The sequence below is a fragment of the Schistocerca gregaria genome, chromosome X (assembly GCF_023897955.1).
Source record: "Schistocerca gregaria isolate iqSchGreg1 chromosome X, iqSchGreg1.2, whole genome shotgun sequence".
NCBI lineage: Eukaryota > Metazoa > Arthropoda > Insecta > Orthoptera > Acrididae > Schistocerca > Schistocerca gregaria.
Window position 1 is genome coordinate 479,430,280 of NC_064931.1, and position 144,179 is coordinate 479,574,458.

Genomic DNA, 144,179 nt, shown 5'->3' on the forward strand with positions numbered 1-144,179 from the left:
ATTGTATCATCACTTTGACACAGAATGGGGATATAGCAGTTGTTGCTTTAATTTTGGACGCCAGTGTACTTCATATATACTGTCACCACAGTATTATTTCTCCCAGGAGTGCTAGTTCTGCTAGGTTTGCAGAAGAGCTTCTGTGAATTTTTGAAGGTAGGAGACGAGGTACTGGCAGAATTGAAGCTGTGAGTATGGGTCATGTGTCGTGCTTGGGTAGCTCAGATGGTAGAGCACTTGCCCACGAAAGGCAAAGGTTCCGAGTTCGAATCTCGGTCCGACACACAGTTTTAATCTGCCAGGAAGTTTCACAATGCTTTATAGCATCACACCTAGATATTCAATCGATCTCATTGTGTCAAGTAGCACACAACTAATGTTGTATTCGAACATTACGAATTTGCATTGACTTACATTTTTCTACGTTGAGAGTTAGTTCTCATTCATGACAACGTACTGGGTTCTTTTACTTAACAAGTCTTCGAGCCATTCACAAATCTGGGAACTATTTCCGTATGCTTGTACCTTCTTTAATAGCCAGCAGTGTGGCGCTGTGTCAAACGCTTTATGGAGATCTAGGACTATGGAATCTGCCTGTTGCCCTTCAACCATAGTACACAACCATATCATGTGAGAAAAGTTTCACGCGAGCGGTGTTTTCTAAAACCATGCTGATTGGTAGACATAAGCTTTTCTCTTTTAAGGAAATTTGCTATATTCGAACTGAGGATATGTTAAAGTATTCTACAGCAAACCGATGTTACCGATATTTGTCTATAATTTTGCGGGTCTTTCCTTTTACACTTATTATATACAGTAGTTATCTGCGCTTTCTTCTAGTCGTTTGGGACTTTGTCCTGGGCGAAACATTCGCGATAAATGCAGGCTAAGTAAGGGGCCAATGATGTAGAGTACTCTTTGTAAAACCGAACTGGGATTCCATCCGGACCTGGCGACATACAGTCGGACAGACACTGAAGTCTACATACACCCTAAAAATAACACTTGACGTCAAAATCAGCCAAGAAAATATTATCTATTCATTTTCTGTGACATAAACATACGTGTTAGGAACTGAAAAACAACATATACACTGCATAATTAATAATAATTCCATGTACTGACATCTTGAACATACAAATGAAACTGTGGTCAGGTACAAAAGTCAACATAAACTGTAATGTTCTTCACTTTCAGGCCCAATTTAATATTTTTTATTACCACCACCTGCTTCGATCACAGCTTACTTCGAGTCTTACATTCAGGAGTAGTTATTCCACTCTTTCACTAAGGCTGATTTTAAATCATCTTTGCTTTTGATGCTGAATTTTTTTATCCTACGCTTTAGTTCTCCCCAATGGGTTAATGTCTGGTGACTGGGTAGTAGCAATTCTTTCACGACAATGGCCAAATGCTTGGGGTCATTGTCTTGCTGAAACACCCAGTCTGCTATTAGTCCCAGTTTCTCGCAGATTGCTTCAGATTCTCCTTTAAGATGGTGAGATACTTCCATTTATCCATAATACCTTCAATAAATACTAAATTCCCAACTCCAGCTTCAGACATGCAACCCCACACAAGAATACCACCATACTTCACTGATGGGACAAGTTTTCTCTTCTTCCAGCTTTCATTACTTTTTCGCTACACCTTTTGCTGCCCATCGCATTGGAAGATGTTAAACTTACTCTCAGCCATGAAAAGTACTGTATTCCAAAATGTGGAATCTATATTTCGGTGCAGAGTTGCAAATTCTAGGCGCTTCTGTTCATTTACCCTGCTGATGAACGGTTTCTTCCTTACTGTTCTACTTTCAAATCCATGATTATGCAACAGTGTTCGTACTCTTATGGGATGAACATTATTTCCACTAGTATATGCGACATGTAATGCTAACTCCATATCTGTAATTCTGGGATCCGCATTCACCTATCTAATGATGTATCGGCGCTCTCTGTTAGATAATTTCGGTGGTTGTCCACATCTAGCTTTGTTTTCTACACTTCCTCGATCCCTGTGATTTCTTATTACGGTTTGTACACTTGAATGGCTCCTCCTAACAATTTCTCCAATTTTCCGCAGTGAAAAGCCTTTTTTACTGAACTCAATAATATTTTTCCTCACCTCCACTGGTATTTCGGTTCTTCTTGAATCATGTTACGCGATCCAATTATGAATTGCAATATACATCTATTATATCAACAAATCACACCACTTGCACTGTATTAACTGCAACGTCTCTCTTGCAGTTAGCGACAGATTCGAAGTGTATCTTGACTTCTATACCGCAGTAAACAAACACTGTTGCATCTATCACGCTTGCAGTGCACGATAGCGGTCTTTAGACATTCGTTTATATTATTGTGGACGTGGACACAGAGTTACATGTCTACCTTTGTGCATCCAGACTGTACGCAACATGCTACAAAATGGGAGTGTCTGACTGTATTTGCTTTCAACTCTTTCAGTTTCCTCTACAGCAGGGATGCTTATTACTATGTCCTCTGTATGGGAGTCTGTGCGATGGTCAAACAACGACCATGTTTGTACGATTCTCCTGCGTGAACGATTTCTTAAATGCGAAATTTAACTTCGACTTTAATGTTGCTGTCATATACTGCCACACCGGACTGGTCAACGACTGACTCGATAGAAGCCTAATGTCCGCTCAGCGATTTTACCGGCAATACCTTTTGCTAACGTATGACGGTTGTAGTTGTTGTAAGCTTCGCGAATCGATCTTTTTACAGACGTATGAATTTCTGTTAAGTTTTGCTTTCGTCATTTGTGCGTTCTCTTTTGAGTCGCGAGTGCAACAGTCTTTGCATGCTAAGCATTTTCCAAATTTTGTTGTTAAAAATGGTGGGTCTTTTCCGACCTTAATCCACTCACTTAGCACATACTTCTCCAGAGTATGATTTACAATCCGTTTAAACTTTGTCCATAATTCCTCGACGTCCATCGTACTGGAAGCAAATGTTGTCAGTTCATTGTCTACGTGGGATGCTAACAACTATCTGCTCTTTCGAGCAGAAATACTTTGTTAGCTTTGTTGATTGATTTATGAACTTTAGTAATCAAAGTCGCTGTGGTGACACCATGGTCACTAATCCCTGTCTCCATAATGACGTCGTCGATTAAACCAGGCCTACGTATAGCTATACGGACTTAAATACTTCCGTTGCATATGGACTGTCGAACTAGTTGCTCAAGACAGTTTTCAGAAAACATGTTCAAAATTTCTTCAAGACTGTCTGTAACCCCTGCAAGGAATCCATAGACATTCCAGTCAATACTCTGTAGGTAAAAGCCACCTGCAACTAACATGGCATGATCTGGGTACTTTTGCACTACTGACCATAGACTTCAGTGACTCTAAAGCAATCGCAGCAGAATTGAATGCCCGATATAAATATCCAACTATTAACTTTATTTCTCCTGGACTGTTACACCCGGCCAGATAACTTTACTGTCACACTCAAATTCGACTCAGTAGAGACAATATTTTTGTCAACTACAACGAACATATCCCATCCTATGGCATCTAATCTGTCTTTTCTATATATGTTCCATGAATTGCTAAGTGTATTAGAGCTATCTACTTTGGGTTTCAGCGAGCTCTCTGTCCCGAAAATAATTTGAGTGCAGGAAGTTTCCTGAAGGGCAGTAAATTAGGGAATTCAGTGAGCAATACTTCGACAATTTATTGATAAAATTTTGATTGTCGAAGCGTCTTTACTCCGAAAGCGGTCTGATTTCGCTATCTGCGAGTCATGTGGCTAGTGTCTATCAGAGAACCTTAACCTACCACCTAGCCTAAAAAGCCCTCATGTGCACTCCACAAGTACTTTGCTATCCAAGTAGTTATTCCCTGTGTGTAATGCACCCATGATCTATGAAGGGGAGTCCTACAATTACCCACCAGATAACACAGGTCCAGAAATCTGCAGCCCAAACCATCACAGAGTCGAAAAAACCTTGACAGCCTCCACTAGGCTTCAAAGCAATGGATCCTAATCAACTGCAAATTGTGAGCTCTGCTTGCAACCGACCTGTGAGGCCAGCAGCCTTCACCACCGCCACCAGCTGCGTCTATGAACTGATGTCCTCAGAACCCAAGGGACACATGTCGTCGGTGCCGACTTGAGCCACAACTTGCAGATGACTGCACCCAACGCACCCCAATAGCTGCAGGCAAGTTCTCCTCCACACACTCCGATGAGGCCCCCAGCAAATATACTGAGTGCACATTGGCTTTCTTTCTGGCCCTGACCGCTATCTGCCTAAGGATCTCCATAACGTGCCTAACGTTGGAGCTTGCCTGGAACAAGGCAAATGCGTTACTATCCGCCACTCATCTTGTGAAGATGGATCCATCGTGTTGGGTATACTGGGAGGTGCCTCGGCAGCAGAGCATGTGGGCGAAACAAGCGACACCTGAGGTGTCTCATGCAACACACCAGTCTCTCGACCACTGTTATACTCTGAGGCAGGAGTCTGAAGACGACTGACCATAGTCAAAAGCACATTCCACTGTGGCCAGCTCCTCTTGCGTCTTCACACAGCATGTACAAATTCTACCTATCCCAGTATTATTAACTTAAGAAGGAAGTGACTATAAAAGCACAGACAAAACCTAAGATATGCAACTTTCTAACCTCCTGATGTGTCACCAACGGAGCTTAATACATTGTGAGCCGTGCAGCAATGCAAACTGCGCTACAGACTGTCTGAAAACAATTTACAGTTACAAAAATGCGAGATTAAACATACAACAGAGAAAAAATGCGCAAGAAATATACTACTACAAAAACACAGAAGCTAAATACGTAACTTGCTACTTTCCAGGTTTGTACCAGACGGCAGTTGGAGTGTGACTGCCTGACTGCTTACTAGGCTCAAGGCCCTCCATACTGATCTCACTGTGAATGGATGATACAAGCGATCAAATTTTTTCTGATCCTGAAAGTATGAGCAGCGATCTAGGACCTTGAGTTCCTGAATTTTGCGTATCTTGATTTGGGTATAACACTTCGAGGAGTAGGGAGTGTGGTTATTTCTGCAATTGGCAGAGTGTTGGTCACCTGGCGTGAAGGGCAGACCTGTTGCCTCGACCCTTCAGATGGTAGAGCGATCCACGTGTGGGCGGGGGGTGGGGGGAGTACCATTGTATGGCTACCTGATGCCCCCCTTCCCACATAGCCTGGTTACCATGCTGGGTAGTGGGATACCTTACCAGCACGGCCCTCACAAGCTGTTAAAAGATTGAAAGAAAGTGGATGTCAAACCCAGATGTAGGGATCGATTATAAATCAATCTAAAGTGGGAGAAGCCAGAATCTATGTCCTACGAGCGAGCTAGATTGGCAGAATGGAATATGTCCTAGGAAATAAGCCGATTTCATAGCTTGTAGATTAAGAAGCTGCCAAAGTTGTGAAAATTTGTCGCTGTTATAGTTCTTTATAAACCGCATTACATGAATATCTCAAATTTCGTGGCGGGAGGTTTTCAAATGAAGTATTTCCATGAATTTCAGTTTCTTTCGAGCTATGCCCTCATGATGTTCTAAGCACTGACAGGGACTATTGTATCAAAACATTTAGTATACTTTATTATTACTACGATTCTTATCCTAGGCACCCTTTCCACATTAAAACTAGCAGTAATGGTAAGTTCTGTTTGTAAGGAAAGTGGAGTGGGACTGGAATTGTGGACATGGATAATTTATAGTGGAACAAGCCTGTACAGTGCGCAGCAGCCAAAAACTGGAGTGGTGTAGATGTCACTTTCATACCCCCTCCCCTAACACAGACCCCAGGGATGAAACTTGTAAGCCACACTAGGACAGAGGCGCGGATCCGCGCCTGTAAGTTATTTGAAGTTAACACTCTAAAACTCTCCATAAATATGTAGCTTTCTACAAAAATGGTTCAAATAGCTCTGAGCACTATGGGACTTAACTTCTGAGGTCGTCAGTCCCCTATAACTTAGAACTACTTAAACCTAACTAACTTAAGGACATCACACACACCCATGCCCGAGGCAGGATTCGAACCTGCGACCGTAGCGGTCGCGCGATTCCAGACTGTAGCGCCTAGAACCACTCGGCCACCCCGGCCGGCAGCTTTCTACGGATCTAGCTTTTGAATAACAGTTGATATACAGTACCCTAGTTGTTAAATCAAAGTTAAAAACTAAATAAAAATAAAAACACTATTCACCGAATTTATTGAGGTACTACGATGTGCAAAATTATTCGGACAACATGAATTGTGTTCGGCTCGTGTTTTCTATCCACTTGGCGGACGAGTCGCGTGAAAGTATTAGCACAAGAGGCCACCGAGGAATATGTTCTGTATGATCATTGAGTCATATGTAAATTAATACGCAATATAGTGAATATCAGTAAACGTGTTATTAAAGATGTGTCAGTGCTTAAGGCTTGCAAACAAATTTCGTACAATAAGTGACATTTCATTCATGTTATCGCTCAGATTAGGATCTACAAAATTATCTAAGACAGCTAATACCTGTAATGCTATCACATAATTCGTTCTTTCTTCTTCTTTCGTTTCACCCTCTTTGGGGTACGCTGGATCAATCATTTCTTTGTGCGTTGTCCTTTTCTTAGGGCCCAGTATTTCTTCATTCTTTCTGAGCTTTTCCTCTCTTCTTCCGAGATGAAGGATTTGGACTTTTGTGTAGATTTGTCTTGGAACCTTACGTTTTCATCTTTGGTAATTAATTTAGCTGTTCAATCGATAAGCGTTATGCTGTTACGGAAAAAGTCACAGATTTGTTTGGTTAATCTGTTGGAATTCATTCTGAGAAGATGACCAAAAAAATTATCCTCTTTTTCCGCATACCATTAGTATCTGAAAGTTTTTCAGTTTTTTTTTTTTTTGTAGAGAGTTTCATTTTTGATGTATATAATCTCATTGTCTTGAAATTTTGGTTCTATGATTTTTCTTAAAATTTTTCTTTCCTTTAGCTCAAGTTTCTCCATTTGGCCTTTTAAATCCATGTTTAGTGTTTCTGCTGCATACAGTGCTTCTGGCTTAATCACTGTCTTGTAAAGTGTAATTTTGGACCCCCATGAAAGGGATTTTTTTGTTGTATGTATTTTTTGTTAGTTGGAAGGCCAATTCAAATTTATTTTTTCTGGATTCCATTGCTTTGTTTTCCCCAGCATTCCAACTAATCCATTCTCCGCGATATTTGAATTCTTTTACTATTTCAATCTATTGTCCTTTAACTTTGAGGTATTTACATGAGGGCTTGATGTTTGTCAATATCTTAGTTTTTGCAAAGGCGGTGTGAAGACCTATTTTAGGCGCTTGTTTCTTTATTTCGAGGATTTGCTCCCGTGCTTCTTCCATTGTTTCAGTAAACAGGGCCATATCATTCGCAAAAGCAATGCAATTTACTTTAAGGTTCTTCTTTTTGCAACCGAGTCTTATACCACTCTTGATACTTGTGTTTGATTCTCTGATTACTATATCAAGCGCACAATTGAACATCAACGGTGAAAGCCCTGTCGCACTCCCGTTTTTATTTCAAAGTGTTCCGATAATTCGCCCATAAATTTTTACTTTCGAAAATGTATTTGTAAGGGTCGCTTTTATAATACTAGTTGTTTTCTCGTCCAAACTCATTTCTTCCAGGAATGATAATAGAGATTCTCTATCAGTCGAATCACATGTTTTTTTAAAATCAATGAAGGAGATTACGTATGTCTTTGCCCTTGATTTTTTGTATGCCATGATGTTACTGAGGTTTAGTATTTGTTCCGAAAGTAATCTACCCTTTCTAAAACCTCCCTGGTATTCCCCGATTTGCAGATCCAATTGCGGCTCTGCCTTGTTCAAAAGGACTTTAGAAAGAATCTTGTATGTTATATCCAGCTGTAATATTCCTCTGTAATTGTTGGGGTCTATCTTCAAACCTTTCTTGTGGATAGCGTGGATGAGAGCTTTTCTCCATTCTATGGGGATTTCTTCTTCTTTCCAGATTTTTATCGAAAACACACTGAAGGGATGTAATTGCATTTTTGTCAGCTTTTTTTCCATAGGTCATTAAACGAAGTTAAAACTAATTTTTTTCGTGATTAAGAGATTTTACAAGAATATCTATACACGCAAAGTACTTGGATAATTTAAAAAATTCTTATTGTCTGAAAGATCCAACATCTTGCAGCACCATTTTGGTTACATCATTCTGTCTCTGGGGATAAGAAAAATCTTCAAATGAAAGACACTCCTGCTGATTACAATTCGGAACTAATTTCATCACAAAAGGCACATAAGACGAGACAATGTAATGTGAATCTGTTGCTGCCTCAGAGCTCATTTTCAGCACTTAGTAGATGGTTATTTAAATAGCGTAATTTAAGCGGCGCTCTTACAACTAACTGACTAAATCATAAAAAATACGCAAAGTAAAGGGGTAACATCATATTCATAAATATAAGTAAGATTTAATGAACAAGCTAAAAGTGACTGGTTGAGCTTATTCAGCTGTTACGTGTTCTTAAAGAACCTATGGACTCATGGTAGTACATGAATCTTCTAACTGTGTAGCATCTTTAGCTTTGGATCATAGTTTGCGTACTAATCATTTCAGAGCATAGGCGTCCACAAGGCTGGGGTGGGGCAAGAGGGGCAGTTGCCACTGCCTCTCCCCCTCACGGCAGAATCTGGAGTGCGAAGTTTTCACTCCTTTTAAAATTCTCATTTGCATTGAGAAGAGACTTCCCGTGTTTCCACTAAGTCTCTCGTTTACCCGATTGTAGCATTAAGTGGCTGACTGCAGTAAAGCAATAGCGATTATAGTTTTAACTATTACTGTAAAGCTTTAACATTTATATCAAAAACAGCAGTTTCAGAATTTGCTCCCCCCCCCCCCCTTCCGTGGATAAATTTTTGTGGACATCCATGATGGCGGGTTCACTGAGATCTACATTCATCTACATATACACCCTGTCTGAAAGCCTCCGTGGGCGCTCGAATCTATCTAATTTTACATTCGTGATCTCGTCGGGAGGTATAAGTAGGGGGAAGCAATATATTCGATACCTCATCCAACGCACCCTCTCGAAACCTGGCGAGCAAGCTACGTCGCGATGCAGAGCGCCTCTCTTGCAGAGTCTGCCACTTGAGTTTGCTAAACATCTCCGTAACGCTATCACGCTTACCAAATAACCCTGTGACGAAACGCGCCGCTCTTCTTTGGATCTTCTCTATCTCCTCCGTCAACCCGATCTGCTACGGATCCCACACTGATGAGCAATACTCAAGTATAGGTCAAACGAGTGTTTTGTAAGCCACCTCCTTTGTTGATCATTCCACTTCAAATCGTTCCGCACGCATTCTCCCGGATATTTTACAGAAGTAACTGCTACCAGTGTATGTTCCGCTATCATATAATCATACAGTAAAGAATCCTTCTTTCTATGTATTCGCAATACATTACATTTGTCTATGATAAGGGTCAGTTGCCACTCCCTGCACCAAGTGCCTATCCGCTGCAGATCTTCCTGCATTTCGCTACAATTTTCTAATGCTGCAAGTTCTCTGTATACTACAGCATAATCCGCGAAAAGCCTCATGGAACTTCCGACACTATCTACTAGGTCATTTATATATATTGTGAAAAGCAATGGTCCCATAACACTCCCCTGTGGCACGCCAGAGGTTACTTTAACGTCTGTAGACTTCTCTCCATTGATAACGACATGCTAAAAACTCTTCAATCCAGCCACACAGCTGGTCTGATATTCCGTAGGCTCTTACTTTGTTTATCGGGCGACAGTGCAGAACTGTATCGAACGCCTTCCGGAAGTCAAGGAAAATGGCATCTACCTGGGAGCTTGCATCTAATATTTTCTGGGGTCTCATGAACAAATAGAGCGAGTTGGGTCTCACACGATCGCTGTTTCCGGAATCCATGTTGATTCCTACAGAGTAGATTCTGGGTTTCGAAAAACGACATGATACTCGAGCAAAAAACATGTTCTAAAATTCTGCAACAGATCGACGTCAGAGATATAGGTCTATAGTTTTGCGCATCTGCTCGACGACCCTTCTTGAAGACTGGGACTACCTGTGTTCTTTTCCAATCATTTGGAACCTTCCGTTCCTCTAGAGGCTTGCATTACACGGCTGTTAGAAGGGGGGCAAGTTCTTTCGCGTACTCTGTGTAGAATCGAATTGGTATCCCGTTACATCTAGTGGACTTTACTCTGTTGAGTGATTCCAGTTGCTTTTCTATTCCTTGGACACTTATTTCGATGTCAGCCATTTTTTCAGTTTGTGCGAGGATTTAGAGAAGGAACTGCAGTGCGGTCTTCCTCTGTGAAACAGCTTTGGAAAAAGGTCTTTAGTATTTCAGCTTTACGCCTGTCATCCTCTGTTTCAATGCCATCATCATCCCGGAGTGTCTGGATATGCTGTTTCGAGCCACTTACTGATTTAACGTAAGACCAGAACTTCCTAGGATTTTCTATCAAGTCGGTACATAGAATTTTACTTTCGAATTCACTGAACGCTTCACGCATAGCACTCCTTACGCTAACTTTGACATCGTTTAGCTTCTGTTTGTCTGAGTGGTTTTGGCTTCGTTTAAACTTGGAGTGAAGCTCTCCTTGCTTTCGCAGTAGTTTCCTAACTTTGTTGTCGAACCACGGTGGGTTTTTCCCGTCCCTCACAGTTTTACTCGGCACGTACCTGTCTAAAACGCATTTTACGATTGCCTTGAACTTTTTCCATAAACGCTCAACATTGTCAGTGTCGGAACAGAAATTTTCGTTTTGATCTGTTAGGTAGTCTGAAATCTGCCTTCTATTACTCTTGCTAAACAGATAAACCTTCCTCCCTTTTTTTTATATTCCTATTAACTTCCATATTCAGGGAAGCTGCAACGGTCTTATGATCACTGATTCCCTGTTCTGCACTTACAGAGTCGAAAAGTTCGGGTCTGTTTGTTATCAGTAGGTCCAAGATGTTATCTCTACGAGTCGGTTCTCTGCTTAATTGCTCGAGGTAATCTGCAGCCCACACGGTCGCAGAACCGTCTCAGCCTCTAATTCAGACCATCCACTCGGAGTTGAATCACATGATCACTTTTACACTACTTCATAATCACCGAAACATCACATCTTAATTTCCCGCCTCTGTATGTCTACCACAGTGAATACGGACCCTTAATATTAGTAAAATGCAAATTCGTGGTAAGGACTATGGGACCAAAATGCTGAGGTCATCGGTCTCTAGGCAAACGCACTACTTAATCTAACTTTGGCTAAGGACAACACACACCCACGCCCGAGGGAGGACTCGAAACCTCCGACGGGGGGAGTCGCGTGAACCGTGACGTGACGCCTTTAACCGCACGGCCACCCAGCGGGGCTAATATTAGTAACAGGAATTTCTTACAATAAGAAAATTTCCAACATTATACTATTCTGATTAGGAATCGCTGAAGTAGCTGAGTGAAATAGTACCCGCAAGTACACATAATTCGTCTACCATGCTTAGTCTAACATAAAATTATAGAGGAAAGATTTTGCAAGAATATCTGGACTGCCGAAGGTACACGATAGTTCAAAATTTTCGTTTTCATTAAAAGGTCCGAACTGCTACGATAGTTCTTGAAAATTAGTATTTACATACTCCGAAAACCACAGCAGAGTGCGTGGGAGAGAGCACTTAGCCTTGTTAACACGTATTAGTTTTATTTCCTGTTCAAACTGTGTACGGCGATCTGGAGTAACAACTGTTTAAATGCCTCTGCGCATGCTGTAATTAGCAATACGTGGGGACTGAAGAACGTATCTAGATTCTTCACTCAATACTGGTTCTTTAGACGTTGTAAGCAAGCTTTCCCGGGATAATTTGCGCTTGTTGACGAACAGTGTATAAGCTCAGATTTTTCAACAGTTTCATTAGAGGCGTGTCGTGAGTAATGCTTGGATAACTCAGTCGGTAAATGCCGGGAAAGCTTACACATTCCAGTCCCGGTACGGCACATAATTTTAGTACGTTAAAAAGTTTCAGATCTGCACACATTCCACTGCAGAGTGAAAATTCACTTTGAAAGCAATTCCCTAAGCTATGGCTAGGCCATTTCTCCGTAATATACTTTCTTTCAGGAGTATTGGTCCCGCTTAGTATACATTTGTAAGCAGGGAGTCGCGTAGCAGAAATATCAAAGGTACCTCAAATACTACTCTCTCCTGTGGATCCTGCCTAGATCTACACGATCTATCACTACTCATCCACTTGACAGTGAGTGGCGTGTAGGTGGTGGAGCCGGCACCCCTGTACAGGGCAGATAGGGACCAGACAGAACTCAGGGTGTTATACATATTAACAAATAACTTCAAGTGATGTCAACCACTGTAACAGAAACTGAGCCAGTAATACTCGTTTCACCTGTTAGTCAAAAAAAGCGGCAAATGCAAAAAAAGTAGGGTCTATTAATCGTTAGCAGTTCAATCGTACGGCGTTGACACCGCAAAAACCTTCAGAACATTTGTCATACACTACTGACCATTAAAATTGCTACACCAAGAAGAAATGGAGCTGATAAACGGGTATTCATTGGAAAAATATATTATACTAAAACTGACATGTGATTAAATTTTCACGCAATTAGGGTACATATATCCTGAGAAATCAGTACCCAGAACAACCACCTCTGGCCGTAATAGCGGCCTTGATACGCCTGGGCATTGAGTCAAACAGAGCTTGGATGGCGTGTACAGGTACAGCTGCCCATGCAGTCTCGACACGATACCACAGTTCATCAACAGTAGTGACTGGCGTATTGCGACGAGCCAGTTGCTCGGCCACCATTGACCAAACGTTTTCAGTCGGTGAGAGGTCTGGAGAATGTGCTGGCCAGGGCAGCAGTCGAACATTTTCTGTATCCAGAAAGGCCCGTACAGGACCTGCAACATGCGGTCGTGCATTATCCTGCTGAAATGTAGGGTTTCGCAAGGATCGAATGAAGGGTAAAGCCACGGGTCGTAACACATCTGAAATGTGACGTCCACTGTTCAAAGCGCCGTCAGTGCGAACAGGAGGTGATCGAGACGTGTAACCAATGGCACCCCATACCATCACCCCTGCTGATGCCAAACACGGATGCAACCATCATGATGCTGTAAACAGAACCTGGATTCATGCGAAAAAATGACGATTTGCCATTCGTGCACCCAGGTTCGTTGTTGAGTACACCATCTGTGATGCAGCGTCAAGGGTAACTGCAGCCATGGTCTCCGAGCTGATAGTCCATGCTGCTGCAAACGTCGTCGAACTGTTCGTGCAGATGGTTGTTGTCTTGCAAACGTCCCCATCTGTTGACTCAGGGATCGAGAAGTGGTTGCACAATCCGTTACAGCTATGCGGGTCAGATGCCTGTCATCTCGACTGCTAGAAATACGAGGCCGTTGGGATCCAGCACGGCGTTCCGTATTACCCTCCTGAACCCACCGATTCCATATTCTGCTAAGAGTCATCGGATATCGACCAACGCTAGCAGCAATATCGCGATTCGATAAACCGCAATCGCGATAGGCTACAATCCGACCTTCTGTAGCCATGTTATTGAAATACGTAATGACAAATGATTTCCAAGAACCGCCCAACTTTCTGTTTCCTGATGGTACGCATTTCTCCTCTTTACATGAGGCATCACTACAATGTTTCACCAGGCAACGGCGGTCAACTGCTGTTTGTGTATGAGAAATCGGTTGGAAACTATCCTCATGTCAGAACGTTGTAAGTCTCGCCACCGGCGCCAACGTTGTGTGAATGCTCTGAAAAGATAATCATTTGCATATCACAGCACCTTCTTCCTGTCGGTTAAATTTCGCGTGTGTAGCAAGTCATCTTTGTGGTGTACCAATTTTAATGGCCAGTAGTGTATATTAATCACCCGCAGACATCTCTGACAGCTCAACGTCCAAAACTGTCTTGCATCAGATTGGTTTACGCCTTCGCTAAGTGACTTTCCTGTAGCCATGTTATTGAAATACGTAATGAAAAATGATCCACAGCTGCAACCATCTCTTTGCCTTGAAAGTTCCACTTCAACTAACTTAAAGTCTCTGCAGATCACTTTATCGAATATAGACAAATAATTACACAATTTACACAAGCTTTTGAACATTGGCATGCAACCTTTGTCTTTCCCATTTTGCTGTCGCACGTAATCCCAATACAGTGCTTCATTTAGCATCATGTTGACTGCAAACAGGCACCAGTGACTGCTATTTACATGTACTGGAATCTAAATCTTTTAAAAATCGTTGAAATTCTTGCGATATATGAGATCATTTCTACAACTTCTTTCTTTCCAAATGCTGCCTGAGAGCTAATGTAGAAATCTTTCTCATGTCCCTGAAAAATAATTCCTGCACAACAGTCTATAACTTTCTTCAGCCAGTTCTTATCGAAGAGAGATTTATAATCCTGACTTCGCAGAACTGTTCTTTTTGTGGCTCGACCGTGTCACGGAAAATAACACCAACAAAATCCAAATCGCAGTTTCTTCCATAGTGGGCTGGATACTTGAGCAAGCCGTTCTTTAAACATGCTGTTACATATCCAGGAACGTTATTACTTCCTGTGCACTAAATTTGTTTGCAACCACGCACAGAATTCTGAATGGCTGCGACATAAAAATTCTGTGCGAAATAAGAAAATTTTGTCTTAGTTTTTCTTTGCCAGAATTCCTCTGCAGTTCGCTCATCATTGTTTTCTTATTGCTTCTGCCTTCTCTTCCCTTTTGACTCTCCTGCAACTTCTCCCACTGAATAGGAAGCATTGATTTTCTGAAAATAGTTCGTACTTGGGTCTCTATGATTTCCAAGGACCGCCCAACTTTCTGTTTCCTGAATTTAATGAGTTGTCCTATTTTGATCTTCCCGAACCAGTAGTCCTCTACTGCAGTGCTGCACCCTTTAATGTCTTCTCCGCCGACCAGGAGATCTATGGCAATTCCAGACCACAATGCCAGAAATGTCAAATCTCTCATTAAAATATGTGTATTGCTACCCTGGAGTAATAAATAGTGTCAAAAGAATTCTGCTTGTGCTTAAAGTAATAAGAGCTACGCATGACGCCAAGTCAGTTGCATCTTTGTATGGCTGTTTTAAACAACATTGTTTAAAGGAGGCGTCAAATGGCCAACCGTACCTGGTCCAACTGAGGCGCCAGGTGGAAATGGCATGGTAAGCCGTTCCACAGGACTACATCCAGCATCTCTACGATCGTCTCCATGGGAGAATAGCAGCCTGTATTGCTGCGAAAGGTGAATATACACTGTACTAGTGCCGACATTGTGTATGCTCTGTTGCCTGTGTCTATGTGCCTGTGGTTCTGTCAGTGTGATCATGTGATGTATCTGACCCCAGGAATGTGTCAATAAAGTTTCCCCTTCCTGGGACAATGAATTCACGGTGTTCTTATTTCAATTTCCAGGAGTGTATTTTCAGTGAGGCCATACCTTATATCAGCCTTCAGAATGAGCGGTCCAAGCATAATAATAATAATAATAATAATAATAATAATAACGTCACTGCAGTGGGAAAGGATTGAATAATATTTAATAAAGCAAGGTTCAAAATGGTTCAAATGGTTCTGAGTACTATGGGACTCAACTTCTAAGGTCATTAGTCCCCTAGAACTTAGAACTAGTTAAACCTAACTAACCTAAGCACATCACACACATCCATGCCCGAGGCAGGATTCGAACCTGCGACCGTAGCGGTCTCGCGGTTCCAGACTGCAGCGCCTAGAACCGCACGGCCACTTCGGCCGGCAATAAAGCAAGGCGAGCAAAACTGTAAACTTAACTGTTTGTGTTTGTTTTGCTACCAAACTACTGTAACATAGTTTAATCCCTGGACATTACTTAGCATATGTAACAATTCTGTAATTATTTTTGTATTTATGCCTTCTACTATTCTTACATTACCCTTAACTACTGTCATGTCTTAATTTTGGTAACTATCAACACATCCAACGATTTTTATTTTGATGTATTACTGGTTGTTGTAGTCGAATACGTTACAAAAACTACTACTTGATTATCTCTGTTCTTAATAACATACTCAAAACCTACAGACGGTGTCATTGTAATAATTTCAAAATGAGTCACAGCTTCGTGTGGTAACATTATTAATAGACACTGCAAATAATCCGTCTCCTTGTTTGCGCTCTGAACTGTACATTCTACTGGTAGCATTTAGTACATTACATTTCGTTGCTATCGCTGTTACAGAAAGAGTTGAATGTGTTTCATACACGTTACTAATGCGTCCATAATTACCTCCTAATATCCAATATTCCTTTTAGATCCTCGTATCTCTGCAAATCTCTTCTTCAGCGACAGTGGGACGCGTCACATTCTGGTCTTGCCTGAGTTACACCGATTCCCGGAAATGTGGATCAGTGTCATCTCCCACAAGTAGACTCAACGTTGCCAAGTACCATCTGCAGACGGCTCGGGAGAAAACTACTAAGAAGGTATTGTACAATGAAGCACCAAAGAAACTCGTATAGGCATGCATATTCAAATACAGAGAGATGTAAACAGGTGCATTACGGCGCTGTGGTCGGTAACGGCTATACAAGACAACAAATGTATGACGCAGTTGTTAGATCTGTTACTGCTGCTACAATGGCAGTTTATCAAGATTTAAGTAAGTTTGAACGTGGAGTCATAGTTGACGTACGTGTGATGGGACGCAGCGTGTCCGAGGTAGCGATGAAGTGGGGATTTTCCCGTACGACCATTTCACATGTGTACCGCGAATATCAGGAATCTGGTAAAACATCAAATCTGCGACATCGCTGCGACCGCAGAAAGAGCCTGCAAGACCTGGACCAACGACGATGGAACAGAATTGTTCAACGTTACAAAACTGCAACCTTTTCGCAAATTGCTGCAGAATTCAATACTGGGCTATCAACAAGTGTTTGCGTGGAACCATTCAACGAAACATCACCGATATGGGCTTTTGGAGTCTAAGGCCCACTCGTGTACGCTTGATAACTGCACGACACAATGCTTTACGCTTCGCCTGGGCCCGTCAACACTGACATTGGACTGTCGATGACTGGAAACATGTTGCCTGGTCGGACGCGTCTCGTTTCAAATTGTATTGAGTGTATTGAGTGGATGGATATGTACGGGTATGGAGACAATCTCATCGATCCATGGACCCTTCATGTCAGCAGGGGACTGTTCAAGCTGGTCGAGGCTCTCTAATGGCGTAGGGCGTGTGTAGTTGGAGTGGTGTGGGACCCCTGATACGTCTAGATACGATTCTGACAGGTGGCACATATGTAAACATTCTGCCTGATCACCTGTATCCATTCTTGTCCATTGTGCGCTCCGACGGACTCGGGAAATTCCAGCAGGACAATGAGACACGCTACACGACCAGAATTGCCACAGAGTGGCTCCAGGAACACTCTTCTGAGTCAAAACACTTCCGCTGGCCACCTAACTGCCCAGACATGAATATTATTGCGCATATCTGGGATGTCTTGCAACGTGCTGTTCAGAAGAGATCTCCACCCCCCGTACTCTTATGGATTTATGGGCAGCCTGCAGGATTCATGATGTCAGTTCCTTCCAGCACTACTTCACACATTAGTCAAGTCCATGCCACGTCGTTTTGTGGCACTTCTGCGTGCTCGCGGGGGTTCTCCACGATATTAGGCAGGTGTACCAGTTTCTTTGGCTCTTCAGTGTAATACCAATACTTGTCGAACATTAAGAAAAACTTGCCCATCTTCTCTAAATAAGGAGTTTACTGTATATGCAGCAAATGACATATTACAATGGCGGATATTTATTTACTTACTCACCTCCGAAATTAGCGACCAAAAGCACCCATCATGTATTTCCTGCGAGATTCAGTTGCATTATCTAGTACCAGTTGCATTATCTAGTACCGGACAGTTCATCTGGCTTCATATTTTGTTATTAAACTAAATAATGAATGTACTATGCATACTGCAAGTTGCATTTTGTAACGGTGGATATTTATTTAAACATAGGTTTCCAAAATAGGAGGCCGAAGCCGTGCTACTGGGGAAGGAGTCGGAAACAATCGGCAAGTAGCCTCTAGTCGCGTAAGTTAGAACCCCTGCCACCAGACAGCGGAAACAGATATGAAAAAGAAGCTACCTTCAGGCCTTTTCTAAGGACCTTGGGTCGCAGCCACTATTACGACGGCGCGAGTAATGTCTATGGACATTTAAAACGATAACAAAGTAGGGTTGCTCAGCTGGAGCCGAGAGCTATATTTGTTCATTGTGTGGCATATAGTTAGGGTTTGGTAATACAAGATGCGGTGCAAGGTATTCGTTGTGTTCAAGACTTTCTGGTGGTTCTTTTTGAATTAATATCATTTCTAATACACTGAAGACCCACCTAGTACACCTGCCTAATATCATGTAGGGTCCCGGTGAGCACACAGAAGTGCTGCAACACGACATGGCACGGTGTCGACTAATGTCTGAAGTAGTGCTCGAGGGAACTGACACCATGAATCCTGCAGGACTGTAGATAAATCCGTAAGACTATGAGTGGGTGATTTCTTCTGAACAGCACATTGCAAGACATCCCAGATATGCTCAATAATGTTCACGTCTGGGCAGTTAGGTGGCCAGCAGAAAAGTTTCGACTCAGAAGAGTGTTCCTGGAGCTACTCTGTAGGAGTTCTGGTCGTGTAGGGTATCCATTGTCCTGCTGGAACTTCCTAAGTCCATCGGAATGCACAATGGACATGAATGGATGCAGGTGATCAGACAGGATGCTTACGTATGTGTCACATGTCAGAGTCGTGTCTAGATGTATCATTGGTCCCCTGTCACTCCAACTGCACACGCAGCACACCATTTGAGAGTCTCCACCAGCTTGAACAGTCCACTGCTGACATACAGGGTCCACGGATTCCTGAGGTTGTCTCCACACTTGTACATGTCCATCCACTCAATACAATTTGAAAGGAGACTCGTCAGACCAGGCAACATGTTTCCAGTCATCAGCAGTCCAATGTCAGTGTTGACGGGCTCAGTTGAGGCGTAAAGCTTTGTGTCGTGCAGTCATCAAGGTTAAACTAGTGTGCCTTCAGCTCCATGTTGATGATGTTTCGTTGCATGGTTCCACGCTGACACTTGCTGATGGCCCAGCACTGAAATCTGCAGCAATTTGCAGACAGGTCATGTTGAATGATTCTCTTCCGTAGTCGTTGGTCCCGTTCTTGCAGGATCTTTCTCCGGCTGCAGCGATGTCAGACGCGTCATGTTTTACTGGATTTCTGATATTCACGGTACATTCGTGAAATAGTCGTACGGAAAAATCACCACTTCTTCGCTACGTCGGAGATGCTGTGACCCATCGCTCGTACCCCGACTGTAACATCACGTTCAGACTCACTTAAATCTTGATAACCTGCCACTGTAGCAGCAGTAACTGATCCAACAACTGCTCTAGACACTTGTTGTCTTATATAAGCGTTGCCGACCGCAGCGCCATATTCTGCCTGTTTACATATCCTTGTATTTAAATATTCATGTCTACAGCAGTTTCTTTGGCGCTTCGGTCTATACTCACCAAAGAGGCTAGCAGTGTTTGAGCCAATACAAGAAGACAATAAAGACACTGGCGTTAAAAATTTGCCAGACTGATTTTGCGAGCGTTCTGCCCTACAACATGAGATGTGTGATGGTACAACCACAGAAATCGTTGGAAAGTAATTATGACGTTGTAATGAAATTTTTGGGAGATATGTCAGGAGAAAAAAGTGAAGTCTGTTTTAAGGCTAGAGGATACTTTTCAAACCTACGTCACTTCAGATTTCTTATTTTTCTGAAAATGTTAACTTCACCATTCAGCGTTATTGAACCACTTCATTCTTCTTTTCCAAAGAAATCGTTGTCATGCCAAGAAATAAAAACTTTTCTGGCAACTATGCTTGCAAATTTACCTTTACAAACGAATATGTGAGGGGCGTTTGACAAATAATTATTTTTTCTGGAAACGGGTTGGTTTCATTCAGGACTCCAGTATATCATACCGCAACCCACGCTTTTGGCTACAAAACCCTCACGCCACTTTATGATGAGGGCCTGTATGACCGCACAATACCACTCTACTGGTCGATGTAGGAACCAATCATGGGCGCCGACTTGTAAAGAATTTTGGGGTCCATACTGGCAGTATTGTCCCTGGAAATTTTCTAAATTTTAGATAAAAAAGTGATTTTTAAAGTTTTCTAAGCATTTTAGAGTCATATGATCAATATTAGAACCCCGAAAACTGAACTCTCGATAACTCGACACTAGGAAACTCGACAATTTTTTTGGCTTTGAAAAGAGAAACAAAACATAAACACGCACAGTATTTTCGTAAAAAGCTAATTTAATTTACAGTAATAATCATGCAAATAGACTATTACATCTGAAAAGACTGAAATTACATTTAATTAAATCCTAAACAATCATTAAAAGAATAAAACATAAAATATTGCTGTCGCATTGTAATAGCACTTTGATTAATAAGTGAAATAGCTAATTTAAGCTTACTTTGAATAAGACCCAGAGTTCATTAAATAAAAATAATATCTCAAAGTCAATGCATTAATACAGTTAATAAAGTTATACAGTATGCCTAATACTTTCAGTAAAAAATATGTAAAAAGCGGGTTTTAATTGGGTCTTACAACCTAATAATATTTAAGTATTTGAAAATATCTAATACAGTACTATAGTAATACAGTGCTAAACTAGTACTAATATTTCAAAACTGAAAATTTAACCATATTTGTGTATTTAATTCCCTATTTTATAAAGATTTTTTAACATTGCTCTAAATGACATTATTAGGGGTAGAGTGTCTTTAGAAAGGTGCAAATGTCGATCGTCTGACTAGATTACTGAATACGAAATCGTTGATGACTGGCTGTATACCCAATTCATCCAAAACATCTCCGTGGGCATGAAGAACAACCAAGCTATTCAATTGCTTCTGTCCCATTGTTGATCGGAGATATGACTTCAAACGTCTAAGGGCGCTGAATGACCATTCTGCTGTTGCTATCGTGATTGGAACTACTTGGAGAAGTTTACTGCACTTCACTACTTCACATAACATTTCTCCAACTGCAGGCTCTTGTGTAATGTACTTTCTTATATCACGCATGTTTTTTAAGACCAGTTGTTTTTTATTAGCGATATTGGTTAACACATTCAAGTGTAAGCGCAGTCTCTCAATGTCCAGGTCATTTTTGAAAAACTCAGTTGATTTTTCCAAATTTGTTTCACCTCTGTTTACTAAAAAGCAAGCAGTCTTCTTCAACTGCAACGACCTGTGCGAGTCCAGTTGAAGCGAACCGCTCAGTAATGCAAGATTGCACTGTTTTACAAACTTCAATGTACATAGCTTTGTAGTATTCTTTTGGGGGTTTAAATGTGTGTGGTGAGTTGGCTTCATTGTTTTCATACTTCTTTGGCATACTTCAATTCCGAGGAAGGGAAGGATCAACACTTTGTGAAGGTTTTTCTTTTAAACACAATTTCTAAAAGTAAGTGTTCAAAACTATCACGCTTTTCATTCAACATACAAATGAAGTCCTCATATATTTTTTTCCGGATCAGCAACACTTAGATGGTGGCATTGAATTTTTTCATTGACATCCTCTACTGGGTTCATTGCATATCAATAAAAACGTAAAAAGAAATAAGTCTTGAATTGTGACATTGACTCAAGGTAGTCTGCACGTTTGTAACCTGCCTCTGTTTTGTCCTCTGCAGAAAATGTTTCAAAAAACTCTAGAAGTTTTTCAATTGTTTACTATGTTCTCAAGATACTAGAAGCTCGCATAGTCCATCGAGTCAGGCAAAGGGGTTGTAAACCAGCTTGGTCGTTGGCGCTCTCGCGGACAGGCGTCTAAAGCTAGAGAAATGAGGGATGCTCAACTAGCGGACCTACCGATAGATGGCTCTGCCAGCTGATGACTGTCGTCTGTATTGTCCGCCAACCGCCATATTCGAATTTGGCAAGAAGTTTCTCTCGGTCTGTATGGTGTATAAGGAATTAAGGTTTATCGAAATGGTGATTCCTTGTTCCGCTTTCAATTGTACGAAGCGATCGAATAAGGAAAGTGACTTACCATTTCACAGGTAATAGGACTACCGATACAATACGATAAAAATACAGACTTTGTGCGTTTGCTAATTCGATGTTTTTGAACAGGTTTCCTCTAAAGCACCCAGAGCTGCTAAAGAAGTGGATTACTTCCGTGAAGCGGAAAGGTTTTAATGCTACGTCTTGCAGTCTTCTTTGCAGGAACCATTTCCCGACAAGATGATTACGTACTGAGCCCTGGAACGTGGAAGAAACGTCTCAAACCCGAAGCAGAGCCATCAGTTATTGACTTTCCGACACATTTGATGCCACCAAATAAACAGTCACGACGACATGTTAGGATTTTGAGTGACAACGATGCTTCTCCATTTGAGGTAGCTAATTAATTTCCTTGCTATGTGTGTGCTTTTTACTTTTGTGAATTTATTTCGTACGGACACAAATGGGCTACATAGGTCTAAGCAATGTTGTATTCCAGGTCCATATTTTTGTTTTTAGCGTTCTGTCATGGAATCAGTGCTCTATTTGCCCCCTGCAGAAGCTACTGATAGCGTGTAGAATGTTGTCAATGAGAAATCTTCCGTGGAAAGCATGTCCCATTTATCCAATGCAGAAGCTGCGAATTGTGTTTTCACAACCCCAAAGTTTTCTTATAATATTTTTTCATCAAGCCTTGAGCTATTTCATTCCTATATAACGAAATTATTTCTTTATTTCAGAGTGCAGTTGGTTCTTCAGTAACTGATTGTGGTATACAGTCGAAAGTAGAAATGGAAGACAAGGCGACCGACACTTGCAATTTTTTTCTCAGACATTGTGCACGAATTAAAACGTAAACCGAAGTGCGTCCGTGAAAAACTTCGAAGAAGAGAAAAGAAAGTGTTTTCCATGAATGACATCATAAGTTCAATGAAGGAGAAGGGGCATCTTCCTCAGAAGTTACATAACTTCCTCAATCATCAGAAAGGAACACAAGTGGAATTAGTGTGCAATTTAGTGAACAATTCTCTCTCGTCAAAGGGTAATAGATACACAACACTGTGAAAAATGTTTGTGATGACTGTGTACTTTTATTCACCAGCAGCATATGACTAGCTGCAAAAATTAATGCCTCTGCCCCCATAAATCATTCATTTCCAAATGGATGGCAAGTGTTTTTAGGTACATTGATTTGAACTCAATTGTAAGGGACCAGTTCAACGATTCATGTCTAATTATTGACAGTATGGCAATTAGGAAGCAAGTAGTTTGGGACCAAGGAACTAAGCAATACACAGGTTTTTTAGACTTTGGCGGGGAAGTGCCTCAGTCAAAAGAAGCAATAGAGGCATCTGAGGCTCTGGTTTTCATGCTTGTCTCTATTAAAGCCAAATTGAAATGCCCAGTTGCATATTTATTTATCAATGGTGTACAGGCAATTAATCAGGCCACACTGATAAAATCTGCTTTAGAGAGGCTGCTTAGTTCTGGCATTAGGGTTTGGCGTGTTACATGTGATGGCTGCAAGGTAAATATAAGCACTTTACATTCACTTGGCTGTACTTTAAATTTTTACAAGGGTGATTTTAAAAGCCACATTCCTCATCCTGTGGAAAAATACAATGTTTATTGTATCTTGGACATGTGTCATGATTAAGTTGGCCACAAATGCGCTAGCAGAAGTATCTGCTATTAAGTCTCCAACTGGCATCATTAGATGGCATTTCATTAAGCAATTGGACAAGGTACAAGAAGAAGAAGGTATGATATTTGCCAACAAACTATCAGGACAACATATAACTTATGTAAATAGAAAAATGAATGTTTCATTAGCTGCACAGACTGAGTTCTAGCATGGCAGATAGTATAGAGTTTTTGAGGAGGGTTGGAAGTGAAGCAACAGTAGAATTTTTGTATTATATTGATAGGATTTTTGATGTTCTGAACTCCAGAAATCCATTAGGTAAAGGGTATAAGAGTCCCCTGAGACTTGAGAACAAATCTTATTGGCTTTGTATTTTCAGAGATACTGAAAATTGTATCAAAAGCTTAAAAATTGTTGGTGTTCCATTGCTGCTCCATGCAAGAAATACTTTTGCTTTTGGGATAATTTTCAATATGCAATCAGTCAGGCACATAGCTCTGGCAAGTATGCTTCGTGTTGAACCTCCTCTGAAGTATTTGCTAACATATAAACTGCCACAAGACCACATAGGGCTTTTTTCCCTTGCATTCATTCCAGAGGTGATTGGAACAACAATCCAAATGCATACCAGTTCAAATGTGCCATGAGAAAGTTGCTCTTAGGTAACAGTGTCACTGCAATGAATTGCTCAAATTTTAATGTGTGTTGTTTGCCACCTGTTTATGATTTTCATGCAAGAAAGCATGTAGTAGAAAGTGATGAAAGTGCTGCAGAAAATGAAGTACAGGAGTGGTGTGCACTTCTTGATGATAAGATTAAGTTCTCATTTTACAAGCAAAACATATTGCAGGGTATGTGTCATTGCACATGTCAATTCAGATCACATGCAAAGACTGTCTTCACATACTGATGCCAGCAGTAGTTAAATCTGCATTAGAATGTGATGGTCTCTATGCTTCTCCCAATATGGCCAATAAAATGCATTTGTAAATTTTAACTGGGGAAAACTGGTTAAACCAAGTGACCGTGTGTACTCTGTTGTAGAATACTCAGAGAAAGTGTTTCAGATGTTTGTGATTGTTGGGGATATGCGACAGAAACATATTCAGGCCAAGATTTTGCATTGTGTTAAAAATAAAATTGTAGATTACCCATTTCCTGCTCTCGGTCATGATTACCATTATGAAATAGGGATTGAGGACTTACTTCAGACTCAACTTGTTTGTAAGATTGCATCCCTGTACTCCTGCATATGCTTAAAAACATATGGAAAAAAAAAAAAAAATGTCTGCTGAGAAAATTTTAAACAACGAATCAAGTGTAAGGCAGTAGTTAAATAAACTCATATTGTTTAATCATGTATAGTGCCCAAATTGGAAAAGATTATGTAATGGTGATGTAAATAAAATAGAAAGAAACTTCCACATGGGAAAAACATATTAAAAACAAAGATTCCAAGACTTACCAAGTGGGAAAGCGCCGGCAGACAGGCACAATGAACAAAACACACAAACACACACACAGAATTACTAGCTTTCGCAACCGATGGTTGCTTCTTCAGGAAGGAGAGGGAAAGACGAAAGGATGTGGGTTTTAAGGGAGAGGGTAAGGAGTCATTCCAATCCCGGGAGCGGAAAGACTTCCCTTAGGGGAAAAAAAGGACAGGTGTACACTCGCGCGCACACACACACATATCCAACCGCACATACACAGACCCACATCCTTTCGTCTTTCCCTCTCCTTCCTGAAGAAGCAACCATCGGTTGTGAAAGCTAGTAATTCTGTGTGTGTGTTTGTGTGTTTTGTTCATTGTGCCTGTCTGCCGGCGCTTTCCCGCTTGGTAAGTCTTGGAATCTTTGTTTTTAATAGATTATGTAATGGGATATTCCATGCAGATGGGTGTGACATTCTGACAGATTTCTTAAAACTATTTTGTACATAAATTTGTGGTTGTGTAATGATGAACTTGAAAGAATGAATCACATTGAAGTAAAATTAACTCTTTACATCTTGTGTAGATATTGTAACAAAATTATAATTGTTTATTATATAAACTTATTTTAAGATGTTTGGCGTTACAAAATATGCACTTGCATTAAAAACAGGTGATTTGTTTGAAATTAATGAAAAAAATTATGTTCTGAGACTTATGACAGATGGCTTTCGGAGTGAGAAAATATTTCCCTCAATAACTACATTAACTTGAATTTTTCCCTTTAAGAAAGCAGTTTAATCATAGGATGGGTGTGATCTAATGGAGTATGCAGTGGCCCAATGTTTCAAACAATAATATTTGTGGATACTCTGCAACATAAGAGCAATAAAGTTGTTACTCTGTTAATTCCTAGAATAAACACAATGTTCCGATTGATCGTAAGCATTCTTATTACTTTAGAACCATTCTAGAATAAGGGGGCTGAGTCAGGCAAAACCTAATATTCTGAATTTTGTCTTTATTTTGCTAGGAGGTCTTTCTGTTTTACTTTCCTGTGGGGAGGGGGAGAATGCAAATAATCATATGTAATTATCTTTCAGTACTACAAAGTACAGAATACAGTGATTACAGTTACATGTTGCAAGCTAGGAAATTTCAGTATTCATGTTACATGCCTAATTTTCATTAACATTTACCTTAATTACATGGTTACACTTTTTGCTGATTTGAACTGTGTATTACATGTTTAAAAGATTTTGTCTGGTCATCGTAATAAAAGTATTTCATTTTGTTAGTTCATATGTCCCATACTGAACTGAAATTATCAAATTATGATGCCAAAGGAAGGAATTAACATTAAGGAATCTTACTTCACAGAAATTATGTAACAATGGTTACACTTTTTGCTAGTTAACTTTAACATAAACCATTTAGTTTTCCATTAAGCATGAAAGCAGTTGCACGAGTCATGTAAGGAACAAAGTTTCCCATAGGGAACTAAAGTATTTTACGTTTGAGTTATTGTAGACCCAAAGTATTGTGCTCTTCGTATTTCTGTTTTAAAAATTTTGTTACTCAAATTCACAGACAATTTGGAATCTGTACATATATGGGTGTAGCAAGGTATTTTTCATGTGCCATGTGGAACCTTTAATTTTATGGTTTAAATATAATTTATTTCATGAATTACCTTTAATACCAACAATGTATGAATGCATTATTTACCATTTAGAAGAAATATTAATGTACAGAGTAACAAACCTCATGAAAAATGCGAAAGATTGTTCTGTACAGAACTTGGAATGGCTCTTAATCAATAGCAGGTAAAAAGAAGGCTTCTATTAAATGTTCAAAGAAACCAGTCAGTACCTCTTAATTCCCCATAGAGATGATACAGTAATAAAACAATTCACTTTTTCAGAATTTCTGCTAAGTATGAAAAGTGTGAAGACCTATTCAATTAGTATTTGCTTTACCAATAACCTGTAGTACAAGCACACATATAAGCAGGTAATTATGGGAGTCAACAATTATGTTAAAATTAACTTGCTCACAAAACATTGTAGTTGCTGTACAGTTTATGCTGTATGTGGTGTACCCAATGTGATTCCTGGAGGACATAACATTCTGTTATCCTATGGGAGTGCACTGGTACCACACCTATTGAAAGTAAGTTTTGCTGTGGAATAGTTGTATCAGACGCCTGTACCAGAAAACAAATCTCCACTTTAACACCCTCATGTTCTTGGTATGCAACTAGCTATTATTACAGGAATACTCTTCACGAGGGAGGGAGGGAGAGGGAGAGAGAGAGAGAGAGAGAGAGAGAGAGAGAGAGAGAGAATCATGTTCTTAGGAGTAGCAAGCTTTACAGCAGCATATGCTGTTAAAAGCATAGTGAGATTTTCTTTTTCATCATTTCCAACATTGTACATAACTTTCTTGCACTTTTATGTTATCGCATTTTTCCCTTGAGAATGGAGGAGAGGGGGGAAAAAAATGAGCAAGCTTTTATGAGAACTGAAAACTCTACTTGCGTCATTTATTTTCAAAATGTTACTCTTTCCAACTACCGTTCTATTTTTTCAAACCAATTCTGAATTTCTCAGGTTATTACATATTATTTACTGTACATTGTCCAGCAATACTTCTGTTGTTACGGGACAGTTTGTAATTTGGCACTACCTTTGCGCCACTGATATGGGCTAGTGTACTTTTGCAGATAAGAAAATTGACTGGACTAGAATGTCCAGTCAGTATAGGACAAATTCAGACAATATGGAACTTTTTACACTAAATTTGCAATATAATGTAACGCTTGTCTCAACAGATTGTAGGAGCCATTGGGGTGCCTGTCTGGCCAGTTCTGCAGCTTTCGCTTTCAGGTTTGTTTTTTGCTTGGGCCCTATACTAACAACCAGTCATTCCAGTGATTGACACCATGTCAAAGACTGGAGCCAAGATTCACAGAAATAAAATTCCATGGTTGTAATTCATAGAGTAATTAATTTTGATCACTGGCACGTTTTGAATTCAATTTTAAAATAAAACCATGGTACCAGTCATTGTTTGGGTGTCAGACTGGAAAATTACAGTTTTAAGACACCCTAACCTTAAAATTAACAGCTGTGATTGATGTTATTTTCAACAAGTTCCTTCACTTCCTACATCATCATGGATCAGTCCAATATAACATTATTACTAGACTTAACTTCCAAATGATACAAGTCATACATTTAAGAGGAGCCTTAAAGTTGACCCTTGTGTTTGTCTTATTTAAATGTATTTCTTGTCTCGTATCAAATGCTGAAGCACTGTCAAAAACTGGTCCTTTTACATTATCACTGTTAAAATACACCATGTCAAAGACTGGAGCCAAGATTCACAGAAATAAAATTCCATGGTTGTAATTCATAGAGTAATTATTAATAATGTACAGGCATTAATAAAATTATGGCATTTAAATTACTGATCAAAGAGAGAGCCAAATTCGTAAGTGCATGTTGCAATTATAGTGTCAGCATATATACAGATCGGTAATGCATCACTTCAGATAAAGAAATATAATAATTTTTTCCATTTATACGCAAGTAATACTTTAATAGTTCAGTTGTAATTTCTGTTGTCAGTAAAGATACCCTAAGCAAACAGTGTCAACTTTTTTCCAAGAGACGTCTTCACTGTTTTCCACACTTGATTTTCCAATGTATACCTGTAGTTAAAAGCTTTGGCAAGTAAGCTAATTTGTTGACCTCCATAGAATCTTAAATAGGGTTTTAAAACGGGCAAATAAGTAAAGCACTCATAAAAATTAATGGTAAACGAATTGTAGGTCAGCTTGTCAAACTTCCAAAACACACTCGAATTTAGGAATTTCGTAGCAGAACTGTCACTGTTATTTCTCGCTAGATTAGAAACACTTCATTATGTTGATGTATAGATATGTAGAACATCCAATATAAAAGACTTCTAAGGGCGCAGAACGAAAACCATTTTCATCCATGTTTTGACACTTGGGTTTCTTGCCAAATACAGATATGGCGGACTCTCAATGATATGATCTTTGGCCGGCACACACTATAGCCATCTATCGGTAGGTCCGTTAGTTGATCATCCCTCATTGCGCTAGCTTTAGACACCTGTCTCTCACAGCGTATGCTTCTGAAAAGTCCCATCCTTTTGTTGGTTTCCCTTACGATGTTTATTAAGTCCTTGACCAAAGCCATTATATCCCTCATAGATGTAAGATGGCGGAGACTGTCTACAACTGCCAAGTCTAAACTGTCATATTTGAGGCACCATGATAGCACTGATAACATTGACAAATCAGTACTAGCAAAAATGTCTTAAAATACTAAACAGAATTTGTCATTCAGAGTTGGGGGCGGGGGGGGGGGGGGGGGGTCTCATATAAGCCAATAAAATCTTCATTGATGGTTAAGAAATCGACAGTACGAGTACAAAATGACACTTGTTCGTGAATTGAAGAATCATTTTTGTCAACCATAATAGAAAAATATTCAGTCTTCTTGACTGAAGCCAATACCTTTTGTCAACACAGACTTTCCTAGTAGATCAGTGATCTCGTTTTGAATATCGTGGGACGTCCACTTATACCCCGACCGCCCTAACCAATCTTTAAACTCATGTAAGTCATTCTTTCGGAAAGTTTACATCTTCATGCCCTCTAATTGCTAGTCCTTGTCGGCGTACAAATTGTACAGTAGTAAAAATTGTCTCAAGAGCTAAAGGGCCTTTCTTCATATCACTATCTAACTGTTTGTTCATTCAATTGGGAGGCCACACTTTGGCTAGTGATAGAATTTAATTGTAAGAGACTTTTAGCATCTGCCTCTTTGCAGATTTTGCAAAAAACTTTTTCGGTAAATGCTTCATATTCTAGCCATGTTTATTTGATCAACCTAGACTTCTGAAATGATCTTCCCTTACTGGATGGCCCAGGTTTTGGCTGTGAACGGTTCTTACCTGAAGACGACAAAGCAATTGACGACTCGATAACTGTTGGAGGTTGAATTGCAGTGTCATCAGCTTCCAAGCGTGCCTGTTTGGCAACAGATTTATCCATTGCAAACTTAATTCACAATACACTAAGAGACTAAAGTAAATGAATAAAGTATAGTCATATAAAATAGTTGACTAAACACTAGAAGCCGCAGCACTGACCCGCCGGCGAAAGACTTTACCTGAAGGTTTGTGCACCGAGACAAATTCTAAGTGTGCGTGCGTAACACTATCATGATTCACACCACTCGTTTGCAGTTAACCTTCTTAATACCGTAATAATTATTTGTTTTAAGTCATTACTCAATGTATTGTGAAAGGTAACTATTGTCAAACACAGAGAATAAAAATTCCAACATAATTTTGTGAATTTACAAAGTATTATATAACTAATAATTTTCTTTTTGAATTTTTAATGGGGCTTGGGCCCCCCCTCAGGTCCCATGGAGTCGGCACCTGTGGAGCCAATTACGTGCTTCTTCCCACCATCCACGTACTGCTTCCTGAAGAGAGCATCCGTCATTGGACCAAACTGCATGAAGTTGGAAGGTGCAAGATCTGGGCAGTAGAGTGGTTGAGGAAGAATACTCAAATAAAGTTTTGTGAGTTCCTCTTGGATGTGCGGACTTGTGTGAGGCGTTGCATTGTCATGGAGATGGAGAAGTTCATTTGCATTTTTGTGGTGATGAACTCGCTGAATTAATTCCTTTAATTTTCTGAGGGTAGCACAGTACACTTCAGAGTTGATCGTTGCCCACGAGGTAGGATGTCAAGCAGGATAACCCCTTCAGAGTTCTTGAAGACCGTTCTTGACTTTATAAGCTGAGGGTGTGCCTTTGAACTTTTTCTTCAGAAGAGAGGTGGTGTGGTGTCAGCCCATGGACTGCCACTTTGTTTCCATCTTTTATCACCTGTCATGATATTCGACAAAAAATTGTAATGAGCAACCTCGTACTGCACAGGCAGGTCACACAGATGCTCTTTATGGTCTTCTCTAAGGTGAGTGGGCACATTTGTTTGAGTACCCCAACTGGTGGATGCTTGTGTCAGCACTACTAACAAAGATGTCCAGTTGTGCAGTGAGGTGTCTGATGGTGAACCATTGATCGCCTCAAATAAGTGTGTCCATACGTTCCAACACTGTAAGAGTCACAGATGCGGGCAGCCAGTAGGCATGCAGAAGATTGGATTGGTGTGTGTCACCTTGTTGCGATGATAATATACACCGTGGCCACGACTCACCACGCTTTTGTTCACTAAAAATTCTCCATAGGCATTCTACCAGCACCTATTAACATTTTCAATGCTCTAGTTTTCCATCAAAATAAACTCAATGATGGCTCCCTGCTTGGAAGGCACCTCCGTTAAGGACACCGTTTTGAAGGCTATTTATGTCGCCACCACCAATCAAGACTTGAAGAAACTGGACTTAAGGGGGAACATCCACGATGTCCCATAACAAATTCATCTTTTCAAGCGAAACTGTCTGAGAAAAGAACTGTATTGCATTACTTATTGAACACCCCTTATAAAAGATGGGATGCAATGATTGAAAGTGTTCGGATTGAGAGTAGACGTGATCCTTGAGTGCTTCCTAGCACTTCACAGAGAACTAGAAAATAATGTGAATCATCTTTGAACTATACCCAAAAAATATAGCACAATTACAGATGATTGACTGCATCACTAACAACCAAGTTCAAGCCGTGAGCACAGTAAAGGATATAATGAGCTATTAGATTTTTTTCGACGATACAAGCTTGAGTACCACTCTTCTTTCTCTCCATGTTAATTCCATTGTCGTACGATTGTCCTTGACAGTCTGCATGTGGTTATGTGGTATTGAAGCAACAGTTCTGTAGGACCTTTCCCAGTAGCGTAACTCGCTATATATATATATTAAAAAAAAAAAAAAATGATTCCAAGACTTACCAAGCGGGAAAGCGCCGGTAGACAGGCACAATAAAATAACACACACACACAAAATTTTCAGCTTTCGCAACCGGCGGTTGCTTCGTCATCTGGAAGTTTCTTTCTTTCTCTATATATATATATATATATATATATATATATATATTCAGTTGCATCTAGCTTGGAAAATATATCTACCACTCTAAAAGCCATGTTTAACTGCTCCTTGTAACTTAAATCTGAGGTACAATCCAATATTATTTAATAATATTTATTTTGAGTATGGCGTTATTCACGATTGATACAATCTCATCAGTAATTATAGTAATGATTTCATTTTGTATGTTCTTATGTAAGTAACCAATCTTTCAGGTTTAACCACACAATTAATATTATCATTTTATATGGGATCAAATTTGGCCATAACTTATTCTCCTTGCACTGAAAAGTTTCCCGTTTCATGGTTATCTCTCAATGGAAGATTTCCTTTGGCATGGAAACATAGGCCTAACAACTTTAAATTAATAAAATCATATCTTCAGAATTGTAAGCAAGTTGTTTGTGTAGGGAAAGAAATGTCGAGTATAGAACAAGTCAAGGTAGGTGTTCCGCAGGGATCTGTGCTGGGCCCCTTTTTGTTCCTGATAATGATAAATGATCTGCCGTCATTTATTAAGTCCATCACTGTGTTGTATGCAGATGATACAACAGTTCTTCATGCTAGTGATGATTTCAATAGCCTTAAAACTTTTGCAGCAAAGACAATTGACCAAGCATGCTATTGATTCAAGGAAATGGATTCCTGCAGAATGAAAGCAAAACACAGCAGATGGTCTGTAGTCTTAGAGACAAGCTTCTGTCAGGTGATACAAGTTGTGTCAAATTTTTGGGGGTATACAATGATGATAAATTATCTTGGGGTCAACATGTACAATATATTAGTGGTAAATTGCCAAGAGTTATTTACCTGTTAAGGCAACTTATGGATTGTGTTCCTGAAAAATATGTTAGAACATCCTATTTTTCATTCTTTCAAAGTATAATAACATATGGAATTATTTTGTGGGGGAACTCTAGCTGTGTACATGACATATTAATACTGCAAACAAAGCTATTAGGATAATTACGGGTTCTGCATATAAGGCAGACTGTAAACCATTGTTCTGTGAACAGAAAATCATGACTGTTATAAACTTGTACATATGCTATGTTCTAATTTATACGAAGAAGAAATTACCAGAAACAAAACCAGAGAAAATGTACATAGCCACAATACAAGAAGGAATAGGTGCCTCTATATTCCTTACCACAGATTGTCAAAGTCACTCAACAGCTACGAAGTCATGGGGTACAAATTATTTAATAATCTTCCTCAATCTGTTCAAGAATTACCTGAATAATTATTCAAACAAACAATTCATGACTGGCTAGTCCTCCACCCATTGTATGATATAAGAGAATTTATCAACTGTAACATAATACTATAATGTTAACAACAAACCTGTTGTTTCTTTCAAACTATTAATTGTATTTTAGTATGTATATGATGACGTCTACTGCTGTAATGGCCGAATGACAATAAAATTATTATTATTATTATTATTATTATTATTATTATTATTACATGTTAGGTTCGTGTATCTGCTGAATGTGTACTGAGACAAGGAAGAATACTTCAGGATTAGCTAAAAGTGAAGATGATACTTATTTACAAGAAAGGTGATGGGAGTGTATGTGGAAATTATAGGGGCATCAGTTTACTGGACAGTGCTCATAAAGTATACTTCAAAATGATCAGTAGTATAGTTAATGGCATAGCAGACACTATCATTAGCAAAGAACAAGTGGGGTTTAGGCAGGGACACTGTACATTGTATACCATTTTCATAGCGATTTAGATCAGATTAAAATTTAACGTCCTATCAACAGCAAAGTCATTAGATATGGAGCAGAAGCTCAGATTACAGAGGGATGGAGAAGGAAATCTGCCATGCCCTTCAAAAGAATCATCCTGGCACTTGCCTAGAGTTATTTAGGAAAACTGTTGAAAACCAATGGCTGGATGGCAATTTGGACTATTGCCCTCCCAAATGCGAGTAAATTGTGATAATCGCTGCGCAACTTCACTCAGTTTTCATAGTGAAACAAATGACTGAGACAAGAAGGGAATTCCATTTCGAAACTTACATCACCTCTACTGACTTTCCAAAGGGATTTTAGGTCTGATATAATGCTCTCGCCGCAGAAAAGATTAGGCAGTATTTTATATGCAGATGATGTTATTGTGCAATGGATAGAAGATAATTTACATAGGGGGCTATGGATCTTAAGAAATATAGCAGAAGAAAATTGACTCATACCTCCAGATCAATCAAAAGTAATGGCATTTCTGGGGCAAACCATGACAAAATCCAAAAGCAGGATAAAACTGGAAAAATATTTTTTCTCATTTGGTCAGTATCCATCTCATATCTTCAATGTGAAATATCCTCAAAGACAGATCATGACATAGAAAGAAAACTTCACAAATTTAAACATATATATGTGGAAAAATTCATACAACTCTTAAATATAAAAACAGAAGGGAAACTTAACCCAAGGTTTAGAAAACAATGGGAGCACAAGAAATATAATATGGAAGTGAGATGTGGGTATTTTCGAAGAAAGACAAAAGTAAAATTATGTCAGCTGACATGAAGCTTCTCTGGACAGTCAAAGGCTGCGCAGAAAATATGTAACACAGAAATAAGAAAACTGCTACAGAATTTCAATCTGGAAATCAAAATTTAAAAATTTAAACTCAAATGGTGTAACCATTTACAAAGAATGCAACAAGATCATCTGCCTAGAATCACCATGAACTACAAGTGAGGAGTGGGATGTCCAAGGACAAGGTGGTTTTCATAACAGGCTGTGCAGCCTACTTCATGTAGTAGTAGTAGTAGTAGTAGTAGTAGTAGTAGTAGCAGCAGCAGCAGCAATGATGATGATGATGAATTACTGTCACCATGGAGCATTCCCAGCATTTCTTTTAAATGGTTTACCACCATCTTTATGATCCGAAGCAGCAATGTTAAAACTCCCATTCACTGCAATGTGTGAAGTTCTGCTGTCACGTCTGCTGGTCAACAATAAACCACACAGAGAATTTAAGGTAACAGAGGATTGCCAGGAGTTGTATTAACCAAACTTTAAATTAGGCAATGTTAATTTGCTTCTTTCACATACAAGGCAGTAGGAACAATCCACGGGGCATGTGTAGCATAATGAGCTCTACAAGCATGGTGAGGTCACTCCGCGTAATAGTTGCACTTGCAAATTATTATGTTTCACTTTATTGTAATCTAAGAATGTAGAAACATTATTGTTTCATTCAGTCACCAATAACTGTATTAAGAAATAATCATCATGACAAACTGAGATAACATTGAATAGGTTCATTAAGTATTACAGACCTAGTTGTCTCAATGTAGACTCCTTCTGGGGGACTGCAACGGGCCAGTTGCTAAGTGACCATATGCCATGAACCGCACTGACATGCTTGGTAAACAGATGAGCAAGTGGTGGAATGGTATAGCTTTATAAACAAAATATTTACTGGGGGTATAAGTTGACCTTGAGGATGACATAATTCATAGTACCTGAGGTTGTTAGTGATAATCACAATCAAATCTCCAAAACAGTCAATACAATACTCAATGATACATATCTGAATATGTATTTAATACTGATACTTCAGGCTATGTAAACACATCTACAGAAAATAGCATGTGGATTTCCAGATTATTTCCAAAGCATTGTTCCATGTTAATATGAACTACTGTCAACATTTCAGTAGCAGTAGACATTACTGAAATTATTACTTGTATTTTGTGCCAGTATGCACTTAGAATCAAAAAAGTGAACAAACAAAATGGTAAGAGAAATGTTATCATCATGGGTTGTCTGTCAACTGTACACTACTTTGCTGGCTTGATTAAACACCTAATCATAAGACAAATAAGACCTTAAAGTCTTTGTAGAACCACAACTAGAGCTGCTTTCCTCATTTGCACATTTTTCATTGTCACAAACTCAACAGGTACAGGATACAGTCATTCAGCACTTCTCTATGCAACAGTCTTAGTAATTAATCTGGATGGAAGCATTTGGATAAGTAATTCACCCATTATGCACAACATCTAGTAAACAATAGCTGGAGATGAACAGATAGATTCTGTCTCTCTAGGTTTCCATAAGGCGTTCGGCATTGCCCCACATCATCAACATCTAAGACATAATCGTACACTGCATCTTACCAAATATTTGATGGCTTGAGGAATATTTAACTGATAGCACACAGCACATTACACAGAACAGCAGTCACAAGTGCATTATTTACCTGCATATGTACACTCTTTTACTATGTCAGACTTCATTGATGTTGTTTATATACATATAGATATAATCACACTGGAAAGTGGAGGAAAGATAACACTAGAACAAAAATAAGTGAATTCTGCATAGATCAAGATAGAGAAACGTGCTTCTGAGTTACTGAAGGAAAATGTATTATTTGTTATTTTTATAGCATACAGGTCTTCACTGGGTAACTGAGAAACTTCCATGACAAATTTTGATGAATTATTGTCCTCTGTATCAGACACAAGGATGGGATTATTAATCTGTGGCAACTTTCATGTAAATTTCTTAAAGGAATCTGCGGAAAAAGTGATGTAGAGGTGCTTTTAACCAATTGTCATTAGGTATCAGTCATAAAATTCCCTACCCAAGTTGCTCACAAGAGTACTGTCCTTATACATAATGTGCTCATTCAACAAGCACAAGTTATAGTCACACATGCCAGGCTGGTGGTAAACGGATCAGAAACACCCCCGGAAAACAGTGAGGCAAGTAGCTAATGGAACTACCACTCACTTTCAGCAAACAAGTTAACCACATAAAAGAAGAATAGGTGTCATTCACTCACAAAAAGCGAAAGACTTTCCCATTGACTGAAGCAAGGGCAAACAGCAACCTTTATGCATAAAATGCACTTGTAAATGTCAGATTTTCACCTATTTGACAACAAAAATCTTTTATGAGTAAACATTTATGAGATTAGTATTCTTCACAATATTTGGAAAGAGCCACAAAGACATGTTGAAGAAATAAACCTTTTTAAACACCAGTTTCAGTCAATCGATCATCTCAAGATAGCATAAAATTATTTACATGTCTGTGTGGCAGTTGCTCAAATCTCATAATCCATATATTTTCCGTAATACTACCTATACTCTTTTCATGTTTGTTTCAGCATTAGAGTATGGGACATCTGAAATGGTTAGATCAACAATAACTTTTAATCGAAGACTAAAGCAGCAACTACACCACATCAGACAAATAAATCCAATCAATCACACAGTTTTGTGTGGTACACCGCCCTGAGAGATTAATATAATTCTGGATTGTGAATAACATCATCTCATGCTCAGTTCCTTTCAAAGGCCATTTTAAAGAAGCAACATATGCCACAGTGTTCTGCTTTCCATTAGCCTTTCCATATGAAGCAAAAAATTAATGGTTGGGTTGCAAAATATTCTGTGATGCAGTGTACAGTTTAAAGATCTATTTCCTTAAGGACTGCCACAGGAATTGTCTACATACGATGTTTAGCTCAAATAAATACTCAAATATCTCACTGCTAACAAATTACAATAACACGTAACTAATGAGGAAGTTTTGAATAGGGTTGAGGAGAAGAGGAGTTTGTGGCACAACTTGACAAGAAGGGATCGGTTGGTAGGACATGTTCTGAGGCATCAAGAGATCGCCAATTTAGTATTGGAGGGTAAAAATCATAGAGGGAGACCAAGAAATGAATACACTAAACAGATTCAGAAGGATGTAGACTGCAGTACGAATTGGGAGGTGAAGAAGCTTGCACAGGATAGAGTAGCATGGAGAGCTGCATCAAACCAGTCTCAGGGCAGCAGACAGCAGCAGCAGCAACAACAACAACAACAACAACAACAACAACGACGACGACGAATTACTGCAGAATTTGCTCACAAACTACTGTCGAATTTAACATGTTGATAGACAAAGAGACTGGCTGGTTAACAGAAGCATATTCTACAGCCAATGAAATTCAAGTGGCACTGCAGAATACATATGTATTAATTTTTAGAAGAACACTTAAATTTGGCAAATGCATCGTTTTATCTTCATTCACTCCCAGTGACAATACTTCAGAAGTGTGAGAGTCCTTGTTCATCGCAGTTTTGTGGCAATTGGACTTCTTGTTTCATTAGTGTATACAAGTCTACAAAGATTAAATTATGGAAATGCTGGTTTCATCCACTAGGATGAATGTAGACTACAGCGTATCAGTTCCTTAGTACAAAACTATGGCAGTTGCACTGCATAATAAAAAAAAGGTCTAATGAAATTATCTGGATGGACAGCTTACTCCAGACACAACTAGGGGGGTCATTTTGAAAGTCCTGCACACTGCACATGTGCAACTGTTATGGTTTCATGATTGTGTTGGAATTCATATCACTAGTGAGCAAGACTTTAGGCATGACAGTCATATGTGTTTACTAGTTTGCACGATTTTGTCAAGAGTAACTTAGTTTTGAAATGGAAGCTGAAATCAAGTAAGGTTGGATTACACGTAGTGACCAGCATTCCTACATCAAGATCTAATCCCTGCATGGAAAGAACCTAATGAGAATTTACAACACTGAGAGAGGTATGTGGGAATAGTATGGTGGATTGTAGGACAGCATCAGTATCATGGTGGTCTGCTCATTTCTGTGAAGGTTAAGTAATCAGCGGAGACAATCCAAGAAGTGGAAGGTTACTGGTAATGACATTTTGAGACAGGATCACCGAAGCGCATGTGAGGAAATTGCATATGTAGCCTGAATGCTTGTCACTTCAGTTTACACACCCATTACTGAAAAGTTAAAGAGGAGAAAAGTTGCTGCCATGTGGGGTCCCTGTACGATCTAAATGAATATCAGATAACAGGTCCCAAAAGAAACACAGAATAATCCCTTCGATGATATTTAACAGAAGAACAGTTTCTGAAAAGGATTTTTGCACTTGATGAGACCTGAATACGAGATTTTGAGAAAGAATTGAAGTCTCAGTAATGTAAACATACCAACTCTTCACACTTGAAAAAAATTCTGTCACCAACAATCAAAGGTAAAATTGATTATGATCTTTGCACATGGCATCATTGCTACAAATAGAGTGCCCAAGGGACTTCTAACAGGCCCATACTACAAGCTGTTTCTGCAAAATATTTTATGCTCAAAAATTTGTCAAAGAAGGTCTGACATGCTTGTAGCTGGTGTCCTCATTTGGTATGATAATACAAGACCACATACTGCCCAAACAGTGAGAGAAATGCTCGACAAATATACTTCCCCAATCGCCACACAATCTTTACATGGGCCCAACGCACTTTGATTTGTTTCCAAAATTGAAGGAACAACTTCATGGAAAACCTTTTTATATATTTCAATAAGCTTCCAGTGAGGTGGTATGAGTAATCAGACAGCTCAACAATGAAGGTACTCTGTCCTGAATACAGAAGTTGCCAAAATGTTGGGAAGCTGTCATAAGCAAAAATGAAGATTGTATTGAAGGCCTGTAAAGGTATTTTGTAAAATAAATTATCTTCTTCATTTTTATCTTACAGTGTGCAGAACTTGTGAAATAAGCTCAATTCCCAATCCAGCACATTGTTTAAACCTGTCAGAAAGTTTCAAGTGGAGTCTCCAACAGTTTCTTTAATACCAGTTTACTAACGCTGCCATTTCATTTTATTTTATTTCATTTCAGCTGTAAGAAATTTTCAAATTTTGAGTTTCAAGCAGTTTTAACAATGGTTTCACCAATATAATTGGCATTTTGGTAGGAATATCACCTGGCAAAACTCAAATCTCACACAGCAATACGAGGTGTGCAAGGGAGATGAGGACTAGAATAAACTAATAAACAGTGTGGAAGTCAGGAACTAATAAGTAAAAATAAAGGTGATACTGGGTGCACACTATGGAAAGTTTTGCTATTACCAAATACTACGGTCTACACATATAAACAATTACTGAGTACAGTACCATTTTATTCGCAAATGGATGAAACTGAATACCTCTAGATTGCTGCGCTGCTATCTGTTATTGCGATTACTGATTTGTATTTGTTTCACTTTTTACATAAACGTCTATATACATTATTATTTAGTCTTACTACGCTTATTAAACAACAGAACACACATTAGTAACAGTTGCATATTCCATTACCTCTATCAAAGGAAATATAGCAACATTACTAAGCCAAAAATTAAATCTTACTCCTTAGTTAGTATTACCTTGTAGTCAATGACTATTATACAATGAAACTTTTTTTCTCAAATCTATGTTCCTTTGTGCTTTACTGCACATTTCTGTTTGTTGCTTCAGGTATTGAATACCTAAAGTAACAGTGGTAGTACTACTGGCTCCAACGACCAATAAAAAACATTGTCACTTGACCAACTTTGACAGTTTACTAGGCGAGTACTTAGTGTCACATCTAGTGAACTGTCAAGCACAAATGCTTCAGAATTTATTTATGAGACACATAATGCTACAGACACCATTTATTTACACTCAGTCATCTCACACTTCACTGAGAGAACTGTCAAGCACAAATGCTTCAGAATTTATTTATGAGACACATAATGCTACAGACACCATTTATTTACACTCAGTCATCTCACACTTCACTGAGAGATAAGAAATAATGCGGTAGCATTATCTGCCACCAAAACTACTATTGTATACAAAAAAGGACCATTTCTAGCCAGACAATAATGGTGTCAGCTCGTAGATAAAATTTTTTATTGATGCAGTGGTTGGTACAATACATAAATATAATGAACAAGTCCATTTAATACACAGATAATTTTGGATTAAAGGAGACCACTCACTGAAAATCAGAAGTGACGAGTTGTTGATAGGCACACAGAAAAGAAAGGGAACTTGCTAGCTTTTAGAGTTATTCTTTGATTTGCTAGAGTAAAATATTACTCAAGCTCAAAGAATGGCTCCAAAAGATAGTTTCCTTTATTTTCTGTGTGCCTACTGACAATTCAACTTGAATTCTAAAGTACTTACATCCTACACGAACTTTCATACAACATTAATGCATACACATATACATACATACAATACATAAAGAAAATTTTGTTCACATCAATTACAGTACTCTTATATATTACATTTGGTAGTTCAATTACATTCAATATCACAGGAAGAAACCTAATAAAAATAGGGGACAAAAAGATGGTCAATTAAATGTAAGCTGAGTAAGTTAAGTTATAAAGTACAAACAGATCTATGTGTAAGGATACTGAAGTGCCTCCCGAGTTTTGTGTGTATTATTATTTTCAAGCAGTAACAATAATAATATGCTACTTGGCTGCCACAAATACTTTATTTTATTTGGTACAATTTCAGATTCTTACTAACTGGGTTTGACCTCTGATCTTCAGAATTTATGTGAACTTGCAATGCTACAGCCTTCTCAGAAAAGAAGTACGAGAGAATAAAATTGTGCTAGAGTACACTGCAGAGACTTTTGTATAATTACTCTGAAAACAAAAAGCCACCTAAAGAATCCTCACTAAGACCTACAAGCAAAGAAGAAATTTTGTCTTCAAGATATTCACGAGATACAAAAGAGTCTCTTATCTTTTCTTGCATTCTGCAGATGTATAAGGACAGTAAAATATTTGGCACAAAAATAATGAGCCAACTGTGTTCTCTCTCCACCTCTTTTATACATAGTTTATAGAGATTCAACTTAGACCGACTAGAAACATTTAAAAAAAATGAACTGTTGAAGATTGAAAACCACGAACAAAACAAAATGTGGAACATGTACACAGTTTTTCTGAGGCTACAACACTTAATTTCATGTAAGCCATTTTCAGATCAATTTCTCACCACTGGAAAGCAGTACAGATTGTCATGACTGGATACATAATGAGCAGAGAAACATCTGTTTAAATTTTAAAATTGCTCTCATTCATTTTGGAATGTTATTTTTGAGTATTTTTTTCTACCTCTATCATACACATATTACACAGATACAACAATTATCCTCGAAAGAATGGCACTCTCTGGGATGCCACCTCTCCTGAATTGAAACAAAGTTAATGAGGAGATGTACAGTTGATAAGAGTATTGAAGCACTGAACCAGAGTTCAGTTCCGAGTAGTCTTATGGTTGCTAACATAGGAATATACTGCAATGAAACATCATATGCTGTGGGTCAGACTTGAACTCAAACATTCACCTTTTGCAGGCAATGCAATTACCGACTGAGCTATTCGAGCACAACACATGACATGACTCAAAGCCTCAATTGAGTTCTGATCTGACTCTCAGCTCTGACGATCAAGATGACAGTTTGTAGTTCAGAGATCTACAGACGCTTCCCTTTCAGCTATGATTTTTTTCACCGCACTTTCAAGAGGATATAGATGATGGTCCTTATAATTTGGTGCTATCAGCCTCATTTCTGCAACAAGATTATACAGATATTCAGCATTGCTGCCATTGGGACCATGAGCATTTGCTATGCATGAAGCAGTCTCATTAAGTGGCTCATTCCTCTTGAAACACGAATTGTTATCTGTTGCCACATACAGTGTTATATCGAAAGGTTTGACATGAGAAGTGAACTGTGCTCTTTTTGTCAGCACAGGATAGAATGTTGCAGTCTGTTTAACAAAGCCAGCCCTTCCAAAAAATTCTGGTTCTGAGGCAACACTTGCTTCATTTTTTTTGTCAATTTCATATGTTGCACCCCACACCATATCCTGAAACAATAACACTGCATAAGTGATCAGCATTATTTTTTGCTTAGAATTACAAATCCATATTTTAATTTATCTAACTGGTTCCAAATTGTTGTGACATCTCTTTCAAACTGAAGGTCTTCAGACATATTTCTGTATGTAATTATAGCAAGAAATGTTCACCATGGTTGGTCAGTTGGTTTAAGGCAGGAGAAGGGACCAAACTATGAGGTCATCAGTCCTGTGTTCCTAATAAAACAATGCCACAAGTGTGAGACTAAAATGGACAAAATATATGACACAAAACGGAAAGAAAGCAAAAGCCACAAGAATGAAGGGAAGGCAACGAACACTAAAAGGAACAAAACAGGACAAGAAAACAACAGAGAGACACTAGAAATAGAAGAGAGTAAAACATGAAAGCAGATTACAGTGGCTGGCCAACGACAAGAATAAAAATGGAAAGCCAGCCACTCTGCAACACATTAAAACCTCCACCCTAAAGGCACTAGGGTGGATGACACAGAGGGACAAAGGACATGCGCTAAAACCTACATGGAAGTATAAAACCCGGTCTCACAGATAAAACGTTAAACTAAAGCTGCTGTGAAGGCATTGTCGCCCAACACTGAAGGCAGGGTGCTAGGAAAGTTAAAAGTCTACCACAGAGCGGCTAAAAGTGGCCAGTCCATCAAGAGGTGGACGACTCTCATTTGGGAGCCACAGCGACGCTGAGGTGGGTCCTCGCGATGGAGTAGGTAATCATGCATTAGCCACGTATGGCCAATGCGGAGCCGCCAGAGGACAACTAATTCCCTGCGAGAGGCCTGCATGGAAGGCTTCCACACTTTCATAGTCTCCTTAATGACACACAGTTTGTTGTGCATGCTGTTATGCCATTCCATCTCCCAAAGCCAGAAAACCTTGCGGTGTGAGACAGACCCCAGGTCAGCTTCGGAGATGCCTATCTCCAGAAGCGGTTTCTGTGTGTCCTGTTTGCCCAGCCTGTTGGCAAGTTCGTTGCCGGGGATTCCGACGTGTCCTAGGGTCCACACAAACACCACGGAATGGCAGGACTGTTCGAGGGCATAGATGGACTCCTGAATGGATGCTACCTGAGTAAGGGGAGGGTAGAACTGGTCGATAGCTTGTAGGCTGCTCAATGAGTCAGTACACAGGAGAAATAACTCGCCAGGGCAAGAGCGGATGTACTCATGAGCACTAGATATGGCCAACAGCTCTGCAGTGGAAACACTGCAGCCAACTGGCAAGGAGTGCTGCTCAATATATCCTCCATGAACATATGTGAAGCCTACAGAACCATCAGCCATTGAGCCGTTGGTGTAAACCACTTCAGAGCCCCAGAACACGTCAAGTATCTAGAGGAAGTGACAGCGGAGAGCGGCATGGTTAATGGAGTCCTTAGGGCCATGTAAAAAGGTCTAGATGAAGCTGTGGCCGAGGCATACACCATGGAGGCGTTCATGAATGGACCACAACTACATGTGGTACAGGGAAGGACTCCAGTTCGGAGAGAAGGGACCGCACGCGAACCACAATTGTTAGCCCCTATCTGGGCCGCCAATGCAGGAGATAGACTGCAGCAGGAGAGAAAAGGAGATGGTAATTCAGATGCTCAGGGGAACTATGAATGCGTGCTGCGTAACTGGCGAGCAGTTGCGCACATCTGATCTGCAGTAGAGGGACACCAGCCTCCACCAGTACGCTGGTCACCAGACTCGTCCTAAAACCTCCGGTCACTAATTGGACCCCACAATGGTGCACACGGTCGAGTAAATGCAATGCTAAAGGTGCTGCTGAACCATAAACCACACTCCCATAGTCAACTCAGGATTGGACAAGGGCTCTGTAGGGCTGCAGCAGCGTACAGCGATCTGCACCCCAATTGGTTTTGCTCAGGCAACGGAGGGCATTGAGGTACTGCCAGCATTTCCGCTTAAGCTGACAAAGATGAGGGAGCCAAGTCAATCAAGTGTCAAAAACCAGTCCTAGGAATTGATATGTCTCCACTACAGTGAGTGGATCGTCATTAAGGTAAAGTGTGGGTTCTGGATGAATGGCACGATGCCGACAGAAGTGCATGACACCCGACTGTGCTGCTGAAAACTGGAAGCCGTGGGCTACAGCCCATGACTGTGCCTTGTGGATGGCTCTCCGGAGGTGCCGCTCAGCAACAACAGTACTGGAGCAGCAGTACGAAATGCACAAGTTGTCTGCATACACAGAAGGTGAGACAGAGGGCCCGATAGCTGCTGCCAGATCATTAACGGCCACTAAAAATAGAGACTCAATACAGAACCCTGTGGGACTCCATTCGCCTGGATATGGATGGAATTATGGGAGTCACCAACTTGGACATGGAAAGTATGGAGCGACAGGAAGTTTTGGATAAAAATCGAGACTGGGAACCAGAGACCCCACTCATATAATGTGGCAAGGATATGATGTCGACAAGTCATGTTGTATGCTTTGCATAAGTCAAAAAAGACTGAAATCATATGTTGCTCTCTGGAAAAGGCTATTTGTATGGCAGATTCGATGGACACAAGATTATCAGTGGTAGAACGACCCTGGTGGAAGCTGCCCTTACATGGAGCCAGCAAGCCACACGACTCCAGGACCCGACCCAACCCAACCACTGACATACCATATGTTCCAGCAGCTTACAAAGAACGTTGGTGAGGCTGATGAGCTGATAGCTATCCACATCAAGTGGGTTTTTACCAGGTTTTAGCACTGGAATGGTGGTGCTCTCCCGCCATTGCGATGGAAAGATGCCATCGCACCAGAGCCGGTTGAAGATGATGAGAAGATGTCACTTGTAGTCAGATGAGAGATGTTTAATCATCTGGCTGTGGATGCGATCAGGCCCAGGAGCTATGTCGGGGCAACGTGCAAGGGCACTGAGGAGTTCCCACTCTGTAAATGGGGAGTAATAGGATTCACTGCATCATTTAGTGAATGAGAGGACGTTCCCTTCCAGCTGCTGTTTGAGTGCGCGGAAGGCTGGGGGGTAATTCTCTGACGCACAGGGTCTAGCAAAGTGCTCGGCAATCGCATTTGCATCACTACATAACTTGTCATTTATGGTAACACTAGGGACAGCTGTTGGAGCCTGGTACTCGAAAAAACGTTTGATCTTGGCCCAGACTTGGGAAGGGGACGTGTGGCGCCCAATGGTGGAGATGTATCTCTCCCAACACTCCTTCTTCCGTTGTTTGATAAGGTAGCGAACATGGGCACACAGCCGTTTAAAGGCTATGAGGTGCTCCAGGGAAGGGTGCGGCTTATGCTGCTGTAGAGCTTGCCAACACTCCTTAATTGCTTCAGCAACTTCTGGCAACCACCAAGGGACTGCTTGATGCCTCAGGCACCATAAAGACCAAGGGATCGCGTTTTCTGCCACAGAAACAATTGTGCTAGTCACCTGCTCAACCATCACACTGATGTTACCATGTGGGGGACATTCAGCGGTTACAGCAGAGGTGAAAGTTCCCCAGTCTGCCTTGTTCAAAGCCCATCTGGGCAGGCATCCATGTGGCTGATTCTGGGGCAGTGACAGGAAGATGAGGAAGTGGTCACTACCACATAGGTCGTCAACTGCTCTCCAGTGGACAGATGGGAGAAGTCCTGGGCTGAAAATTGATAAATCAATGGCCGAGTAACTACCATGAGCCACCATAAAATGTGTGGCAGCCCCAGTATTTAAGAGGCAGAGGTCGAACTGCGACAGTATAGTTTCGACATCTCTGCCTCAGCCAGTAATCATGGTACCACCCCACAAGGGGTTATGAGCATTAAAATCTCCCAGAAGTAGGAACGGTTTGGGGAGTTGATCAATCAGTGCAGCCAATGCGTTCAGGGGTACTGCACCATCTGGAGGAAGATATACATTGCAGACAGTTATTTCCTGTGTTGTCGTTATTCTGACAACCACAGCTTCAAGAGGGGTTGGAAGGGGCATATGTTCACTACAGACCGAGTTTAGGACATAGACACAAACTCCACCTGACACTCGATTACAGTCGCTACAGTTCCTGTAATATCCCTTATAGCCACAGAGGGCAGGGGGTCCGCATTGCTGGGAACCAGATTTCCTGGAGGGCAATGCAGATAGCAGGTGTAAAGCTTAAAAGTTGCCGTAGCTCAGCCAGGCGGTGGAAAAAGCCACCGCAATTCCACTGGAGGATGACATCGTGAGACTGGGAAGGCATGGAACATTCAATGAGGCAGTTTATTCCTCAGAGTCACCTGCTGCCACCGATTTATTGCCTGACTGGTCTATACCCATTTTGTCTGAGGGTCTGGCGAGATCTAGGTCCTCAGCAGACACCAAAATCTCCACCCCATCCTCAGATGCAGAGCTTATAGGTAGCGGTGGCATGGGCGCCACTGCAATTTCCTTGGTCTTAGGGGTTTTCTTTTTGATTTCTCTCGCTGCTCCTTGGGTTTCCCTGGCTGGGAGGACTTCACTGGCTCAGTCTCCGGGACTGAGGACGAGCCTGAAGCCCTACGACCAGCTGCTTTTGGGCTCTTCAGCTACTGGCGGGTGTCGTCTTTCCCACTAGAAGTGGGTGCATTATCTGAAAACTACCTTGAGCAGTTAAACAGAGAACCAACTTGAGGCAATAGCATATTAGACCTTCTGGTGACAAATAGACCCGAACTGTTTGAAACAGTTAACGCAGAACAGGGAATCCACGATCATGAAGTGGTTACAGCATTGATGATTTCAGCCGTAAATAGAAATATTAAAACAGGTAGGAAGATTTTTCTGTTTAGCAAAAGTGACAAAAAGCATATTTCAGAGTACCTGATGGCTCAACAGAAAAGTTTTATCTCAAGTACAGATTAGATTACATTAGATTAGATTAATACTTGTTCCATAGATTATGAATACGGCACTTCGTAATGATGTGGAACGTGTCAGGTTAATAAAACATGTCTGTACAAGATATTACATTACACAAAATATTACATTACACAAAATATTGCATGACACTAATGTTTAAGTTGGTTTTTTTCCCCTTAATTTATATTTAAAAATTCAACCAATGAGTAAAAGGAGTTGTCATCTAGAAATTCTTTTAATTTATTTTTAAATGTTAGTTGGCTATCTGTCAGGCTTTTGATGCTGTTTGGTAGGTGACCAAAGACTTTTGTGGCAGCATAATTTACCCCTTTCTGTGAAGATCGTCCTTTCTCCTGGTGTTATAGCTATGCACATTGCTATTACTTTTGAACAGGGTTGGATTATGAACAACACATTTCATAAGTGAATATATATACTGTGAGGATCCCTAGATCCTTAAATAGATGTCTGCAGGATGACCGTGGGTGGGCTCCAGCAATTATTCTGATTACACGTTTTTGAGCAATGAATACTTTTCTACTCAACGATGAATTACCCCAGAATATGATGCCATACGAAAGCAGTGAATGAAAGTAGGCATAGTAAGCTAATTTACTGAGATTCTTATCACCAAAATTTGCAATAACCCTAATAGCATACGTAGCTGAACTCAGACGTTTCAGCAGACCATCAATATGTTGCTTCCAGTTTTGCCTCTCATCAATGGACACACCTAAAATTTTTGAAAATTCTACCTTATCTACAGACTTCTGTTCAAAGTCTATATTTATTACTGGAGTTGTGCCATTTACTGTACGGAACTCTATATATTGTGCTTTATCATAATTTAAAGACAGTCCGTTTCCTGAGAATCACTTAATAATTTTGTGAAAAACATCATTTACAATTACATCACTTAGTTCTTGGTTTTTGGATGTAATTACTGTACTTGTATCGTCCGCAAAAAGAACTAACTCTGCATCTTCATCAATATGGAATGGTAAGTCATTAATGTATATCAAGAACAGTAAAGAACGTAAGACTGAACCCTGTTGGACCCCGTACTTGATAGCCCCCCAGTTTGAGGAATCAGCTGTTGTTTTAACATTACATGAACCACTTATTTCAACTTTCTGCATTCTTCCAGTTAAGTATGAATTAAACCATTTGTGCACTGCCCCCCTCAAACCATAATGATTTAGCTTATCGAAAAGAATTCCATGATGTACACAATCAAAGGCCTTTGAGAGATCACAAAAAATACCAATGAGTGATGTCCGGTTATTCAGAGCATTTAATATTTGATCAGTGAAAGAGTATTTAGCATTTTCTGTTGAAAAGCCTTTCTGAAAACCAAACTGACATTTTGTTAGTACTTTATTTTTACAAATATGGGAGGCTACTCTTGAATGCATTACTTTCTCAAAAACTTTTGATGGAGCTGTCAGAAAGGAGATTGGTCGGTAGTTGTTGATAGTGTTGAGGATCAGTGGACAAAGCTCAAAAACATCGTACAATCTGCATCAGATGAGTATGTGCCAAGCAAGATCGTAAGAGATGGGAAAGAGCCACCGTGGTACAACAACTGAGTTAGAAAACTGCTACAGAAGCAAAGGGAACTTCACAGCAAAGATAAACATAGCCAAAGCCTTGCAGGCAAACAAAAATTACACAAAGCAATATGTAGTGTGAGGAGGGCTATGCGAGAGGCGTTCAATGAATTCGAAAGTAAAGGTCGATGTACTAACTTGACAGAAAATCCTAAGAAATTTTGGTCTTATGTCAAAGCAGTAGGTGGATCAAAACAAAACGTCCAGACACTCTGTGACTGAAAAGCTACTGAAACAGAGGATGACAGACTGAAGGCTGAAATATTAAATGTCTTTTTCCAAAGCTGTTTCACAGAGGAATACTGCACTGTAGTTCCTTGTCTAGATTTTCGCAGACGACAAAATGGTAGCTATAGAAACAGATGACAAAGGAATAGAAAAACAATTAAAATTGCTCAAAAGAGGAAAGGCCACTGGACCTGACGGGATACCAATTCGATTTTACACAGAGTACGCAAAGGAACTTGCCCCCTTCTTGCAGTGGTGTGCCGTAGATCTTTAGAAGAGCGTAGAGTTCCAATAGATCGGAAAAGGGCACAGGTCATCCCCATTTTCAAGAAGGGACATCGAATAGATGAGCAGAACTGTAGACCTATATCTCTAATGTTGATCAGTTGTAGAATTTTGGAACACGTGTTCGAGTACAATGACTTCACTGGAGACTAGAAATCTACTCTGTAGGAATCAGCATGGGTTTCGAAAAAGACGATCGTGTGAAACCCAGCTTGCACTATTCGTCCACAAGATTCAGATGGCCATAGACATGTGTTCCGTGGATGTGTTTCCTGACTTCCGCAAGGCACTTGATGCAGTTCCCCACAGACATTTAATGAACAAAGTAAGAGCATATGGACTATCAGACCAATGGTGTGATTGGATTGAAGAGTTCCCAGGTAACAGAACGCAGCATGTCATTCTCGGTGGAGAGAAGTCTTCCAAAGTAAGAGTGATTTCAGGTGTGCCACAGGAGAGTGTCGTGGGACCATTGTTGTTCGCAATATGTATAAATGACTATGTGGATAACATCAGAAGTTCACTGAGGCTTTTTGCGGATGATGCTGTAGTATATCGAGAGGTTGTAACAATGGAAAATTGTAGTGAAATGCAGGAGGATCTGCAACAAATTGACGAATGGTGCAGGGAATGGCTATTGAATCTAAATGTAGACAAGTGTAATGTGCTGCGAAGATCCTTTATCATTTAGCTATTATATAGCAGGTCAGCATCTGGAAGCAGTTAATTCCATAAATTATCTGGGAGTAGGCATTAGGAATGATCTAAAATGGAATGACAATATAAAATTAATCGCCGGTAAAGCAGATGCCTGACAGATTAATTGAAGGATCCTAAGAAAAGTAGGTTATAGTACACTTGTTCGCCCACTGCTTGAATACTGCTCACCGGTGTGGGATCCATACCAGGTAGGGTTGATAGAAGAGATAGAGAAGACCCAACAGAGAGCAGCGCGCTTATTTACAGGATCATTTAGTAATTGCGAAAGCATTACAGAGCTGATAGACAAACTTCAGTGGAAGACTCTGCAAGAGAGACGCTCAATAGGCTTTTGCTGAAGTTTCAAGAACATACCTTCACCGAGGAGGCAAGCGGGGTATATTGCTCCCTCCTATGTATGTCTCTTGAAGAGACCATGAGGATAAAATTAGAGCCCACACAGAGGCATACTGACAATCTTTCTTTCCATGAACAATACGAGACTGGAACAGAAGGGAGAACTGATAGAGGTACTCAAGGTACACTCCGCCACACACCATCAGGTGGCTTGCGGAGTATAGATGTAGAAGAAACCTGGGAAGGGAGTGACACAAGGGACCCTTCCTAGCAAAACAAGCCAAAGAAGACTTATGCTTCTCCGGCTTAGAAGTGGGGACGGACATCCACAATGGTGGTGGTGGTGGTGGTGGTGGTGGTGGTGGTGGGGGGGGGGGGGGGGTTGCTCCTGAAATAGGTGGTGCAGAAGCAACAGGGAGGGAAATGCCCCCCACCATCAAGGGGGTAGGTGGTGCAGAAGCAACAGGGAGGGAAATACCCCCACCATCAAGGGGGCAGATGTAGTTTTCCGGCTCTGAGAGGTGACCTGGGTTGGCGGTGCCAGAACTGTTGTAGCGGCGGCATAAGACGATATTATAGGTACAGGATGCAGGTGTTCAAATTTTCTCTTAGCCCCAGTGTAGGTCAGTCAGTCCAGGGTATTGTACTCCATGATTTTCCTTTCTTTCTGGAGAATCCTGCAGTCAGGCGAGCAAGGCGAATGGTGCTCTCCGCAATTGACATAGATGGCAGGCTGGGCATATGGAGTATTGAGATGTGATGGGTGTCCGCAATCTCGGCACGTGACACTGGAAGTACAGTGGGAAGACATATGGCTGAACTTCCAGCACTTAAAGCACAGCATCGAGGGAGGGATATAGGGCTTTACATCACACCAGTAGACCATCACCTTGATCTTCTCAGGCAATGTATCACCCTCGAAGGCCAAGATCAAGGCACCGGTGCCAACCTGATTATCCTTCGGATCCCAGTGGACACGCCGGACGAAATGTACACCTCACCACTCTAAATTGGTGCGAAGCTCATCGTCAGACTGCAAAAGAAGGTCTCTGTGAAATATGCTCTTATGGGGCATGATGGTTACAGAAACATCCCCCAGCTCATCACAAGCGAGTAAGTCCCGTGACTGGGCTGTTTCAATCAAGACTGACCCATACTTCATTTTAGACAAGCCCCCCACCTCCCCGAACTTGTCCTCTAAATGCTCAACTTCATCATCATGAAAGATTTCCTATCAGCTCTCGAACATACAAGGTACCAGAGCGAATAAGACCCACTGCCATTCTTAGCCTGACATTCCTCCCATGGTGTGGCCAGGGAGGGGAACGATTTGCGGTCATACTTCTGTGCATTGAATTGAGCTCATGATCGCTTAGAGACTGCTGGTGTTTCACTACCAGCAAGAGATGATGAACACAAGAGATGTTGCGTTGCTTCATCGCGTGTCGTCCACCCTGTTGCCACTCACTCCGACCAGGGGCCCTCCCCACGGGCGCCACCCAGCCGCGGCAAAGGCCACCTGGCAGGTTGGCCATTGCTGGGAGTCCCGATGCCCCAGGGTGTTGGGCATCTACCCATTGGCATATGTGGGGAGTTAACGGTGCAAGTATCAGCAGAGTGAGCCCTGTGTGGTCAAGGGGCTGCAACCAACAGGGTACATGGCGGTCCCAACACAATGGACTGGCTACCATGCTGGATATCAGCTGCAAAGAAGTCCATGGTCATCATCAATGCAGAAATCCACACTGCATAGTGCATGGTGGAAAAAGCACCCAGGAAGGTGTTCTCACCCAAGAGATGGAGAATGAGCAGGACTTCAATGCGACGACAAGAAAGTGGGCTAAAGATCTCAATGCACGATGGACACAATGCACCTTGTACGGCACCCTTCCCCAACTGGCTCGCTCTTCAGGAAAATTTTGAAGAATGGAGGTCAAACCCTACAGGGGACCATCACATAGAGGCCGAAGCATGCGAAACTCCTAGTCGCCTCGTACGACAGGCAGGAATACCTCAGGCCTATTCTAACCCCCGGACCCGCAGGGGGGAAATGTTTACAATGCACAGTTCAATCTTAACAATGTCTTCCTAGTTATCTGGGACTCATAGCAAAGAAAGCCAAATTAAACTATATTTTTTAATGAAAGGCAAATTTTTTTTTACTAAAAATTCTAAAAACTAGCATAACTCAATGATAGAGCTGTACACAAAATACTGATGGCTTTTAGTGACTACAATTAGATTTATTCATTATGGATGCAAATGTAATAACTCAGTGCAAATAATTAATTTCTCGTGCTTGTCTTAGGGCATCTATGCCAATACCGATCCCTGTAGTCAAGGTTGTACTGTGGCATTTGAGCTAATCAGATTAAATTCTATAACTGAAAGAAATTTTCATTGCCAGTAATTATTGGGAAGGGGAAGTTGTCTTTTGGAATGAGTGCATATGGTACAATTGATAGTAACTGTACACTGGATGGAGGCATTAAGCTACAAAATCTTTTGTCAGTTACTAAGTGCAGTTAGCTGTGTACTGCCTTTGCCCTCTCCACCACCACTATCAAAACCACCATCACCATCAGATATATGACAGGCACAGTCCACACATGATGGGCATGTGAGCTGAAGAAAAGGTATCTAGATGAAAGGCTTGCCCTTGGCAAAGCGAGCTTCACAATAAAGTAAAGTAATATTGCTACAAACAAAGTACAAATACTGTTCCACATCTAACAAAAGGGTATGTGATACAATGTCAAAACAAAAGACTGTATTTCCTTAACAATTACTAATGTTCATTTACTCAATCTGATTGAAAGTCCTAACAATACCGTATCTTTAAATTTGTCCCAATTCTGGTCCCATAGCCTTTCACATGCCAAATAAAGAAATTTACTACTCTTTTGCTATTTATGCATCAGATGGCATTGAGTAATGAACTTTTATACAATATTAACAAGATAAATGTGATTCTCTCTCTCTCTCTCTCTCTCTCTCTCTCTCTCTCTCTCTCTCTCTGTGTGTGTGTGTGTGTGTGTGTGTGTGTGTGTGTGTGTGTGTGTGTGTGTGTGTGTGTGTGTGTGTAGGCCTGTTTGAAGCTTTGTTTGATAGTCCTTTTGTTGTGCTTATCTGCAACTCAGTACCTCCATCATACAGTGAGTAGCAACTATACCTTTTTAGCCTTTGTCACATTCGTTATTATTGCTGCATGACCTAGGTGTGAGGTTAGAAGTCCATTTTATAGTACATAACTGATCCCAAAGATGAGAACCGAGGAAATATAAACATGTAAACTCTTAAATCTATTAGTTCTTGACTTAAACCATAGAAGTTATATCTGTTTACAACCATGAGAAATTACAAACGGATTTACACAATTAAACAGCAGAGCAATCACAAAATTCATTAGTACACCATTTACAATAACTCTGAGTAAACATACATGAATTAGAGCTATGCTGAGGAATAATTTTTTTTGTTATGTGTATGACGGTATCAAGGTTTTTCTTCTATGCAGAGTTTGCAGTAGTATCTAAAAGGAGCGAATACTTGAACTCAGTTTGCTCACTCAGTAATAAATGTGGAGATACAAATGCTTGTTCCTTAATATCTAAGATTTCTACCTGTGTGAGCTTTGCACCCTTTCCTTTTATGTGTTGGACTTCTATATCTATTATTTGTGGTTTTCATTTACACAATGTGTGGCACAGGATTAACCTGGGTTCTTTAATTTGCAATTTCTATGGTGTTCTCTGAGCCTATGGCAGATTAACCTTCCAGTCTGTCGAATATAGCAACTCTTGAAACACTCAGCTGATGATCTTATAAACCTCACTTTTCATGGTTTGGTTTTGTTTTGCTTTAGGGCGAAAAAAACAATTGGGGTCATACGCACTCAAGTCAAAACTATAGAACACGAAAACAGAGAGGCGTTAAAAAATGATTATACGTCAGTCCCAATTGACATAATAGAAGACAACTAAAAACAGGCACGTGGAAAAAGGCTAAAAAAACGATACCATACTGAAACAGAGGTCCAAAACTAAAAATTAAATGGCCTTCACTCTACTGCTTTGGCGGATAAAAAGTAAAACATGGTCGACAGCCTGTGTGTCATTTGCTAAAATGGCCAAACTCAGATGGCAAACCCAAGTGGGAACATAAATGGTTAAAAAAGGGGCATTCCATCAGGAAGTGGTAGACAGTTAAAACTTGGGTGCAATGTGTACAAAGTGGTGGGGTAGTGGCACTTATCAAATGACGATGGCTAAAAAGGCAGTGCCCAACACGCAGCCTAGTTAAAGTGACCTAGTCCCAGCGGGACAGATGAGAGGAGGTTGTCCAAGCCGCTGGGAGAGGCTTAATATCCTGAGCTTATTCCCGTGAAGGAAGGACCATTGGCGATGCCTAAGGAACACCAACTCCTGACAGATGGCAGTACAGAGATCATCAGAGGGAACATAGGAACTCGTGGGCTGGGGTACAAGGACTGCAGCCTTGGCAGCATCGTCAGCAGCCTCGTTTCCTGGCAGACTGACATGACCAGGAACCCATAGAAGCATCACACTGGCTTCACCAAGAGTAAGCAAGTGACAGTTTTCCTGGACTGCTGCACTAATGGATGGGCGGTGTAAGTGCACATAGACTTTGAAAGGGGCTGAGTGAGGACAGAATTGAGAAGGCTGTGTTGCTGGATGTACTCCGTGGCCTGACACAGGGCCAAGAGCTCGGCTGTAAATACTGAGCAGTTTGCCAGAAGCCAACATCAAAAGATGGGTGCCAATGACGAAGGCACACCCAACCCCACGGCCAGTCCAAGAGCCATCAGTGTATACAAAGGTATTATCACGAAGTTCCATGTGAAGGTTGTGAAACTGAAAGCGATAGACCAGGGCTGGAGTAGTGTCCTTAGGAAGCGAATGAAGGCCAAAGTTAACACAGACTGCTTAATGAAGTCAAGGTGGTGAAGGGTTCATACCCAGTGAGAAAGTTGCAGGTAGTGTAAAGTTAAGCTGCTATAGCAAGTGGCAAAAATGGATTCCAGAAGGTAACAGAGAAGAGGGATGTACCCCATACTGGCGATCAAAGAAATGTTCGAAGCAGACGGCATAGGATGAGAAGCCATGCATGGCATGGCATGCATACCTGCTGAGGAGAAACTCACGGTGGTAGGACAGTGGTAGTTCAGCAGCTTCAGCATACAGATTCTCAACCAGGCTAGTGTAAAAGGCACCTGGGGCCAAACAGATGCCACAATGGTGGACAGTGTTCAGACGACATGAGAGGGATAGACATGCAGACACATAAACAAAGCACCTGTAGTCGAGCTTCGAATGGACAAGGGACCAGTACAAATGGAGGAGGGTGGTTCGATCAGCACCCCAGGAAGTACCATTGAGGACATGTAGGACACTGAGGAACCGAGTACAGTAGGTTGCCAGGTAAGACACATGGGAGGACCAAGAGAGTTTCCCATCAACCAAGAGCTCGAGGAATTTCGTAATTTCAATGAATGGAAGGGCAACAGGCCCAAGATGTAAAGATGGTGGGAGAAATCATTTGCGTCACCAGAAATTCATACAGACCATTTTGTCAGTGCAAAAACGAAAGCCATTGTCGATGCTTCTGTAGTAGAGATGATCAAGACATTGCTGAAGGTGCTGCTCAGTGAGACAGGTCCATGGAGAACTTCAGTAGATGGCAAAATTGTCAACAAAAAGGGAGCTGGAGAGGCCCGGTGGGAGACGGGCCATTATAGTGTAAATGGCGATAGCAAAGAGGACAGCGCTCAGGACACAACCCTGAGGCATACCATTTTCCTGGATAAATGTGTCCAACAAGGCACAACCCACACACACCTTGAAAACTTGCTCTTTTAAAAAATCTTGAAGGGAACAGGGCAGGTGCCCACAGAAACCCCACATATAAAGAGTATGGATGATACCGGTTCTCTAGCAGGTGTTGTAAGCCTTCTCCAAATCAAAAAACATGGTCAGAGTCTGGGATTTCCACAGAAAACCATTCATGACATGGGTGGACAAAGCAACAAGATGGTCAACTGCAGAACACTGTCTTTGAAATCCACACTGTGCATTCATCAGTAAACTGCGAATCTTGAGCCACCATACCAGCTGGGCAAGAATCATATGTTCCAACACCTTGCAAACACAGCTGGTAAGAGAGATGGGACAGTAGCTAGAAGGAAGGTTTTTGTCCTTACTGGGCTTAGGTATGTGTATGACAGTGGCTTCACACAAAAGTCTGGAAAATGTGCCATCTGCCCAGATGCGGCTGTATGTGTTAAGCAGAAAGTGCTTGCCCGCAAGAGAAAGGTGCTGCAACATCTGAGAATGTGGATGGCATGAGGCCCTGGGGTGGGGGTTGGGGTGAACTGAGAGAATGATCTAGCTCCCTCATAGTAAAGGCAGCATTGTAGCACTCGAGATTTGGAGAAGAGAAGGGCATTGCCCGAGCCTCCTCCGCTGATTTCCGATGGAGGAAGGCAGGGTGATAGCCGAAAGAGCTCGAAACTTGAGCAAAACGGCTGCCCAACATGTTGGAGATAGCAATAAGGTCCACAATGTCATCGTCAGCTACTATCAGGCTGGAAATTGGGGAATGGACCTTGGTCCCAGAGAAGTGTTGGAGATTGGCCCACATGACAGAGGAAGGGATGGAACTGTTAAAAGAACTAGTGAATGAGATCCAGCTAGATCTCTTGCTATCTCGAAGAACGTGATGACACTTTGCACACATCTGCTTATAATGAATGTAGTTTGCCATCGTAGGATGGCAGTTAAAAATGCGGAGAGCATGTCTCCGTGCGCAAACTGCATCACGGTATGCCTCAGTCCACCAAGGGACTGGGACACGGTGTGGTCCAGAGGAAGTGTGGGGAATGGAACATTCTGCAGCAGTAAGGATAACGTTCAGGAGATATTCCACCTGGTCATCACAAATGGGGAAATCTTGTTCTTCAGAGGTTGCCAAGGAGGAGTAAAGTTGCCAGTTAACCTATGGACACTGCTATTTGGGCATGCATGCTGATGCACATTCCATTGGAGGAGAGTCATGATGAAGAAGAGATATAGGGGTGTCATCTCAGTGGCTGCCAAGTGACAGCCAGGGAAGAGTTGCTACTACGGGGCACAGAAGCAGGAGGATACTGCTACATGGGGTCCACAGAGGCATCAGCTTGCTCATGCCACTGGTCTGTGGAGTCCAATGCTGAAAAATGGTTGCTGGTGCGCACCGGTGACAAGGAGGCTGGCAGGGCCAAGGTGTCACGTGACGACACCACTGTAGAGGATCTTCGAGTTGGCAAAGGATAAGACCATTTGCCTTTGGTGGATTCCTTGAGCCTTTCCGGTTAGAGGAAGACTTGGGTGTTGTTTGGCTGGAGGGACAAAGGAAATCTTCATGGGAATACCCTTCTGTCCTTTCCCGCCTACCCGTTTTGTAGCTGGTGGCTTCACCTCTTGAGGCAAGAGAGTGACAGCTGGTTGCACAGGGGTCTTTGAATCATTAGCCTCATTATGTTTTGTAGATGTTGAGTGGAAGATAATGGACCAACCATGAGGAAATCCCCAAAGATTGCTAGCGTCTCCGATGGTGCACTCCTTCCAACTGGGGGCCCCCTTCACAAGAGGGTGGACCCACCTTAGGTGATTGTTCACACATACCCAACACCTGACAGAGGAACCAATTGACAATTTGGAAAGGTAGCAGCACAGACAATCACCCGTCCCTGTGCCTAGCCTGTACCATGGGGTACATGTGAACCCTACCTGTTGACCCAGGGCTGGGAATTGTGTGTTACCCAGTCACCTGTTACACATCACATGTGTGGGCTGGCCCTTCAGGAGCGCACATGGACGAAGAAGAAGAAGAAGAAGAAGAAGAAGAAGAGGAAGAGGAAGAGGAACATCAAACACTGAAGCGGAGGAACGAGAGGAGATGGGAAACAAAGAAAGAAAAATGGAGCAAAAAACAAAGGTGAGACTGTTCTTACGTAAGCAACAGAATGAAGAACATTGCCAATAACACCCCAGACATATTCCCCATGGGAGAGGTAAAAGAATAGTAAAAGCATAGACATGCAGCACAGAAGTGAAAAAATGCTGCAGAGGCTGGGGCCCTGTGGTAGCCAAGCATGAACCCGCCAAAGAGTGGTGAGCCCCCTGGGGTGGGGAGGGGGGGGGGGGCTTTTTTCATGATGCCTGATTGTTTACCTTTTAAATTGAAGAGACATCTACTTGCTGCCTGTGGGACATCAAACAGCACAGAGAAACCTTTGGCTTTTAAAATACTGTTATCCTATTTGAAGTTTTACCTATAAAATGTAAACTGCACCACTTGCTTTTCAATCTGCCTATGTTTTCAGTGGCCACTGTTTTTATTGTATTGAGTTCCTTGTACTACTCTTCCTGAGACACAGAATGGAGGCACAAACAGTGAATTTGATTCCAACATTACTGAAGATATTGTCAATAAAAAAAATGAATAAACAAGCCAGGTCCCTGCTGTACCCAGTGAACAGCATAGATAGGCCAGATTCATCTTTTGCCAAACATTGCATACATGAAAACCATAAATACGTAATAGGAACCGAAGACCTACACATAGAAGACAAGTGTAAAGACATTAGTCATTAACTGATTTTAGATATTAAGACACACATATGTAACCCCACATATATTATTGAGTGAACAAACTCAATTCAATCATTCACCCCACTTAGACAATATTATAATTTCTCCATAGAAGAAAAACTTTGGTGCCTTCATTTACATAACAAAAAATTCCATTTCTGTGCATAGCCCTACTCCAATGTATGTTTAGTAATAGTTACTGCAAATACTGCACTAATGAATTTTGTGAATGCTGTGCTAATGAATTTTTTAAATCCCTAGGTAATTTGTCAAAGTGGTCAACAGAGATAACATTTATGGTTTAAGTCAAGAATTGATAGATTTAAAAATTTACATGTTTATCTTTGCATTTTTGCTTCGTTCTCACCTTTGGGATCAGTTACGTTCTACAAAAGGTGCTTACCTAACAGTCATAGTAAAGTTTGTGAAACTGGGCTAAAAAATGTTTCATTTAGTTAATACAATATACACTGTTTGACCAAGAACCCACAGTTGAAACAATTACATTTAACTATTTGTTGCCTAAACACCTTGCAGTTTAAATCTCTTTTCAAATTCTCTGGCCTACCATTACATTAGCTCCAAATAAAATTCTGCCAGGGGGAAGGGGGAGGGAAGAGGAGGCTAACTCACTATTCTAGGGAACACTTACTTCAACTTTATTTGCATCAGATATTAATTTGATTTTGTGGTTAGTACAAGCTCACATCAGCTCATCCTAATCACAAAATCAGATTAATATCTGATGCAAGGAAAGTCAAAAAATTTGTAGTCCATGGTAGTGTGTTAGGTCCCTATAGGTCCTTATTTATATAGATGACATACACACCTCAGAAACTGCAGCCACCATCATCTTTGCAGATGACACTAGTGTCATAGTAAGTGATGTTAAGGAGCATCTGTCCACAACAACCAATCAAGTCCTGAAGTCTTTGCATTCATGGTTCAGTGCCAGTAGGCTGACCCTTAATGTGAAGAGTACAAATTATATACAGTTTGGAAAGATGAGTCAAAACCAAGTGACTTAGAAAGGGTATCCTGTAAAAAACTTTTAGGAATGCGTGTTGATCAAGCCAAACTGGAAAGATCCTGTACCTAAAATCTCCCCAAGTGAGCATCTTTTGCTCTGAGAATTATTTCTAAAGCTTGCCCCTAAGATTGTGCTAGAATGAGTCATTTTTCTTATTTCCAATCCCTTGTGCTTTATGGAATAGTTTTCTGGGGCAAAATTAATAGTCAATCAAATGAAATTTTTACATTGCAGAACAGGGCAACTCAAGTCTTGTCATTCAGCTCTGTTAGGGCTTACTGCAAGCCCCTATTTAAAAAGTCGACGTTTATTACTGTACTCTCCTTGTAAATATACACATGTGTGCTGATGCCAAGAACTTGACTTTATGAACTGTAAACCAACTGATTACCACAGTTATAATACTCACAACTATGGGTCCACCCCAAAGAGAACATGTTAGAACAACTCAAAGACATGTAAACCATTTTGGTCATTGTACTTTTCAGCAGTATTATGTAATATGTTCACGTGTTTTCACTTTTTCAGTAGTGTTTTTATTTTCAAGATTTTATTTTCTTGTTCTGTCACTGATTTGCTTTTTGTGCATGTTACAGTGTAGTTTATGTAATTGTGATTCCCTTCTCAAATACATACTAAGCAAGATGGCCATGCCAATCTTAATGCACCAGACTCGCATTCAAGAGAAGGGTGGTTAATTCCCCATCCAGCCATTCTGACTCTGGTGTTCCATAGGTTCCCTAATTTACTTAGGTGAATGCTGGTATGGTTTCTTTGTTGATGTCATGGCTGACTTCCTGTCCTATCTTCACCTAATCAGGGTGGCTACTTGAGAATTCAGGTATGGGAGCAAGATTATGTCCTGTGTTTTTAAGCATCGATAATTTACAATGGATAATATTCATATAGGCCTACCACACTTCAAAATATTAAGTATTTTAAAAGTGTGATATATAAAACTCCATAACATTAAATTCCAATGTTAAGTTGAAACACAGAATTCCCTGAGGTTTAATGGAATTTTTGAATTTTCTTGATTTTTACAGGTAAACTGTAATTCCTTGAGAATTTCAGGTTTTCCAGGTATTTCAGAAGAATCACCACCCTGCTAATGCCATCCTACAAATAAATAATACTATGTCTGTACTAGTGTCCTGCACCAGTGAAGCATGTTACATTTCTAAGTGTGTGTGCATACTGTGTCCACAGCCAAAAATTACATCTCTTTTTCTGTGTACTGCACTCCTTAGGAAAACAATGTCATTAGAAATGATGTATAAACTGAACTGGGTACATATGGAAAGCAAAACAGTTATACACTCTGAAGGAACCATTCTGTCATTCACCCTAAGTGTTTCAGGAAAACCATCAACACACAAATCGGGCAAGGCAATTACTGTTACTCAGAAACAAATGCTCTCTGTGATAAAAAGCACAGTTAGGATAAATAACAGTGTCTTAGAGCATGGCTACTCCTCAGTGGAAATCAGAACATTTAATAACTCCATGACAATTTTTCTTAAGAATGTTTTACAAGGGGTGACCTCCAATGAAATTTATAATGAACCAAATGCTAATGTAAAATTTAATTTATCCCACAATAAATTCATATTATTTGGAAATAGATTTCCTCAAACTATTCTGTGAGGACATTAAACAGCCATGTAACAAACCATGTATCACTACAGGGATTAAGGTATCTTGATACATGAAAAGAGAAATGTACCCATTGGCAAGAATAAGAGATCCTGCAGTACTAGCACACTGCTAAAATTACTACAAAAAGTAAGTAAAAAATCAAGGAACATGCACATAATGTCAGAAATCAGTTATTCTGACAACACTTAAGGCTATATGGAAAGCAAAATGAGAGAGAGGTCAACCAGTCACAGAATAGTACAGCATCACTATTGAACTGAATGGAAGGGCTACAAATGATGAGTCACATGTAGCAAATATATTCAATAATCATTTCTTAAACATAGTAGAAAGTATAAGGACTAACAGCTCACGAGAAAAGTCAAAGCAGTTTGATGAAAAAGCATAAAAGTCATCATATGAATGTATCACCAATTTCCCCTTCTGAAATTAAGAAAATTAGCCTATATATTCTCTCAAAAATAAAAACTCATTTGGGTTTGATGCTGTTGTTCCCATTTAACAAGCCTTATCTTATGTGAAATATAAACTGCATCACTAACTCGAGGCATTGTTCTAGAGAGATTTAAATATGCTGTTGTCAAGGGCCTCTCTACGAGAGGTGGCAGGAGAGATGTCAATAACTACCGACCCATTTCACTGTTGAAATCATTTACAAAATATCTGAGAATGTGATGTATTATAGAACAGTATCTCACCTGAGCAGCAATAATACCCTCTGCAAATGGCAGTTTTGATTTCAAAAGAGCTGACATATGGAGAATGCCATTTACACGTTCACTCAGCAAAGTTTACAAGCATTAAATAACAAAATACCACCGCAGTTGGTATTTTCTGCAAAAATTTTATGGGGTTGATGGTATAACCAACCAATGGATAATGTTATTTCTAACCAAAAGAATGCAGAAAGCTGTACATAGTAATTCAACCAATGCAATTGTGATTGGGTTCCCAAGGCTCAATCTATTGTCCCTCATATATGAAAATGATCTTCCCTTGGTAAAAGTTACATATTGGAGCCCCCTTGCAATTTTCAATATGGCACTTACATAAACACTGGGCTTCACTACTGGTCAATTTGTTACCACAACCAGACATTCTGCTTTCACATTCATTTGCTTCAACTCTCAACCAATTGTCACTGCCCAACCTCCGCCTGTGCCGCAAATCAGTCTGTCACCACAACCAAGATTTCTTGTGTGTGTATGTGGGAGGAGGGGGTCGATATGTAACGTAGCCCTTCTGGCTAATATACAACAGTCAGAATTATTTCTTTTTGCAAATTACACTAGTTCTGTAATCAATCCCAGCATATATACAGCAACAGAAGATTAGTGAACAATGTTCTCAAAAGTATCATTGACTGGTTTTCTGTAAATGGTCTCACATTTAGTTTTGAAAAGACATTTATTTGTGGACATCTATGGGTACTACACCAGTGGTAAGTGTAAAACATTGTGAGGAAATAATAAATAGAATGGAAGCTTCAAAATTCTTAGGTGTCCATACTGATGTGAATTTAAGCTGGAAAAAGCACATTTCGGAACTCTTAAAACAACTTAGTTCAGCCACATCTGCTTTCCAAATCACTGCATATCTTTGGGAGAGATAAACTGGTAGTTGACATATTGTATTTTCATTTAACAATGTCACATGGAATAATGTTCTGGGGTAACTCATCTTTAAGAAAGAAAGTCTTCATTACTCGGAAATTTGCTGAAAGAATAATATGTGGTGCTCACCCACAGTCATCTTGCAAACATCTGTTTAATGAGTTAGGCGTTCTGACTATTGCTTCACAGTGTATTTATTCCCTCATGAGGTTTTTAAAAAAATAATACACTGCAGTGCAAAAGGAACAACAATGTACATAATTACAATACCAGAAGGAAAAATAACATTCATTACTCCATATCAATGTAGTCTTTAGCACAGAAAGAGATGCACAACAGTGGAGCTAAAATTTGTGATAATTTACCAGTGCCCAGTGATATAAAATGTCTGACAGGCAGCAAAGTAAAATTTGAAAACAAACTGGGGAAGTTCCTCCTTGACAACTACTCTTATTCTGTTGCAGATTTTTTTTAAAAAAAAATATAAATTTTCAGCATGTGGCTACACTTACAAATTAACTTGCACTGTGAATGTAAAACGAACTCTTCCACAGCTAATGCTGTGCAAATGATCCATGTAAAAGTAAACAAACTAACTAACAGCATTGACAGACCAGAATTAGCAACTGGTTCCTCCTAAACAAAGTTTCCCTATTTTAACTGGGAGAGAACTTTTTCAGTATCTGACTAGTACATAAGTCCTTGTGTCATAAAAGTGATTTTTCTTACAACACAATATTTAATAGTGAACAGGCCAACAGAAATGCTTCATACATACGACCATACTTCTCTGTCATTATCGAATACATAGCTAAGTTTGTCACTCACAAGGTGAGAACTGAGCATTCAAATAAGAAACATAGCAGCACCACTGTGTGCACAATACTGTTGTCATAGTTTTACTTCATCTGGTGATGAACCACTACTGCTCATGAGACAAAGAAGGTGTGATTTAAAGTTTTCCCATGCACATTTCATATACTACACATGCTCAACGTATGGTCATACTGGATAAGTATGTCCACTCAAACCAGTACTGCTTAATAAAGCATCAAATATATTCTACTATTTTTTAATTGTAACAGTAATACATAAAGGTGAAAGTCAAGCCATAGACAGATTTCAAGCCACCAAAATTAACACACTAACACACACTCAATGTCAGTGTATCTGTAATAAAAGAAATGAAAGCAGTTATAAATAGGCTGTTTACTCAGAAAAAAAATACTTCCTCAAGTATGCCTACTGCTGGTCAATTTTTGAGATGATGATAACGTGAGACATAAAAAATAACACCAAAGTTTGAGTTGATTTCTAAGGAACTGTAAAATATGGGCAGTACTCATCACAATTTAGAGGAAAATCATACTTGGAAAAATGAATTTTCGTCACAGAATTAGTTTCCCACAACTCTTCTTATGATTTGGGTTTTGTATAAATGTCATATATGTAAAGGTAAGCCAACGAGTTCAAGTAAATATAGCCATTCGAAGAAGTAGGGGGAATAAAATGTGGCATTTCTGTATTTATGGAACCTTGGCATTATCAGTTTCTTCCTTGACACACCACTGGCATACCACTTTACGCAAAATTCTTCGTGTTGATAGGCGTGCGTCTGTACTGAAACAGAACTATGAACAAGTCCCAGGCAATGTCAGCTGCTCCAGCAAACAAAGTAGTAAATGATGGAATGAACTCTCATTGCTAGCCGTTCTTTCATTTTGTTTCAACACAATGAGCTTTATTTGGCTACTGTTTATTGTTACCAGTATTAGAGTACACTTACCCTGGGGCACCCCGTCCGAACTAACGCAACCACACGGCCACGCTGAAACATTTTTGAATAAATTTATCACTCCCATACATCAAGAAAATTGTGAATTCATTTTGTACAACGATCCGTATCATACCTTGTTGGGGAAGCACTGATAATCGTCACTTGCTACCCAAAAACGCCTTACATACCCGGTTATACAGCCGGTAATTTTTTGCAGGAAAGGTAAATCTTCCTTCCAAAGCATAGCTCCATATGCAAAGACCCACATGGTTTGAGTTTCACTTTCAGGCGAACTCATACAATCAACAATAATTCGACGCCTCAGTATCAACAACACGTCTCACTTCCCGAGTCCTGACGCCACACTATTCACACTTGGCAGTGACTTAGTACTGACAGTGACAACCAGCATGCGCCCTGCCAGGGCTCTGGTTGCTGTGGCAACTGCCAATCGCAAAGTGTGGCGAAATGCTGTGTTGCCACTACGTGCAAGAGCAAGCGAATACGTTGATTTATTGATCCACCTTCCGGCATTTTTGATGCAATTGACGTCTATCGTTGCTGTAGCAACTACCATTCGCAAAGTGAGGAGAAATGCTGTGTTGCCACGACGTACACGAAGAAACGAATAGGTTGATTTATTGATCCATCTTTAAGCATTTTAGGTGCAAATCGTGTCGTAATTTTACATACATTGTATAGATGTAAAGGAATATATATGGTTATACTAAAGATATGTACTGTACAAATCATTAAATATAAATGTGTCATGCAGAATGAAAAAAAGGAGAAACAGTGCGTGACACAATACACACGCTGGGAAGAACATTTTAACAAATATAAATTAGATATGCTTGACACGTGTTAATCATTAAGTATAAATGCCTTATGAAAATAACTCACAACAGTCTGACACAATAAACATTTTTTAAAAAAAACTCAAATAATATAGTGCGTTGGTCAGATCATGCAACAATTTTAGTACGGTAGATTAGATCATTTTTATTGCATATTTTAAATTCTTACATAGTATAGAAGGCTTTTTTTTGTTGAAGCCACTTTTTTGCAATATTTCTGAGCACATGTAGATACATATATACTCTGCGAACCACTGTGAAGAGCGTGGAAGAAAGTACATGCGTGCTCAAAAGTATCCGAACGACCTGAATTTCATTTCCCCTGATACACATGCAACCATCATAACGCAGCTGTCTAGCAGGTCTTCTAATCGCTCCATGGTACAGTCGTTTGACTATTGAAAGTGGTTCCAACAATTCACCACTAGAAAACACTGCTCTGTATCGCAATAACTCGTGATGTAAACTAATACCACGATACTACAAATATCAGGGAACACCTTATCACAGATAAGACTGTCCTTAAGGCTTGTAAGTTCAAATTTATTACAATAAATGACGTACATGAATACTCTCAGTTGCCGGCCGAAATGGCCGCGCGGTTCTAGGCGCTTCAGTCTGGAACCGGGCAAGCGCTACGGTCGCAGGTTAGAATCCTGCATTAGGCATGGATGTGTGTGATGTCCTTAGGTTGGTTAGGTTTAAGTAGGTCTCAGTTCTACGGGACTGATGACCTAAGATGTTAAGTCCCATAGTGCTCAGAGCCAATACTCTCATTATTACGTCAGATAGGTAATAAACGTAGTAGGTTCGTCGTATTCAAGATTTCCTTTTCAATGTAACATACCGTACTTATTATTTAACACAAAATGACATTAAAAATTTAAGTTATTCACGAGCAGCTAGTTGAGAATATGTATGAACTTCAAATAACACGCCGAACAGTCTTGGTCTGCATATTGATTCAAACCTAGGTCATGCAGACTGAGCAAAGATTTAGTCACTGACAGAAACTAACAGTCATTTCTGACTAGGCATACAGAGAGTGATATACCTCGATTTTAGACAGTATCAGTTAGCACATATAAACTTTCAATTACATAGCGTAAACATTTTTAACGGACGCGAATTCCTACCCAGCATCTATTGTCCCTGTTAACGAACTACGAGATATGTTAAATACTACTTCTTCACAAGTAACTGACTTGAAATTCCGTGGGGTAAAGCTTTGTATTGGTCAAGGACTCGAACCCAGAAGCTAATCGCATTGTTATCGAAGCATAATCAGCTGTGACATATCGGATTTTCTCGCCAGTAGCTAGATGTTTTAACTGAATTGACGAGACGAAACATTAATTGTTTCCTTCTCAGGACTCCAACCCGGCACCTATCGCTGTTATATTCTAGAGAAATGGAATGTTAAATAAGAGTTTGATACACCAGCAGCGACATGTGAGTATGTTTGAACTAGAAATAATACGACGAAGAGTTCAGTGCTGACTGGTAATCGAACGCCACACATTCCATGGTGGGGGGGGGGGGGGGTTGTGGTGGGGTGTCAGCGCAGCACTGGGGCAAAGAAATTCCCTCAAAAATTCTAAATTCCCACCAAATTCGAAATTTCCGCCAATAGGGTAGGTTGGGGGAGAATGGGGGAGGGGAGGAGGAGGTGCCGGGGCACACGTGCAGCTGAGAAAAACACGTGACATCGTTCGCGGGTGGGTGTGGGCGTTGTCAGGGGAGGATTGGGTGGGGGAAGCCGAGGGTGGGTGTGATGAATTGATCAGTTTAATTAATTTGCATATCAATTTGATATCAAAAGTGTCCTCGCAACCCCATCTCCCTATTACTGTTATGGTACGAAGGTTGCTTGCAACTTGGAAGCAGACTCCTACTTTTTTTTATATTCAAATGACAGCGGCACGATTGACAAAAATAGTTGTTTCCGTGGCCAGTATTTGCTTGTCATGGCTGCAGTAGCATACATAGTTGCAAAGAACACTTCTGTCTGGAAAGATCTTCGAGTTACCCACGAAAACACTTGCTTTCCACATCCAAATCATCCTCAGAACGTGTGTGGGTGCTCTTTGATGTCCCACATTTGCTAAAACTTTTCAGGAACCATTTACTCTATGAACGCATAAGCTGGAAAAACAAGGCTGATACAAAGGTCGTGTTCGAGAAACTATCCATTTTGGCCAGTAACGCATGAAAATATGTCCTAAGGTATCTCAGCAACCAATTACAATGAAGGGCAGAGAAGGAGAGCAAGTGCACCCGGCAGTTCAATTACTATCTCACGTAACTGCGAAGGCGATACGCGATTTATGTCTGGAAAAGTGCACGCCAGTGATTTCATATGGATGGGGGGTTCGATCCCCGCCACTGCCTAAATTTTGATAAATAATCAGCATTGGCGGCCTAAGACTTCCGGCATAAGAAGTCAGCCTCATTCTGCCAACGGCCTTGTCAAAGAGGGCGGAGGAGCGGCTAGAGGCTCAGGGCACTCTCTTGTCCTAGGGTGGGAAATTGCCCCTAAAGGCGGAAGAATCAGCAATGATCAACGACATGAGGATGCAGAAGGCAATGGAAACCACTGCATTAAAGACACGTAACGTGTATCCACAGGACATGTGGCCTGTAGTTGAAGACGTGTCATGATGATCTCTCCATTGACAAAAGATTCCGGAATAGTCCCCCATTCGGATCTCCGGGAGGGGACTGCCAAGGGGGAGGTGACCATGAGAAAAAGAGTGAATAATCAACGAAAGGATAATGTTCTACGAGTCGGGGCGTGGAATGTCAGAAGCTTGAACGTGGTAGGGAAACTAGAAAATCTGAAAAGGGAAATGCAAAGGCTCAATCTAGATATAGTAGGGGTCAGTGAAGTGAAGTGGAAGGAAGACAAGGGTTTCTGGTCAGATGAGTATCCAGTAATATCAACAGCAGCAGAAAATGGTATAACAGGTGTAGGATTCGTTATGAATAGGAAGGTAGGGCAGAGGGTGTGTTACTGTGAACAGTTCACTGAGCGGGTTATTCTAATCAGAATCGACAGCAGATCAACACCGACAACGATAGTTCAGGTATACATGCCGACGTCGCAAGCTGAAGATGAACAGATAGAGAAAGTGTATGAGGATATTGAAAGGGTAATGCAGTATGTAAAGGGGGACGAAAATCTAATAGTCATGGGCGACTGGAATGCAGTTGTAGGGAAAGGAGTAGAAGAAAAGGTTACAGGGGAATATGGGCTTGGGACGAGGAATGAAAGAGGAGAAAGACTAATTGAGTTCTGTAACAAGTTTCAGCTAGTAATAGCGAATACCCTGTTCAAGAATCACAAGAGGAGGAGGTATACTTGGAAAAGACCGGGAGATACAGGAAGATTTCAATGAGATTACATCATGGTCAGACAGAGATTCCGAAATCAGATACTGGATTGTAAGGCGTACCCAGGAGCAGATATAGACTCAGATCACAATATAGTAGTGATGAAGAGTAGGCTGAAGTTCAAGACATTAGTCAGGAAGACTCAATACGCAAAGAAGTGAGATACGTAAGTTCTAAGGAATGACGAGATAGTTTGAAGTTATCTAACGCTATAGATACAGCAATAAGGAATAGCGCAGTAGGCAGCACAGTTGAAGAGGAATAGACATCTCTAAAAAGGGCCATCACAGAAGTTGGGAAGGAAAACATAGGTACAAAGAAGGTAGCTGCAAAGAAAACATGGGTAACAGAAGAAATACTTCAGTTGATTGATGAAAGGAGGAAGTACAAACATGTTCCGGGAAAATCAGGAATACAGAAATACAATTCGCTGAGGAATGAAATAAATAGGAAGTGCAAGGAAGCTAAGACGAAATGGCTGCAGGAAAAATGTGAAGACATCGAAAAAGATATGATTGTCGGAAGGACAGACTCAGCATACAGGAAAGTGAAAACAACCTTTGGTGGCATTAAAGGCAACGGTGGTAACATTAAGAGTGCAACGGGAATTCCACTGTTAAATGCAGAGGAGAGAGAGAGAGAGCAGATAGGTGGAAAGGATACACTGAAAGCCTCTATGAGGGTGAAGATTTGTCTGATGTGATAGAAGAAGAAACAGGAGTCGATTTAGAAGAGATAGGGGATCCAGTATTAGAATCGGAATTTAAAAGAGCTTGGAGGACTTACGGTCAAATAAGGCAGAAGGGATAGATAACATTCCATCAGAATTTCTAAAATCATTAGGGGAAGTGGCAAGAAAACGACTATTCATGTTAGTGTGTAGAATATATGAGTCTGGCGACATACCATCTGACTTTCGGAAAAGCATCATCCACACAATTCCGAAGACGGCAAGAGCTGACAAGTGCGAGAATTATCGCACAATCAGCTTAACAGTTCATGTATCGAAGCTGCTTACAAGAATAATATACAGAAGAATGGAAAAGAAAATTGAGAATGCGCTAGGTGACGATCAGTTTGGCTTTAGGAAAAGTAAAGGCACGTGAGAGGCAATTCTGACGTTACGGCTAATAATGGAAGCAAGGCTAAAGAAAAATCAAGACACGTTCATAGGATTTGTCGACCTGGAAAAAGCGTTCGACGATATAAAATGGTGCAAGCTGTTGGAGATTCTGAAAAAAGTAGGGGTAAGCTATAGGGAGAGACGGGTCATATACAATATATACAACAACAATGAGGGCATAAGAAGAGAGGACGATCAAGAACGAAGAGCTCGTATTGAGAAGGGTGTAAGACAAGGATGTAGCCTTTCGCCCCTACTCTTCAATCTGTACATCGAGGAAGCAATGATGGAAATAAAAGAAAGGTTCAGGAGTGGAATTAAAATACAAGGTGAAAGGATATCAATGATACGATTCGCTGATGACATTGCTATCCTGAGTGAAAGTGAAGAAGAATTAAATGATCTGCTGAACGGAATGAACAGTCTAATGAGTACACAGTATGGTTTGAGAGTAAATCGGAGAAAGACGAAGGTAATGAGAAGTAGTAGAAATGAGAACAGTGAGAAACTTAACATCAGGATTGATGGTCACAAAGTCAATGAAGTTAAGGAATTCTGCTACCTAGGCAGTAAAATAACCAATGACGGACGGAGCAAGGAGGACATCAAAAGCAGACTCGCTATGGCAAAAAAGGCATTTCTGGCCAAGAGAAGTCTACTAATATCAAATACCGGCCTTAATTTGAGGAAGAAATTTCCAAGGAAGTACGTCAGGAGTACAGCATTGTATGGTAGTGAAACATGGACTGTGGGAAAACCGGAACAGAAGAGAATCGAAGCATTTGAGATGTGGTGCTATAGATGAATGTTGAAAATTAGGTGGACTGATAAGGTAAGGAATGAGGAGATTCTACGCAGAATCGGAGAGGAAAGGAATATGTGGAAAACACTGATAAGGAGAAGGGACAGGATGATAGGACATCTGCTAAGACATGAGGGAATGACTTCCATGTTACTAGAGGGAGCTGTAGAGGGCAAAAACTGTAGAGGAAGACAGATATTGGAATACGTCAAGCAAATAATTGAGGACGTAGGTTGCAAGTGCTACTCTGAGATGAAAAGGTTACCAAAGGAAAGGAATTAGTGGCGGGCCGCATCAAACCAGTCAGTAGACTGATGACCAAAAAAGGGGGGATACCTTCCATGTGCTCAATTCAAGGAGTTGTGAAAGTAATAAACCTTTAACCTGTGCATTCGGTATTCATTTCCATGCCCAAGAGCAATGCCTACGTAAATTTTGTAAATGCTGCAAGAACATGCGCATTGGCTCCTTAAGGCATATTCTGCCATTTCAAAAAGGATTTTTGAAATCCATTCAGTCACTTTTCAGCCTGTTCAGTGACTTAGCAGCTTCTAATATTGAATACGTTTTCACTGTAAAGCTAAATCAAAACAGTCTGGAGAATTTTTTTTCCTCTTGCAAGAGGTCTTGTACACTTTTATGATCATCCAGTGCCAGTTGAAGTAAAGATCTGGCTAAGACTCTTGTTGAGAGCAAACGTCCCCCAATATTCCTCTTTAAAATGCTTCGGTTATTGAGCCAGATATATAAGGAAGATTTGTAACAGCAAGATTGTTTGGCAGCATAAGTGTGAGCCGTTGGCAATGGTTGAAGAGGAGAAGATCGAAGACTTAGATCTCGCAGTATCAGATTCCGATATTTCATCAGTGTCATTGACTTCTGACTGCAGCGTTGAAGAATTCAAATATTTTTCTGGATATGTAGCATACTGGTGCAGGTAGTCTGTAAGATCACTGGACACCACCACTGGTGATTTACTGACAGTGTCAGAGGATAGGGAGGCTGGGGTTAACTGAACCCTAGCGTTAATTGGACCATCGCATTAATTAACAATTCAAGAGGGAAAATTATTTTTTCGTACCATGAAGTAGTTGTTGTAAGTACCATTTGAAGTTATATGGCTGCTGTATATTTCCTAATTTCGCAGATATACACTGACCAGCCAGAGCATTATGACCACCTACATGATAACCAGTATGTCCACCTCTGGCACGGCTAACAGCAGAGACGCATCGTGGCCTGGAAGCAATGAGGCCTTGATAGGTCGCTGGAGCGAGTCGGCACTACATCTGCACACCCAAGTTACATAATCCCCAGAAATTCCGGGGAGATGGGTGATCTACTCTGACGCCACGTTCAGTCACTACCGAGATTTGTTCGATCGGATACAGATCTGGCGAGTTGGAGGGCCAGCACATCAATTGGAACTCGCCAGTGTGTTCTCGAACCACTCCATCACACTCCTGGTCTTGTGATATGGCGCATTATCTTGCTGATAAATGCCAGTGTCATCAGGAAACATTATCGTCATGAAGGAGTGTATGTGGTCTTCAAGCAGTGTACGATACTCCATCGCCGTCATAGTGCCCTGCATGAGCTGCACTTGGCCCATGGGAGCCCACTTGAATGTTCACCAGAACGTAATGGATCCGCACAGTAGAAGATGTCAAGGAGCTGTTGCCCTGGAGGAAGACAGGTTCGCACCCACCCATCGGCATGAAGGTATCGGAGTTCATTAGACCACGCAATGCTCTGCCACTGCGCCTACATCCATTGCCCATGGTCACATGCTCATTTCAGTCGTAGTTGCCAATGTCGTGATGTTAACATTGGCTTATGCATGGATCGGCAGCTGCAGAGGCCCTTCATATGGGATCTTCAGTGCTCTGTGTGTTCAGGCACACTTACACTCTGTCCAGCATTACAGTCTGTTGTTAGTTCCGCTACAGCTCGCCGCCTGTCCTGTTTTACCAGTCTGCCCAGCCTGCCACGTCCGTCATCTGTAATGAGGGGTGGCCGCCCAACCCCACAACGTTGGTTTCGCCAGATGTTGAAGACACTCATCATAGCACTCCTCAAACATCCAACTAGTCTTGCAGTTTCCGAAATGCTCGTGCCGAGACTGTGCCATCACAAGCTGCCCTCGGTCAGTCTCAGACAGATCGTGCGTCTTCGCCATTCTACACATGGACAGCACACTCACTAATATTACATGCACTGTGCGTGTGTCTGACTAGCAGTCATTCCTCTCCCGGTGACACTGCTATATCCTGGAAGGGTTTATATCAATATAACTTCGGTGGTCATAATGCTCTAGCTGATCACTGTTTAATGTGAAATCGAGCGGTAAGAGTAATTTTTTCGTGCGTCTAACAGATGCTCCTAAAATTTTAGTTACCAATTGCACACAATTATGTTTCTTTGAGTTAAATTCTATGTTTATTGCTTTATGATATTCCATAAAATATAAGCTGCGCATGGAGCCATTTTTCCACAACTTTGAAGATTTTTGATAAAGTAAAGGTGCCATTAGTTGGATCATTAAAGTTTGAAGTTAACTGGGCCAATTCATTTAACCACAGAAAATTTCCTATGGATGGGTTCAAGAATGGTTCAAATAGCTCAGAGCACTATGGGACTTAACTTCTGAGGTCATCAGTCCCCTAGAACTGAGAACTACTTAAACCTAACTAACCAAAGGACATCACACACATCCATGCCCGAGGCAGAATTCGAACCTGCCACCGTAGCGGTCGCTCGGCTCCAGACTGTAGCGCCTACAACCGCACGGCCACTTCGGCCGGCTGTTGATGAAAATAATGAGTAACTTCACAGGAACACCTGCTGGTGCCCCCAGAATTACCAGTGGTACTGAACCTTTAAATTCAAACATATTTACTGACCATGATTTTTTGCTCATCATATGCAACGGACGGATCTCTACCAATTCAGCAACAAACAGCTGATGACTCACTCACAGAAGATGCTAGCAAATTTGCAGATGGTAACGCGGAGTATATTGGACATCAGACACGACCACAAAACAGTAATTACGCATCCTGTGCAAGTTTGGGGATATTCTAAGATTGGTGCTAGGAAAATAACAGGTGGAAAGAAACGGAAATCCTGTCCTCACCAGCACACCTGTTAAACAATAGTTAGATGTAGCAGCAAAAGACAGAAGATCAAAGCAGTTGCAAAAAAAGCATACATTCAACGACGTGAAGCCTTTAGTAAAACGCCAAATATTGGAAGACAGCAGCAGAAACTCGGAAGATTCTGTTTATGTCCACTCCATTGATTCCGCTGATACTGGCTTGTACACAAGTGGTGATGAAAATGTTAAAACAGTGAATAAGAGGACTTCATTGTAGTCAAAGTAGAAGGGAAAACTGCGAGGAGTGGTCACTATTATGTTGCTCAAGTCTTTAAAATGTACGATGATGACTGAGAAGTAAAATGTTTAACTAGTGTTGCTTTAAATCTGAAGCTGCAGAAGAAGAAAATTTTGTTGCTTCAAATTGCTTTGGTAGTGCATGTTTTCAATCCACTGTTTTTTTAATGTTTTGTAGAGGCGGCAAGGGCCTTATCGACTTTACGCCTGTTCTACAACCCTCTTCTGTTTCCAAATACTTGCCAAACTGCCCAATCCACTACACGGCATTAGTGCTGACTATGAAAACAGGATTTGGTTCTCGACTGATGTTAAATTCATTGTGCGCTATTTTTGTTTTTTCCAAGATTTTTTCATTAATGTACTTCTAAAGGTGTATTTAGCATTGTCACTAATATTGTCGCAATAATTTTTTTGTATTTATGGTCCTGTAATTCATTTATTTAATTGGAAGGTTCAGTTAACCCAGCCATTGGAGTCAAATTCCATTCCAGTCCTCTAAAATCTGTGTAAGATAATTCACAAACATGTTGTGCCTAGCATGTCCTCTAATCTCTCCTCGGTACAGTCATTTGACTATTGAAAGTGGTTCCAACAAGTCACCACTAGAAAACACTGTTCTGTATGGCAATAACTCAAGATGTAAACTAATATCACGATACTGCAAATATCAGGGAACACCTTATCACAGGTAAGACTGTCCTTGAGGATTGTAAGCTCACATTTATTACAATAAATGACATACATGAATACTCTCATTATTACGTCAGATAGGTAATAAACGTAGTAAGTTCGTCGTATTCATGATTTCCTCTTCAAAGTAACATACTGTACTTACTATTTAACACAAAACGACATTAAAAATTTTAATTATTCGCGAGCAGATAGTTGAGAATATGTATGAACTTCAAATGACACGACAAACCGTCTAGTTCTGCATATGGATTCAAACCTGGGTCATGCAGACTAAGCAAAGATTTAGTCGCTGACAGAAACTAACAGTCATTCCTGACTAGGCATACAGAGAGTGATATACCTCTATTTTAGACAGTATCAGTTAGCAAATATAAACTTAGTCGCTGATCGTAAATTCTAGCTTAGAGTGACACCAGTTTAAGTGAAACGTCCCCTTAGAAAAATTTATACACGACTGTGCTTAAACTGACACACAATAGTTTTTAGCCCAACGCAATCTGACTTCCAAAAGTCCCTACGAAAGAATGGCCCTGACTAGCATTAAGCTATACGTTTCACAAATCTCTTACCTCACAAAAATCTTCGTTACTCAAGCTACTGCGATACAGCGAGTGCCACTACTGACAGCTAAATAAAAGATTCAAACTACTGAAGGCACTAACTACTGATAGGCATAGTTAGCAAATGAAAGATTTTAATAGAGAACAAACAATGTATTTACCTCACTAGTCATAATATATATAGCAGTTCATGACACCAATTCTTACAAATTTCAAAACTCCGCCATCTCTCTCCCCACGTCCACCACTGCTGGCGGCTCACCTCCAACTGCGCAACGCTACGCGCTGTTAGCATCCAGCTGCCGCTGCCCAACACTACAATGGCAGACAACAATGCAGACTAAACACAGACTGCACACGGCACAGCCAGTGATTTTTTTCATACCGAGCGCTATGTGGCGTTACCAATAAGAAAACCTAAACAGCCTATTTACATAGCCCCCATGCTCCCCACAAAAAATTTTACAAATTGTTTTGCGCAGTGGCCAATAATGATTTGATAAAATTTTTCATAATTACTATAACAAAGATATCAAATGCACACACTTATTGATACAATGTTGGTCAGAAGCTAAAATTCTCTCACAGTCCATAAAGACAGTCCTGATCGTTCATCATAGTAAAATTGCATTGTTTTTTTCAAAGTCTGAGCAATAAAAGAAATTGCACTTGGAAGTAGTCGATTTCTAAGCAGTCTTGAAGAAGTAGTGTTGTCCTTCCAACGAAAGACAGTGCTGACTCTTGACATGCAGACAGGTAATGGGCCACAGCAGAGTCAGTCAACGTTGAAGACTATCGGTAGGTAGGTCATCACAGAGCAGACCCATTGTAGTCATGGTAGAGATTACTATTGGTGGGCCACCAGAGGTGCAGACCCACTGCAGTCCTTGTAGAAATAATGGTATTGGTGGGTCATCAAAGGTGTAGACCCACTGTAGTCCTGGTAGAGATGGCCAGCAGCCATCTGTTTGACTGTGCAGGCGCACAATCACCATTGAAGAGTCTTGCGTATAATATAGCAGGTCCATAACCACCACTTGTGCACTCACAAAAATTGTTTTTGAAATGTCCCTAGAACCAGTAATGCTGTTATCCAGTCCCTTACTGAATTATTAACGCACATGCAAACACTATCAGCCCCTACTTCTCACATATTGTCCATATACTATGACCAACAGAAACATGTGCAGTGAAATCTAATTTACAAGTTACTTAATTTGATGAACTGGTGTCAACTACAATTTTATAACATAAGAATACAATAACAAAGGTACAAAAAACATCTTTAAAGAACATAACACTACAGATAACATTTGCAGCAGTATAGGCTTTACAAAAGAATCGAAATAGCAAATACATCAGTGTTACAAAAATTACGACATAAGTACATACATAAAATATCAGAATAACTTTTGAAACATCAACTTCACACATGAGCATTAGAACAAAACAGAATAAATAATGTGTAAATATCTTTATGAAGTAAATAACATGTTATTAACGCAAATCATATTTGAGAATAACAGTATTCCTCATCATAGTGAATGTAGCTTAGTATTAGAAGAGAATAAATTCTATGACACAGCACACAGAGACAGGAAGAAAACAAATACACAAGGGTACACAAATACATAGTGGGATAACACAAGGAAAGGGCAGGGATTGTTTTACTGCAGTATTTTGCAAACAAAACTTTCTTTACTTCTCGGAGATCTCCCTTCGTTCTTCATTTCCAAAAAGTCCTATCTATGCCTGCTTTCTGTACTTTTCTCATCCTCTTTCAAAAATAGTTTTTCTCCACTATACACTACTTTTTTGGCCAAATCATTTTCATATAGCTTCTCAATGCTTCTCTTCCAATTCATCAGAGTTAGTTTCTTATATAGTCTACCCCCTCTTAAGCTAACTTAAAATCTACTGAGCTCAGATGCTAAACTAAGGGACAACGCAATGCAGCAGCACAAAATGATTAACACAAACAGCAATGAATAAAAAATGCAAGTAAGCATAGCAAGCAGCAATAAATGTAATAACTTATACCTAAACATGACAAACCCACAAGCAAAAAAAAATAGTACACTAAAGACAACAATGCAGATAAGGGAAAGTTATAATCACATCTTAATGACTATGTAATTAAAGTGGTGCACCACAACTTATTCTATTAAATAAATTACCAAGTACTTGAAAAGAAAATTATGTATGCAGTTCTTGTTACTAGTCCCTTCTTATTGTTCTTTCCTTTCCAAGTGCTCTTTTTTTTTAAGAATGTGGATCATAAAATTGTTATTTAATAGATCTGTTGACAGAAAGTGTTCACATTAGCAAATTGATTTAATTTTATTTTATAAACCCAATGCTTCAACACAGCTGGAAACTAGATATCAAATGGAATAAGCAACTATGGACAAAGCATAAAAATATCATTCAATAGTCATGTGACATTTCATAAGTTAGTAGAATTCTCCCAACTCTCGTAGAAAGACGTTTGTTATAATGAGGTGTCAGATGTAAGTATCTTTCTCAGTAATGAGCGTGTCATATTTGCGGTGCTTTCTACAAAGGAATGTCAATAGCGAGGATAATGGCCTCCCTTTTTTTTTTACCTGTGCCTCTGAAAGGCACAAACTAATGGCTTTCTTTTGTCAGGTGGTTGTCGCGCAGCTGGGTGCCCACGACGCATTACGTGCAGGTGGTCACTTAATTGTCTTACCGAAATATTTACGACACCAGTTTCCGCTACAGTGGCAGTCTCATATAAAAAAATTCACAGGTCAAGAATTTGCGTTACAAATCTGTAGAAATAAAATCATTTAAAAATAATAGTGTTCAAAAATTTTCGACAGCATAGTGATACATTCACGCATATACATAGTTTTCATAACTCTTAAAGTACGATTCCTGGTTTCCAACAACCTTTTTCACAAACCAGAGTCCCTAACCACTACTCATTATTCCTTACCTTATTCGTCGACACTTCTTCAATATTTCATCATAACAGATATGTAGCATAACCAAATAACTCATATAGCATCAGCTTACACATACCTCAGCAGCATAATACACATCGTCGTCGTAAAAATAACATAACACCTCAGTCAATTCTCAAAATCGTCGTAGCTTCCTCCAATAATTTCAAAACCTAAAAAATGCTCTGCTCATGTCAAAAGTGTCATCTACCTCAAACGTACTTTAAAAATCATGATCCCATACCAAATATGTCATTCAAAGCTCTCATAGTATCAATGATTCCGAAAAAAATATGAACAGTTCATAAAGTACAGAAAATACAATTTCATAAGTGTGAAGTTATCCAACTGTGTAATTACGTAAACATCTCTCACTGATGTAGTAAAATGAATGTTTGTCTCTCCCAGTTAAATGATCAGATAGCTGTGTAATTAATGTGTTAGAGAAATATGGTACCGATGTGTAAAGTTGTATAAGCAAATACCATATTAGCTAGGGCTCCTTGTGCTTGCCATACACATGGTACACAAAGTAAGCGTGTACCCCCATGAGGATTAATGTAATTATATCCTCAGGTGTTACAGATTACAGCAATGGAATGAAATGTATCACGGAAAACTTTCTTTGTAATTCAAATATGTTGAAAAATAAATAGTTTAATGCGTGTCCTGTAGCGCTAAATGTGCGTCTTGCTGTAAGAATCTCTGTGGAAGTGTCGTAGTTATTGTCCTCCGAAAGCTAAGTTCTGCAGAAGTCAATGTACTTACCTCATGATAAACGAAATTGAAATGCTTTGCGTATAGATATCTTAGTTATTACGCTTATTGCCGTGATGAAGTAAGTACTGTACTGTACTGTACGTATTGTTGTGCTACAGAAAAGGCTGTCTCATTGTAGCTATACCACAAACGTTACTACTAAAACATGTTTTACTTTCCAGAAAAATTCAGAAAAACTGTGCAGATATAAAACAGATACACCGCAAAAGCACAATGTAAATTGTGTCACACATTAGTAGCGTCGTGATATAATCGTGTAGCTATCAAAGAAACCAAACGCCAAGTCATCTTTAATCTCACAGAAAGTACTTCAAATAAAGAATGTCTTTTCAGCTGAACCAAAATGTTGCATTAAAACCTCATTAACAGTATATGTTCTAAGGATGTAAGCCTTATAGTCGTTACGTAATTGTGCAACTAACAAGCAAGAATGTACAAATAACACTGTGTCGTCTGTTCACTATAACAATGCATTCGTAATTTCTGTTTAAAAATGTTCCCTAGGTTCTAGACTGTATAGTTAACTTCAAAACATTGTTGCATGTTAACAGTTTCTCAGTGTGACAAAACATACTACAAATGTGAAGTGAAATGTTTTATGGCAAAGACAAACTTAAAAAGCAGATTATCTCTTAATAAACGGTTTTACATGTAAAATATGGTGTAAACCTTTACTCTTCCTAGTACGCAGACTGTCAACTGAAAAGCAATTATGTGGTTACGTCGGTAAGGAACGCTGGAATTTTGCTCAAGGTTAGCTTATGTTATTTTTCTCTGAGCCCGCCGGCGCACGCGGCTGCCTGCTGTGCGAGTCATTGTCTGTTTCTTTGTTGGCGCGCGTCGTTATTGGGATTAGGAGACCTAACTTCTGCAAATTCACCGTGTCGAGAGGGCCCTGCTCTGTTTGAATCCCGCCAGTTCTGCTGCAATTCAGGTCTGTCGTTACGATCATATCGTCTGTCGTCATGTCGGTAGATTCCATAGTTTCTTTCTTGTCGGTCATGTGGTGGAATATTTCTCCCTGAATCGTAACTGCGCGCTGGACCGTTGCATCTTAAGTTATTCTGTCTCCCTTGATAATTATTTTGGTTCCTATATTGTCTGTTTCTATGATTGTCTCTGTCATGTTCATTACTACGGAAATACGATCTTTCTCTAACTATTACTCTGCCAGTGGTTGTCATACGGGTGGTGTCTGTTTTGGTCACGATTTGTGTTGTGAGAATAGCCTTGTGTATTATTTCTGTCATCGCGGAATTGTGACAGGTGTGACCTGTAATTGTTGTGCTCCTGTTTTCGCATTCCACGATTGTCAGTGTCAATTTCCAGTTCTTGTAACAGAACCTGAAAAGCTTCAATGTCGTCTTTGCATCGTCCTGCTAAAATAATCTGTCGTAAATGTTCAGGTAATTTGATTAAGCAAATGCGGATGAGTTCTGAGGGGCTGTATGGGTTTGAAAGATACTGATTCTTATGTAACATGTCTTCAAAATATTTGACAAGACTGGAAAATACAGATTGTTCGAAATGTTTCATCATTATGATGCTATGTTTTACTCGGTCTTGTGTGGCTTGGGACCAATATGCTGAGAGGAAGGCATGGTGAAATTTTCCTTCACTGTGACAATCGTGAATGACCGATCGCATTCTTACAGCTGGTTCATTCTCTAAGTAGCCACACATAAATTCTAATCTGTGCTCTAGTAACCAGTTGGGAGGAAAACAATGAGAGAATTGATGGAGCCACGCTTGTGGATGAATGTCGTTGCCAGAATTCTTAAATGTTTTGAATTTACGTGTAGTAATGAACAGCTTATAGTCAAAATCATCGTGTCGGCGGGTAGCATATTGTTCATTGTTACGTCGTGTCGGCAGTTCCATCTCAAAATTCGGTGCACCTTGCCAATTTCTTTCATAATTTTCGAAGTGCCCTGTGTTATTATTTTGTGGCTGTTCCGTATTTCTATGTCCCTCTTCCCGTATTGGAGCGCGAGTGTCCTCTGAAATACGTAATTGTTGTATTACCTGTGACAGCTGATCTTGTACTTCCCGGATTTCTCTTTGGTGTTGCGTACTAATTTGATTCAGACTTTGTTTGAATTTCCTAATTTGTTCGTACTCTTCTGTGTCATTAAAGACTACCGGTTTTGTGTCATTCAGATTATCATCTACCTTCGTAGATAAATTAGTGAACTGATCCGAAAGTTCGGCTACTTTCTCCGATAGTGAACACATTTCCTCAGTGTGTTTTTCTGAACCAAGTTTCAGAGTGTCCATTTGTGTTGAAATCTAATCTACTGTGTCCTTTAAGTTTTCCTGAGTTCTTGCAAGTTGCGTAACCGAATCGGTGGATGCAACTGAGTCCATTTTAGCTTGCAAGGTGTCGTGATTTTCACGAACAATAGTTTGCAATTCTTTTATGGCTGCTTCGTGATTCTGTAATGCATTTTCATGCCGCGAAAAAATGGGTTGGAAATGCTCACAAATTTGTGTTTTTACGTCATTACAGATTTTTTGACATTTCGATTCAATGTTATGTAACTCAGTAGTTAAATCTTCACGTGTTTGTTCAAGTGTGGTGTCTAACTTCCGAAGATTTTGTTCCATTGTGTCTAACTTTTGAAGCTTTTGTCCCATTTGTTGCATTAATTGTAGTAACAATGCACTGGTGTCTGAAACATGTTCGATAGTCCTATTCGGCAATGCATTTGCACCGGCAATATTCGCAGTTTGAAAAACAGAAAATGTGTCTTGACTTATTTGAGAAAACGGTGAGGACGCAAAACCTGAATCTACAGTAATTGCAATATTGTGTCCTGTCATTTCGGAATCCTGAGGCGAGCTGTTGCCAACCGATCGATCGATAATGCTTCCCTGTTCACTAATTGTTTCACTGCCTACACCATTATTTGCAACCCGCTCCATTTCCCTATGCACAATTACCAAATTACTACTTTGAACATTAGTTAATTCATTACATGGTGGCGCTAACACACTGCTTTCGTCTTCACTGTCATTTCTCAGTTTACTTTGGAGCCTAGTATTACGTTTTTCACACGCCATTGTCACAATATTTCACACGACAACACAGAAAAACAATTTGAAGAACAAAAATAAGAGAACACATTAACATAGCACTGAAAATAATATCTAGTTAATTGCAAGCGCAGATGCGAAATACTTCGTGCAAAACTACATGCATGCCACAACTATTTTACTGTACAACAATGAAAGACTGCAACTACAAAGGAAATTCATTCTATGATTACGCGCTAGCAATAAACAAAAGCTACACTAATTACACAAACTACAAGGAAACAATCAGAAGATTCCAGTGAGGTGTCCTTGGCTAAGGGTCGACATATGAAACGTCCCCTTAGAAAAATTATACAAGGCTGTGCTTAAACTTACACACAATAGTTTTTAGCGCAAGTCAATCTGACTACCAAAAGTCCCTACGAAAGAATGGCCCTGACTAGCATTAAGCTATACGTTTCACAAATCACTTACCTCACAAAAATCTTCGTTACTCAAGCTACTGCAATACAGCGAGCGCCACTACTGCCAGCTAAATAAAAGATTCAAACTACTGAAGGCACTAACTACTGATAGGCATAGTTAGCAAATGAAAGATTTTAATAGAGAACAAACAATGTATTTACCTCACTAGTCATAATATATATAGCAGTTCATGACACCAATTCCTACAAATTTCAAAACTCCGCCATCTCTCCCACGTCCACCACTGCTGGCGGCTCACCTCCAACTGCGCAACGCTACGCGCTGTTAGCATCCAGCTGCCGCTGCCCAACACTACAATGGCAGACAACAATGCAGACTAAACACAGACTGCACACGGCACAGCCAGTGATTTTTTCATACCGAGCGCTCTGTGGCGTTACCAATAAGAAAACCTAAACAGCCTACTTACATAAGTAACCTAATGTAGCGAAGACTGTTTGCCAGTGCTCTTTCTCACCTGAAAATACGCAGTTCACTCATTGTGAAAATATGCAGCTCACTCATTGGGCTCGATAAGTACACTGTAACAGTAATTTCTGTGTGTATGCGATGCATAGACCCGCGGGATTAGCCGAGCGGTCTTAGGCGCTGTACTCACGGACTGTGCGGCTAGTCCCGGCGAAGGTTCGAGTCCTCCCTCGGGCATGGGTGTGTGTGTTTGTCCTTAGGATGGTTCAAATGGCTCTGAGCACTATGGGACTTAACATCTATGGTCATCAGTCCCCTAGAACTTAGAACTACTTAAACCTAACTAACCTAAGGACAACACACAAACATCAAACACGATAAGGAAATGGCAAGAAAATACTTTTGGCTCATAGTGCAATGGTGAAAAACTTCCAATGCAGCACAACAGGTAACGCCTCGTTCCGCTGCTGACAAGATAATTTTAGGTTTCTAGGAATACATAACTTTGTTTATGAAATGCCACATTTGCATACCTCTTGTGTATGACACAGCAGTCCAATTAAACACAGATCCAGTCGAAATCTAAGTGAGTAGTATTTTACTAATTCGTGCCGATAGAGGCAACCTTGTGTACAGATACTGAGTTTTATTAAAATCAATTTTCGTCGTAAGGTTATCTTGGGTAGTTTTATTTCATTCCATACACTGCACAATTTTTGTACGGTTTCTTTTAGTGTTGTTAAAACAATAGTAAACAGGAGAGAGAAATTAATCGTCATCGATATATGTGAATTCTCTGATGTTATTTGTAACAGTCTGACAATGCACGTGCAGTTTATTGATTACATGCAGGTAAAAAACTTGTTATGTGTTAAAGCTGTCAAACAAGGTTTGGAGAAGAATAAAATGCCACTACCACACGACAGCTAATGGAGAAAATACTCTTCTGACGTATTTTGGCACGATGCGCTCTACCCCATACACAATACAAAAGTTTCGAGATGCATCTGTTGCCTGGCCGTCTATTACACCCGAAAAGAACAAAATGTCGCAGAAGTTATCCCTTCTCCACATGCTACTATTCTGGGTTGAGACGTGAAGGGAATTATGTTCAAAGTACCATTAGATTGATATCTTCTGCAGACACTAGAATTGCGTTTAAAAAAAGAATGTAGCTGTGAATGTACTGGAACACACGACGTCTTATTTACAGTGCACGTCGCTTACCATTACACTACTAAATGACATGTAACTACAGAAGCTCCAGAAGTCAACTACAATTCCTCCAGAAGTTCCGCAGTCCACAGTGCTTTGAGATAATGCATATCGCCCGATCTAGACTTCGGAGAGACAAACAGTTACAGCTTTTCTTTTGCAGTGCACGACGTTTTCCACAAACAGATAGCACAATAGAGTAGCTCAAGTGGAAATGAACGGTTCCTATTTAAATTTCTGCATCCTACACTGTTGGAAGTTCTGTGTAGGTGGCAGTTACGTGATTTTATTTCTGTAATTACAAAATAGTCAAATGTATGCACTGGGTAGCCGAGGCAGCTAGTTCATGACGATTCGGTCAACCAAGTAAATGAATGTACTGAACATACTGCAAACCACTACAGGGACCCTGTGTTTCAGAAGTCTCATCCAGAGTGGCGCATCGGTCTTATGATATAAAAATGAGTCAAAGAGAAACTGCTTTGGTGGTCTGTTGGATTAATGATATTTGCATATAATTATGGTCTTGGTTCGATTCCAACTTCTGCCTTTGATTTTTGATAGGTAGAGATCGATTCTATTCTCTTGTGTTACGCCAAGTGAAGAAGGTATAATGGCATTGTGGTCTGAAATTCACATTAAACATGATATTCCTTCTCTACCAAGTAGACGCCTACGTTGAACCACAATAAAGTCAGGAGTGGCGACATGTGGAAACTATCACTAGTAACCTTCCTTAAACTAGTTATTTCTAGTGACGAAACAAACGCTACGTACTGTCACATTACGCTTATTCCATCTTTTATTTGAGCTTATGTATGTCGATAAAATTGGTTCTGTACTGCAAATGGAACTCATACCGCCCTTAACGCGGAATTTGATACCTTCGTGAAAATACAGATGACTACAATTTGTTGTTTGTTCAAAACTGCAGATTCATCAACATCTCCACATATTGCGTGTGAATGGGTTCGAATCCTGGCCCTGCACTAAAGTTTTCATTATTTATTATCAAGCTATAGCATGAGAACACCTATGTGTTAGTGGATAACAATTTTGATTTTTATGTACTTTCATTCTTTGTCAACACTAATGATATCTGACGTTTCTGACTCCCAGTGAGACACAGAACTATTTGCGAGAGCACTTTAAGTTCAAGGATGTTATTCCGAGTTGCTTGTGGAGAAAAATTCGGTAGCTGACATCTCTTTGTGTGTAGTCAACAACGATATGTGTGGGGTTCGATTACCAGCCAGCACTAAACTCTTCGTCGTATTATTTCTAGTTCAAACATGCTCACATGTCGCTGCTGGTGTATCAAACCCATATTTAACGTTCGATTTCTCTAGAATATATCAGCTATAGGTGCCGTGTTGGAGTCCTGGGAAGGAAACAATTTTTCGTCTTGTCATTTCAGTTAAAACTACTAGCTATTGCCGAGAAAATCCGATATGTCAAAGTTGATTGCACTTCGATAACAATGCGATTAGCTTCTGCGTTCGAGTCCTTGAGCAATACAAAGCTTTACCTCACGGAATTTCAAGTCAGTTACTTGTGAAGAAGTAGTATTTAACATATCTCGTAGTTCGTTAACAGGGACAATAGATGCTGGGCAGGAATTCGCGTCCGTTAAAAATGTTTACGTTATGTAATTGAAAGTTTATATTTGCTAACTGATACTGTCTAAAATCGAGGTATATCACTCTCTGTATGCCTAGTCAGGAATGACTGTTAGTTTCTGTCAGTGACTAAATCTTTGCTTAGTCTGCATGACCCAGGTTTGAATCCACATGCAGAACTAGACGGTTTGTCGTGTCATTTGAAGTTCATACATATTCTCAACTAGCTGCTCGCGAATAATTTAAATTTTGAATGTCGTTTTGTGTTAAGTAATAAGTACAGTATGTTACTTTGAAGAGGAAATCATGAATACGACGAACTTACTACGTTTATTACCCATCTGACGTAATAATGAGAGTATTCATGTATGTCATTTATTGTAATAAATGTGAGCTTACAATCCTTAAGGACAGTCTTACCTGTGATAAGGTGTTCCCTGATATTTGCAGTATCGTGGTATTAGTTTACATCTTGAGTTATTGCCATACAGAGCAGTGTTTTCTAGTGGTGATTTGTTGGAACCACTTTCAATAGTCATGACTGTACCGAGGAGCGATTAGAGGACATGCTAGACAGCTGCGTTATGCGGGTTGCATGCGAATCAGGCGGAATGCAATTCAGGTCGTTCGGATTATTTTGAGCGTGACTGTACATCTCACTGTGCCTGTTAATAAGGCTTTTTTCTGTTCCATTCTTGTACTGAGCGCAGGTAACATAATTGTTTAAATACATCTGTGCTTGCTGTGATTAGTCTAATCTTACCTCGCGATCCCTGTGGGGGCGACTGAAACTGGTTGGTGAAATTTTGTTTGTAGACTTTGTAACTTTACACGTATTTAAGTGATCTAATCGGCCGCCCAGTATTGGCGCGATGTAAGACGAATTTGTTGCACTGCTGAACCAACAAGATCCACAGAAAAATAAAGTTAGCGCTGTAAGCGTTCTGTGTTGCCATTGGCTGACCGAGGCCCACGAGGAGGATAGATCGTCGCGCGTATGTCACAGCAGTTGACACTGCAGGACTTAAGAGTGCCAGCAGCCGTCTCCAGCGGGTAGCGAGTAACTATAATTCTGGACTGCGTGTTTAAATGCATGCACGACAAAATTAAAGACCTTTAGTGGGTACCTTCTCAATTAAATATTGACTTCTCGTGTGGTCCTACACGGTGCCGAGCGTTCGAGAACTGTGGTGGGCAAGGTGACTAGTGTGACGTCACAAGTTCGTTGCAGGGTCCTTATATCGTTCGCCACTTTGGCTGACGCTGTGACGCCACTAAGGAATAGTCTCCGCCTCTGGGATACGCTATAACTTCTCCATATGTTATTCCCACTGCTCTCTTAAAAAAAATTCAAGCCTCTACAGAACAAACATCGTCAAAAAGTGCTTAACATAACCTTTTTAAAAAAGTTTTCTGTCGAAGTAAGTGCAGTTTCCTAAGTTGTCACAGACACAAGTTGTAACAAAAGAAAAAAAGATGTACATAGCAAACGCTCGTTTTCATTTTGTATGCACTGCAAGTTTTAAAACAACTTCAACTAATAGGTGGACACTATTGTTTTCACTCAAAAAATTATGTAAGTACCTTATTTGTAGAAAGCATTCAAATTAGCTAATCTAACTGCTGCAAACACGGATATAATTTTAGTCACACCACTACCCTTAGCATTTGTTAACCAAGTAGGAAGAGAACGTTGATCCCAGTGGTTCAAATTAACCCATATAAAGGTACATTAGTCGAGAACTTTTTAACAGCACTGCAAAATATGATTTGCAGGAAACGTAAGCGAGTTAACTCACTATTCCTCCTGTTCAGCAAACCTGGGATGTAGTGTAGGAGGCAAGAAGTCAAACTTAGGCGCCGTCAGTCTTGGAATTTTGCTAGGTAGACATTAAACACTGTCAGATGACCTTCACTTCTGTCGCTACTTTGGGTTCCTACGTAATTTAATTTCCTCAAATACTGTTCATTTGTACTAAAAACCGATAAGAAGTGCCACTTCCTTGCTTTGTGATGGTCAGCTGTCTATGCCTGCTTTGCCTTGTCATTTGATGACAGCCAGCGTCATCGAATAAATGTTCGTCTGACATAAGTTTTCATTATTTCTGAGTGAACAGTGGTAAAATGCTCGGTATGATGCCAGTTTCCCTGGATAAATAGTCTTCTCAATAGATCTTGGCCAAAATTAATTCAAATTTGCCAGCTGTTTCAAGCCACTTTTCTGCGAGAAATCATGCCCAGCCATCCACTTGATGTAGGGGAAGTTGGTGTTACCTTGACTTATTTTGTTTTTCTTTCCTTGAAATCTTACGTAAAGAATGGGTCTTTTAAAAATTTTTAGTCATGAATCTATAGGTAAACATGTACAAAAACTACAGGCGCTTTCGTTTGTGAATTATTTTACACAGATTTTAGAGGACTGGAATGGAATTTTGACCCCAATGGCTGGGTTAACTGAACCTTCCAATTAAATAAATGAATTACAGGACCATAAATACAAAAAAATTATTGCGACAATATTAGTGACAATGCTAAATACACCTTTAGAAGTACATTAATGAAAAAATCTTGGAAAAAACAAAAATAGCGCACAATGAATTTAACATCAGTCGAGAACCAAATCCTGTTTTCATAGTCAGCACTAATGCCGTGTAGTGGATTGGGCAGTTTGGCAAGTATTTGGAAACAGAAGAGGGTTGTAGAACAGGCGTAAAGTCGATAAGGCCCTTGCCGCCTCTACAAAACATTAAAAAAACAGTGGATTGAAAACATGCACTACCAAAGCAATTTGAAGCAACAAAATTTTCTTCTTCTGCAGCTTCAGATTTAAAGCAACACTAGTTAAACATTTTACTTCTCAGTCATCATCGTACATTTTAAAGACTTGAGCAACATAATAGTGACCACTCCTCGCAGTTTTCCCTTCTACTTTGACTACAATGAAGTCCTCTTATTCACTGTTTTAACATTTTCATCACCACTTGTGTACAAGCCAGTATCAGCGGAATCAATGGAGTGGACATAAACAGAATCTTCCGAGTTTCTGCTGCTGTCTTCCAATATTTGGCGTTTTACTAAAGGCTTCACGTCGTTGAATGTATGCTTTTTTTGCAACTGCTTTGATCTTCTGTCTTTTGCTGCTACATCTAACTATTGTTTAACAGGTGTGCTGGTGAGGACAGGATTTCCGTTTCTTTCCACCTGTTATTTTCCTAGCACCAATCTTAGAATATCCCCAAACTTGCACAGGATGCGTAATTACTGTTTTGTGGTCGTGTCTGATGTCCAATATACTCCGCGTTACCATCTGCAAATTTGCTAGCATCTTCTGTGAGTGAGTCATCAGCTGTTTGTTGCTGAATTGGTAGAGATCCGTCCGTTGCATATGATGAGCAAAAAATCATGGTCAGTAAATATGTTTGAATTTAAAGGTTCAGTACCACTGGTAATTCTGGGGGCACCAGCAGGTGTTCCTGTGAAGTTACTCATTATTTTCATCAACAGCCGGCCGAAGTGGCCGTGCGGTTGTAGGCGCTACAGTCTGGAGCCGAGCGACCGCTACGGTGGCAGGTTCGAATTCTGCCTCGGGCATGGATGTGTGTGATGTCCTTTGGTTAGTTAGGTTTAAGTAGTTCTCAGTTCTAGGGGACTGATGACCTCAGAAGTTAAGTCCCATAGTGCTCTGAGCTATTTGAACCATTCTTGAACCCATCCATAGGAAATTTTCTGTGGTTAAATGAATTGGCCCAGTTAACTTCAAACTTTAATGATCCAACTAATGGCACCTTTACTTTATCAAAAATCTTCAAAGTTGTGGAAAAAATGGCTCCATGCGCAGCTTATATTTTATGGAATATCATAAAGCAATAAACATAGAATTTAACTCAAAGAAACATAATTGTGTGCAATTGGTAACTAAAATTTTAGGAGCATCTGTTAGACGCACGAAAAAATTACTCTTACCGCTCGATTTCACATTAAACAGTGATCAGCTAGAGCATTATGACCACCGAAGTTATATTGATATAAACCCTTCCAGGATATAGCAGTGTCACCGGGAGAGGAATGACTGCTAGTCAGACACACGCACAGTGCATGTAATATTAGTGAGTGTGCTGTCCATGTGTAGAATGGCGAAGACGCACGATCTGTCTGAGACTGACCGAGGGCAGCTTGCGATGGCACAGTCTCGGCAAGACTAGTCGGATGTTTGAGGAGTGCTATGATGAGTGTCTTCAACATCTGGCGAAACCAACGTTGTGGGGTTGGGCGGCCACCCCTCATTACAGATGACGGACGTGGCAGGCTGGGCAGACTGGTAAAACAGGACAGGCGGCGAGCTGTAGCGGAACTAACAACAGACTGTAATGCTGGACAGAGTGTAAGTGTGCCTGAACACACAGAGCACTGAAGATCCCATATGAAGGGCCTCTGCAGCTGCCGATCCATGCATAAGCCAATGTTAACATCACGACATTGGCAACTACGACTGAAATGAGCATGTGACCATGGGCAATGGATGTAGGCGCAGTGGCAGAGCATTGCGTGGTCTAATGAACTCCGATACCTTCATGCCGATGGGTGGGTGCGAACCTGTCTTCCTCCAGGGCAACAGCTCCTTGACATCTTCTACTGTGCGGATCCATTACGTTCTGGTGAACATTCAAGTGGGCTCCCATGGGCCAAGTGCAGCTCATGCAGGGCACTATGACGGCGATGGAGTATCGTACACTGCTTGAAGACCACATACACTCCTTCATGACGATAATGTTTCCTGATGGCACTGGCATTTATCAGCAAGATAATGCGCCGTATCACAAGACCAGGAGTGTGATGGAGTGGTTCGAGAACACACTGGTGAGTTCCAATTGATGTGCTGGCCCTCCAACTCGCCAGATCTGTATCCTATCGAAAAATCTCGGATGGGACTGAATGTGGCGTCAGAGTAGATCACCCATCTTCCCGGAATTTCTGGGGATTATGTAACTTGGGCGTGCAGATGTGGTGCCGAGTCGCTCCAGCGACCTATCAAGGCCTCATTGCTTTCAGGCCACGATGCGTCTCTGCTGTTAGCCGTACCAGAGGTGGACATACTGGTTATCATGTAGGTGGTCATAATGCTCTGGCTGGTCAGTGTATATCTGCGAAATTAGGAAATATACAGCAGCCATATAACTTGAAATGGTACTTACAACAACAACTTCATGGTACGAAAAAATAATTTTCCCTCTTGAATTGTTAATTAATGTGATGGTCCAATTAACGCTAGGGTTCAGTTAACCCCAGCCTCCCTATCCTCTGACACTGTCAGTAAATCACCAGTGGTGGTGTCCAGTGATCTTACAGACTACCTGCACCAGTATGCTACATATCCAGAAAAATATTTGAATTCTTCAACGTTGAAGTCAGAAGCCTATGACACTGATGAAATATCGGAATCTGATACTGCGAGATCTAAGTCTTCTATCTTCTCCTCTTCTTCAACCATTGCCAACTGCTCAGACTTATGCTGCCAAACAATCTTGCTGTTACAAATCTTCCTTATATATCTGGCTCAATAACCGAAGCATTTTAAAGAGGAATATTGGGGGACGTTTGCTCTCAACAAGAGTCTTATCCAGATCTTTACTTCAACTGGTACTGGATGATCATAAAAGTGTACAAGACCTCTTGCGAGAGAAAAAAGTTCTCCAGACTGTCTTGATTTAGCTTTACAGTGAGAATGTAATCGACATTAGAAGCTGCTAAGTCACTGAACAGGCTGAAAAGTGACTGAATAGATTTCAAAAATCCTTTTTGAAGTGGCAGAATATGGTTTAAGGAGCCAATGCGCGTGTTCTAACAGCATTTACAAAATTTACGTAGGCATTGATCTTGGGCTTGGAAATGAATACCGAATGCACAGGTTAATGGTTTATTACTTTCACAAGGACTTGAACTGAGCGCATGGAAGGTATCCCACCGTCCATATGAAATCACTGGCGTGCACTTTTCCAGACATAAATCGCGTATCGCCTTAGCAGTTACGTGAGATAGTAATTGAACTGCCGGGTGCACTTGCTCTTCTTCTCTGCCCTTCATTGTAATTGGTTGCTGAGATACCTTAGGACATATTTTCATGCGTTACTGGCCAAAATGGATAGTTTCTCGAACACGCCTTTTGTATCAGCCTTGTTTTTCCAGCGAATGCGTTCATAGAGTAAATGGTTCCTGAAAACTTTTAGCAAATGTGGGACATCAAAGAGTACCCACACACGTTCTGAGGATTTGGATGTGGAAAGCAAGTGTTTTCGTGGGTAACTCTAAGATATTTCCAGACAGAAGTGTTCTTTGCAACCATGTATGCTACTGCAGCCATGACTAGCAAATACTGGCCAAGGTTCAAAATGGCTCTGAGCACTATGGGACTCAACTGCTGTGGTCATTAGTCCCCTAGAACTTAGAACTACTTAAACCTAACTAACCTAAGGACATCACACACGTCCATGCCCGAGGCAGGATTCGAACCTACGACCGTAGCAGTCGCACGGTTCCGGACTGCGCGCCTAGAACCGCGAGACCACCGCGGCCGGCACTGGCCAAGGAAACAATTATTTTTGTCAACCGCTGTCATTTGAATATAAAAAAAGTAGGAGTCTGCTTCCAAGTTGCAAGTAACCCTCGTACCATAACAGTAATAGGGAGATGGGGTTACGAGGACACTTTTGATATCAAATTAATATGCAAATTTATTAAACTGATAAATTTATCACACCCACCGCCGGCCTCCCCCACCCAATCCGCCCCTGACCACGCCCACACCCACCCGCGAACGATGTCACGTGTTTTTCTCAGCTGCACGTGTGCCCCGGCACCTCCTCCTCCCAGTCGCATCTCATTATTTTGTGACGTTCAGCCAAGTGCAACGCCACAGATCACCGTGCGTAAAATCAGGAAAAAACTTCGAGTATTTTGATGCGAAAACTACCGATCACCACAGAATGTCCTCATATTTTGAAACCGTCATCAGAGCAAAGAAAATCTTTCATGTCATTGGCTCGCATGTCAGAAGACAAACAATCATTTTACATTCGACAACAAGAAGCTGTAATTCAAGAGAGCGTAGCTGTTTTGTACGCTATGACAGGTCCCCTTTTACCAGTGTGATGCTATATCACACTAGCGTTTACGAAACAAATCGTGAGAGCCTGTCTCGCCCTGTGTAGATGGGAGATTGAAATTTCTTTATAATACATCGCCACAATGAAAAGAAAGAAACGCTTCTCAAGAATCATTCTGTGGTGCCCTAGCCATCAATTGCAACTGCCAGGGGGCACGTCATTAATATGAATTTGATAAGCTAATTAATTAAATTGGTCAAGAGAAAGTAGGACAACTGGGAGTCAATGGAGGGAACACGATGTTCTTGTCGAGGAAAACTATTGAGAAATGACATCTGAAGCCAATCACTGAGGGATTCTACAGCTCACGACTTACATTTCGCGTAAGGATCGCACTATTAAAAACACGATCATAACGCCTATGTTACCGTTCGTCTGCATAAAAAGCGGTCTTGAGTCTAAGGGCACACATGGATCGCTGATAGTGTTACGCTTTCAGGCAGAAATGGTATTCTAAAATGCTGTCAGCAATTTGGAGTCAAGTCTATCCATTCAACCACATATTTGCGTTGGATTCTGTAGAGACGTCGTTTAATGGTTCAAATGGCTCTGAGCACAATGGGACTTAACATCTGTGGTCATCAGTCCCCTTGAACTTAGAACCACTTAAACCTAACTAACCTAAGGACATCACACACATCCATGCCCGAGGCACGATTCGAACCTGCGACCGTAGCAGTCGCGCGGTTCCGGACTGCGCGCCTAGAACCGCTAGACCACCGCGGCCGGCCGTCGTTTAATGATTACAGCCATTAGCGAATCATATTCGTGCCACTCTCGTATCTCGAAACGAGTCACCTATTTTTTTCGAACCTATCTGCTAAGGATCCCACACACCACGAACTCCAGTACTGTTTTTAAGACAGTCCAGCTGCATCTTGTAACTGCTCCTAAGTCTCGGCCCTGTCCTCCCTGCAGCTTAGTCTATGTGATCGTCCCAATGTAAGTCTGACCCTTACGGAAGTTGGAGAGCGCTATATCTAAGACCTGCATCCAGAGGGGAAGCAGGACACGCTGAGTTAATGCGAGAGGAGCGCGTTTTGACCACTCGGTGGAAATGGGAACATGGTGTCATAGTTCTGCCAACCGTGTATAGGGTGTAAGGCCAGCGCCAAACGAAGCTTTCCCCTGCAACACAAGGTACTAGAAGAGACAGTACAAGCAGTTATGGTGGTGTTTCTTGTTGGGAAAATTAGGAAGACTACACATCATACATGGCATGGAGGAAGGACGAAGATTTTGCTACTGCATTGCGACACATCTCCAAACTACATACAGGCAGTCTGAAGGAGATCTATGCCTCTCAGGGTGAATTCATGTGTATCACCCAAAAGTATGTGGCGCGCCTATTAAATATACAGGTATTGGTTCATTGGAGCAGGTGGTTTGTGATCAAAGTCGCTTTCACAGACTGGTGTAAAGTTTCGTCACCTGTACTGTAGGATGACCATATCCAACAGATTGTCAATCACACGAGATGGTTCCTGTATTGCTTCTTCTTAAGCAATTTAATACTTTTTTCGTTTGTAACACACCCAATCAGTGTACGCCGCCATGCACTTTGTTTTTTCTACCATGAATTAGAGATGCGTGCCAGCTGCTGTTAAACCAATATTAACACGTTTCGATCCTCTGGCTTTCAAAGAAAACTGAACATTGCATGGTATAAACTATACAGCTACCACAACACAGAAATAAAAGACAGAGGTGATGTTTCTCAATGACAAAAATGTCTAAGACATCGCAACATATGGAAACTGGAAGAGTTTGCGGTATTATGGAGTGCTTCCAACAGCTATTTGAAGGTGATTAGCTGTACAGTTAATCTCATCTTCCTATCGACAGGGTAGCGAATGTCTTGGTGCTCTGTTTCGAAAAGCATTGTTTCTTCATTTTGCAGTCATGTAAATGATTACTGTTCCGGTGTTGACCATTGCTGGAAGGTGCTGTTCTGAACACATGTGAGGCAGCACAAATAAAAAGAGATACTGTTATCTTCTTGGTGAAAAAAATGAAAACATGTGTAGGGCATCGCAACATATAGGAATAGGACGAGTTGTAAGTAGGCTGTTTAGGTTTTTATGTTGGTAACTCCATGTAGCGCTCTATATGAAAATCACTGACTGCTGTGCGAAGGCTGTGGTTGGTTTGCATTGTTGGAGTAATATTCGCCATTGTAGTGTTGGGAAGTTGGCTGTTAACAGCGCGTAGCGTTGCGCAGTTGGAGGTGAGCCGCCAGCAGTGGTGGATGTGGGGAGAGAAATGGCGAAGTTTTGAGAGCGGATGATCTGGACGTGTGTCCATCAGAGACAGTAAATTTGTAAGACTGGATGTTTTGAACTGCTATAGATATGACTTTTGAACACTATTAAGGTAAATACATTGTTTGTTCTCTATCAAAATGTTTCATTTGCTAACTATGCCTATCACTAGTTAGTGCCTTCAGTAGTTTGAATCTTTTATTTAGCTGGCAGTAGTGGCGCTCGCTGTATTGCAGTAGTTCGAGTAACGAAGATTTTTGTGAGGTAAGTGATTTGTGAAAGGTATAGGTTAATGTTAGTCAGGGCCATTATTTGTAGGGATTATTGAAAGTCAGATTGCGTTGCGCTAAAAATATTGTGTGTATTTTAGTGTTGATCAGAATAAGTAAAGAGTGAAATGTCTGAGTAAGTTCAGTTCTGGTCAGCTGTTTGAAAATCAAATAACGTAAGGGGTTTATCAGCACAGTATATTAGTAAGTTTTCTAAGGGGACGTTTTAGAGTCTGTAGCAACGAGGAACGCTTCCAAACAACTGTATTAAGGTTATGACCAACTTTTAATCCCATGTTCCACAGCGACAAGTAGCAGATATCCAGTGTTCTGCCTAGGCTCCATCCATCTCAACGGAGTGGTCTCAGTCAATCATAGTGCCCCAATCAACAGCGTAGCCAGTGGACAGTGGGGATGGGAAACATACCATTCATATGGGGCGATGTGCTGTAATATACACCGCAGTTGATAGTGAGATCAATTTTACGCAGAAGTCAGAGACAGCAATATCTACCACATTCTGCAACCTGTGTAGAAATGGAGTGAGCTGAGTTAATGTTATAGGACCGTGTTTTGGCCACTTGGTGGAAATGAGAACGTGTTGTCGTTGCTCCGCCACCCATGTATGATGTGTAAGGTCAGTGCCAAATGAAGCCTGCTCCCGGAACACGACGACAGTAGGAACAGTTGCGGTGGTGTTTCATGTTGGGAAAATTAGGAACACTACACATCATACAGGTACTGCACTCCAAAGCAGATTCGTGTCCCTCAGGGTCCATTCACGTCTACCACGCAAACATTCTATCATCGTTCTTCTGTACCGTTCAAAAGATAAAAATTACTAATTATAAAAGCTCTGCTAAGTTCATCCGATAGATTTTTACCGTATCTCTCACTCCCCAAATATCTAAAACGAATACCAACTCCGTGCCAGCATCCAGCATATATTGCGATCCTATTAAATATACAGGTGATTATCCATTGGAGCAGGTGGTCACTCATCGAAGTCACTTGCAAAGACTGGTGTAAAGTCTCATCGCCTGTGCTGCACGAGAACCTTCCCCCACATGTTATCAGTCACAGGAGTGAGTCCCTGTTTCGTTGTTTGATACACCGCTTTTTTTTGCTGTAACACGCTTTGTACACTGCCATACATTTTGTTTTTTTCCGCCACGACTTCGAAGTCATGTCAGATTCTAAATTGACATTAACACGTTCGGTCCACTGGCTCCCCAGAAAACTAGACATCGCACAGTGTAAATCACATTATGTGGTGATCAACAGCGTACCAGTTGACTGTTGGGATGGAAAGGACATCGTCGATGTACTGTAATAATAAGCATCATAGCTTATAGTGCTATCAATTTTAGCAGTTTTATCGTAATTTCAACACCGACCAATGATGTCGCAGCATGCTTACCAATTTCTGTAGATCGCTAAACAGCCCTTCGACTACTTTGCGAGTTGGTTGCACAACGTTTCTCCAGATGCGCAAATGTCGAGAAGGTTAGCACCCCTTATCGGTATACAGTAGATATGAAACTGTTGTGACGATATAACAGACAGTTAAGAACAAAAATGGGTGGTTTTTATTGATGGATCTCAAGGTGGACGGAGTTTGCGTTTTACGTAAATCAACTGGGCTATCAATTCTTTAGTATTGTTCTAGTGTCTTAGGTCATTCCCAAGAAGGCAGTAGTAGTAGAGAACAAACACGTGCACTCTTAGGCTACAACGTTTTGCGCTTAAAACACGCTATAATGTTAGATCGTAGCAGTTTCCAACCTATTAGTCGCACGCAATGCAACACTGTTACTATCCCAATGTAAGAAATATATTTCAAGCGCATGAAATACATTCTCCTTACAGGTTTCTCTACGATAAACTATGGCGCCGACTCCATAGGGCCTGATGGGGCCCGAGCCCACTCAAAAATTAGTCTGAGGGGGCGGAGCCACCCCAATAAGTTAAGAAAATTATTAGTTATATTATGTTTTCTAAAATCACAAAATAATGTTGCAATTTTTTATTTTCCTTGTTTGACGATAGTTACCTTTTAAAATACATTCAATAATGAGTTAAAACAAACAATTAGTATAGGAGTAAGCACGTTAACTGAAAACGAGTGGTGTGAGTAATGTTAGTGTTACGGTGCTGCAGGCACACTTAGAATTTGTTCCGGTGTACGAACCTTCGGGTAAAGTGTGGCGCTAGCGGGCCAGCCCTGCGACCGCGGCGACATCGTAATGACAGGAGCAGAGGCGCCTAGAACCCTCTGCCTCGTGTCGCCTTAACGCTACAGGACATTACGACGCTGCGGCTATATAAAGCCCACCCTGCTGTTGCAGTCATTCAGTGTGGATAGTTTCGCTCAGTGTATGCTGCAGACGTGTTTAGTGTTTCGACTTTAGTGTCTAATGGACTATTTTATATGACTATTTTCTTCGTTTACACTAGTCTCTTAGTGTATTGTCAATTAAGTTGGCAATGAATAAATTTTTTACCAAAATGGCGCGCTTAGAGTTGATACTGCAACTCAACCTCCAACAATTATTGTGTCGTCAGTTACTTCGTCGTCTTCATGCGAGAACGGTTCACTGCCGAAATCTGGACAATTTTCTTCAAAAAAAGAACATGCTTTTCCTTCGTAGGGTTTTCTAACTGGAAAAAGACTTTGGAAAAATTCCGTCTTCATGAAAATACGTTTACGCATAAAGAAGGTGTTCTGAAACTAAATTCTATCACTAACCGAAATGTGGCCTCGCAACTGAATAAACAGGTAGGCAGTGATATGAAGAAAGGCCGTTTAGATCTAGAGACAATTTTTACTACTGTGCAATTTCTATGCCGACAAGAACTAGCAATCAGAGAGCATGAAGATGTAAACTTAAATTTTTTTCAGTTGTTGGAACTCCGAATGAATGACATACCTGAGTTTAAGATTGGTTAGGGCGTTTGGGGTATAAGTGGCCGTCCCACGATATTCAAAATGAGATCATTGATCTACTAGGAAAGTACGTATTGAGAAAGGTACTGCCTTCAATCAAGACCGGGCAGGCGCTTCAATCTGGAACAGCGTTGCTGCTACGGTCGCAGGTTTGAATCCTGCCTCGGGCATTGATGTGTGTGATGTCCTTTGGTTAGTTAGGTTTTAGTAGTTCTAAGTCTAGGGGACTGATGACCTCAGATGTTAAGTCCCATAGTAAGCCATTTGGACCTTTTTTTTTCAATGAAGGAGACTGAACATTTTTATATTATTGGACTTGGCAATTGTAGACAGTCTCCACCATCTTGCGTCTATGAGGGATATTATGGCTTTAGCCAAGGACTTAATGAACACCGTAAGGGAATCGAACAGGATGGGAATTTTCAAAAAGCATACGCTCAGAGCGCCAAGAACAAAGCTAGTCTACGACCCCTTTGCCTGACTCGATAGACTATGTGAGCTTCTAGTATCTTGAGAATATTGAAAAATATTAAGGAACTTCTACAGTTTTTTGAAACATTTTCTGCAGAGGAAATGAAAGAGGCAGGTCACAAATGTGCAGGCTACTTTCAGTCAATGTTACAATTTAAGACTGATTTCTTTTTGCGTCTTTATTGCCATGCAATGAACCCAGTAGAGGATATCAATGAAAAAATTCAGTGCCCTCATCTAAGTGTTGCTGATCTGGAAAAGATATATGATGGATTGATTTGTATATTGAATGGAAAGCGTGATAGTTTTTAACACTTTCGGGAACTGTGTTTAAAAGAAAAACCTTCACAAGTTGATGATCCTCCGCTTCCTCGGAATCGAAGTATACCAAAGAAGAATGAAAGCAACAAAGCCAGTTCACTGCACACTTTCAAAACCCCAAAGGAATACTGCAAAGCTATTTACATTTAAGTTTGTGAAACGGTACAATCTTGCTTTACTGAGCGGTTTGCTTGAACTGGAGTCACACAGATCATTGCAATTGAACATGAGTGCTTGCTTTTAGTAAACAGAGGTGAAACAAATTTGGAAAAATCAACTGAGTTTTTCAAAAATGACCTAGAAGTTGAGCGACTGCACTTACAGTTGAATATGTTAGCTGATATCGCTAATAAAAACAACTGGTCTTAAACATACGTGATATAAGAAAGTACATTACACAAGAGCCTGCAGTTGGAGAAATGTTATGTGAAGTAGTTAAGTGCAGTAAACTTCTCCAAGTAGTTCCAATCACGATAGTAACAGCAGAATGGTCATTTAGCGCCCTTAGACGTTTGAAGTCGTATCTCCGATCAACAATGGGACAGAAGCGAATGAACTACTTGGCTGTTCTGCATGCCCACCCAGATGTTTTGGATGAATTGGATATCCGATCAGCCATCAACGACTTCATATTCAGTAATCCAGTCAGTACTGTATTACTATAGTACTGTATTATTTTCAAATAAATATTTTTAGGTTGTAAGACCCAATTAAAACCCGCTATTTACATGCTTTTTGACAGAAAGTATTAGGAATACTCTATTAACTTTATTAAATGTATTAAAGTATTAACTTTGAGATACTGCTTTTATTTAATGAATCCTGAGCCTTATTCAGAGTAAGCAGAAATTAGCTATTTCACTTATTAATCAAAGTGCTATTACTATGTGACAGCAATATTTTATGTTTTATTCTTTTGGTTTAAGATTTATTTAAATATAATTTCAGTCTTTTCAGAGCTATATATTCACTTCTCTGTAATAGTCTATAAGGATGATTATTACTGTAAATTAAATTAGATTTTTACGAAAATACCGTGCATGTTTTTTTTCAAAGCCAAAAATGTGTCAGGCTTGTCGAGTTTCCCAGAGTGTTGAGTTCGGGAGTCCAGTTTTATGGGTTCTAATGTTGATCATATGACAAATACTTAGAAAACTTTAAAACTCACTATTTTTCATCTAAAATTTAGAAAGTTTCCTGGGGGCAAGACCCACAACATGCCCGCCCCCCCCCCCAATATTTTTTTAAGTCGGCGCCCCTGTATGATAAACCGTAATATGAGAAAGTGCTTCCTTAAAACATCGATTCCTCGTGATACACTTACAATATAGCTTCCACAAATCACATCCGATGAGAGTTCAGAAATTATACTATGCTCGCATCATTAAATAATCTATAGTAACGGAGAATGCCTTTTACAAGGAAAGAGACGAACGCATAGCAGCGGTATTTGACACGTGAAATTACACGTCATACCGCCACGAACTTGGTAAACAGGACATCCGTGAAGCAGATGTCTACGTGGAGATTGTAGTACCTCACAAACACCTGTCGCTAACTTAGAATCACCGTAATTATGACACTGACGATTCGATTTTATGCCCAAGATGCGGCAGGGGAATGGAGTGACTCGCATAAATCTTCGTTCGTCTAGAGGAATGTGTCGAAATACGATGGAAGTCCTCTGATGATCGAGAGGTTTGCCGTTAACGATCGCGAGTAGACAGTGCTCTAAGTGATAGAACACGCAGTTGTATACGAGTCGAAGGCAGGTCATGTCACACAACCGATGCATCCGGACAAAACGGAAAAAATGGTCAAATGACCTACAGCGACATGTCCCTCTGTCTCTAGAATGCATCATCAGTCTATGATTAAATCCTACCTCGTTACAACTCCATCTCACCCTGTCACTCCATCCACTCTCTGTCATCCTTTACCGCATATACAAGCAAGTTTAGAGGCAGATTGTACTGTTTTTTTCCAGGAAAGCATCAAAGACAGTACCTCAATTGACATACAGTAGAATGTTGCCTCGACGAAAAATAAAAGATTGTATCTCCGGTACACGCTCGTTCCGTGTCGCAAAATTGCTTGCAAATGTAGTACAGCTGCCAACAATTAGCGTAAATGCACTATTTTTCTCTGAAGATAGTTTAAAACAAACCGAAACCGGTATTATATACGATATCATACACTAATAAGATCTCAAATGTTACGATCCAATGGAACGGTAGATGATGTATCTTTTACACAGACAGAAGTACAGGAAATAATATAAATAAACCGCTGTAGTCCAGAGACATGTTCTCCAACGTTATTAAAGGAAACAGACCAGAATTTGGTAGCAGCAGTTGAAGCGGAAACAAATACTGAGACTGCTATCACATAATTTGAAGTAGTTCTAGATATCTTACAATAAAGCGTGAAGGCTACAAAACCAGCTGAAGTACAGAACTGGGAGAAAATCTGACCCTGGTCGACATCTGAATTAACTGCAAGCGAAAAAAAAAATAACAATACGTTAAGTAGAATTTGTTAAAGGACATACGACAGTTAGCAGTTAAGGGAGCTACGAAGGCAATAATATTGTAAAGAGAAGACGAAATACAGCACAGCTGTACAGGAAGCAAAAACGTAGTACTGGAAGCAATATTGCAGCTTGACCCCAACCCTTTGATTGCACTCTTATTTTTTATTTTCCCTGATGCGATTCTATATTCTCGTGACAACGCTAAGGAAAAGTGATAACACGACAACGGATTTAACCCCAAACTGCCACCTATATGCTCTAATATTTTGTGCCTGAGGACGATCAAACTGAAGACGTAGGATACCATACACTAATAAGATCTCAAACGCTACGATTCAATGGAACGGTAGATGTATCTTTTTCACAGACAGAAGTACAGGAAATAACGAACTTGCCCGAAAACAGGATTAGTGGTGAAAACTGCGTCACTAGTGAAATCCATAGTCGATTGTATAGTGTCTTTCCCAACTGTTTTACCGGTTTATATAACAGTTGCTCGAAGAACGGTTGTTTTTCGAGTTTGTGGAAAAGAGATAAACAGTACCGATTCTCAAACCTGGTAAAGAAAACAACAAGGAAGTGTCCAGATTTCGTCCCATCATACTTCTGTAGACGGTGTTGTGGTTGGCAGGAGAGCCAACCGTATGGTTAAAGGAGGCCGAAATGCACGCGTCTCAGCTCACGCAGGCTGGCGGGAGGTCTGGAACATGACATGGGAATTAGAATAGAGAAAAACGGACGTAGCTGGTGGAATACTTAACTTTAATCCATTAATGGAGAACGTCGCTCTTTATGGTACATGATTCACAATATCAATAGTACGGATACTGGCGCCTTGCTAGGTCGTAGCAAATAACGTAGCTGAAGGCTATGCTAACTATCGTCTCGGCAAATGAGATCGTAGAAGTCAGTGAACCATCGCTAGCAAAGTCGGCTGTACAACTGGGGCGAGTGCTAGGAAGTCCCTAGACCTGCCGTGTGGCGGCGCTCGGTCTGCAATCATTAATAGTGGCGACACGCGGGACCAACGTATACTAACGGACCGCGGCCGATTTAAAGGCTACCACCTAGCAAGTGTGGTGTCTGGCGGTGACACCACATTCCTCCCCCGCAAATCGGCGTACGGTTGTGGCGTAAGGCTTCCGCCCGCCGTGGGGAGGACCGCATGTTGACGTATGCGACGAGGTGGGGAGCCTAACAACAGGCGAGGCTGTGCCACCCGCACCCTGCCATTCGGACCGCGGGGAGCTAGGAAACGCCTGAAAACCTGCTCCAGGGTGGACGCCAACATGCGGTGTATGCGCCCGTAGAGACAGGAGGGGCCGAAGGGTCGACCTCTATCGGGCCGGGGCACCCGACGGGCGAAGACGACATAGGGTCTGGAGCGGGCAAGAGTTCCATGTCGGAGGACAACTGGTCACGGGAAGCGATCGGCGGCGCGTGACCCAGGGAGGCGCCCGGCGGTTGCAGCGACGCGTCCACTGTGGGCGTCGCCGGCGGGAGAACAGGCGGCGGTGGCGGCGGCGCGTCGTAATGGGGCAAAATGGACGGCAGCGTCGGCAACACCTGGGGCTGAGGCGAGCCAGTAGATGGGTCCCCAGGGCGCTGACCGGACGGCACCGTCGCTGAAAGCAGACGGCGAGCGGCAAAGACATCAAGGTTCGATGAGGGCGACCGTGGAGCAACTCAGCCGGCGAGCGACCATCTCGGGGTTGAGAGCGATACGAGGACAAAAAGAGCAATAACGCGTCCTCCCGAGAATGCGACTCTTTCAACTTATACATCTGTGACTTGAAAGTCCTGACCAATCGTTCAGCGGCACCGTTTGACTGGCGAAAACGGCGCGGACGTCAGATGTTGAATACCATTGGCCTTGCAGAATGAATGAAATTCTGCAGACATGAATTGTGGGCCGTTGTCGGAAACTATAGTCTGTGGAAGACCTTCAATGCAAAAGATAGCGGCAGATGACGTCGTGGAAGACATCCGGACAACAAAAGGAAAATTACTGAATGAATCTATCACAACCAACCATCGAGCATTCCAGAATGGACCAGCAAAATCGATGTGTAAGCGTTGCCAAGGGAAGTGGCTTTTGGTCATGCAAAGAATTTCCTCGTCGGTGCTGATTGTTGTTAGGCACACACCATGCAAGAAGAGCACATATTCGTAATCGCGGCATCGATTCCGAACCAAGTACAGTGATGACGAGCAAGTTGTTTCGTTCTCATCATACCCCAATGTCCTTTGTGGAGAAGCTGTAAGACATGACTAACGAACGTGGTACCACGACCCTGGACAGATCATTATCAGAACGCAACAGCAAAACACCACGTCGTACAAAAAGTCTCTCCTTGTAAGCAAAAAATCGGCGAACCAACGGGTTCCCGATCCGAGACTTTGACAAGGGCCGTTGCGTAGCAACAAAACGCAGAACGGGAACAAGGACAGGGTCGGCAGCTGTGGCTGTAGCTACACGACGAAAATCAATCGGAAACGATTCGACCACGTCATCGGTCTCCGCATCAATGAACATGCAAGCAAGTTCAGAGGAATCGAATGCCCTATCCTCAGCAACAGGCAAGCGGGACAACGCATCGGCGTTTCCGTGCTTAGCAGTGGACCGATAGAAGATATCGTAGCGGTACTGCGAGAGGAAAATAGACCAGCGAATGAATTTCTGCGCTGTACGTGGAGGTACAGGCTTGGTCGGATGAAAAAGCGATGTCAAAGGTTTGTGGTCTGTGATTATGGTAAAGTGACGACCATACAAGAAATCATGAAACTTTGTAACACCAAATACGAGAGCCAATGCTTCTTTCTCGATCTGTGAATAATTTCTTTGCGCAGACGAGAGCAATTTGGACGCAAAGGCAATAGGGCGATCGTGCGATCCATCTTTGTGCGCAAGCACAGCACCGATCCTGAAATCCGATGCATCCACCATCAACAAGAGGGGCTTCTGGGGATCGAATGGCGTAAGGCAAGTATTGGAAAGCAACGCCAATTTCAACTGGCGAAAGGCGCGTTCGCATTCCGTCGTCCAGACGAACGGAACACCCTTACGTCGTAAGCGATGAAGCGGAGCTGAAATGGAAGAGGCGTGTGGAACATATCTGTTGTAATAGGGGATTTTTCCCAGCACACTCTGTAGCTGCTTCAAATTCTGCGGCGAAGGCAAGTCTTGAAAGGCACGAAGGTGCGTGGGACTCGGATGTATGCCTTGGGGATTGATTACATGTCCCAGGTATGGTAAGTCCCGAGCAAGAAACATTTGTCCTTCAGCAAGCGAAGACCATTTTGTCGCAAGACCTGAAATAATGTTCTGAGATTGGCCAAATGTTCTTCTTCCGTCTTTCCAGAGATCACAATATCGTCCAGATAATTTGCTGCAGTAGTGACCGACGCACAAACAGTTTGTAGATATTGCTGAAACAATGCAGGGGCGGATGCACACCCGAATGGCAGTCGTTTGAATCGATACAAACCAAGATGCGTGTTAACCACCAAAACGCGCTGGGATTCTTCGTCCACCGGTATTTGCAAGCCCGCATCTGTGAGGTCCAACTTCGAAATATATTTACCAGGGCACAGTTTGTCAAAAAGATCTTCCGGGCGGGGTAAAGGAAAAGTTGCAATCACTAGTTGTGGATTCACTGTTGCCTTGAAGTCCACACAAAGTCTCAATTTTCCGGAAGGTTTCGGCAAAATGACTAAGGGTGATGTCCAGAGAGAAGACTGCACGCGTTCAATTACACCTTGTGATTCCAAATCGTGTAATGTTTTTGCGACCTCATCACACAATGCGTGGGGAACATTGCGCGCTCTAAAATATTTCGGTTGCGCGTTTACTTTCAGTTCCAAATGTGCTTTATAGTTCTTAGCGCAACCGAGGCCCGGTGCAAAAATGTCTGCAAATTATTCACATAGACGAGAGACACTGTCTGAAGGCACAGTCTGGTTCACTGATAGGACCTGATTTACTATAGACAAGTTAAACAACTGAAATAAATGGAAACCAAACACGTTCACTGCAGAAGAAGAACGAAGGACGTAAAATGACACAAGTTTTGTTTGTCCTTTGTATGTTGCAAGAAGGCTGCACTGTCCTAACACAGGGATCCGTTGACCTGAATAGCTGCTTAGCGTAACATTTGCGGCACCCAACGGAGGTGTGCCCAGCAGCTTGTAAGTGTCTTGATTGATCAGTGAAACTGCAGCTCCGGTATCGAGCTGGAATGGTATCACTTTGCCGTTAATGACAAAGTCCACAAAAAGTTTATTGTCCTGCTGACGACAAGAGCGACTGTCTCGTGCAACGTGAACTGACACTGGTAGATAATCACTTGCGACTTGACGGGAGTTCCGGCCATGTCGACGCACGCTATTTTTGGGACGAACACAGTCACTGTTAGAGTGGCACTGGGCGGAGTGGAATAAACTACATGAATTTCCTTTGTTCGATTCCGATTCCGGCGCGAAGCAAAGGGCCTGGAACGGTTTTGAGCTTCCGATCTGAGCTTTTTCTGGCAAACACTCTGAACATGTCCTTTTTTATTATAATAAAAACAAATAGCTTGGCGTGACGGGCAATTCTCACGCGAATGTTTAGTAGCACACCGCGGGCATGATTTGGTCACTGCAATTGCTGGATGGCGCGGCACACGTGGCTGAGAGCCTGGCGGCAGCGGCGCGGCCGGGCGCGAGGACTGTTTACTGTTCCGTGCAGCTCGCCCGGCGGGCCGGTTAACCTGACACACTGCTGGCGAAGTTTCAAATGATTCCTGAGCAAAGTCAAGTGTGTCCTGCCGATTCAATATGTCCATGACTTGTTGAAGGGAGGGATTTACTAGTTTCAAAATCTGTTCCCTTATACGAACATTAGAAACGTTCTGTGCAATTGCATCACGTACTATAGTATCTGAATAAGGGAGTCCACATTGACACTCAAAAGCACAACCCCTAGTAAGGCCTTGCTAGGTTGCAACCCACTCCCGATTAGTCTGACCTGCTGTACGTTTTGTACGAAAAAAGGTATACCTTTTCGCAACTACATTGACTGGTTCTTTGAAATATGCATCTAATGCAGACAAAATTTCTTCGTAGGACAGAGTTGCGACGTCGCGTCGGGGAAATAATTTGACTATCACACGGTACGTGGTCACCCCGACGGATGAAAGCAGAAAAGGCTGCCGCTCGTTACCTTGAATTCTGTAGGCGGCGAGATGGAATCCAAATTGGCGTGACCACTCCGTCCAGCTTTCCAGTGCAGCATCAAAAGGTCGAAAAGTGGGTGCAGCGGCTTGTTGTGGCTGCGCTAGCGGTGAAGCGGCTGCTGCCGCATCGTTTTGCATCGCACGTTGACCGTGGACGAGCTGTCCAAGGACATCCAGTAAGGCCTGCGTCTGCTGATTCTGTAAGCGATAAAATTCGGACAGTACATCTGGAGATTGTGGCGAAGCCAATACACAAGTAAATCAGGGCAATATCGATACAAACGTGGTTTTCCCTCGTCGCCAATGTTGTGGTTGGCAGGAGAGCCAACCGTATGGTTAAAGGAGGCCGAAATGCACGCGTCTCAGCTCACGCAGGCTGGCGGGAGGTCTGGAACATGACAAGGGAATTAGAATTGAGAAAAACGGACGTAGCTGGTGGAATACTTAACTTTAATCCATTAATGGAGAACGTCGCTCTTTATGGTACATGATTCACAATATCAATAGGACGGATACTGGCGCCTTGCTAGGTCGTAGCACATAACGTAGCTGAAGGCTATGCTAACTATCGTGTCGGCAAATGAGAGCGTGGAAGTCAGTGAACCATCGCTAGCAAAGTCGGCTGTACAACTGGGGCGAGTGCTAGGAAGTCTTTCTAGACCTGCCGTGTGATGGCGCTCGGTCTGCAATCATTAATAGTGGCGACACACGGGTCCGACGTATACTAACGGACGGCGGCCGATTTAAAGGCTAGCACCTAGCAAGTGTAGTGTCTGGCGATGACACCACAGACGGAGGGAAAAGTATTGGAAAAGCTATTAATTAACAGCATTATGCACCATGTTTTCTTCATTAATTTCCTAAGCAATAATCTGTATGGATTTACTCCACAGAAAGGGACAGTCGAAGCATGGTTGTCTGTTAAGAACTTCGTAGAGAATAGCACGTCACATGGACAGTATGTAATAATGGTCAGTATTGATGTTCAGGGAGCTTCTGATACAGCTTGGTGGCCCAGAATGCTTAAAGCTCTATTAGAATTTGAATGTCCTTGGACATTATATAACATAGCAAGAAACTATTTCAGTGGCAGAACAGCAGTGTTGGCGTTTAAGAGCATCAAATTAGAAAAGAAGGTTACAAAAGGTTGCCCACAAGGGTCTTGCTGTGGGCCAGGGTTTTTCAATATACAGTGTAATTCTCTGCTTAATTTGGATTACACAGCAAACACAAAAACGATAGGATTTGCAGATGACTTAACTGTGCTGGCCAAAGCAGATATTGTCATTATTTCTGAGGAGCTGTGCAACAGAGAAATGGAAAAAATCGCAGCTTGAGCCCAGAACAACAAAATCCGTTTTATTGGGCAAAAATCGAAAGTAATACTAAAAACAAAGAGAAGGTGTAAAGAAAAAGCAGCAGTTAGGATCGATTTAAACGATAATGTTTTGCAACAAGTTGAATGACTAAAATACTTTGGTATAAATATTGATTCTAAATTCGTGTTTTTTATTTTTTATTTTTTTACACGTCTAGTTCCGTAGGAGCAAATCTCCGAGGTCAGGGAACGTGTCATTACATGAAATTACAACATAAAAGTACTAACAGATAAAATAAAATTTTATGAACCCAAAAAAAGACAAGCCATAAGTTTAGTAAACGCAGTCAACAACATAACATCAGCTTAAGTTTTCAAGGAATTCCTCGACAGAATAGGAGGAGTGTTCCATGAGGAAAGTCTTCAGTTTCGACCTGAAAGCACGTGGATTACTGCTAACATTTTTGAATTCTTGTGATAGCTTACCGAAAATGCATGCAGCAGTATACCGCACACCCTCCTGCACCAGAGTGAAGGAAATACGATCCAATTGCGGATTACATTTCTGCCTAGCATTAACCGAGTGAAAGCTACAAATTCTTGGGAATAAGCTGATATCGTAAACAAGAAACGACAGTAAAGAGTATATATATTGAGAGGCCAATGTCAGAATACTCAGACTGGTGAACAGGGGTCGACAAGAGGTTCGCGACCTTACACCACTTGTTGCCCGAACTGACCGTTTCTGAGTCAAAAATGTAATTTGAGAATGGGAAGAATTACCCGAAAATATAATACCATACGACATAAGCGAATGAAAATAAGCAAAATAAACTACTTTTCGTGCCGGACGACCACTTAATTCAGATACCGTTCGAATAGTATAAAGGGCAGCATTAAGTTGTAATGTCTCTTGCTGCGGTCTCTCCGCGATATTTTCAGAAATTTTACATTTTATATAACTCAGTACATATCTCGACATATGTCTTCGCATCTTACCGATTCCTAAACATTAATATACAATGATTATCAATGCAAAGTAGTTTCAAGCCCTATTATTCCTTGGATCGTCCATTTACTCCATGGAATAGCTTCTCTGCTATCTATGTTTTCTCTTATGAAAAGAATGAAGGACATCTTGCTGATTAGGCGTGAAAGAAGTAGGATATATATGTATTTATTGTTGAGATAGTAGCCATCTTGATGAGATTCTGTATGAGAAGGAATTTAATACATGAACTAAACTTAAGTGTGTTCGCGTATTATTTAACTGATTATTATTGACAGTGTCTGCTTACTACGCTGTGTTGCACGAGATCAGTGGGGAACATCTGATTTACACTGGACGAACCTGCCGTTTTGTATGCTCAAGATATCCACTTATTGCTTCCTAAAAATAGGCTAACACGGTCTTACCAGCAGATCTCCGGTCTTCCCTATGTGATCACCGAAAGTTAGTAATTATTACAAATGTTTTCAGGAGATCGACTGACAATTTTCGTCGCACCGAGACTTCGAAATTGCTTCACTGCATTATGGAATTTGAGTTAAGCTCAATTTAATCAGGATAGAACAATATTGAACTGTGTGAATGTGATAAGCCTGCTTTGTGAATGAAAATTCCCTTAATATACGCATGTTTTTACTATCATGATCAGTGAAGCTAAATCAAGCCGGTGTGAGAGAGGTTCTTTAAATTTTAGATCCCACAAAAAAATATTAAATTTGGCTTCATTGTGACAGGACACATTTCTGATCATTACTTAAACATTGTGTGAATTTTATGTTGCATGTGCACGAGAGAAAAGAAGACGAGGCCTGTTCCAGAAGTCACAATTTCGGCACAACCTACGAGAAAGTCGTTCAGGCCAGAAAATATACAATTAAATGTTTGTAGATTGAAATTTAGAATAACTATTTAAATGTCTATTGGTTTGAATCAGATTGATTGAGTGACTGTTGAGTTGAACTTTAGATAGGAAGTGTTTATTATAAGTGAGTATTATGAAAAGTTTAGGTCAGTGACATTGTTAACTCAGATGCGAGTGACTTTATATATTTGTTGTTCTGTGTATTAATGGTTCTTACTAGGGCGGCTTATAAAATGGCAATTCAACAGAAAAGCGAATCACAACAGCCCTCAGCTGTTTCTGAGGTTAGTGAAACATTAGACGCTAGCTTAACTGAAGTAGTGCCTAGCGGCAGCATTAATCAGGCCCCACAACAAAGCTTAAGTGTTTCGATGTCATCTGAGCAGGACGAAATAAACCCACTGACTGTAATCATCCAGCAGTTAACACTGTTAGCCAAAAATGTAACAGACGTAGCTAAAGCGCAAATAGAGACTAAAAGGGAATTAACTAAAGCGCAAATAGACCTAAAAGAGAGATGAATGAACAATTAGCAGTCAATCAAAAGAAAGTGGAACAGTTTGCAGCCAATCAAGTGGAAGTCCAGGAGCAATTACTAGCTAATCAAACAAAGTTGAATGAGCAATTAGAAGCTAATCAAGCGGAATTAAATAATAAATTAGTAGGGAGTTTTCAGAAACATGATGATAAATGCGGAAGAATTGAAAATTCAGAATGAAAAGAAAGAATTAAAATTAGCTGCTGAAACTGAGCAAGTCCCACAGCAGTTTAATGAAAATGCGAAGAAGTTACGCCTAGAACTAAGCGAATATGTTGCTACTAAGCTTGATACTATTAAAGAGCAGGGCGAGTCAATCCCACAGATAGTTCAAGCACAAGAACAGAGGCAATGTTCTATGGCGGTAATTCCGGTATTAGTAGAAGTTCAAGATGAATTAAAGCAACAAGTAAATGAGATGTCAGTAGATATGCAAGATTTGAGACAATCATAAGATTCCGAACGACATCCAAAATTTGGTTAAATCCATAAATAACATAAAGGAGAGACAAGACGAGGTTGATCATAAGGTAAACATTCTCGCGGGAAAATCCTCGCAGTTAAGTTTGGAAAGGCAAAGCCTTTCTTCAGACAATATTGAACAAACGGTCAGAGCAGCTATACTGTCTATGACCGAGAGTTCTGAAGAAAATTTATTTAATAAAGGTTTGCGAGAAGCCAGAGAACAACTAGGGGAAGAACTTGAACAATGGAAAGAAAACATTGAGAGATCTTTAAATCTATCTCTAGAAGATTTGCGTCCCACGCAAGGAAATGAACCCATAACAAGATCTATCAATGAATCTACATTATTTAACCGATCAAGTACAGAAAGGGACATTAATGCACACGTTCGTTTTTGCAATCAACATCAATCACAACACTATGGGGGGTAGTCATAATGACTGTACTTGTAAAAGCAATACTGAGGAGAAAATGCTGAAACAACGTCAATTCCAGATCTACAACCCAGACAAGAAAAATGTTCATCCCGTAGTGTTTATAAGAGGTTTTAGGGGAGTATTGCCAAAAAATTAGAGTGAGTGGCAAAAGGTTAGTTTCGTGACCCGTTATATTCAGGGGTCAGGAGCTATATGGGCATCTGATATGATATCAACTTGGGACACATATGAAGATCTTGAAAGAGCATTACTATCCAAATACTGGTCCGAAGGAGTACAAGAACGTTTAAGGCCGGAGGTATTATACCCGGAACCTTTTTCCTTTCCACGTGGGTCTTTAAAGAAATACATTGAGAAATATATAAACAAATCGCGGTATTGGGATAGGCCTATGCCTCTACAAGACGTGATTGGCATATTAAAATCTCGACTTCCGGCCAGCATCAGAAATAGAATGCTGTATATTAATGAGCATGACCTTGACTCTTTCACGACTACGCTTGACACTATAGATATGATCGAGGAAGATGAACATCGGCCAAGTCAACCGGTTATGCAGAGGAGAGCGATTGAGGAGCCAAACGCAAACCGGAACGGAAACGGATTTAATAATTATTATACTAGGAATAGTCAGAGATTCAACGGAAACAATTGCAACGGAAAAGGAAATTTCAATAACAGTGCTGCGAGGGGCAGATTCAGAGACAATCGAACAGGTCGCAGATACAACCCAGTGTTTGGAAATGCAAGAGATTATCAGAACCAGCAGTTTTCAAACAATAATAATGCGTACAGAAATTCTGACCCTCGATTTGAAGCAAATAACACAACCAGTCATCAACAACAACCAGTCATAACAGAAGTAGTAGATGATTCAAGAGAAAATAATAATCGACATTTAAACTGAAGAGGGCCGCTTTGTGCTCCGTAAAGTCGGCCGGGGAATACAAAAGGGGCAAACCTGTTTTAAACGAAATTAATTCCGTGGCAGTGTTGAGATATAATGAAGGCAAATTAATGACAGATGAATTGACGCGAGACTTTGAGGCCTGTGCAGTCGAAGATAAAAGGGTTCCTGTGTCTGAGATCATCACAGAAGTGGGAGGAATTTTAACCAATGTTGTATTGGACACAGCTTCATCTACAGACGTAGTATCCGGAACTTTGTTTCGCAGAATAAGTAAAATTAAGAAAATCCCTGTCCTACCAGTACAAAATTGCAGAGTTATAGGTGCAGTGGGAGCAAAATCCCGGAACCTCAAGATACAAACGCTTATAGAGATAAAATTGGGAAATGTTGCTAAACAATGCACATTCCTTGTTTTGGAAAAGTTGTTAGTAGACTGTATTCTTGGCATTGGAACTTTGCAAGCCTGCAATTGCAATTTGGACTTGGTAGAAGGAAAGGTGCATTTTAAAATCGAAGATCAATTTGTTACACTGATCTTACTGAGAAAGGAGGCAGTGTATGAGCGATATTTCCGTGGTTCTGCTGTGCAGTTGATTTGTGCTGAAGATGATAATATGTACCGACTACCGATCAAGTCAATTCAAGCAGAGGATTTCAGACAAACAGTCGAACAGAAGATTGCTGAGTCAGATTGCCTAACGGATAGTCAAATGGTTCAAATGGCTCTGAGCACTATGGGACTTAACATCTGTGGTCATCAGTCCCCTAGAACTTAGAACTACTTAAACCTAACTAACCTAAGGACATCACACATAACCATGACCCAGGCAGGATTCGAACCTGCGACCGTAGCAGTCGCGCGGTTCCGGACTGAGCGCCTAGAACCGCGAGACCACTGCGGCCGGCTAACGGATAGTCAGAGGGAACAATTATTCAATATATTAACAGAATGTGAGTCAGTTTTCGATTAAAAGCCAGGAATTATTAGAGTATGTGTTTGTACATTACAAATTAAGCCCCATAAGACATTTTGCCGCACACACTATCCCATTCCCTGGCGATAAAAACAACCAGTTCAGGAGAAGATACAAAAAATGTTAAACTGGAATCTCATTGAACCATCGAACAGCCCATATTTTTCTCCGTTGCTTGTTGTACCAAAACCAGGAGGTAAAGTTCGATTGGTATTAGATGCAAGGGAAATTAACAAAAATATAGTACCTGTGCGCACACATCCGGAGAACATCGATGAGTTAATACAGAAATTTCAAGATGTATCCTATTTAACCAGTATTGCTTTGAGAAGTTCGTTCTGGCAAATAAAGTTAGACAAGGACTGAAGAAAATGTACTGTTTTTATATATAGAGGGAGAAGCTATCAGTTCAAGGTCGTTCCGTTTGGTCTCAATATCAGCTCTGGAGTTTTTATTTCTGCGTTGGACTATGCCCTTGGACCAGAACTACGTAGTCGAATAACAATTTTTGTGGACGATTTATAATTGCCTCTAAAACTTGGGAGGAACATGTACAACTTATTATGAGGATTTTTGCTGTGTTCAAACAAACTGGTATAACTGCAAATCTAAAAAAAATCCCAATTTTCTCTACAGAAAATTAAATTCTTAGGACATATGATTAATGCAAAAGGCATTCTTCCAACAGAAGCGAAGATTAGTGCGATAAAAAATTTTCCAACTCCAGGAAACAGAAGACAACTGAAAGGCGTTATAGGCTTGGCTTCATTTTTTCTTCGATTTATTAAAACTCAAGCAATGAACTCTGAAGCACTAAACCGGCTCCTGAGGAAAGATGTACCATGGCAATGGTCTAATGATTGTGAAAAGGCTTTTTGTGAAATTAAGGATCAACTGATAAATGCTCCGCTATTATACCACCCTGATATGAATGTCGGATTCTGTTTAGCCACTGATTCATCAAATGTGGGCTTAGGATCTTGTTTATTTCAAATTAGGTACATCGATGGTGTAAAAACCTTTTGTCCAATTGCATTTGCTAGCAGAATTTTATCCACCTGTGAAAGACCATATACCACTACGGAACTGGAAGCTTTAGCGGTTATTTGGTCTTTGAAAAGGTTTAATTATTATGTATATGGCTCAAGGATAACCGTTTATTGTGACCACAAATCACCAGCCTTTTTACAAACTTGTAAGTTGCTGCATCATCGCTTGTCAAGGTGGACACTGGCGCTGCAAGAATATCAGTTTCAAATTATTCATGTAGCCGGAAAAGAAAATATTATAGCTGACGCGTTGTCAAGATCTCCAGAAGGAATAACACCTGAAATGGATGTAAATAATAAGGCGGAATTTCCAGTGCTTCTTCTTCAAGAAAATAATTACAAGTTATATTATATTCATTTATGTAAGACAATGGCCCAGCTTCAGAAGAAGGATCGGCGATGGAATGCTATAATACGACAATTCAATCAACAAAATCCTACGGTCAGTTTGGAATACTACCGGCTTGTGAATAATATTTCATTTTTTAAATCTGGGAAGGCTGAGAATCCAAAGTGGTGTGTCTGCATACCCGAAGAATATGAAGAACTATTAATTTGGTTTACACATTTGACCTGGAGTCATGTTGATGTTGTAAAGTGTGCTAATAAGATTAGATATTATTGTTACTTCCCAAATATAAGGCGAAAAGTGCACAAAGTCATACAGAATTGTGTTCTCTGTCAAAAGCTAAGCCGGACAACAAAGGAAATAAAATTGCGCTTCACTCAATAATACCTGAAGCACCAAGATCACTTATATCATGTGATATTTGTGGAACACTTCCTAGAGCCAGAGGTGGTGTTAAGTACATTATTGGATTCTGTGATGTGTTTACAAAATATGTTAAACTATATCCTATAAAATCAGCAACTGCAAGAGCTGCCACAGTAAAGTTTGTAAATGATTACATTCCTCATGCAGGGATTCCAAAATCTATAATCTCTGACAATGCGAAGATATTTACTGGATATTTATGGAGAAAATTAGTATCACAACTAGGAATAAAACAGATATCTACATCTTGCTATCATCCACAAGGGAATTTAATTGAACGGGTTTTTCGAGAACTAAACAGATTCATGAGAACGCACTGTCATGATAAACAAGCTACCTGGATAAACTATTTGACCGAGTTTGAGCAGATTTATAATAATTTACCACATAGTTCTACAAACTTCGCCCCGAATGAACTGATGTTCAGAGATAACGAAAGAAACTTTTGGGTAGATAACTTGCCTAAACTCGAGGACACCAAAATGTCATGGGAAGAAAAAATTCGCAATGCTCTCATTAATATTACGGAGAAAGCAAGACAGCGAAAGGAAATCCATGATAGAAACATCAAACGGATTCAGACATTCAATATCGGACAGAAAATACTTTTAAGAAAACACATCAAGTCATCAAGGCTGAAGAAGACCATCAGAAAATGGAATCTAATTTATACAGGTCCATATATAATAGTTGATATACCGAATCCAGGTGCGTATTTATTAGCACATCCGGATTCTGGAAGAATAAAAGGATTATTTCCCCATGTAGACCTAAAGAGGTACTTTTAAGGAAAGTGTTTCAAATTAAATGAAAATTCTGTATAAAATATTTGGGTGTTGAAAAAGAAAATTGAAGTGCGAAGGACAGTATGCCTCAGCTACTGTGATAGGTTAAATGGCAGCATGCCAAGCATTTGTGATAGTTTAATGAACAGTAAGCGATTGATTCTGTGATAGTATAGGAATATTTAGAAAAGTAAGTGGAACTGTAGCTATTGCTGCTGTGAAGACTTATAGGTTATCTGTCGACGCGATGATCACCAAAGAAGCTTGTGCGTGTGAAATAATATACATTCAGGGAGTGTTAACCTCCAGTGATAATAAGTTTACTGAAACTATATGATCGAATACGGCGCTTGCGTGTGAAGTTAGTGTTTGTAAACTGACAGTTCACAGGAGAACAAACGAACCGCGTTAGAAAGTTAGAATAGGTTGCAACTGTCCACAGACATAAAGACTCGCTGTTTTTTTTTTTGTGCGAGAGCTAAATTCTATTCAAGAGAATTTAATTAATTAGCTTAGTGTGTGTTTATAAAATTAGAGTTAATAAGAAAGTTATTCATTGTTTTATAATAATGTGTCATTATCAAACTGAATTTGCTTATTGTTATATTGCATTCATATATGTTCATGAGAAAATGCGGCAATCGGAGTACAAAAGAGAACAAAATTATCGTCAATCACTACTAACAAAGATTAATTTCATCTGGAGAGGTCGTACTGCAAGACTTAATTAAACGTTCTCTTTCAGCAAAGTTTCATTGTAATCATGTATGAATAAGATATGATTTTTTTTGAAATTGTCTCAAATAATAAAGTTTTTAATATTCTGACATGCTGTCCACATTCGTACTTGAAACCACATTAGGAAAGATTCAGATCTACTTCCACCTGGAAAAGCCAACGAAAAAAAAGGATTAGAACCTTTCGGCTTACTCAAGAAGATGGATGAAATTATCCATGATTTCAAAATTGTTTTCCGATCTGGAGTTGTGATATTGTGCAACTACAGTATCGATTAAGACACCTAAGTGTGGAAAGTATTAGACGAATGGATTTTCCCATTCTTCAGATGGAAGACTGGATGGATCAGGTCCATATTTGAATTCAAAATGAATATGGAGAATTTCGACTAACCCTTCTCTTCCAGGAATCTATAATAGTTGACCATTCCTTAGACGAATTTCGATTGTTTCATGCCACAATACTGAGTACCTATTCCTGAGGTTCCTTCTGATCTCTCCAATCCGTTACGTCTCCTGTCCGGTACACCAATGCGACGCCTGTCCTCTGTGCCGTGTCCCATGTTTCTGTTCGATCAGTTACACCGCAGTTCAGCAAGACATCGATGAAGAAAATTTTTCAGAAGATTGCAAAAATTTGCATGTGTAAAGATTTTTATTATGGCTATGAGGCAGATTTTATCTTTCCTATGAATTCTAGAATATCTCTCAAATTTCTAAATTATTCTGTCTTTCCTATCATCTATGATACCTAGCTGGGGTCTAAGCTTCCAGGTTTTCCGGGGTTTCCCTGTGAAGGCCAGTTCCTGAATAGGTAGACCGTATTAACAACTATATAAGTTCATCTTCCCTGGTTGTGTACGTGGGATGCGGGTATGGCCCAATACACGTGAAAGCAACAACTAGGTATCTAGGTAACGAAGATCGGTGTTACCTATACCAAATCTCGTTCAGTTCTTGTAATCAAAAAATATTACTTACTTCTTAAAATTTATAGGAACGTATGTTCCACAAATTCTAAACAGTTAGCTAAGCCAATAGTTAGCTCGCAAAGTGGATAGATATCAACTTTGCTTGCTGCGAGGGGCGATGTAATGTCTCTTGCAGCGGTCTCCCCGCGATATTTTCAGAAATTTTATAATTTATATAACTCAGTACATATCTCGAAATATCTATTCGTATCTTACCGATTCCTAAACTTTAATATACGATTATTATCAATGCAAAGTAGTTTCAAGCCCTATTATTCCTTGGATCGTCCATTTAATCCATGGAATAGCTTCTCTGCTATCTATGTTTTCTCTTATGAAAAGAATGAAGGAGATCTTGCCGATTAGCCGTGAAAGAAGGAGGATATATATGTATGTATTGTTGAGCTAGTCACCTTCTTGATGAGATTCTGTATGAGAAGGAATTTAATATATGAACTAAACTAAAGTAAGTGTATTCGCGTATTATTTAACTGATTATTATTGACAGTGTCTGCTTACTACGCTGTGTTGCACGATATCAGTGGGGAACATCTGATTTACACTGGACGAACCTGCCGTTTTGTATGCTCAAGATATCCAGTTATTACTTCCTAAAAATAGGCTAACACGGTCTTACCAGAAGATCTCCGGTCTTCCCCATGTGATCACCGAAAGTTAGTAATTATTACAAATGTTTTCAGGAGATCGACTGACAATTTTCGTCGCACCGAGACTTCGAAATTGCTTCACTGCTTTATGGAATTTAAGTTAAGCTCAGTTTAATCAGGATAGAACAGTATTGAACTGTGTGAATGTGATAAGCCTGCTTTGTGAATGAAAAATCCCTTAATATACGCATGTTTTTACTATCATGATCAGTGAAGCTAAATCAAGCCGGTGTGAGAGAGGTTCTTTAAATTTTAGATCGCACAAAAAAATATTAAAAAGTCTTTGAACAAGATCCTGTACGTGGGCTTTCCATGACAGTTTACTATCTATCTGAACGCCTATAAATTTGAACTACTCGTATTCACTAATAATGTGCCCATTCTGTGAAATTAAAAGGTCGGGTTTTGTTGCATTCTGTGTTAGAAACTGTAAAAACCGAGTCTTGGCAGAGAAAAGCATGTCACGTGGACAGTATATAATAGTGGTCAATCTTGATGTTGAGGGAGCTTTTGATACAGCGCCGACTGCGGTGGTCTAGCGGTTTTAGGCCCTCAGTCCGGAACCGTGGGACTACTACGGTCGCAGGTTCGAATCCTGCCTCGGGCATGGATGTGTGTGATGTCCTTAGGTTAGTTAGGTTTAAGTAGTTCTAAGTTCTAGGGGACTGATGACCACAGATGTTAAGTCCCATAGTGCTCAGAGCCATTTGAACCATTTTTTTGTATACAGCTTGGTGGCCCAGCATCCTTAAAGGGCTATTAGAATTTGAATGTCATTGGACATTACATAACCTACCAAGAAACTATTTCAGTGGCAAAACAGTAGTGTTGGTGTTTAACAGCATCAAATTAGAAACGCACATGTTGCACGCTTTGCACGACACATTTGTTGCACATAACATCCTTTACTACCAAGCAAGTGTCATCAGCAAACAGAAATATTTTAGAATCACCTGTAATACTAGGGGGCACCCCCCAGACTGAGCCCCAATCAGACCCCACAGCATAGCCATTCTCAGCACTGTGAATAATAACGTTTTTCTGTATGTTGTTAAAGTAAGAGATGCACCACTTGTGAGCTACTCCCCATACTCCATAATGGTCCAATTTCTGGAATAATATTTTGTTATCAACACAATCAATCGCCTTAGTTACATAATAAAAGGTGTTTAGCGTTCTAAACCTTTTGTTCAAATCATCCAATGCCTCACAGAGAAAAGAGAATACAACATTTTCAGTTATTAAAGCACTTCTAAGGCCGAACTGTGCAGTCATGCTCAAAAGTATCCGAACGACCTGAATTGCATTTCGCCTGATTCACATAAACCCACATAACGCTGTCTAGCAGGTCCTCTAATCGCTTCTTGGTACATTCGTTCGACTATTGAAAATGGTTTCAACAAGTCACCACTAGAAAACACTGCCCTGTATCGTAATAACTCAAGATGTAAAGTAATACCACGACACTAGAAATTTCAGGGAACACCTTATCACATATAAGACTGTTCTTAAGGCTTGTAAGCTCACATTTATTGCAATAAATAACATACCTGAAATGTTACCACTCTCATTATTACGTCAGATAGGTAATGCACGTAGCAACTTCGTCATATTCATGATTTCCTCTTCAAAGTAACATACCATACTTGTTATTTAACACAAAATGGCATTAAAAATGTAAGTTATTCACGAGCAGCTAGTTGAGAATATTTATTAACTTCAAATGACACGACCAACCGTCTTGTTCTGCATTTGGATTCAAACCCAGGTCATGCAGACTAAGCAAAGATTTCGTGACTGACGGAAACTAACAGTCAGTATCAGTTACCAAATATCAACTTTAAATTACATAAAGTAAACATTTTTAACGGACGCAAATTCCTACCCAGCATTTATTGTCTCTGTTAACGAATGAGATGTTAAATATTGCATCTTCACAAGTAACTTACTTGAAATGCCGTGAGGTAAAGCTTTGTATTGGACATGGATTCGAACCCAGAACCTAATCGGATTGTTATCGAAGCACAATTAACTGTGACATATCGGATTTTCTCGGCGATAGCTAGATGTTTTAACTGAAATGACGAGTCGAAACATTAATTTTTTTCCTTTCCAGGACCTCAACCCGGCACCTATCGCTGTTATATTCTAGAGAAAAGTAACGTTAAATGTGGGTTTGTTACACCAGCAGCGAATTGTGAGCATCTTGCAACTAGAAATAATATGACGATGAGTTCAGTGCTGACTGGGAATCGAACCCCACACATATCCTTTCTACACACAAACAGAAGTCAGCTACCGAATTTTTCTCCACCAGCAGCTCGGAATAACGTCCTTGTACTTACAGTGATTTCGCAAATAGTTATATGACTCACTGTGAGTAAAAAACGTCAGATACAGTTGGTGTTGACAACGAATGAAAATGCATTAAAAATCAAAATTATTATCCACCAGCAGATAGGTGTTCTCGTGCTAGAGCTTGGATTCGAACCCATTCACGCGCAATAGTGAGGAATCTGCAGTTTTGAACAAACAACAAAATGTAGTCGGCATACAGAAGCTAAATAAAAGATGGAATAAGTGCCCTGTGACCCTACATAGCGTCTGTTTCGTCACTAGAAATAAATAACTAGTATACGAAAGGATACTGGTGATAGAGTTGCTACATGTCGCCACTCCTGTCTTTATTGTGATTCAACCTAACGTCTACTTGGTAGAGAAGGAATATCATGTTTTATGTGAATTTCAGATCACAATGTTACTATACCTTCTTCACTTGGCGTAGCCAGAGGAGAATAGAATCTGTCTCTCCCTATCAAAAACCATGGGCAGAAGACGGAATCGAACCCAGACCATAAGAATATAAACCTCTCATCAAACCAACAGACCCCCAAATCCTCTACTCCTTCATTCATATTCCTATCATAACGCCGTTGCGCCACACTGGATGAGACATCAGACACATCGGCTTCCTGTAGTGGTTTGCTGCATGTTCAGTACATTCATTTACTTGTTGACCGAATCGCCATGAGCTAGCTGCCTCAGCTATCCACCCAATTCATACATTCAACTGTGTTTTTTAATCACCGAAATAAAATCACGTAACTGCCAACTACACAGAACCTGCGATAGTGTAGGATGCAGAAATTTAAATAGGATGTGTTCCTTTCCATTTGAGCTATTCTATTGCCCTATCTGTTTGTTGAAAACGTCGTGGAGTACAAAGAAAAGCTGTAAATGTCTGTCTCTCAGAAGCCTAGATCTGACTGTATGCATTATCTCTCAGCGCTGTGGAAAGTGGAAGTTCTAGAGGACTTGTTGTTGACTTCTGGAAGTGCTGTAAGTATGTGTTAGCTGGTAGCCTGATGGGAAGTGTTGTGCACTGTAAATAAGATATCATGAGTTCGCGTTCATTCACTATAACATTTTTTAAAATGCAATTTTGCTGTCTGCTGAAGTTATCAATTTAATGGCACTTTGAACATAATTCCCTTCACTTCTCAACCCATAATAGTCGCATGTGGAAAAAGGGCTAACTTCGGCAGCATTTTGTTCTTTTCTGGTCTAATAGACGGCCAGGCAGCAGATGCATCTCGAAGCTTTTGTATTATTTATGGGGAGAGCGCATCGTGCCAAAATACGTCAGAAAAGTATTTTCTCCATTAGCTGTCGTGTGGTAATGGCATTTTATTCTTCTCCAAACCTTGTTTGACAGCTTTAACACATAACAAGTTTTTTACCTGCATGTAATCAATAAACTGAATGTGCATTGTCAGACTGTTACAACTAACATCAGAGAATTCACATATATCGTTGACGATTAATTTCTCTCTCCTGTTTACTATTGTTTTAACAACACTAAAAGAAACCGTACAAAAATTGTGCAGTGTATGGAATGAAATAAAACTACCCAAGATAACCTTACGACGAAAATTAATTTTAATAAAACTCAGTATCTGGACACAAGGTTGCCTCTATCGGCACGAATTAGTAAAATACTACTCACTTAAATTTCGACTAGATCTGTGTTTAGTTGGTCTGCTGTGTCATACACAAGAGGTATGCAAATGTGGCGTTTCATAAACAAAGTTATGTATTCCTAGAAACCTAAACTTATCTTGTCAGCATCGGAACGAGGCGTTACCTGTTGTGCAGCATTGGAAGTTTTTCACCATTGCACTATGAACTGAAAGTATTTTCTTGCGATTTGCTTATCGATGGTTGATCTGACTGCTTGTAGCTCTTTCACAGAAGGGATAAAAAAGTTGCAGTCTGCGTGACTGGAACAGCAAACCATAACAGACTTTTCTTCATAGGTCAGCACATCACCACGGAGCTACCAAAGAGGTATGCATCTTATCTTCCTCTTACAAGGCCGACAGAACTAGAACTCGTAAACCGCTATTTAAAGACTGAGATTAGTTGCGATTTCCACGTGCAACTACTTTCCTGGGCTGAAAACCGTAAATTTACCATCTTCTGTTACACCTCAAGCGATAATAACTCAGATTATTCAGTGGAAATGACAGGAAAAATCAAGTGAACTTCGAGGCTTAATTCCGAGCACACCAGGAAGTAACTCGCCGATCACAGTGTTTCCAAACATACCTTTCCTTGTTGCCAAATCTCAGTTACAGTACCAGCAGGAATAAAACAAACCGATGTTTTCCTATAGTGGTCTGGGAAGTAACCGTAGCTGGCGTCTCAAAGACGCAGCTGTTACAGCCTGGAATATGTAATGCATCTGATTCGCATTTCTGTAACTAGGTTTAGGGACTGGAGCGTAGCTACTAATAATACTCAGAACTGACTGCTAACTAAGCATCATAAATCAGCAACTTTCAGAGTTGTTTTTATATTTCTTTCGAAACTGTACTCAAAACTAAGAAACACGTTCACGGACGTTTTCGTGCCTGGCCGATAGTCGAGCAGAACAAACAAATAAAAATAAAAAGAGAATGTGTGTGTGTGTGTGTGTGTGTGTGAGAGAGAGAGAGAGAGAGAGAGGGAGAGAGAGAGAGAGAGAGAGAGAGAGAGAGAGAGAGAGAGAGAGAGAGAGAGAGAGAAGAGAGTGAGAGAGTGAGAGTAAGAGAAAGAGAGAGAGAGAGAGAGAGACAGAGCGATAAAAATAAAAAAGAATGAGAGGGAGGGTAAAAAATTTTTGTAAAGAATTTGAATACTGGAAATTACTTACTGTTAAGAAATTGAATCATGGTATTTAAAGAAATCTTTCATTAAAATTACATGTTCCACATCCATACGAAATGTCATATTCATGATCTATGGAACAAGTATTAATCTAATCTAATCATATCATATTGCTGACTGGTCATGAAGAGTCATGAATTTTCGCCAATATCAGTAACCAAATCTAAACTCGAAAATAAAAGGCGACAGCTTTTGTAATAAACCGGGACTCCTATTAAGACCCTTTTATCCCTGGTAACTAACCACGAAAGATGTCTGATATACCTCAATTCAGAAGTAATAAAGTGTGTATCCATTTACAGATGAAGCGCATGATGTGAAGTTCTGTGACGGAGATACGAACCCATTACGTAATCGGATTGTTAACTAAGTAAAATCAAATGTAACGTATCGATTTTTCTTACCAGCTGCTAGGTGTTTGAATCTGAAATAAGGATACAAATTTTTGTGCCTGAGCGACAATCGAATCGCACTCCTATCGTTCTTCTTTATCGTCCACGAATATAGTTTAAGTATCAATTGCTTACTCACCAACAGTAAGATGAGTGTGTGTTTGACCAGAAATTGTTGTCAACATGAACAGACATTAAAAATGCACGTTAGTTTTCACCAGCAGGCGGGTGTGCACGTGATAGGGCTTGAAATGAAATTATGAATATTTTTGTACTGGATCAGAATTCAGACCCACATACTTACCTTTGGAGGAGACCTAGAGAAGATTGCAGTCTTGGGGAAAGGAATGAAATGATTGAACTATACTGTTCCGAGAGATTCAGATCCTCGAAAGAGGAGATACGAATTCGAATCACAGTCCACCACCATATTTTTCAACGTCTCTAGTTCAATCAAGTACAACTAAAATAAGAGCCCTTTTTCTTTAAATGGCTATCGGTTCATCAAATAAAATAAAATGTCTAATGTGAGTAAGTTTACTGGCGACAGTATTTCTGTTTACCATGACTTCCACTTATGTCTTTTCTCAACGTAGGTTGAAGAAGCTTCTGAAGTGGAGATTATGCTATTCTCATGTCAGCAGAACGTAAAGACTCTTCTGGGTATCATAGCCTCGATGTGAAGCCATTTTGAAATTTTCACTAATTCAGAATATTTCTTAGTTCGAGAAAATCCACAGTGAAGTGTGAAGTTACCGGATAATTCGATTATTACCGTCATTATTACTATCATTTTCTTCATACCGCTGCTGGAACACATGTGCTTCATATCATTAAAGCCTTTTGGTCATTATAGAAGCAGTTGCACAAGATCAGGTTCTTTCCCTGTCTACGGAATCCTTTTCATATTAATATCAAACAACAGCAATTACTAGTACATCACATTAAAATTAAAGTAATTGATGACGTTAAGCCGGCACGGTAGCTCAGCGTGTTCGGTCAGAGGGTTACGCGCCCTCTGTAATAAAAAAAAAACTGAATCAATCGATCAAAAACGAACATAAATGGATGTCTTACGACGTCCGCCCCGAGCAGATGCAACGAACAAAAGCGAACAAAAAATGAGATTTTTTTTTAAAAAAAGAAAGAAAACGAGGGTTAACAGCCCTCTGTAATAAAAAAAATTGAGCTAATCGATCAACAACGAACTTAAACGGATGTTTTACGACGTCCGCCCCGAGCAGATGCAACGAACAATAGCGAACAAAATGAGATTTTAAAAAAAAAGAAAAAAAAGCGGTTCAGGCGCTCAGTCCGGAACCGCGCGACTGCTACGGTCGCAGGTTCGAATCCTGCCTCGGGCATGAATGTGTGTGATGTCCTTAGGTTAGTTAGGTTTAAGTAGTTCTAAGTTCTAGGGGACTGATGACCACAGATGTTAAGTCCCATAGTGCTCAGAGCCATTTTTTTTTTGCCTGACCTAAACTGGCCCTTTATCGTTACAGGCCCTGCGCGGTCCAGCATCATATTGACAACAGTAATGTGCTTATACTGAGAACCTCACTGTTCGTTTTACCTGATTTTGTAATGATTTAAATAAAGCAACATGACCTTCCAGTGGGAGACATTTCGTCCCCCTTTTCCTTCTGTGGAATTTGTCAGTAAGCTTTTTGCCTTCCAACCAGCGAAACACGGCAGAGTACGGCCGGTAAACGATTCACAAACCATGATTTAGTGGCGTTAAGACGATTTCTTTGAGCAATGGCGTAGCTGAAGGAATTTAGTTTCTTCTTATATCGTCTTATGCAGTAACGTTCACAGATATCTCAAACAGGAAAAGCTCTTTATCCATGTACCTAGGTTTTAAAACAAACTTTCCACAGTTTGTGTCAGGTTGATCTTTTCGTCTGATACCACTGTGCATGTATTTTGTCTAAGAGATATCACAAGTAGTGTTCCTGTAGCTGTGGGAATCATTGGTTGAAAACGAATTTAACACCAATGGGTACAGTACTGCTAAATATTCAAAATGATTATCAACCTAAGTCTGCGTTCAGCCACAAACTGAGGCGTATTTGTAATATTGAAGCTAGACTGTGTATCATTGTCTTCCTTGAGCGGGCATTGGAAGGCGTTTACACATACGTATACGAGGGTAATTCCAAAGGTAAGGTATAGTAAGGGACACGCAAGTGCCAACGCAGGCACAAACGAGAGATCCTAATTTTAATGACAAGCAGAAACTCCATTGTTGGCTGCATGGTGGCAAGGTGATGAAGAGCAAAACTACGGATACGAAGGTCTGAGGTTCGATCCCTCAACAGTCTCACGATTTTTATGTGCCATTTTACACTCATTTCCCGTTGGATAGTGTTTTTTGATGTGAAAAATGCCGAGTTGCATTGTGGTCCGAAAGCCACGTTAAACTGTAGGTTCCCCTATTAACTTGCTAGGTAAGTCAACTCAAAGGTCGGAGGAAAGCAACGGCATACTACCTCCAACAAGACCGTGCCTATTACAGCACAGTGGTGTTCAAACCACTCTTTCGACTGATGACTGCTTCACTTTACTATGGGTCCCAAAGTTAATGATCTTCGGGTTAGTAACATTTTTGTGTTTTCATGCTGTAGCTTTGATACCAGTAAATGTAAGTAACCGGCCGAGGACTGTCTCCGTTCGAGATGTCAAGGTGGTAGACGACGATGCTGTCGACCTCAGTTACAATCTTCGTCATAGCTAAGTTTTAGTCGAATACCTCTATGTCCCTTTCTGCGTATTTCAAGATATACATTTAAACACTTGGTACGCATCCAAATTGATATCTGATACAGCTGTATTTAGCAACATGAATCAGATATGTTTCCGTGCAATATATCGGACAACACGTCAGTGCAGCGAGATTTTGTTTGTGTGTTGCACATGATGCAAGAAATATTTGTGTTTTGCTTGCTTTTGTGGTAGGTTTCACCCCACTGAATGCGAGCAAGCTCATCAATAGACTGTCAATAACTGGAACTACGCAATAATACACTTAAAAGTTGTATTTTTGCATTACGTATCCCAATGAAAATAACTGTAAACAGATTATATGCCTACTTGCTTATTATTCGCACTTCTCGATGCTTTCCTCAAAAAATAAAAATAAAAAGAAAGAGAGAGAGAGAGAGAGAGAGAGAGAGAGAGAGAGAGAGAGAGAGAGAGAGAGAGAGACAGAGAGAGAAAACAGAAATGTATTTCAAATATCAGCTCAGTGACGCCATGTTCGTTTCGTGATGTAAAGCAAGGATAGTTGACAGGTGATATCTCGTTGTACTAGCGATATGTATGGCTACAGGGTTCTTTCTTTTCTCTCTACAAACAACCAGAACAGAATTCAGTAACAAAGTGGTAAGAACACCTATGCAGTGCGCCAATTAAACACTCGGCCTATCTTGGTTATTTTGTTAATCGTCTGTAATGCAGTAAATATCCTTGATTATTAATTTGTTATTACTGCCATTGTTATTGTTATTCGTCACCTCACAACAGCTTTCCTAAGACTCACTGCCGCCGATGCACGTAACGAATGGCTCAGGCTGAATGGAATGTGGGATGTTTCGTCACGGAGAATACACACATTCATCTCGGACTCTTGTGTTCAGGGTAATATGAAAATCTCAATAAGAGAAGACGACAATGGGATGCCGGTGATGCAGGCAATAAAGCCCAACTATTTCTGTCGACTTAACACCATGACGACAGACAAATTGGCGTCCCACTGTTTCTTGATTATAATTCGTTAGCCTTCTTGCGACCTCGTTTTAATACCTCGTGGGAGCAGGCATAATATTTTGCTTTTTGAACACCGAACAATAACACAGAAAGATAGTAGATGGAAGGATACAAAGAAACAATCAAACTCATGGGTGTGGATGCAGTTCATCATTAGAAGACTAAAGAAGAGGGAAACATTACAAAAGCAATGAATACGCTGGTTAGTATACATTATTTGTATAGATATGAAGATGAAAAAGCGCAGATCTGCACAGTGCCCCCATCTGCACTTAAGTTTCTGTCTTAATGGGCATAATGTTTAGTTTCTTCTCTTCTGAATTTTCAAATGAATTGATTATTACGTGGTACAGAATAATTAGTTAACTGTGTTTCTTACAGCTTCCATTCGCACCAAATTTTTTCTACATTCTCTTGCAGTTCATGAAATTATGTTTGTATGATCACAAGACTGCACATAGATGCAATCGAATGTTCAACCTACGAGATGCTGGTGTTGGACAGAGAGAAGTTTAAAAAGCGTATTACCTGTAAGCATACAGCTGTGGACAGTATCTATTGTTGTTTGACGTCAGAGTTCGCTACAGACACCTGCTCAAAATCCACCCTCCAACCCAGTTAACCAAAGCCAATACACAGTCGTAATTAACAGGTCATAATGCAACACATGCACTGGGGAAAATCGTCATCCCAAAAAAATGCAGAGGGGGCGCTAGTTGGATGTGCCGTCTCCTCGAGAGGCGTCCACAAACTGCCGAAGATCGAGGTCCTCTTACCTCCCCTCATCCCTCCACTCCCTCCATCCATCCACCTATGATGAGGACACAGGCTTTTACAAATGGCTAGCTACTGCGCCGTGCTTTGCGTGGCCGCTACGGTCCTTCAGGCGTTGCTCCTTCACCAACTCAATAGCATGCATAGTCAACTAAACAATAGGAGATCAAAGGGTTACAATCCCAGGGGCAACTTGTTCATATACCATATAGCGACAGAGCCCCCACACTTGGCCCCTATGGTCAGAGCGCGGCAGTGTCCAGTGACCACCAACCCCCCTCTTGCCCCCAGTACCCCGACGTTCAGCGATGGAGTGCAATTGTATTTATCGTCAACACAATTCTTTCTTGCAGTCTGTTAAACGTATTATTCAGAAAGACTGGACCGCTCTGGAACAACAACGAAATTGCACAGAATGATCCAGATCGCTGTTTCAAACAGCTAGCTGCTCCGCTGAGTGCTTTTCCTGCGGCCCACTGCCACCCCTCTGTGGTCACTGGACTCACCACACCTTCCGCTATCCTCCACGGTTGCTTACGGTATGCTGCCCACCTTGAGGCGATGGTCCTTATCCAACACAAAAGGATAAATGTCCTCTTTCCACAAGAATAGGTGCTGTCCTTTTTCTTTTAGTTTTATGAGCAAAATCGGTATAGTTTTTACGTTCAACTGCAGGATACAATTCACAGCCCATTATTTTGCGACGCCGGCCGGGGTGCCCGATAGGTTCTAGGCACTACTGTGGGGAACCGGGCGACCGATACGGTCGCAGGTTCGAATCCTGCCTCGGGCATGCATGTGTGTAACGTCCTTAGGTTAGTTAGGTTTAAGTAGCTCTAAGTTGTAGTGGACTGATGACCTCAGCAGTTAAGTCCCTAGGAACTGATGACCTTAGCAGTTAAGTCCCATAAGATTTCACACACATTTGAACATTTTGAACAGTTAAGTCCCATAGTGCTCAGAGCCATTTCAACCATTTCTTTTTATTTTGCGGCATCCAACGAAATGCACTGCCACCGATTACAGATGATCAGCAGAGACATGCCCACCCTGCGCAAAATCCGGATAAAACTTGCTCTATTTTGATGCGCAAATTACCGATCACTGCAGAATATCCATCATCGGAGAAAAGGAAAAGCGAGAATTTAAACTCTGTAGAAAAAGCATCTATGTTATGCAATTTCTTCCAGTTTGATGGACAAATCTCTCGTTCAAATCAGTGTCTGTAAATAAACTGTCGTCCAATTGTGTATTACAAACATTTCAGACACGTGAAATAACATTAGAGACTACAATCTTTCACGCCATTTGCTCATATGTAGGAAAAAAACCACAGTCATTTTACGTTCAACAACAACAAATTATAATTCAAGAGGAGACATCTGTTTCGTACACTATGGCAGGTCTCGTTTTACCAGTGCGATGTTATACCATACTGGCGTGTCCACAACAAATCGTGAGCTCTTTACTTGTAATAGAACTTCCTATAAGATTTTATCACGTTACATCGAAACTATTTACCATGTGCATGCTTACATTTAACATTTTTGATGCATAACTCACCTCTACCGACATGTCTGTGAAGTCTGGAGACTGTTGTTCCGTCTCTTAGGAAATTAATAGATTTTATACATCTTTTTATTCGGGTACGTACGTACCATTAATCACACTTCCCATGTCAGTCGTGCATATCATAAGTACTACTACTACTACTACTACTACTAGTAGTAGTAGTAGTAGGTCATCTCCGTTTTCAAGAAGGGACGTCGAACAGATGTGCAGAACTATAGACCTATATCTCTAACGTCGATCAGTTGTAGAATTTTGGAACACGTATTATGTTCGAGTATAATGACTTTTCTGTAGAGTAGAAATCTACTCTCTAGGAATCAGCATGGGTTTCGAAAAAGACGGTCGTGTGAAACCCAGCTCGCGCTATTCGTCCACGAGACTCAGAGGGCCTTAGACACGGGTTACCAGGTAGATGCCGTGTTTCTTGACTTCCGCAAGGCGCTCGATACAGATCCCCACAGTCGTTTAATGAACAAAGTAAGAGCATACGGACTATCAGACCAATAGTGTGATTGGGTTGAAGAGTTCCTAGATAACAGAACGCAGCATGTCATTCTCAATGGAGAGAAGTCTTCCGAAGTAAGAGTGATTTCAGGTGTGCCGCAGGAGAATATCGTAGGACCGTTGCTATTCACAGTATACATAAATGACCTTATGGATAACATCGGAAGTTCACTGAGGCTTTTTTCGGATGATGCTGTGCTATATCGAAAGATTGTAACAACGGAAAGTTGTACTGAAATGCAGGAGGATCTGCAACGAATTGACGAATGGTGCAGGGAATGGCTATTGAATCTCAATGTAGACAAGTGTAATGTGCTGCGAATTCTTAGAAAGAAAGATCCTTTATCATTTAGCTACAAAATAGCAGGTCAGCAACTGGAAGCAGTTAATTCCATAAATTATCTGGGAGTAGGCATTAGGAGTGATTTAAAATGGAATGATCATATAACGTTGATCGTCGGTAAAGCAGATGCCAGACTGAGATTAATTGGAAGAATCCTAAGGAAATGCAATTCGAGAACAAAGGAACTACGTTACAGTACACTTGTTCGCCCACTGCTTGAATATTGCTGACCAGTGTGGGATCCGTGCCAGATAAGGTTGATAGAAGAGAGAGAGAAAATCCAACGGAGAGCAGCGCGCTTCGTTACAGGATCATTTAGTAATCGCGAAAGCGTTACGGAGATGATAGATAAATTCCAGTGGAAGACTTTGCAGGAGAGACGCTCAGTAGCTCGGTACGGGCTTTTGTTGAAGTTTCGAGAACACACCTTCACCGAGGAGTCAAGCAGTATATTGCTCCCTCCTACGTATATCTCGCGAAGAGACAATGAGGATAAAATCAGAGGGATTAGAGCCCAGACAGAGGCATACCGACAATCTTTCTTTCCACGAACAATACGAGACTGGAATATAAGGGAGAACCGATAGAGCTACTCAAAGCACACTCCGCCACTCGCCGTCAGGTGGATTGCGGAGTATGGATGTAGATGTAGATGTAAACTTGACTATTCTCGACAGCTGATACGACACACACACTGCTGCAGGAAAACGCACACGAAGAAGCAGCTACTTCTTACGAGGGGATAAACATCACAATCTGTAGACACAGGAGATGTAAAAGTCTTATTGCTGTTTACAGTAGCATCACCACAGCTCTGGTAGCATTTATCTTGCACAAAGAAGTGCTTGCTCGTGTTAAAGGGTATTACCCAGGGTCTTTTAAAAGTCCGGTGTATAAGACACACAAATATCCTCGTATAAAATGAAACAACGCATGGGCATGCCTGCAATGTGACTAAATACCTACCGTAAAATATTAAGAAGTATTAAAAAAGACATAAAATCCAAAAAAATCGACGAAAACCTAGTACAATTACCACAGATCGACGGGAAAGATGTAAAATTGAGGGAAATACGAAGAAATATGTAAAACTGCAGAAAGACTTGCAAAATTGCTTAAATTGACTGAGAATACATATCATTAGAGAAAAAGTACCGCGAAATGCGGCGAGTTGAGGAGGGTTGGTGCTACCTGGTCACTCAAGACCGAGTAAAGCTTAAAAATTATGGTCTGTCTGCATTCACTTTTAACCCTTCTACCCCTCTGTAAAATACGTGGGTTTTCACTCCAACTGAGGCGACATATGTATTACACCGAGGCGTCATATTAAACCAGTCAAGACATATCCATCCCGATCCATAACTGCGTTCTCACACATGCAGTCGAATATATATATTTCCGAATTACGGTCGGTTGACATAAAAAGTGTTATTCCTTAAGTATTAAAGAGAAGAATCATTGTGTTTATCAGATTTAAGCCATTCCGTAGAGTGTCCTATAGGAGAGTTGATCGATGTCACATGTATCACATTTAACAGTGTGAGGGAGGTGTACTCGAGAGATGTGGTGTTAGGATGAAAGTGCTATATTCTACACATGAGCAAAATATATATAAAATGATACCGGCACTTATTTGTGCAAGATAAATGCTACCAGAGCTGTGGTGATGCTACTGTAAACAGCAATAGGACAGTTACATCTCCTTTATCTACTGATTGTGGTGCTTACTCCATTGTAAGAAGTAGCTGCTTCTTAGTGTGTATTTTCCTGCAGTAGCGTGTGTGTGGTATCAGCTATCGAGTATAGACAAGTCGGTTTTTCTTCGCTCTATTTCCTAATGAGACATAGTCGCATCCGTCAAAACCGATACTACTACTACTACTACTAATGATATGCACGACTGATACGGGAAGTGTGATTGAGGGTATGTACGCTTCCGACTTACAAAGATGTATAAAATCTGTTAATTTCCTAAGAGACGGAACAACAGTCCCCAGACTTCGTTCTAGTTGGTTTAAAAGCAGTTCGGGCGATGGATATACACTGACGATGCCATCCTTGGACACCGGAGTAGTGTAGAAGGAAGTAGTTCTATCATTTCATAGTAATTCACCGTAGTGATTGGGGTAGGAAACTTGTGGGGTGGTTATAAGTCAGATCCTGGACAAATATATCCCGCACTAGAGTATTAAGAGTGCTGCATTCCGCACGACTAATACACTCCTGGAAATTGAAATAAGAACACCGTGAATTCATTGTCCCAGGAAGGGGAAACTTTATTGACACATTCCTGGGGTCAGATACATCACATGATCACACTGACAGAACCACAGGCACATAGACACAGGCAACAGAGCATGCACAATGTCGGCACTAGTACAGTGTATATCCACTTTTCGCAGCTATGCAGGCTGCTATTCTCCCATGGAGACGATCCTAGAGATGCTGGATGTAGTCCTGTGGAACGGCTTGCCATGCCATTTCCACCTGGCGCCTCAGTTGGACCAGCGTTCGTGCTGGACGTGCAGACCGCGTGAGACGACGCTTCATCCAGTCCCAAACTTGCTCAATGGGGGACAGATCCGGAGATCTTGCTGGCCAGGGTAGTTGACTTACACCTTCTAGAGCACGTTGGGTGGCACGGGATACATACGGACGTGCATTGTCCTGTTGGAACAGCAAGTTCCCTTGCCGGTCTAGGAATGGTAGAACGATGGGTTCGATGACGGTTTGGATGTACCGTGCACTATTCAGTGTCCCCTCGACGATCACCAGAGGTGTACGGCCAGTGTAGGAGATCGTTCCCCACACCATGATGCCGGGTGTTGGCCCTGTGTGCCTCGGTCGTATGCAGTCCTGATTGTGGCGCTCACATGCACGGCGCCAAACACGCATACGACCATCATTGGCACCAAGGCAGAAGCGACTCTCATCGCTGAAGACGACACGTCTCCATTCGTCCCTCCATTCACGCCTGTTGCGACACCACTGGAGGCGGGCTGCACGATGTTGGGGCGTGAGCGGAAGACGGCCTAACGGTGTGCGGGACCGTAGCCCAGCTTCATGGAGACGGTTGCGAATGGTTCTCGCCGATACCCCAGGAGCAACAGTGTCCCTAATTTGAGGGGAAGTGGCGGTGCGGTCCCCTACGGCACTGTGTAGGATCCTACGGTCTTGGCGTGCATCCGTGCGTCGCTGCGGTCCGGTCCCAGGTCGACGGGCACGTGCACCTTCCGCCGACCACTGGCGACAACATCGATGTACTGTGGAGACCTCACGCCCCACGTGTTGAGCAATTCGGCGGTACGTCACCCGACCTCCCGCATGCCCACTATACGCCCTCGCTCAAAGTCCGTCAACTGCACATACGGTTCACGTCCACGCTGTCGCGGCATGCTACCAGTGTTAAAGACTGCGATGGAGCTCCGTATGCCACGGCAAACTGGCTGACACTGACGGCGGCGGTGCACAAATGTTGCGCAGCTAGCGCCATTCGACGGCCAACACCGCGGTTCCTGGTGTGTCCGCTGTGCCGTGCGTGTGATCATTGCTTGTACAGCCCTCTCGCAGTGTCCGGAGCAAGTAGGTGGGTCTGACACACCGGTGTCAATGTGTTCTTTTTTCCATTTCCAGGAGTGTACATCAGAAAACGAATGGCTTTAACAATACAGCATTTTTAGGTACATAACTGTGTAATCACTGGAGTGCGCGTTTATGCTCTGTGATCATTTCTCTCATACCAGTACCTTCCTGGTACTGATTCTGGACAGTGCAATAATACTTCAGAACTGATTGCACGGTTGATTTACTTGAAATTTTTCGAACTCAGGTTGTTTGGAGCTGCATCATGTTTAGCCACACGTTTCTTCTTAACCATTTGTTATACAAACGCAACACTCTCATGTCTGTATACACCGATAAGAAAGAGGTGCTACCCTCCTCGACATGCACGCATCTGGTTAGATCTTGTGCTTATGGATGGATGCCGGGGGGGAAGCATGGTGTTGCAGGGAGGATTGGTCAAGGACAATGTAGGAGGGATCTGTAAATTGCCGACCGTATCCTACGAATGTAACAATATTCTGTTATGGCTATCCACACAAGGAAAGATGGCTGATCGTAATCGTAAATTCTGCACTATGATCGATTCGCTGGAAATATGTAGATTACCTCATTGCACTGGTACCGGGCGTTGTCTGCTATACTTTGGTGTATATGATCGAACGGATGTACTGCACAGTCATCTAGCTGTATTCGAAATCTAGTGTATGATACTTGTAAAGTAGTGAAGGAGTGATTTAGCTATTATGTAGAAATTGGGAAGCATTCTGCCATGTCATTGGCTGGCGGTGAAATTACGGAACAACTGGTATACTTCGATGTATATGACCGAATGGATGTACTGCACAGTCATCTATCTGCAGTCGCTATCTAGTATATGGTACTTGCAAAATAGTGCACGGATGATTTAGCGATTATTCAGAAATTGGGAAGCTTTCTACAGTGTCACTGACTGGTGTTGAAATTATGGAACAACTGGATATATGCTACTTGTCACTGTGGAACATGAGAAGATATGTAGAGGTCGTCATCATCAGACAGTTATTTGGAGGCGTTCCTCAATGCAGCAGACTCGTCCTGTTCTCATATACTGTGATGCCATGCACATGTTTTTATTTTTATTTTTTCTACTTTTTTTAACCAATAAGATACTTCTTTTTATTTGCCATGCCTCACGCGTGTTGTGATCAACACCTTCCGGCGGTGGTCAACACCGGAACAGTAATCATGTACATGACTGCAAAATGAGGAAGCAATGCTCTTCAGAACGGAACACCGAGACATCCGCTACCCTGTCGACGTGGAAGATGAGATTAACTGTAGAGGTCATCACCTTCGGATAGCTGTTGGAAACGCTCTACCACAAACTCTTCCAGTTTCCATATGTTGCGATGTCTTCCAGATTTTTGTCAGTGATAAACATCGCCTCTGTGTTTTATTTCTACCAACCTGTGTGTTGTGGGAGCTGTATAGTTTACACCATGCATCGTTCAGCTTTCTGTGAGAAACGTGTTAATGTCGGTTTAGCAGCAGCTGACACGTATCTCGAAGTCATGGTAGAAAAGACAAAGTGTATGGCGGTGTACACTGATTCGATGTGTTACAAACGAAGAAGCAATGTATTAAATTGCTTATGAAGGAACAGTGCAGAACTTCTCTCGTGTGACTGAACGTCTGTTGGATAGCTCTTCCTCCAGTACGGACGACACAACTTTGTGCAGGTCTGTGCAAACGACATCGAGCTGTGGCCTCCAGCTCCACTGGAGCAATACGTGTATATGTAATATGCTCCATGACAAAATACAGAAGGTAATTGTTTTTCGATATATCGGAAGAGAGGTTCAAATGGCTCTGAGCACTACGGGACTTAACATCTAAGGTCATCAGTCCCCTAGAACTTAGAACTACCTAAACCTAACTAACCTAAGGACATCACACACATCCATGCCCGAGGCAGGATTCGAACCTGCGACCGAAGCGATGGCGCGGTTCCGAACTGAATAACCTAGAACCGCTCGGCCACACCGGCCGGCTCGGAAGAGAGGGACGAGGTGAAATATTACAGGAGGTTCTATTACAAGGTGTGCTATAACTGGTTAAAGTTTTGATGCAGATAGATTCCTCAAAACTACACCGATTTTGCTCTTAAAACTAATGGGAATCGGCTGTATCTATTCCCTTGTTATCATGACTGTTTTTATATTGTAGTCACGACAGCGTGTTTAAAAAATAGGTGTTACCGCACGTCCTACGTTATTTGACACTTCATAACCGCTTGAATTATATATAGCCCTTTGTGGAACCTAGAAATGGCAGTGTTTTTTTTCGATATGTGCTTACAAAACTACTGCTGCTATATGACAGAACCTTCACAGACATGTCGGCAGAGGTGAGTTATGGATCAAAAATGTTAAATGTAAGCATGCAGATGGAAATTGGTTTTGATGTAACGGAAGAGAGAGACACATTATAAAATCTTATAGGAGGTTCTATTACAAGAACAGGGTCTCACGATTTGTTTCGTACACGCCAGTATAATATAGCATCGCACTGGTAAAACGAGACCTGCCGTAGTGTACGAAACAGCTACGTCTTCTTGAATTATAGCTTGTTGTTGTTGAACGTATAATAGTGTGTTTTTTCCGACATATGAGCAAATGGCGTGAAAGATTGTATTCTCTAATGTTATTTCACGTGTCTGAAATGTTTGTAATACAGACGTGGACGACAGTTTATTTACAGACACTGATTTGAACACGAGAGACGCTCTCAGTTCGTATGATTTGTCCATCAAGCTGGAAGAAATTGCATAACCTAGATGTTTTTTCTACAGAGTTTAAATCCTGGCTTATCCTTTTCTCCGATGATGGATATTCTGCAGTGATCGGTAAGTTGCGCATCCAAGTAGTGGAAGTTTTATCCTGATTTTACGCAGGGTGGGCATGTCTGTGCTGATCATCTGTAAACGGTGGCAGTGCATTTCGTTGGATGTCGCAAAATAATGGGCTGTGAATTGTCTCCTGCAATTGAAAGTAAAGTCTATACTGCTTTTGCTCATAAAACTAAAAGAAAATGGACTGCACCTATTTTTGTGGAAAGAGGACATTTATTATCGCCGCGATTGTGTTTTCCCTTTTACACAGCTGCTTATTTATACAAGACGCGTGGATTTTAAATACAAATGTTACAGCTCAATGCTCAGAACATGGTGGTTCAAAAGTGGTTCAAATGGCTCTGAGCACTATGGGACTTAACTGCTGAGGTCATCAGTCCCCTAGAATTAGAACTACTTAAACCTAACTAATCTAAGGACTTCACACACATCCATGCCCGAGGCAGGATTCGAACCTGCGACCGTAGCGGTCGCGCGGTTCCAGACTGTAGCGCCTAGAGCCGCTCGGCCACTCAGACCGGCAGAACAGGGTGGTGGCCGAGTTCCATAGAATGTAGCAGTAGTCCCTTTAGACAAGAAAAAGGAAAAAAAAACAGTGGTCTGAATAGCCCTTATTTATCTCGGTTTTGTTCTGAGGGATACCGACATCGGGCTCTAGTGCAGTGTAGCTTTGGTCGGCGTCGATAACACGTGGCAGCAACGTGCTCAAGAAGGCGCATTGTACTGGAGACACTGCGGTGTGAGGCTGCTCTAAAGTCTGTGGTCGCCTTAGGGGGAAGTTTTCCTGTTTCCTAAGCAGCCGGATTTTGAGAAGGCCGTCTGGACCATTCTCCGGAATTTGATTGTTGTTCCAGACGGGTCCAGTAGCTCCGAGAAATACATTTACAGATTGCAAGAAAGAGTTGCACTGGCCTTAAATAAAACTCTATCGCAGAACGAGAGGCCTACTGGAGGTGTTGGGGGCGTGCCTAGTCTGTGTGAAGCCGCCGCCGCAGGTTTTCCCCCTGACTAGGGGGGCTGCGTCTGGGGGCAGGGCTGCGTTGATATACTTTAGACGAGCAAGTTGCACTTAGGCGGCCGTTCTTTTATTTCCTGTTGTTGAGATAACTATACCGCCTTTTATGCTGGCGAAGGATCATCGCCTCAAGGCGGGCAGCGTACCGTAAGCAACCGTGGAGGATAGCGGAAGGTGTGGTGAGACCAATGACCACAGAGGAGAGGCAGTGGGCTGCAGAAAAAGCATTCGGTGGAGCAGCTAGATGTTTCAAAAAGCGATCGGGAGCATTCTACGGAATTTCGTTGTAGTTCCAGAGGGGTCCAGTCTTTCCAAGAAATACGTTTTTAACAGACTGCAAGAAAGAATTGTGTTGACGATAAATACAATTGTTCTTCATTGCAGAACAATGGGCTGCTGGGGGCAAAGGGTGCGTGGGTGGTCGCCGGACACAGCCGCTCTCTGACCATGGGTGTTAAATGTGGGTGCTCAGTCGCTATATTGTAGACGAACAAGTTGCACTTGGGGCAGCTGTCCTTTTATGTTTTATTGTTTAGTTGACTATAGATGCTATTGTGTTGGTGAAGGAGCATCGCTTCAAGGCGGTTAGCAACCATGCACAGTATGGAAGAGCAGCTAGCCATTTGAAAAAGCCTGTGTCCTCATCATAGGTGGATGGTTGGTGGGAAGGAGGGAGGAGAGGTATGAGGGGAGGTAAGAGGGCCTCGATTTTCGGCAGTTTGTGGACGCCTCTCGAGGAGAACGCATGTCCTATGTGACGTCCCTTCCCTGCTTCTGCCCTCGTCGCGAAGGGTGGCGACTCGTAATCATGTTCGTCCCCGTCAGTATGACGTGGAACAGCACCTGTAACTCTCGTAAAACTGATACCCTCGCGTGGTTAAGAAATATTCTATTGTTCGACAGTAACAGTCTTATCAGTTTGTGTTAACTGATCAATTGTTTATCTTTTATCTTATGCCCGGTTAGTTTCGTTGAACAGTGAAATCCTGGTTGTTAATCCTATCATTACGATCGTTTTTCACATCATCCTTAGCGAGGATTAATAATTGCTGTCCGTAATTCCATTGCTACGTCAAATTATTAACAACGGTCTAACTCCAGAGATCAGTTATGTTGAAGTAACGTCCTTATGCTGATTTTTATATTATTCACCTTTCACTGTCTGTTATTCCTGTCTCCACACAGTCACTTAAAATGTTTAAAAGACTCAATCACTAGTATGAATATATGTAATATTATTCCTTGAATCATGTAGGCGACTCATCTGATTTATATCTTGACTAATAGTTTATTAATCTTTTTGCAATTAATTGTTTGTCCCAATCACGCACACACACCGATATGTCATTCGAGATTAACTTCTCATCAGTCCAGTAATGGTGACGTTGACAACAACTTTTGATTGAACGGCGTATTGGTTTTTGTTCATGACACGAATAGTTTTCGTGACACTGATCCATTACTATGAAGTTCGCAACTGTTCTTCAGTCTGAAGGTTAAGTCCAGTAAATCAGTATCATTCAATTAAAATCAATGTCGCGTCGATAACGGCAAAGATTACTTTATTCAGTCGAATGACTGAGTATAGCTTTAGTACCTCTCTCCTGAACTATTGAACTTTCACAATTGAAACAATCCAATAACGTTTGCTTCCAGAAGACTATCACAATAGTACTTTAGAGCGACTCAAGAGCAACTAACTAAACATTTCTATATCAGAGTTGCATTGTAGGCGCATTGAATTTCCTTTTCGATGCCGCTACAACTCTCTTCCATAGTAAATGTTATCTTTGACCAAATTACCTCCTTGGATTTAACCTTCGTTCATGTGAATTTAAATATATTCTATAGATGTTTAAAAGATAATGCATGGCAACCCTTTCCTTTTGTCTCCTCTTTTGTATGTTACTCTCAGTATTTAAGTGTTATAGTTGTTAATCAAAACATTGTCAGTGTAATTAATTTTTTTTATCACCAATAGTTGTTGTCACTGTCAAGATGGACTCACTTCCCTACTTTAAGTTTTCACAAAGTTTGTTAATTGGGGTTTTCTGTCCTTGGGGCGTTTCACCAACTAGCGCCCCCTCTGCATTTTTTTGGGATGAAGATTTTCCCCAGTACACGTCTTTCATTATGACCTGTACATTATAAGTGCTGGATTTTTCACGAAAATTTTGAAGTGTAATTAGAACTGTGATGCATTTTTCCATCAGTTTTGGTAGCATCTATTGGCTTTAGTTACCTGGGTTGCAGTTTTTTTTTTTTTTTTTTTTTTTTAAGCAGGTGTCTTTAGCGAACCTTGACGTCAAACAACAATAGATACTGGCCTCAGCTGTATGCTTACAGGTAAGAAACTTTTTTAACTCCTCTGTGCCCAACACCAGCATCTCGTACGTTGAACATATTTCCAGCCAAAAAGAATAATGATATTACCTTACACCCTTCCTTTTTTCCACCAGCTTGTAGGTGAAGGATAAAGTTTGAATGTGTCTGTCACTAGTTTCGAGTGGTATTACTACTTTTTTCTCAGCAGGATAACACCAGTTGTATGGTATTGTCAGTTTTTGAGGTGTATTGCGATTTTAGACCATTCTTGTATAGCGCAACGTGTATAGATTTGAAATTAGGCCCAGTCTTTATGATTATTACATAATTAGGACCTGTCTTTACTTCATTTTCCCAAGTAAAATAAATAATGTACACTAACCTAACCTTCCTCTCCTGCATCTGGAGAGTTTCCAAGTGTCTGGGGTATACATGGGCTTTCCATCCAGTAGAACCAGGGTTCGAGTCCCAGAAAGGGCTCCGCCATTTTTAATTTCCCAACAATTCCAAGCGCCTCTGGTGCTATAACTGTGTTAGGGGGTGCACTTGAGCTTTCCATCCAGGAGGACCTCGGTTCCTTTTCCAGAAAGGGTGTTGCTATTTTTAATTTCCTGCCAATTCCCTGGAGGGGGGGGGGGGGCGGGGGGACATCAGCTCAGCTGTGAGACATAGAAATTGCCACCAAAATTAGAAGCTCTCGCCAAAATTCGAAATTCTCGTCAAAATTCGAATTCCCACCAATAGGGTAGGTTGGTGGAGGGGGAGGGAGGGAGGGGGAGGCGGCTCGGGTCCACTTGTGGGCTGAGAAAACCACACGATGTCCTCTGGGGGTGGCCGTGGGCGTGGTGAGAGGTTGTCAGGAGTTAGCTAATTCGTCAATTTAATTAATTTGCATATCTATTTGATGCCTACCCCCATGACCCATGACCTTGCCGTTGGTGGGGAGGCTTGCGAGCCTCAGCGATACAGATAGCCGTACCGTAGGTGCAACCACAACGGAGGGGTATCTGTTGAGAGGCCAGACAAACGTGTGGTTCCTGAAGAGGGTTGACAGCCTTTTCAGTAGTTGCAGGGGCAACAGTCTGGATGATTGACATATCTGGCCTTGCAACACTAACCAAAACGGCCTTGCAGTGCTAGTACTGCGAACGGCTGAAAGCAAGGGGAAACTACGGCCGTAATTTTTCCCGAGGGCATGCAGCTTTACTGTATGGTTAAATGATGATGGCGTCCTCTTGGGTAAAATATTCCGGAGGTAAAATAGTCTCCCATTCGGATCTCCGGGCGGGGACTACTCAGGAGGACGTTGTTATCAGGAGAAAGAAAACTGGCGTTCTACGGATCGGAGCGTGGAATGTCAGATCCCGTAATCGGGCAGGTAGGTTAGAAAATTTAAAAAGTGAAATGGATAGGTTGAAGTTAGATATATTGGGAATTAGTGAAGTTCGGTGGCAGGAGGAACAAGACTTCTGGTCAGTGAATACAGGGTTATAAATACAAAATCAAATAGGGGCAATGCAGGAGTAGGTTTAATAATGAATAAAAAAATAGGAGTGCTGGTAAGCTACTACAAACAGCATAGTGAACGCATGTGGCCAAGATAGGCACGAATCCCATGCCTACTGCAGTAGTACTAGTTTATATGCCAACTAGCTCTGCAGATGATGAAGAAATTGATGAAATGTATGATAGATAAAAGAAATTATTCAGGTAATGAAGGGAGACGAAAATTTAACTGTCATGGGTGACTGGAATTCGAGAGTAGGAAAAGGGAGAGAAGGAAACGTAGTAGATGAATATGGATTGGGGGAGAGAAATGAAAGAGGAAGCCGTCTGATAGAATTTTGCACAGAGCATAACTTAATCATAGCTAACACTTGGATCAAGAATCATGAAAGAACGTTGTATACATGGAAGAATCCTGGAGATACTAGAAGGTATCAGACAGTTATATATTGGTAAGACAGAGATTTAGGAACCAGGTTTTAAATTGTAAGACATTTCCAGGGGCAGATGCCGACTC

The 144,179-nt window shown here is 41.0% G+C and overlaps 1 protein-coding gene and 1 long non-coding RNA gene across 2 annotated transcripts; one reads left to right on the top strand and one right to left on the bottom strand.

The window, feature by feature from the left end:
- The first annotated feature begins 21,920 nt into the window (after nucleotides 1-21,920).
- Nucleotides 21,921-27,074, top strand: LOC126298912 (uncharacterized). Its single transcript, XR_007552694.1, has 3 exons — nucleotides 21,921-22,202; nucleotides 22,276-22,541; nucleotides 22,887-27,074. It is a non-coding gene; the product is annotated as an uncharacterized LOC126298912 (long non-coding RNA).
- Nucleotides 27,075-41,021: 13,947 nt separating this feature from the next.
- On the bottom strand, nucleotides 41,022-66,370 carry LOC126298913 (putative glutathione-specific gamma-glutamylcyclotransferase 2). Its single transcript, XM_049990455.1, has 3 exons — nucleotides 65,918-66,370; nucleotides 65,794-65,835; nucleotides 41,022-43,023 (listed from the first exon to the last, which is right to left on the bottom strand). Exons 1-3 carry the CDS (start codon nucleotides 66,080-66,082, stop codon nucleotides 42,619-42,621), a joined length of 612 nt encoding a protein of 203 aa, XP_049846412.1. The 5' UTR covers nucleotides 66,083-66,370; the 3' UTR covers nucleotides 41,022-42,618.
- Nucleotides 66,371-144,179: the final 77,809 nt, after the last annotated feature.

Bases quoted from the DNA above. Each gene is read 5' to 3' on its own strand.
- LOC126298913 (XM_049990455.1), bottom strand. From the start codon at position 66,082: ATGAGTTCGCCTGAAAGTGAAACTCAAACCATGTGGGTCTTTGCATAT. The intron at 65,836-65,917 runs GTATGATACGGA...AAAATGTTTCAG, and splicing joins ATCAGTGCTTCCCCAACAAG to CGTGGCCGTGTGGTTGCGTT. The intron at 43,024-65,793 runs GTAAGTGTACTC...TTATTGTTTCAG, and splicing joins TTCGGACGGGGTGCCCCAGG to GATATGGTGTGGGGTGCAAC.